Here is a 121,896-nt window from a genome sequence, read left to right on the forward strand (position 1 = left end):
AAAACAAAAAATTCATTGAGCACAACATCACAAAAGTATATAATATCCCATTTATATTGAAACACACGTTCTACTTCGTCCACTTCTCTTTTACTCTTTGTTAAAGACATGGCTTGCAGTTTAATCTCTTAATTAAAATCGCTATTATAATTTTATTTATAACTTTAATTCAATAAGATGAATTTTCGTATGAAAGAAACACTCAAAAGTTATGCGCAGTTCTAAACGATAGGTATTGATATAATATAGATCTAACAACAAGCACAAATAAAGAGATTTTATAAGCCGTACGTTAGTTTGTCTCCATCTATATTGCAATATGAACTGAGCAGCTTTGCATCGGAAACACCAGAATTCTGTAGCGCATCAACAGTCGGCTAGCAAACTAAATTTACTGATTGCAAATTGTAGATATGGACTGAGCTTATGCGAACATAAGCTCAGTCCATATCCCTATGTCTATAAAACTATAAAATTATGTATTTTTTTACAACAAATACATAATTTTGTTGTAAAATGATTTACAACAAATACATAATAGAAATGTATTCGCGGGCGGTGTAAAATTGCTTCGGTAACCGGATGCAGCCATGGGGCGGCCATTTAGAGACCACTGCTTTAAACCACTGGAGTAGACGACCTCCGATTCTGATATGCGTTAGTTTAGTTATAAGGTTTTTTGTTAGTGTGTCAAATACCAAGGTATCGTATTGTTTCAACCTGAGTGATTGTAGTGGTTTTGCTGTTCTGTGTGTTTTTTATGTTGGAAAGTGGATGTTGGATGGTTACATATTTGTTATCAACTGGTCGAATCAATGGATTTCTGAATATCACCAATTTTGTATTTTCTGGGTTTAGGTGTATGGAGTTTTTCGTGAGCCAGTCTATGATCAGATTTATGTCATGTTGCATATTTGTTTGGGCTATGCTTGCGTTATTATGGATGGATATTATTGGTGTATCGTCTGCGTATTGGAATATCTTACCTTTGAGTGGTAATTGATTAATATCGTGCATGTAAATATTGAATAGAGTTGGGGAGAGTACTGCACCCTGTGGCACTCCACAGGATACTGGTAGCTCTCTGCTTCGGTTTGACCCATTACGTGTGATATGCTTTCTATTTTGGAGGTAGTTTGTAAACCACCTGTGAAGAGGCCCGTCTAGTCTAACACCCCTCAGCTTTTCTAACAAGGTTTGCTGTATAAGTGTATCGAATGCTTTAGTTAGATCAATAAAGACTACCAGGGCAATTTTTTTTTACCTAAGGCGGTATTAATTACGTCTGTAAAGTCTTCCAAGAGAGATGTTGTACACTTAATTTTCTGAAAGCCATATTGTGTTTTGGGGATAATATGAAAGGTCTCTGTGTATGCTGTGAGTATCTTCAGTATGATCCGCTCCATAATTTGATTGATAATTGGTATTGTTGCAATGGGTCTGTAATTGCTTATTAAATTTCTTTTTCCTTGTTTGTATATGGGTGTGATTATGGCGGTCTTTAGCATACTTGTTATCTGTCCCGTGTTAAATATTTTATTTATTAATTTTAGTAGGATAAGACTTAAAATAGTTGCATGTTGCTTTATATCTTTAAGTCTGATACCATCTATTCATGGGCCTTTGTTTGGTTTGATTTGATGTATTGCTGAGAGAAGTTCTGCTTCTTTTATGGTTGGGAACCATAATGTCTGTTTTGATTGTGGTCCAAGTGGAGGGTCTCGTTTTATGATTCGGGGAATATTTCTCTGCAGTTCTTGGATAGAGTCTGCAATGTTGGTTAAAGTCATTTGCTAGTTGTTTAATAGGTTTTGCGTCTTTCATGAAGCTGTGTTTTATGGTTTCGGAGGCGGTGGTGTTGGGAATAAAATCTAGCATCTCATTGATCAGATGCCAGGTTTGTTTCATGTTGTTTTGTGCGGAGGTTAGTTTGTCTCTGTAGTAGCTTCTTTTTGCATTTCTGATTTGTGTTGTAAGGCGATTCCTTGTTATCTTATATTCAGTTTTTAAAGCTGTGTTATTTGGATATCGCTTTAATTCTTTCCATAAAGCGTCCTTTCTGTGTATTTCTAGAATTAAGTTTTGTGTTATCCAAGGATTTTGTGTTGTTTTTCAGCGAATTTGGACATCTTTGTAGCTTCCTTATATATTTTCTCCAGGGTGAGTTCAATGTTGTTGTATAAGATATCTGATGAATCTGATGCCAGGTGTTCCCAGTCTGTTTTTCTTATTTCGTGGTTGACTATTTCTTCGTCTATTATTGTTTTCTGTCGTTTTTCTTCTGTGGGACATTCCATGGGTATTGTCTTGGTGTGCAGGTTTAGAGCGGTGAAGTAATGGTCTGCTACTTTGCACTTTATGACTGATGCAATGTAACTATTTGGTGATGCTCGGACGTTTATTTGGTCTAGGCAGGAGGCAATGATAGTATTTCCGAATATTTCGTCTCTAGTACATGATGTTATTGTTGGTATTAGATTGTCCATGGATAGTGTGTCTAGGTATTGTACAGTGTTGTTCTGGTTTTCATTTGCAATATTTATGTTTATGTCGCCAATTATCATTAGGTGTTCGGTTGAGCATATTTCTTGGCTAGAAAGCCAGCAATTGAGTTTGTGCAAGAATTTTATCATTTTTAGGTTTGGTGGCCTGTAAATAGCATTTAGTATTATGGGATGCTGTGTATTCGTGGTATTAATGATTTCGAGGCAGAGGGTTTCTGCATGTTCAAACTGATAGGCCGTTTCTTTTTCTATTAATTTTTGTTTGATAAATATATATTAATATTCCACCCCCTCTTTTTGTTTGGCGGCATGATCTATGTTGTTGGAAGCCTGGAATTTGGAAAGCAGTCGCTTCGTTATTAGTTATGGATACTTCTGTAAGAATCATTATATCAATAATATCAGTGTAGTTCCTCAGATAAGCCTGTAATAATAACCAATGTTTTCGGATGCTTCTGATGTTAATATGCAAGATTGGGAGACCTCTCGCTTGTACTGTGTTTTGTTTCCATGCATCAAGCGATTCGAAAGTACAACTACTGATATATTCTGGTGTAATTACATCTATCTGATGGTTCACATTCATTTTTGTTTTGTTGAGATCTTCTTATTGAACTAAGTTGGAGTCTTTTGTTTCACTCTGGCAACCTGTCTATATCTTCCGAGCTTTTTATTTGTATAGAGTTTGAAGTCTGTGACTTTCTCAAGAATATTTTGCCATCTTTGATCCATAAAAATTGATACTTTTTTCTGTTTTTTCTTTTTTTGCTTGGTACAAAAGATTCTGATTGAAAGGTGTTAAATACTCAGATAGAAAGATTGGCGTATTGTCTTGCGATGCATTTAAATCCTTGACTACTGGTTTTTTTAGTCTGCTGGCTTTTATGAGGTTGTCTCTTGTAACCTTGCTTGTCAGACGAACTATGATTGGTGTGGGTCGTGGCGAACATTGTTTTCTGTTCTTCCTGGGAAACCGATTTATGGTCTGAATATCATTATGCTGTAGGGGGATGTCAATTGCATGTCCTAACTTTAAAATTACGTCTCTGAGATTTTCTGTGGATTCAGTTTCTGGAAGACCGTTTATGACAAGGTCTTCTTTATGTTGTTGTTGGTTTAAAACTTCGTATTGTAGTTTCAGGGAATTAAATTCTTGACGGAGTTCCGATGTGTCTTTTATCAATTTGTGCTGCCTGTCAGTTAATTCGTTAATACTGGTTTTAATGTCTTTTACCGTTTGTAAGATTCTTCGACTTTTGAATTATTAAATTTAACAAACTCTTCATATTCGCTAATATTTTTTGTTATTTCTTTGTTCTGGTTATCAAATAGTTTTTGGACAAGATCTACCAAGCTGCCCTTTGTATTTTCTAAACCTTTTTCTAGTAATAAATGTACGGAACTCAAATTATAACTCACCGGTATTTTGTTGTCTGTTCAGTTCATCGTCTGATTCTGCCTCCGGCGTAATCAGTTGCGTCGTGGGTGGTGGCGTTTCTTTGTTCTCTCTACAATTTAGGCACTTCCATTCTTCTCGTTTGGCATTAGAGTTGCGTTGCCAGGGTGTTTCTGAAAGTCAGGAACATGTAAAGTGAAGATTCCTGTGGCATTTCCTGCAGGTTATATAACATCCGTCGAACGGTAAGTCCTTCTGAAACTTGTTGCATTTCATGACTCACCTTTCTTCCTTTGGACAGCTGCAAAGATGGCGACGTCCTTTGTTCTATACTCGTTAGCAACCGCGGTGTACGCTTCAATTTTTAGCACACTCAGATTTTTGGATTCCACTTGGCCGATTTCGATGAATTATATGTCATGACAAGTAGAGTTACCTTATAATACTTTTAAATTAAAAACAAGAGCTAGAACCACATTAAAACTATGAAAACGGGACCAGCGATACAACCATGAAACCGATCGTATCAATAATAATAATAATAATTTTATTTATTTATTTATTTTTTTTATTGTTTATTATCTCTCAAATAATTACATGAATATACTACTATTTAGGCAGCAATGCATATTTTTCTTGCAAAATGGTTCAGTAAGAATTATAATTACTTTTAATGTCATTGTCATTTGCAGAATTTTTCATTGACACAAGAGTAAAAAGTGTGTATTATTACTATTAATAATAATCATATTAATCATGTTTATTATTAATGACTCACAAGTTGCTATCGGAGAGCTCCTGAGAGATTTGTGTTTTTTGTTGATTATTGGTGTTTTGGATTCAATTTAATGGACTTAAGTGTTTAATTTTGGTATATTATTAGAGCTTTATTAACGTGGTGAGTGTACTAAAGTGTTTTATAACATAATCTATGTCGGAAGTCGCCGCTAGATGAATTCGTAATGAGTAGTGTTCGTGCAAGTTCCAGATAAGATAAGTATCATTTTCAGTTATCGATACAAATTACTTAATATTGTATAGTTTTGTTTTCTTTGCCTTGCGTATTTTAGTGCGTCTATTTTTGGTGTGTTATAACGTTTAATTTGACAAAACACGTTACAGATAAATATGGCACCTGTGCGTAGGAAAATGGCGGCCAGTAATGAAGGTTCGCCATCGTTATCAAAGAACGGTAGCATAAAAGAAATGAGTCAGTGTACTAGCTGTGAAATGTACGCTTTGCGGAGTGCGGTCGGAGTGTGGTTAGATGATGATAAAGGTTTGAATGTGTGCAGAAAATGTAGGGAGAATGCGGAATTGAAGTGTATTTCGGATCGTGAGTGTGATATTTTTGTCAACCTTCAAAATGAAGGAAATAGGGATATGACAAGAAACGGCAAGGTTGTACATGAAAATTGTGAGAGTGTGAATGTAGAAAGTGTGAATGATAGTATAAATGGTTTCTCAGAGAACAAAAAAGATGAGATAGATGCATTGAGTGAGATCGCGTTGTTGAATAGTGCGATAGAAAGAGCAAAACAGCAGCTAGAGTGCATGAACAAAAGTAGACTGAATGAACCAACCAATAATAAAAGGTATGACAGGAAAAATAGACGTATGAATGTGAACATGAACAAAATGAAGGATAGAGTGCTGTATGGAGACTCGTTAGTACGAGGTGTGTTAGTAGAGGATTTGACAAAATCGTACCAACCTGGTGCGACCATAAAGGACGTAACTGCGTCTATTAGAGAGCAAAAGGAAAGGGTGAAAGAAATGATTGTTGTGGCAGGTACGAATGATTTGAAAGGAGATAAAATGGAAATGATAGAAGACCTGAAGGAATTGTTTGAGGTAGCAAAAGAAAAGAGTGAGAGAGTTAGAATGATGAGTCTTTTGCCACGGTATGACAGTGAAATGTTTAAAAGGAGGGCTATAATTGCAAATGACTTTATGCGTGGGTTATGTATGACGAGTGGTGTGGAATTTGTGGATGTGTGGAGTGAGTTTGATGGGCGAAAGGATCTATATAAGATGGATGGCTTGCATTCGAATGGTTACGGTGTAAGAAGACTTGAGAAAGTGTTGCTGAATGTAGTGGATGTGCAAATTCAGGGAAACTAGATTTGTTAGGGGGGGGGTAGAGATACAGTCCTTATGGAGGCAGTTGAATGTAAGAATGAATATAATATGCCAGAGCAAATAAGGACAACAAATCCGAGTGGGATAGTTAATATAAGGCATCAAGGTAGGGTTGGGGCTAATGGGGGTCTTAAATTCATGTACACTAATACTAGGAGTATTAGGAACAAGAAGGAAGAGTTTTTGGCCATGGTTGGCACTTCCAGACCACAGGTTATAGGTATTAGTGAAACATGGCTGACTGTAGATGATATAACTAGTGGGATTGAATGTGATGGGTATAGTGTGTTCAGGAATGATAGAGAGAATAAAATGGGGGGAGGAGTATTGTTGATGATAGCTGATGAGCTCCAGCCAAGGAGAATAGAAGTTGAATTGCAGGATAGAGAAAAGAGCACATTTGAGGCCATTTGGTGTGAGATTGTGGCTAGCAGAACTAAATATACAATTGGGTGCTGCTATAGACCAGGTGATGGAAAAGATGGTGGTGACAGTATGCACAAGCAAATAGAAGAAATGGGTGGAAGGAGGGTGATTATTATGGGAGATTTCAACTATGGTCGCATTGATTGGAGTGAAGAGAGGACACACGGGAGGAAGGAACTGCATTTTATGCGGTTATTAAGGGATAACTATCTGCGACAGCATGTAATGGAAAATACTAGGGGTCAGAGAGTGCTTGACCTAGTAATTACATCTGAGGATTTGGCTGTAACAAATATGACCACATTGCCACCAATCGGTGAGAGTGATCATAGGGTCTTAACTTGGGAGGTGGCTAAAGGTGTAGAATTTTCAATTAAGACAGGGTACATGTAGAATTATCGGGCGGGAAAGTATGACAAGCTTAGGAGTTTGATTGGTTCAGTGCCATGGCATGTACAACTGCAAGGACTAGAAGTTGATAGTGCATGGGAGGTAGTTAAGAAGTGCTTGCATGAAGCAATGGCTGACTGTATACCTAGAGTCCGAATAATAAATCAAGTAGGGGTTAAATGGATGAATAACACCATTAAGCTTGAATTGCAAAAAAAGAAACAACTATGGAGGGAATTTAAGGAGAAGGGTGACCGGCAGGCACATGAACGGTATAAAGCGCAGGCCAGAAGGGTGACGAGTGTGGTAAGAAAAGCAAAAAAGGATTACGAAAGAACATTGGCCATGCAGGCTAAAGAGAATCCTGAACAGTTTTTTAGATATGTAGCAAGTAAAAGGAAAAATGTACATGGCAGATTGATTTTAAAGAATGCCGATGGTAGGGAGGTAACTGAATCAGTTGAGATAGTTGAGTTACTGAGTGAGCACTTTGCAAAAGTATATCATCCAGGTGGTGACATTGCAGAAACGAATAAACCAGTAGATTATACGGGAATTGTGGTAAATGAAGTGGAGGTGAGTAGTCTATTGCATAACCTCAATGTCAATACATCTGTGGGATTGGATGGTATACCAGCTCGTGTTGTACGAGAAGCAGCTAAAGAATTGTCAGTACCCTTGACCATTTTGTTTAATTTGAGTCTCGGGTCTGGGTTAGTCCCGAGCGGGTGGAAAGAGGGGAAAATAGTTCCACTGCATAAAGGTGGTTCCAAGACTGCTGTTGTAAATTACCGACCGATTAGCATATCAGGAATCATTGTCAAGGTCTTAGAGAAAATAGTCAAGAGGAAAATACAAAATTAGATAGAAGAAAATGGGATACTGTATCGGGGACAGCATGGTTTTGTGAAGGGTAGGTCATGCCTCAGTAACTTGCTCACGTATTATAACACAGTGACGGCTGAACTGGATAAGGGTAATGGGTTTACGGTGATTCTACTGGACCTTGCCAAGGCCTTTGACAGGATTCCACATGGAATTCTAATCAGTAAATTGCAGCATATGGGAATGGACATAGAGTTGGTGAGATGGATAGGAGGGTGGTTGACGGAGAGATATCAGAGAGTGGTTTACTCGGGAGTAGAGTCCACAAGACGGCCTGTGACTAGTGGTGTGCCACAAGGATCTGTTCTTGGACCACTGCTGTTTAATTTGTTCATAAATGATATAGGAAATGATCTGAGAGGAACAGTTCATTTGTTTGCGGATGATGCGAAGTTGGGTAGGGCAATAGTGAATGCAGATGACGTCAAAATTTTGCAGCATGATTTGGATAGATTGGAGGTCTGGGCTAAGGAGAATGGATGTCAGTTTAATGTGGCAAAATGTAAGGTTATGCATTTTGGGGTGAAAAGATTGGCGGCAGTTTACTGCATTGGTGGAATCCTGCTCCAGGAAATTGATGAGGCACGAGATTTAGGAGTGTTGGTGGATAAGGAATTGAAATTTAGGGGACACATTGCAAAAGTGACCAAAACAACTCATCAAATCACTTGGTTGCTGAAGAATACGTTGATAAGCAGAGACAAGCAGGTTATTGTTCCTCTCTATCGAGCCTTGATAAGACCCCATCTAGACTACTGTGCTCAGATTTGGTCACCTAGGTTTCTTCTTGATGGGGAGGAGGTGGAGAGGATCCAGAGGCGAGTGGCCAAGATGATAGCAGGTCTGTGGAATGAACCGTATGAGAACAGGTTGAGGATTTGTGGGTTGCAAAAATTGGTTGATAGGCGGAGGAAGAGAGATATGATTGAGACATTCAAATTACTGAAGGGTTTCTATAAAATTAATTCAGAAGATATTTTTGAGAACAGGGCTGGTTGTGGGAGGACTAGGGGACATCCATGAAAACTGGGCAAAAGTGTGGTTAGTAAAGGTGTTAGAGCTGGGTTCTTTACTTTTAGAGTAGTGAATGAGTGGAATGCGCTCCCTGAGTCTGTAGTGGATGCTGTGACAGTGAATGAGTTTAAGGCGAGGTATGATAGATACTGTATGAATGTCAGATAGTTGTGATGAATATGATTTGGGGCCTCCCTCGATGAGTCTAATGACTCCCTAGAGTTGCCCGTAATAATAGTAACAGTAATAGTAATTTACTTCAGGACAGAGTATTTAGTTATCTATGTGTCTAGTTATGTCAAGAATCTTTTCAGTCTCTTTCTTCAAATTTACATTTTCCAAACGTCACGAGCTTTGATCTTTCAAATTTGACTGATTACGCTGCAAGATATGATCCGTCATCTCCTAAGAACTTTATAGCAATAATAATAATAGTAATAATAGTAATAGTAATAAGTTAAACAATATTACTTATGTTGCAGTTTACATAATAATAATTTTTTTTAAATTTAAATTTTAAATTAAATATATAATTTTAAACTTAAATATATGACTGAAGTATTACTATCACATTTTCTGTTTACTACTAGAATTCATTACAGAATGTTAAGTGAATAATGTTAGATAAATACTACTACTGGGATGTAACTCAACTGCACCCTCGAAGCTTTGTAATTAGCTTATCTGAGTGTGATACTGGTTATATATACATATATTTGTTATTGATTTGGTTGCTGTATTGGAAGTAGGCAGATCTTTGGGAGGTCAAATGAATGATCTGAAAGGTCGGATCAAATTGAAATTGCCAATATATCCTGTGTTATTGCATCTGTCTTGATGGTTCACGTTCTTTTTTTTTATTATGGGCTTCTTTTTGAACTATTTAGGAGGTTTTTTCTTCACAGTCGCAGCCTTTCTATGTCTTCTGTGCTTTTAATTTGTATCAGCTTTGAAGTTTGTGACTTCCTTATGAATATCTTGGCATCTCTGGTCCACAAAGATTGGTAATTTTTTTCTATTTTTGCTTTTCTTGTTTGGTACAACAATTTCTGGTTGAATGGTGTTAAATATTCGGATAGGAAGATTGGTGTATTGTCTTGCTGTGCGTTCAAGTACTTGGCTACTGGTTTTTTCTGACTGCTGGCTTTTATGAGATTGTCTCTTGTGGACTTGCTCTTAAGACGAATTATGACTGGTGCAGGTGGTAGGAAGCCTTGGTTTTTGCTCTTCCTAGGAATCCGGTTTACGGTCTGAATGCGTTAAGTTGTAAGGGGATATCAATTACATGGCCTAATTTTAAAACCACGTCTCTGAGGTTTTCTGTATGTGCAGTTTCAGGAAGACCGTTTATGACAAGATCTTTTTTATGTTGTTGCTGATTTAAACGTTCGAATTGTAGTTTTAGAGAATGAAGTTCTTGACGGAGTTCGGATGTCTCTTTCATCAAATTGTGTTGCCTGTCTTTTAGTGTTAATGCTCATTTTAATGTCTTTTACCGTTTGCAACACTTCTATAACTGCTAAATTATTATGTTTTACCAAATCTTCATATTCGCTAGATTTATTTGTTATTTCTTCGTTCTGTTTCTTAAAGAGTTCTTGCACAAGATCTACTAAGCTGGCTTTTATAGTCACTAGACCGTTTTCTATTAGTATACTTAAAGAGTTTAAATTATAGGACTCACCTGCGTTTTTCTGTCTGTTCAGTTCATCATCTGATTTTGCCTCCGGTATAATCGGCTGCATCGTAGGTGGCTGCCTTACGTGCGTTTCTTCGTTCCTCATGCAGATTACACACTTCCATTCCTCACGTGTTACATCGGGTTCATATTTATGTTGCCCGGTTGTTTCTGAAGAGCCAGCACATTTTAAGTGTAAAATCCTACTGCATTTCGTACAAGTTATATTATTTCCGTTGGACGATAACTCCTCCAGGCATTTGATACACTTCATGACTCACCTTTCTTCCCTTAGTCATTGAGGCGTGATTATAAAGATGGCGACGTCCTTTGTTCTTCGCTGGTTGTTGACCACGGTCCTCTCTGTTCCCTTTTCAACACTTCAAAATTTGGTTCTTCTTAGCCGATCTCGTTGAATTTTATATCACTGTCTTCGGCGTGATAAGTAGGGTTACTTGGAAGCACTTTCAACTTAAAACAGGAGTTGGAACCACTTTAAAACTATAAAAAACTGGAGCAGCGATATCACGTGCGACCGTTCGTATGCCTACACAGCGCCCTCTATAATAATAATAATAATAGCATATTGAATATTACAAAAATTCGTAATTGTTCAGTAGCTAAATGGCGTGCTACTTCATTTTTCTCGAAAGTTATTTCAGTTAAATATTACTAAATTTCATACATTAATTAGATTAATTATGCTTATTCATATTACCATAACAAATTATACATGTGTGCGTGTGTGTGTGTGTGTGTGTGTGTGTGTGTGTGTGTGTGTGTGTGTGTGTGTTGTAAACAATTATTATTATTAGAAAGGGGGATGGTAAATCCCGTTCTATTTTATAGCTGGGATCAAAATTCGGATTGAAATCCATAGAGTTTTATGCCGAAAAATCTATCGGAAGGCACAAGTGTAAATGATCACTTGGGTAGTACAACACCAGGGAAACTCCATGCAAAGGTGGAGCAAGATCCGTCACTAACTTTAATATTCTCTCATAATGTTAAACCCAGCTCCGAAGAGATGTATATATATTGTTTTACATTATGAGAAGAGGTCACTACCCAAACCGGTTTCAACCTTTTTTGAGGTCTCATCAGTGAGTAGGTAGACCTGGAATATCAAGGTTTTTAAGAGAACACGAACTTACATACCTCTACTATCGAATTGCCAAAGTGGTGCACCTCGATATTGTTAATTATTGTTAATTACTAAGATAATAAGCAGAAAGGTTATATGATGTATGTGCAATTATGATGTATTTATAAATATTTATATCATGTAATGTATTTATAAATATTATATTTAAATAATAAAGTTAGATTGACTGAAAACAAATTATGTAGCATGCGATTTGGGTTACTTTGGGGATTTTTTTAATATTTTTCCAAATTTGCTTGTTTTTGTTTTTAATTACTAGTAATTAAAAGCAAAATATTTAAAAATAACAGGTGTAATTAACTTTATATTTAAACCAAACCTAGTTCAAAAATAAACCAGACTAAAATTATACAATATATTATCCCTACCAGTCTTAATGTGTGGAAGCGAAATCTGGACAATGAAATAAAAAGACAAACAAGAGTAATAACAACAGAAATGAAGTTGATTAGAAAAACTGCAAAGTATACCCTATTTGATCACAAAAGAAACGAAGAAATTATGAAAGAATTAAACCAAGAACCAGTAACAAAAAAAATTCAAAAATATAAATATAAATGGATTGAACACGCTCAAAGAATGAAAATAGAAAGAATACCGAAAGAAGCCTTGAAGTCTAACAGATAAGCTTAGGTTTTGGTGGTTATTCATGGCTTAATTTTCACGGTATTAGCAACACCACACACACACTTTTATTTATTTTGTCAGCTTCCTATTCACTGTTAGGTATTATACAAAATCTGTTTGTATCATATTCTACTGGCATATCGTATATTGCTCGTATTGCATTCAAATTTTCTGAAGATTGTATTCCTTTTCAGCATTTTGTTTTGCATCCTTCTACATTACTGATTCAGGAACGAACATATTTCATTTATAATAATGCATATTAATAATGTTAAATCATCTGTCAGTCTAATTTCTTTATGGTCGTTGTCTCTAACCTTCAGCGAGTAGTTACTATTTTAACAAGCTTTCACCATTAAATGGTTGCCTAGAACACATGGCGAATCAATTCACAGTGGTTTGCATATTATTACGTGACACTTCCAAGGAATCCAGACTCATAAAGGGAGGAAACCTACTGTACAGCTCTCCTTCTCTCTCTCTCTCTCTCTCTCTCTCTCTCCACCAACTGCAACGAACAGCAACTGCCATCATCTACACCAATGCCATTCTACTGCCCACCAACACCACCAGTATTTCCACAGACAATCACAAACATCCATGCCCACCACAGGATTCGAACCCACAGCCTTTTGGTTGGAGAGCGGATAAGTTAACCATTCGGCCAATCCGGCTGGATGGTTATTTATATATACGCTGGGAAAGTAATGTTTGCACTTATCTGAATAAAGGTTTTTAATTCAGTGTGCATTAGATTTGTAGTAGCAGCAATAGTAGTAGTAGTAGTAGTAACAGCAGCAGTATTTTCATCTGACAGTTCCCAAAAGTTCAAGACTAATCACAGTTGGAAATAACACGCCACACAACATCTACACATAAGGAGGGGAAACTTAATTTTCATAGTGACGACCAATGTGCCTTATGAAAGCAATTATATAAAACAAATGAAATATGTTAGTTTAATAAAAATAACTGCATTTTTACTTAATTTCAATGTGCTAATTGAAATTAAGTAAACATTTATCCCACTATTTTTGTATTGGTGAACATTGAAAAGTAAACGTGAAAGCTCAGCAATGTGTCTGACTTGTTTTTACGCGTTTTTCGTTTACTGGTCAATTTTTTACGTCTTCCCATCCTAGTTTTCTTTTCTTTCTTTTTTTTTTTTGTAGAAATTCACCTTTACATCCCTAACATAAACATGCAGGAAGGACATTTTTAAACTACCCTGTCCGTACTCATAACTAAACTAATGGGTGATCTTCAATATCTATGGTACCCTCATAATTTAATTAAAATTTATCATTTATTTAAAATTAAATTACATGGATTTACTAAATCATTTAAAGACTCTTAAAAATTTCAAACACATGACAAAAATGATTATTTAGTATAAAAGTTTTGGGTTTTCAGCTTTACGGTACACTATTACTGAGATCTAGAGCGATAAATAAATCGGGAAATTCACCCAGCAGATGAAATTATTTATGATACTTCACACCTACAGCATTGATGTGTGAATTTACAAAGATTAACGAAAACCGATCTGAAAATTATATTCCAGAAGATTTATACCATTGATATTCAGTCAGTCATACAAGAGCAACAGATTATTTTCTAATACAGAGAACGAACTACACACACACACACACACACACACACACACACACACACACACACACACACACACACACACACACACACACACACACACACACACACACACACACACACACACACACACACACACACACACACACACACACACACACATATACAATGCGCGAATGCCGTGGAGTAAGTGATGGTTGATGTAGTACGAATGAAGTTTGCAGTGATATAGTGCATAATGTGTAAACAGTGACTTGCGTTGAGTTCTCTGACCCCAAGAAGGTGTCATATAATATTAAAAAATAATTTTTTTATAGATTTCTAAAATATTTACACAATTACACTAATCATCTTTAGTGACATTCCAGCTTGTAATTTTTATAAAATTCAGCACTGAGTGCTGCATATGTGATTCATATTCTACATTGCATTTCAATTAAAATTTTAATAATAATACTTTTTTGCATGTATATTTAGAGCACGTGTTCTTCTAATATTAACAATGAAGATTACACGAGATTTTTGAATAATTGACAATGATAATAATATTAATATGATGTTTCAGATAAATCACATACATATGTTTATTACAGAAATTTATTACAGAATTTTTTGCATGTTTACACATTATGTATAAAACTACAATTTTTCTATTTTCATCGTACAGAGCACTGATATATTTATAGTTAATGCATATTACACTTGATGCTCTGTACATTGTACTGTACGCAGTTTAATGCATATTATTTCTTTTCAGTATTTTTTTCTTTCGACCCAAATTCGCGTGTTTTTTTTTTGATATCTGTATCTTCGTTATTATAATACACCGTACTGACTGTTTAGTAACATAATTTGCAGTCTTTGATTATGAGGATTACGTGTGAAAGAATGAGGCGGATTAACCCCCACCTACTTTGAAGCTTGGGTTAACTTTTTTGAAATAATAATAATAATAATTAAAGTTCTAACATGCACGTCTGTATTTCCCTGATGAGCAATTCGACCTGTATAAAAAGGCATCCTCTTCTCTGTCCAAACCGCAAATTCTTAAGATAAATCCATAAATATTAAAATACTAAATAATATGACTTACCTTCGTAAAGGAATTTTAGCGGCATAAGTTCATAATAGAATAAATTATATAACTTAATGAGGAAAAGCAAGATTTCCATTTTGTTTTTTTTTTAAGTGGGTATTGCTAAAATTCTCTCAATCACAGAGGCGAAAGGTTTCTTCGTCACGAAACCAGGGTTTTTTATCCCATAAAACAAACTAAACGTCCTGCATAACACACGCAATTTATAGACATTATCCCAGAGCTTCATAACATTAGTTATTTCAGTTTTAAATTTAACCAGGAGCTTGTTGGCCAGAGAGAGAGAGAGAGAGAGGATACGCTCTCTGACAACCAGAATGTTGACTAATTTTAATCGTTTCTTAGTTTTCACAAATGAAGAAACTGAAAAAACAAAAAAAAAACTATACAACTAGTTATCATCATTTGAGAACATCATTCATGGATATTCTCTACTCCACTCTCTTTCTCTCGATCTCTATTTTCCCATTTAAGCTGGCACGACGACGACCCAATATTTGTTTATTCCGATGGAAAGAAAATTATTGTGGTGCCATCTAGAATACAAAGCTGGTACTTTTTATAGATAAGTGAGTTTGCTGAAATATCTGCTCCTTCAACCAAGCAGTAGAAAAGAGTAATTATTGTTCATTATCCCTACAAAAGTGGCTACTCCGCCGGGGTGCGTGTGTGTGTGTATGTATATATATATATATATATATCAATTTGGCTCTCGTAGTTTAGGAATCATTTACTATCGTATGTTAAGATGCATAGTCCTTAAGAGGACTTGCTGCGATTTTGAAATCAATTCCTAATTAATTTTAAAAAAGGAAAAAATTCTGCTTTTATATCAAAAGTAAGAAAGGAAAGCATTTACGCAACTTTTTTCCATATTTGTAAGTTGCCAGATTATGATCATCACCTTGTCAACATTTTACTCTTCAACTTACTACGCAGCATAGGATATCAGTCTCTGGATTAGAGATGAATGCTAAATATTTACTCCTCTTAGTACTCTTAAACGTAGTTGCTGGTGACAAGTATGAATACATGGTACTATCCTTTTGCACTAGATGTGGTGAGTACATTACTATAATTTTTTCCCAATATATTTTAATATTTGCTAACGAAGTTTATCATTTTGCTGTCTTTTATGAATGTGTTATATCACCAAAATATTTCGGAGTGATTAAACCGAACGTTCATCAGAATTTTATTGCCCTGTTTTAAACATAAACCAAAATAGTGAAGCTTTTTAAACATGACATATTTCTTAATACTTCATGAAAATGAAGAGCTTTAAGCTAGGTTTTCTAGATCAGGTTTTTTTTTTTTTTTTTTCAAATTCAGACGTCTAAAAGGAAACCTTCAGTGGTTTTCTTTTGTCCGTCCGGAGTCCACTTAGCTATCGAAATATAAATTTACTGAAGAATTGGTATTTGGAATCTTAAGGAAAATTAGCTATAAAATTAGGTAGAAAAAGATAAAATTAATGTAAATTGATATGTTTTAATCGACAAGAAATATATTTAATCTGCTGCAAAAAAGTACCAAAAGTAATGGAAAATATCCAAAAAAAAAAGCAAAATGAATATTTTCTCTTGTTATCATACAGGCATTGTAATAAAATTTGCTGTGTTCCAGTTTGGAAGTACCACTCTTCTTATTGGTGTGGTAGTGAAGTGGCTTTAAAAAGAGCATGATTGGTTGTCTGGAGATTAGGTAATCCGGGTTATCTAATCCATAGCCCACTAATTTCATGGATTCTTCAGGGATAAAAATTAAGGATACGTTTATAAAATGAAATGATATCACATTAGAAATAACATTAGAAACAACACTGATAATAATAGTAATAATAATAACAACATATTGATTATAACAATAATTCGTAATTGTTCAGTAACTAAATGGCGTGCTATTTCATTTTTCTCGAAAGATATTATATTTCAGTTAAATATAACTAAATTTCATACAATAATTAGATTAATTATGCTTATTTATTTTACCAAAAAAATTATTACACATTTATGTGGGTGGGTGTGCGTTGTAAACAATTATTGTTTTTATTGTTGGAAAATATTATGTACGTTAAAGTATCTGTTATGCAAAATTATAATGTATTTATAAATATTTATATCGTGTAATGTATTTAAAAATATTATATTTAAATAATAAAGTTGGATTGACTGGAAAAAAATTATGTAGCGTGCGATTTGGGATACTTTTGGGATTTTGTTAATATTTTTCCAAATTTTTTTGATTTTGTTTTTAAGTAGTAATTAAAATCAAATTATTTAAAAATAACAGGCGTAATTAACTTTATATTTAAATCAAACCTTGTTCAAAAACAAACCAGACTAAAAGTATGCAATACATTATCACTACCAGTCTTAATGTATGGAAGCGAAATCTGGACAATGAAACAAAAAGACGAACAAAGATTAATAACAACAGAAATGAAGTTTATGAGAAAAACTGTAAAGTATACGCTATTTGATCACAAAAGAAACGAAGAAATTATGAAAGAATTAAACCAAGAACCAGTAATAGAAAAAATTCAAAAATATAAATATAAATGGATGGAACACGCTCAAAGAATGAAAATAGAAAGAATACCAAAAGAAGCCTTAAAGTCTAACAGATAAGCTTATGTGTTGATGGTTATTCATGACTTATTTTTCACGGTATTAACAACACCACACACACTTTTATCACAAAGGTGTTTTATTAACGCTTATATTTCGCTAATTTTCAACTCAGCATCATCAGAGCACAATACACTTGTATACACGACAGTGAGTGAGTGAAACTATATAATTGCAAAAGACAAAAGATATAAAGTCCTATTTTTGGCGCCTTCTAAAGGTAAAAAAAGCAGCTATCCAGGAGTTTTTCTTAAGAGAACCGTCTCCCAAATTTTTGGGAAACTAATGCAACCATATTTGTTAAGGTTGGGGAAATTCTTCAAAGCCATTTCTGACTCAAAAAATAATCTTTCAGATCTATAAATACTCATAAATAGCACATTCGTTTTCTTCCATCTAATCCTGTGTGAAGGAGAGTCCAAAGCATGGTCTGCCAGTCCAGACTTGCCATAGTAATAGTAGCGAATGTAATTTCATGTTCTTTCAGGCGGATGTTCACTGATCTTCCTGTTTGCCCATAATAGGCCAAGTCACAGTCACAACGAACTTCATACACTCCTGTGTGTGCTAAAGGGTGAAGTTTATCCTTAGCCGAACGGATCAGAGTTGCCAGCTTGACATGTGGTCTGAAATTGGGGCGAAGGCCACGTTTCAACAAAACTTTGGCTAACTTTTACGATGTACCTCTGATATAAGGAATGGAAATGGTCGTGTTGTATTCTTGTGTATTAGGGGAGGGCAGAATAATGGGCCTATGTAGCATTTTATCTATTTTGTAGGGATTGTGGCCGTTGGCTGAGATATATGGCGCAGGTATTGGAGTTCAGTGGTCAGAGCTGTATCGTTAGAACAAATGGCTCTTAATAAACATCTTTGTGATAAAAGTGTGTGTGGTGTTGTTAATACTGTGAAAAATAAATCATGAAGCCTTAAAGTACCAGTCATTAGGAAACCAGGACGTCCTCTTAAACGATTCAACGATGAATTCTAAGGCCGGAACAGGTCATGCTAGGTCTAAATCCTTGATACTCATAATGATGACGATGATGAGTAACTGAAAGCATATATTTTTAAACCTCGCAGTAACGAAAAGGATTCCGCTGGATTATTGGGTAAAGTTCAAATGGAACAAACCGACTGTAAGCAGAAAGAGTTCTACTTTGGAAATGAAATATCGTATTTCGAAAACTTGGAATATGTTGTCGCGAAAAATAATCAAAGAAACTCTGACACAGTCGACATTATCACACTCAGTACAAAGCACCTCTGCTGAAAAGCAAGTTTTATTGCACACTATTGCACCGCTGTTAAACACGCACAGATTTTAAAGGGCAATTAATTTGGATATATCAGGTGGAAGTTGCAATGAAACAAAAAAAAAAAGATAAAACTTTAAAAAAGTAAATGCATTTCATTATTAGTATATTAAAATACATTTGAATTAACTAATGGCCTCATCAGAAAAATAAACTTCCTGTAGAAATAATCCAAGTAGCTTCCATACATCCCTCTCTCTCTCTCTCTCTCTATCACTGGGTGCCGATTAATTAGTGATATCTTCTTTGTGATATCACTAATTAATAATATATATAATCGGATAATATATATATATATATAGGAAAACAAGGGATGCGATTGGTCTATTAAGAATAATAAGTGAAGGAAATCTGGAAGTGAATAAAGAAGGTAATATCTGTTACATAGATTTTGAAAAATCTTGTGTAAAAATAAGATGGTGGAAGTAATGGAATGATTGGTATAGATTGGAAAGGCTGAAGGATAATTATTTCACTATATAAAGGACAAATTGCCATGGTAAGAGACATATATGATACAACAGAACCAAGTATCATTGGACGAGGAATAAGACAAGACGGTTCTCTGTGTCTAATTTTGTTTAACGTGTATTCTGAAGCAATGATAAAGGAAGCACTGCAGAATTCAGAAGAAGGAATAAAAATTAGAAGAAGACAGATATTTACAATACGCTACGAAGATCACAAAGCATTACTATCAAACACTGAAACAGGACTACAACATCTTTTGAACAGATTACTGGAATCCTGTATCAATTATGGAACGAAAATTAACATAAGAAAAACAAAACAATGAAAACAGCATGGAATGAGGCAAATATGTATATCAGAATCAATGGAAAAAAATTGATTTAAATAAAGACATTTGAATATCTAGGAAGTGTGACTAACAGTGATGGAAGATGCAAAAATGACTTAAAAACAAGAACAGCGATGGGAAGAGATGCCTTTAACAGAAAATGGAATATAATCAGAAGTAAAATGGACAGAAACCTAAATAAAGACTAATAAAATGTTTTGAGTGGATTTTTGTCCTCTATGCAGCTGAAAATTGGACAATGAAGAAAGAAGAAATTAAGATTTTGGAAAGCTTTGTGATGTGGATTTGGAGAAGAATGGAGAAAATCAAATGGACACACAAAATAACAAATGAAGAGGTCTTAAAAAGAGTAGTAGAAGAAGAAAGAAATATATTAAAGAGGATAAAAAGAAGGAAAGGAAATAAGATCGGACATATTCTGAGAGTAAATGGAATCATCAGAGGAAAAATAGAGGAAAAAAAGACCCAGAGGAAGAGTAAGGAAAACATTGTTAGATGACCCGCTGAATGGAAACAAACCTTGAAAGAGAAGGCTCAGTACAGAAGACAGTGGAAGGAAAGATTTTGCTACTAAGAGAAGAACATGATCAATTGTAGGATACTTAAAATGAAGAAGATATCAAAAAAATCAGCAAATGCTTTTTATTCCCATCTCGTGGTCCCTAATATAATATATTAGGATTTTATTAAATATATTGTGTTAGGGTCCCTAACCCTAACACAACATATTTAATGTCTGAAATAGTATGGGTTATACAGCCAATTCTCTTGAGTTTACGAGACTAAAAACCCGAGTTTCCAGGAAAAAACACCCACTTACTCGTGCCAGGGATCGAACAACTCGGGAATTGGTCGAAAAAAAAAGTCTTAGAAAAAATTCCTTTAATCGCTGAGTAGATGACTAGATTTGAAACCAAGTCTTCCTTCGTACAGTCAAGCGCCGTGGTGTACGAGGCTGCGGTTTTGAATCCCGCCAGAGACACGAATGTGCGTGATTTCCCTACTAATTGTTTGTAGAAAGGATCTCTGTGATCTTACCACTTCTACTAATAGCACGAGGCTTCACTGCGAAAACCCAGTGAGGTACGAGGGTGATCACACGGCTTGAAAATGACGTCACAGTTGAATATCTAATTAATTAAATAAGTTGCCTAAATCCTGAAGTCATTTCGCATTCCATAAACTTCATTTTTGTAATGTCAGCCTGTTTTATCCCAAATACTTCGTCTTCTACATTAGTAGATCCCAGGTGTTGTCTGCCTAATTTTACATAAGAAGTCACATTTTTCGGAAGGGTTAGGTAACGAGGGATACTCTTTAGTCTGAAAAGACTTGCATACCTTTTGATGAAAAACTTTTGTAAATATTGACTGATAAAATCTTGTACTGAAACCTGAAACGAACAGACATTTTTCATACAAAGGACGTTATTGCTACTTACTGCGTTGGAAAGATACCTTTAATGAAATCTTCAATAAAAGTTGAAATGACAATAATCATAGATGTGAAATCGATATTTATACTATTTATGAAATAAATAACATCGACGTGTTGCTCGTACAAAATATGAGATGAAATCAGGAGATGTGACTCTCAAATTGACTGTTATTTTGACTGAAATACTAGAAAGGAATAATGTTGAGTAACCGTATACATCAATTTTTGAACTAAATTTCAGAAATTCAATTAAATTTGATATCGTAATAGTGATACAACTTTTTTCGTTTTATATATTTTGTAGGTCTCACTGAAGAAAATAACATTGAATTATTAAAATGCTTGGATAAATTCTATAACAATACGGTATGTTCTTTTTATTAGTTATTTCTTTCTAAATATATTAATCTTATCATATGTTATAAAAAGGGGATAGCAGTCAGTATTTTATCATTCATTGTTGTAAAACGCGATAAAAAATCTGTTAAATTTGTAGTCAGAAATAATTTTACTCTAAAAATTAATTCTTCAATAAATAAAATCAATAAGCAAATTAATCCGCTAAAGCATATTCTCCTGTCGAGAGTAGGCGAGAACGTTTTAACTGTAATATTCGGAGACTGAGGGTACAACTCAGTATCCACTGGTAGCCAATCAGAAATAGCTTCAGCAATAACTTAAATCTTCAAACGGAATTATATATATAATTTAATTTCTTTTATATTATTCATTTTTGCTTGTAGTTAAATCTCACACTTGGGATACTGTTACCGATACTTGGGATGTTGTCAAATTATGCATTTTAAAAAATGTCAAAACTAATGACAAGATAAAGTGATTTAAAAGTGTGAGAAAAAAACGCTCTAAAAAAGAAAGGAAAATGCTCTCTTTCCAAATAAATGGAGTCTGGAAAAAAGTTCTGTAACATCTTCATAGATAGACAACACTAATTGAAAATTACAGATTGTGTGAATGCTTCAATTGAAAGAAAGCAAGTATTGTAAGGATCGCTAGGCAAAGGTTCCGAAATTAATGATATTGACGTTCTCTCTTTAGTCTTCGAAAAAATATAGAAGATAATGAATAAGTAGAAAAGGCTCCAGTTGTCATCTCATAATTTCTTGATTACATGAAAATATGAATACATGTTCAAATATTAAAATGCTTAGTTTAATTTACAATATAGTAGCATTTGAAAGAGAGCCACCTCAGCTCAGTTTTTAACTAAGACGCACGTTTGGATGGAAAGTGTTTTGTTTGAATCCTCTCAAACACGCGAAGACCGCTCTTAGGGCCTTTCAGTTGAAGTCACTTAGTGTATCTTACACAGTGCATTCATACTTTCCCCGGTTTCTTCTTGTCATTCAAGCTTATAGGTCTCTTGAACACGCATGTGCATAGATAGCACACCCACTCCAGCGTAAGTAGCAGACGAATGGCAATCCGGTTGCATTAAAAATGCCGAATCCTCTAACCCTCAAATCCTTTATCATTCATTATGTAGAAGAGATGAAAGAAACAGAGTATTTGAAAGAATAATTAAAATAATTCAATTGACGTTAATGAATAATTGGAACTATACAGGAAAAGAATCAGGTGCGAATATAAAAAGAATGAGGTTCAGGTTTATTATTATTATTATTATTATTATTATTATTATTATTATTATTATTATTAGCTTATGCTGATACTAGAAATCCTGAATGCTCACACACGGATTCAGCACAATCTTACGAAACTCTTCTTCTTGTGCTTTATCCTATCTTTGTGGGTTAGACTATTATGTGATGCCGCCTTACGCGCGTGATCCCAATCGACTTGTCGCAGGGCCCGACGTTGCGGTGAATGTATTTTATGTCTGTAGAAGTGCGTGTTCACGAAGCCAGTTTGCCTGTTCTGAGACACGTAAACCCAAGTGTCCACAAGAAAAACCCTCCACCTGTGCAATAGCCCTCACCTTTAACTAGATAAAGGTTCCTCATGTCATGAACGGAATCAAACCCAGGTCTTTTCCGAGCAAAGGGCTTGTCTATACCGACTGAGGTACGCAGCCTCTACAAAATCTTACGAAACTAGTATGGCACGGTTAGTTGAAATGAATTTTTTATCTGTAAATTTAGTGTGTTCTATTGTCCGGTTTTTTCTAGTTGAGGGACGAAAACCACACCACTTTCCCGAAATGAAAATTCTATATCTCCATATCACTTGAAAATCCCTACTCGAGGCTCTTCGTGTCCTATATGGATTTGAACCCAGGTATTTGAACAACCGAAATGATTCGCCTAAACCAAATGAGTTACGGAGGTCTAGAAACCTTGTGCGAAAAGGCGGCAAAGGAAAAGATCGATTCAAATATGTTAAACGCGTGGCCTAAATAAAACCACATACTGTATAATGTCTGTCAATTATGGGAGTACTGAGGACATTTTGTTTGAATTTGTCCGAAAACCAAATGAAATCCAAATTTTCATGAGTAAAACTCATGCCCCATTAACAGAAATATTAACCCATCTCCATTTCAAAGAGTTTTCCGGGAAACTGGGGTTTCTCATCGCACAAGTCGGCAAACCAGGAGTAAAAATTACGCAATTTTCATATAGTGCCGAATCTGTATGTGTGACTATCCAGGACGTAGCATCAACATAAAATAATATAAATATAACGCACGCCATTATTAAAATCAAAGGGCAGTGCAACAAGACAAAGTTAAGCGTAGACCTTTTAATGACTCTTTTACCAAATTGTCTTCAGTACATTAGGGAGTAGGAAACATGATATTTGTCATCAGTATTATTCTCCAATACTAAAAGTTTCAATGATCATATAGACCAATTATCATAAAATTAGAAATTATAGATTTATAACTAACCTAAACGATTTCTGTTACATTTCCCAAAAAAGTACTAAACACATGCTGCAAAATTATTCACAGAAATACAACATCAGTGCATAATAATATCTGAAAAGCAATATGGTTTCAAGAAAACCACATTCTGCTATCAATGTTTTGACACCCTACTAAACAACTCTAAAACGCAAATGTTGATTATAAAGATCTAACAATCTTGCGCCCTGCAGTAAAGGTAATGTGCATAACAATCACACATAACTAATGCATGGAAGTTTTCACTGCACACGCTACATACATCCTTTTTATATACTTCGACCTTAAATTTCATAAACGTCACATACCAAACTTCATGCGACTACTAAAATTCTTAATGAAAGATATTTAATTCCGAAATGGAGTAGCGGAGCTCTTTACCCCTTACTTCTTGGAGATCTGTGAGTAGCTAATCTCCACCCATCATTGCTGAATGAGAGGTGGAGATTAGTTGCCCGTTGTTGCTAAATGATGCTATCAATAAAATAAAGATTTCAGGGTAGAAATTACAGTAGACGTGAACCTCAATCTCTGAGTACTAAATCATATTATTTATGTCTTAAATACAGCGAGGTCTTTAGGTTCATTTTTTTTTAAGATCACTCAGTAGGAAACTTGCCAAAGAAGGATTGGAAAGTAATATACGTCAGAATTTCTGAAACACCACAGGCAGTCTATGAAAAAAAGAAAAATTTCCATAGAAGAATTGCATAATTGTATTAACGGTTTAAGATGCACTAATCAATAACCGAACCCTTCATGATTATAGACGAAATTCTGTTGATAAAATATCGGAGTCACTGCATTTTGTTAATCAGTAAGTAATTATTTCAATACCTATTATTGTAACAATAGAGAAAACACATTTTGCATGACACAATTAAAACTAATCACAGCATTTTAAATAACCAAGCACTTAGACATATATACCCACAGCTTGTTGTGTGTTTGAGAGAGAGAGAGAGAGAGAGAGAGAGAGAGAGAGAGAGAGAGAGAGAGAGAGAGAGAGAGAGAGAACATTTCCCTCTGTATTGTTCAACAGCCTGATGTACAATGTTTACAGAATATTAAACGAAGAACTATGGGAGCTGTACAAACACAATTAATGGAACCGGAACCACTTTAAAAATACACTTACCAGCCATTAACTGACTCGTATGACTTATGTATTTGAATTAGAAACTTTTAATAGGCATGCAACTGCCAATATCGGTCCTCTTCAATTTCCTGCATATAGTTCGTTGATATGTGGGTGAGTAACAGCCCTCATTAAATGCTTCGGTCAACCGCTACACACAGGAAGTTCAGTTTGTCTGTACAAGTCTCAGCCGACGGCGATCTTGTTCCTTGAGAGACTATCTTAGGACCACAGTTATGCCTGATAGACAAGCGAAATGAGCTATTTTTCCACTGATTAAACACTTGGGATAATTGATCTTTTGAGAAACCAATCCGCTCTTCTGTGTTTCAAAATCGTGGCTACAGCCAGGCAGAAAACATTTTGCGGATGTACATAAACATTACTTAGGCAGCGTATATGTAAAATGCTTGGTCACGTGATTCGTCACGTGTTCTAGGCAAGTGTTTAAAAATGTTGCTGGTCAATAACGTCAGTAGTGTTGATCACAGTAAGAAAAAGTCAAAGAATCTTTCGGAATTCAACTAATGCGTTATTGTGGGTGTCACTTCGGTGTCCGATGTGTGTAGAAAACCGCAATTATGAAGTTCAGATCTATTGATAAAAAAAAAAAAAACGCTAAACAACATCAGAATTAGAATTATCATTTGTAAAATTGCAAACCACCTTTTGTTATATCATTCTCATTATATCCACCTTACTTTATATATATATTCTCTTGTTTTTTTTTGCTTTATTTCACATCATAATTATGATGTTTTCTTATTTTATTTCATTTTTACTTGCTTCGATTTTTACGTTTATTTTGTTTATACGTGAGGAAGTTATAGAAAAAAAAGGGAAAAAAAACTGAAAGTTGATCGCGTGGTTTCACAATAGAATGTGTTGAACCTTTTTCCTCAAAAAAAAAAAAAAAAAAAAAAAACGTGTACCACAGCATACAAGTTACTATGAAGATTCAGTGAACTCATGATTTGCTGTCGCCTTCGTACTTGAAAATGTTCCTTGGTCCAACGCTGTTATTTAAAATATGGAAAAATTCCCTAAGTCAATTAGTTTTTATGTGACTCCGCTGATGAAAGGTGGAGCACATTAAGCAAGAGAGGCGATCTATTAGATGTAATTTGCTTGGAGCTCATGTCACTTGCACGATCTACTCGTACCTCGTATGACTTATGGAATAACACATTTTCATTAATAACAGCAATAATAATATGAAAAAAAATTTAAAGCGTTAGAGTCTTCAGTTATGTAACCATCGATCGTCATGATCGGTGTTGATCTCAACTAATCTTCAATTTTACTTCTTTTTCGAAACAGGCTTAGAACGTTCAATTCACTTTAATAGATAACATGTGGGTAATATAACATTAATATTCAGGTACTTATTATTCAGCAAAGTTAATTGCCCCAAATCTTTCTTCAGAAGTTCAGCGTCTCTTGAGAAAGAAGTAATTAATAAAGACTGAATAAAATTGTTTTTATTACATTAATAATTTATTGTTCATTATTTTAATATTTAGCCATCTTATTTTTTCTAGGCGTTAAAATTATATACAGACTGCATGATTGAAGTTGAAGTGCCAACCTGTAACGGTGTAAAGGATATGGTCGAATTCTTCTGCGGAGCGGATATTTATGAGGATTGTTGCTTTAGTATTCTTAACGAGGTAATGATCATCGCATTTCCACTCACGATATTATATGTAAGTGAATAGGACAGGCATTAGAAGTTAAGAAATACGAAGACGTGTATTTTTTTTTACACAAATAGAAGAATAGACAACAATAAATTCATAAGGCATTCATCCTAGGTTTTATTTGGTTTTTCTGACCTTTTTCTTAATAGTCAGATAATGCAATATTTTTGAGAGATGGGTTTCGCGTATATAAAGGTTGCAATTTTTTTCGCTTTAGTCTAGCAAGCATACATGCAACTTCAAAACATATAGCCTTTTAAAACGTCTATATTCTCATGTTGAAAAAAATTCTTTCTCCAGTGGGAGGTTCTGACATAAGTTAGGGGATAAGTAGAGTGAGTTCCTCTCCTTTGGAGTCAAAAAACTGCTTAGAGCAGGGTATTCTGGGAAAAGAGATGGCGTTCTTTTTTTTTTGGTAAAAATACCTGGTATTGTTTCTACAGTCTTCTGGAATGTGGCTGTGTGGCTTTTTCCTATCGTGGACATTGACTCTCTCTCTTGCTCTCCTGTAAAGGAGAAAAAAATGTCGAAGTGCTGATAAGTGTTTGCTGTGTATATATATATTTGTGTTTCTTTTTCATTGTTATTCCTGTGGCTAATTTGAACTTGTAATAACTCTTTATATAATAGGTCTAGTTTCTTCGTTTTTTTTCAAATTTCCCTCATTTATTTTAATCAGTATATATGTTTTCCTTTTTTTTTGTTTCCTGTATATATTTTCTTTGAATTAGTAAATAACATTTAATCATTTAATCTATTCAATTATTTATCCATTATTATTTATTATTATTCTGATGACACTTTGTTTATTTTAAAATGGTTCATTTTTCTGTGATACGTACTACGTAGTATATATTATGGTGGTGGTTTTGTCTGGTGTAGCTGTTGTTTGGCATTGATCATCATCTAACCTAACAGAGTGGTTACCGTACCCGACCTTCAACTAATAGGCGGTGGGTTTGAATCCTGCCGTTGGCATGGGTGTTTGTGATTGGTGGTCTCGGTGTGAGAACACCTTTCCACTTATTGGTGTCCTGAAGTGACTTGAAAAAAAGTTCCATGATTTGTCTCTAGGTTTCTGGACTTCATAAAAAATAAGTAAAAAATAAATATTAATTTTAAAACAATACAAAAATAAATATATAAATTTGATAAAAATGGGAAAACAAATTCTTAGCCCATCCACGGTACATATACTACAGGTTTACTAATAACTTTTTGTGGGTGTGAACCAAATAAAAAAAAATTAATTATATTCGTAGCGTGCTACTTTTACAGTACATTAATATCTCGCTTACAACTCTTCGCTTTACTACAATCCGGCCATGAGACGTTTTTCAGTTATGACTTTAGCCCATTTACAGGACGTTGTATTTGTGTGTGTGTGTGTGTGTGTGTGTGTGTGTGTGTGTGTGTGTGTGTGTGTGTGTGTGTGTGTGTGTGTGTGTGTGTGTGTGTTTAACTGTGAATTATGAACCTTTTATAACAAGATTTTTATTTCATTGTTTTAAATAATGGCAGATAACATTTATAGTAAGGGTGCTGTTGATCAACGTGAAAAGACGATGCATAAACCTATTACATTATATACTAAGATAAAAATTATTAAAATTTGCCATGATGGCCTATCCGGACACTGAAAAAGGCCACTGGCTGAAATCCCCCCCCCCACCAAGTGAGTATATGAGGAGACAATTCTAAATGAAGACAGAAATAACTTGCTAACGCTTTTGTATGCTAAGAATATATCAATTTTTTTTTCTAATTCAGCACTGAAAACATCCACTTAGTACTTTGATGAAAACTACTAACCGCTGAAAGATATCTGATCAACTCACGCAAATAGTTTTTTCTTCATTCAATCTAATATGATTTTGCGAGTCCTTATATGTAAAGAATATTTCGGAATATCTTATTAACAAATGAACTGATTTTTTTCTCACGTGAATTTGAACGTGTAATTGTGATTAAAATTACTTCTGATTGTATATTCTTCTGTAGATTGCAGATACTTCTGTTTGTGACTATGGTATATTTAGGCTAAAATTATTTGTGAGTACCAATATAATGCGGGGATTCAGAGGGACTACGGTAAAAAATATGAAATGTGAATTTTAAATAGTTGAACTTTTAATATTTTGCAGAAGAGACGTTTTTCAAAGTTAACTGCATCCAGCCTTTCTCCCCACTGATCTAAGCATTTAAAAAAACAAATTGCACCTAGTAAAAAATCCATTCAGCGTACAACTTTCCGATCAGCTGCTTCTTCTAACTGTTATTAATTCCATTTATCTTTATTCTCTGAATTAGCTTCCCTTATCGATTCATTCTCACGAATTTACAATTTTTATCTGATCTGATCGACCATCAATATGTTTCTTTTCTCTTCTTGATCTCTTACCACCCACTATACTAAATGCTACTGGGTGTTAAGGACTTTTCCCTTGTCAGAGAAGTCGTGAATAAGAATCCTTCTGATGCCATTCACTCCTACCCATTTCATCCTTACAGATTATATTCAGACTTCCTTACAGAAGATTATTTTCTATTTCTTAGAAATGTCTTCACGCGAATTTTCTTTATATGCTTTTACACATAATTTTTGCTTGTTACATTTTCCCCTGTATAAATTCCCCGGAAATAAAGGACACTTTAACTTTTTGTGTCTTCCAAGAAGTTCTAAAATTCATATTTTTTTCTATATTCTATAATTTATATTATAAGTCGGATTGAGAATAATGAGCGCTGGTTTATTTTCCATATATATAATACTATTTATTCCAGTAAATAAAAAGCTAATCAGCTATAAAGTAATTTAGTAAATTTATACATTAGAGATTGATATACTGCAAGGAAATATAATCTATAAACGAAGAATATAATAATTTCTTGTTCGTTGATGTGAACGTCAAAGGAAACCCCTGTTCACTTGAAGGTCACTTGTGTTATTATCGTCATTCTGGATAAAAAATGAAAATAATAAATCAGATCTGAAAAGCAAATTTTTTTGCACTCATGATAATTTTAATACACACTAGCATGGTATGTTGGATTTCAAACAAAAGAATAATTTACTAACTATGATCTGTGTCGCTTTAGGAGATGAAAAGGAAAAAAGAAATTGGTCTATTCTGTAATGCTTAGAGAACAGAAGTTAGACGTCAGAGACCTACTTATATAGTTTCCATCATCGTCTTACTTTCGTTAGGAGGAATACGCAAAGAGCTATTCATTTTAGAAATAAAAGTATCCGGACAACACTCTCACTTAATAATTTATTAAATATATTAATTTAGTAAGATAATTAATACTTACGTTCAAGAAAATAATTACGATTCACAAGGAGGTTGGTGAAACGCACATTTTATTGGATCAAAGTTAATTCCGCAAAGCTAAATTTAAAAAAAAAATCCTAGTTCAAATAAATTATTAATTTTAAATTACAAGAAATTATTAATTTTAAATTTAAATAAATTACTAATTTTAAATTAAATAAATTACTACATTCTAAATTTAAAATAAAATAATTTTATTGAATTACTAAACTTTGATGTATGCCATATCAGTAAAGTTACTCACTTTAGCACATATCAGTTCAAATAGGAACTATTTCCTGAAATTGCAATTATCAGGTTACAACTCAAATAAAGTGCAGTAGAAGTCACTAATAACAAAACTTAGTTTCATTCCAGTCAGTTATTCAAAACTAATTCTTGAGGGGGGACATATTGAATAGATGTATGAACAGTTCACAGTATAATCATAAGGATGCGCTATAATTAATATTAAAAGATATAATTTCTCTATATCCAGTTATAAGAAATTTTTCTAATTGTACTGTTGCTAAGTTGTGTGAATTTAAGCAACAATAATACCATTGCTATGGCAGACGAGTTCGGAAGGACCGCTTTGATTTGAATTTGTAAAAATCATTATTATCTGTTACAATGATACCAAATTTCTTTGAATAATAAAATCCAAACCTTAAACTGTAACAACAAAAAAAAAACAAGAATGCAGTTATGTATTGTGGGTGGAAACATGCGGACATTAATTACAAGCAAAATCCTGAAATAGAATCGATTATTTTGCTTTACTTTTTTTTTTCCTTAATTTTTTTCTTGTTTTGAATTTCTAATATTCATATTTTGTTCATTTAGTTTTTGTTATGATGGGAGGAAAAACAATCCAAAGTGTTGTTTGTCTTAACAAGCTGGATGAATATCGCTTGTTATATCAAAAAAAAAGAAAAAAAGGAGAGTTCTCAATATAGTTCCCAACCCTGTAGCTGCTACATTTTTGAAATATTTATTTGAAATATACTATTTTACCATATTGGGATAGTAATAATGAACCTGGAATAATCACGAAAATATTCTTTTTTTTTTTCAATATTCATTTATTAATAATATTTAATTCTGTGTAAAATCGCCCAAGAAATTTGCATTTTATGACAATTGTAAACATTTGCACTATTGTAAAAAAAAAGTCTTGGAGCCCTTCATTAATCGTTTTGTATCAAATGCTTAGCCGAAGCATTATCTGTTTAATAAGTTTAATTTGTAGTAAATTGAAGGAATATCTGTAGTTGTCTACCTCACTAGCGTGACAAATACACCAGGAATCATTACAATTGCATATCGAGTTCTTAAGTAATAGTGTATTATTAATTTCTGGGACATTCCAATAGTTACAGGTAACAATGAAAGTTTTATTCTTTCGTTTTATTGATTTTTTTGATGAGAATCATTGCAATTGTTTCCACGCTAATGATTCTTTAAAACTTTCAGGGCACTGGATCTCTGTCATGCATTCCTCATCTTTCCATTTATTCTTCCTTTTTCAAAAATAACACTTTAATTCCGACAATTTGCATACCAAGTACAAAAATGTATATCTGTGTAAAAATGTGGAACAAGTTGTTTCCTATCGTAATGCTACTTATTCACACGTCTCACTCAAATCAACTTATAAATCAAAGATCAGATTCCCACTTTCAGAGAAATATCTTTTTCTTTTCGAAAGATCTGAAAAATATCTCGATATGAAAGGTATTTTAGACTGTTGGTGTGATCATTGTTTATAATAAAGAGCATTTGGGGGAATTTATTAAAACTTTATTTTTGAATGGATTCACTCTTGATAGACCAAGGCCATCGGCAGATATTAATATATTTTTTTAATTCCGCGCTAATTTTATCTTTCATCCAAATGACCATCTACTTTTTGTGCAGCTTCTTTGACCTTAAGCAGCTGCACATGTTTAATCATTTTGTGACCACCTTAACTTCTTCACGACGACAAAACAAAATATACTAAATCTGAGTTGGAGGAGCCTAGCACTTGTTCCATTTATAACCAGACTTTTCAATGATGTCTGTATTGACAGACATAATTAAATTCACGTGTGTTAAACAGCTGAATTTATGAAATAAACTATGCACAGCGCTATGTTTCCAATATCAAAGTAATGTCAGTCCTACTGCAGCTGCTATTCTAGGAGTAAGAGTGACTATTCCTTGAATATCTTATTACTGCATATCATAATCATCCAGGTTCTTTTGACGATGCATATGGCTTATGCACCGATAGATCATGAAAACAAATGTTCTTCTTTAATTTATTTCAAACTGAGAAGAGTATGTCCCATTGCTTTTATATCTAATCATTGCTATAACTTACGGTTTGAAAGATTAATCTTGCTGGCGAAATCCTAATGTCAATAACAAATAAAAGCGAACGTACTTGATACTAAGCAGAGTTCTTCATCTTTCAAGTGCTGCAATACCTAGCAACTCCGGTGCCGTAGTTTATGTTTTCCTAAGCTCCCTGGTCATTTTCGAAAAAACACATATTTTCAACCACATTCCCCAATGGAAGAATAAGATATACTTACAACTTGTTGTTGAAATGGTAAGAACATTTTCAACATCATAAATAACGATTTAGAACGAAAATAACGTTACAGTAATATGGAATGAAATTTAGGTACGATAATACTTCTGGCTGATTACTGGATCTAGACCAGTAATATATCTCCGATATATTACTGTTCTAGAAGTTAAATAGTGACAAAATGACCCGCTGACACACATGAGGAGAGAAACAAATAGGTTAAGCGCGAGTTAAGTAAGATAAATGCTAAGAGTAACCATAATTTTTCTTTGAACTTTACTGATTAAATAATCCTGATCAATGTGTGCACATCACTTATCGATATATGTCGTTAACACATAAATTAGGTGAATATTTTTGAATTATTCGTCTACTATGTACGGTGATACATATATATCACCATATTTGTTTTTAATAAGCAAATCAATAAATAATAAGTTCTTACCCGGTTTCCCTCTATGGAAATTTCAATTCATTGCTCAGCAGTAAGATTATATAGGGTTCGGCGTTGCTCCATCATGCAGTCTATGTATCTTCTTTTAAACTTTAAAAAGAAACTTATTTACGTAATACAGCAAATCAGAAATGCATAATTATGCTTTAATTTATCATATCCATTCAGAAGAATGACTATTTGTTAAGCAATAATATAACTTAAAATATTCCCAATTCATACAGTGCCGAAATACCATCGCGCTCATGAACTGTTTCTTTTATGAATATATCATATGCACTACCCCAGATTTTTCCCTTGAAAGCTATTGTCTATGGAAGTACTTTCCAGTGTTCAGAAAAAACTCACCATATATATATATATATACTGAGCTATGGAGTATTCCTATTTTTTTTTTTTTTGAGTTTTATAAATCTAAATTTCTATTCACTTAAAGCATTACTTCGAGATTAAATTGCCATATTTTCATGAATGATTACATTTTAATTATTTTAATCCAACTATTTGTGCTGAGTTTTATTATTTGCCTTACCAATAATATTCGTGAAAATAAAATACATGTCTTATTTCTTAACTTCTTCTGAAGCCTGTCCTCTTCAATTACATATAATATCGTGAGTGGAAATGTGAAGATCATTACCTCGTTAAGAGTACCAAAGCGACAATCCTCATAAATATCCTCCCCGCAGAAGAATTCGACCATATCCTTTACATCGTTACAGGTTGGCACTTCAAATTCAGCCATCCATGCAGTCTTTAAACAATTTTAACGCCTAGAAAAAATAAAATGGCTAAATATTAAAATAATGAACAATAAACGATAGTAACAAATATATTAGTTATTAATTTAATAAAAACAATTTTATTCAGTCTTTATTAATTACTTCGTTCTCAAGTGACGCAGATCTTCCGAAGAAAGATTTGGGGCAATTAACTTTGCTGAATAATAAGTACCTAAATATTGCTGTTATATTACCCACATGTTATCTATTAAAGTGAATTTGGACATTCTAAGCCTGTTTCGAAAAAGAAGTAAAATTGAAGATTAGTTGAGATCAACACCGATTATGACGATGGACGGTTACATAACTGAAGACTCAAACGCTTTAATTTTTTTTTTCATATTATTATTGCTGTTATTAATGAAAATGTGTTACTCCATAAGTCATACGACGTGCGAGTGGATCGTGCAAGTGACATGAGCTCCAAGCAAATTACATCTATTAGATCGTCTCTCTTGCTTAATGTGCTCCACCTTTCACCAGTGGAGTCACATAAAAACTAATTGACTTAGAGAATTTTCCATATTTTAAATAACAGCGTTAGGTCAAGGAAAATTTTCAAGTACGACAGCATATCATGAGTTCACTGAATCATCATAGTAACTTGTATGCTGTGGGACACGTTTTTTTTTTTTTTTTTTTTTTTTGAGGAAAAAGGCGACACATTCTAATGTGAAACCACGCGATCAACTTTCAGTTTTTTTTTTTTTTTTTCAAAACTTTCTCACGCATAAACAAAAGAAACGGGAAAATCGGAACAAGTAAAAATGAAATAAAATAAGCAAAACATCATAATTATTATGTGAAATAAAGCAAAAACAAGAGAATATATAAAGTAAGGTGGGTATATTGAGAATAATATAACAAAAGGTGGTTTGAAATTTTACAAATGATAATTCTAATTCTATGATTAGATAAATAATAAATAGGAAGATGGAGAGTTATTCAAAGGTAATCTGCGCTTTTAAAGCAGGAATACGCTTCTTTAAAAGGAGTGGAATTAATAAATTGCATTGATGTTGTTTAGCGTTTTTTTTTATCAATAGATCTGATCTTCCTAATTGCGGTTTTCTACACACTCGGCCACCGAATCGGCATCCACAATAATGCATTAATTGAATTCCGAAAGATTCTTTGATTTTTTCTCACTGTGATCAACACTACTGACGATTATTGACTAGCAGCATTTTTAAACACTTGCCTAGAAAACGTGATGAATCACGTGACCATGCATTTCACATATACGCTGCCTAAGTAATGTTTACGTACATCTGCAAAATGTTTTATGTCTGGTTGTAGCCATGATTTTGAAACACAGCAGAACTGATTGGTTTCTGAAAAGATCAATTATCCTAAGTGTTTAATCAGTGGATAAATATCCCATTTTGCTTGTCCATGAGGCATAACTGTGGTCCTAAGAGAGTCTATCAAGGAACAAGATCGCCGTCGGCTGAGACTTGTACAGACAAACTGAACTTCCTGTGTGTAACGGTTGACCGAAGCATTTAATGAGGGCTGTTACTCACCCATATATCAACGAACTATATGCAAGAAATTGAAGAGGATCGATATTGGCAGTTGCATGCTATTAAAAGTTTCTAATTCAAATACATAAGTCATACGAGTCAGCTAATGGCTGGTAAGTGTGTGTATTTTTAAAGTGGTTCGGATATTATCCGCTTCTGTTCCACTAATTGTGTTAATACAGCTCCCGCATTTCTTCATTTAATATTCTGTAATAGTTGTTTGCATTCTAGGCTGTTCAACAGGTTGTTGAACAACACAGACGGAAAGGCTATTTCTCTCTCTCTCTCTCTCTCTCTCTCTCTCTCTCTCTCATACACACACAAGCTGTGGGTATATATGTATAAGTGCTTGGTTATGTAAAATGTTGCGATTAGTTTTAATTGTGTTATGCGAAATGTGTTTTCTCTGTTGTTACGATAATAGTTATTGACATAATTTCTTACTGATTATCAAAATGCTCTGTCTCCGATATTTTATTCGCAGAATTTCGTACATCATGAAGGGTTCGGTTATTGATTAGTGCATCTTAAACCGTTAATACAATTAACGTTTTTTTATGCAATTCTTCTATGGATTTTTTTCTAATTTTCATAGACTGCCTCTGGTGTTTCACATATTCTGACGTATATTATTTTCTAATCCTTCTTTGGCAAGTTTCCTACTTAGTGAACTAAAAAAAAAAAAAAAAAAACCTGTAGACCTCCGTGTATTAAAGACTTAAATATTGTGATTTAGGACTAAGAGATAGAGGTACACGTCTACTTTAATTTCTCCCGGGAAATCTTTATTTTATTGATCTCATCATTCAGCAACAACGGGCAGCTAATCTCCACCCATCATTTAGCAACGATGGGTCGAAATTAGCTGCCCACAGGTCTCCAAGAAGTTAGGGGTAAAGAGCTCTGCTACACGGAATTAAATATCTTTCATTAAGAATTTTAGTAGTCGCATGAAGTTTGGTATGTGGCGTTTATGAAATTTAAGGTCGAAGTATATAAAAAGGATGTATATAGCGTGTGCAGTGAAAACTTCCATGCATTCGTTATGTATGACTGTTATGCACATTAACTTCACTGCAGAGCGCAAGTTTGTTAGTTCTTTATAATCAACATTTGCGTTTTAGAGTTGTTTATTAGGGTTTCAAAATATTGATAGCAGAATTTGGTTTCTTGAAACCATATTGCTTTTCAGATATTATTATGCACTGATGTTGTATTTCTGTGAAAAATTTTGCAGCATGTGTTTAGAACTTTTTTGGGAATTGTAACAGAAATCTTTTAGGTTAGTTATAAATCTATAATTTCTAATTTTAAGTTAATTGACCTATATGATCATTGAAACTTTTAGTATTGGGGAATAATACTGATGTCAAATATCATGTTTCCTACTCCCTAAAGTACTGAAGACAATTTGGTAAAAAAAGTCCTTAAAAGGTGTACGCTTAACTTTGTCTTGATCGACTGCCCTTTGATTTTAATAATGGCGTGCGTTATATTTATATTACTTTATGTTGATGCTACGTCCTGGATAGTCACACACACAGATTCGGCATTATATGAAAATTGCGTATTTTTTACTGCTGGTTTGCCGGCTTGTGTGATGAAAAACCCCAGTTTTCTGGAAAACTCTTTGAAATTGAGATGGGTTAATATTTCTGTTAATGGGGAAGGAGTTATACTCATACAAATTTGGATTTCATTTGGTTTTCGGGAAAATTCAAACAAAATGGCCTCAATACTCCCATAATTGATAGACATTATACAGTATGTGGTTTTATTTTGGCCACGCGTTTAACATTTTTGAATCGATCTTTTCCTCAGCCGCCTTTTCGCACACGGATTCCAGACCTCCGTAACTCATTTCGTATAGGTGAATCCCTTCGGTTGTTGAAAGACCTGGGTTCAAAGCCTTATAGGTGACGCGATGACCCTCCAGTAATGATTTTCAAGTCATATGGAGATAGAAAATTTTCATTTCGGGAAAGTGTGGTTTTCGTCCCTCAACTAGAAAAACCGGACAATAGAACACACTCAATTTACACATAAAAAAAAATTCATTACAAGGAATTGTGCCATACTAGTTTCGTAAGATTTTGTAGTGGCTGCGTAGCTCAGTCGGTATGGACGAAGCCCTTTGGTCGGAAAAGACCTGGGTTCGATTCCCGTGCATGACGTGAGGAACCTTTATCTAGTTAAAGGTGAGTTAGCAGGTCTATTGCAGAGGTGGAGGGATTTTATTCTGGACACCTGGGTTTTACGTGTCTCAGAACAGGCAAACCGGCTCCATGAACACACACGTTTACAGACATAAAATACATTCACTGCAACGTCGGGCCCTGCGGCAAGTCGATTGGGATCACGCGCGTAAGATCGCATCATGTAAAACACCAACCCACATAGATAGGATAAAGCACAAGAAGAAGAAGAATTTCGTAAGATTGTGCTGAATCCGTGTGTGAGCCTTCAGGACCTATAGCATCAGCATAAGCTAATAATAATAATAATAATAATAATAATAATAATAATAAACCTGAACTCATTCTTTTTATATTCGCACCTGATTCTTTTCCTGTATAGTTGCAATTATTAAATAAAGTCAATTGAATTATTTTAATTATTCTTTCAAATACTCTGTTTCTTTCGTCTCTTCTACACAACGAATGATAGAATATTTGAGGATTAGAGGATTCGGCATTTTTAATCCAACCGGATTGCCATTCGTCTGCTACATACGCTGGAGTGGGTGTGCTATCTATGCGCATACGTGTTTGTTCAAAATACCTATAGCGTGAATGAGAAGAAGAAACCGGGGAAAGCATGAATGCACTGTGTGTAAGTTGGGAAGCACTGACTCTAAGTCAGTGCTTCCCAAACTTCTGGATGTCAGGGCCCCCTTTGCAAAATTAAAATATTTCACGGCCCCCCCTCGAAAAAAAATCGTAATAGAGAGATATATTATTATAATATTTATTGTATTTATATTCAATACAAAACATACACAGCGAATATTGCAAAAATCAAATGCATGTATTAAATTTTTTGCCTCTTACCGTTTGGTTCTGAAGACGATGCAGGCTATTCTGGTAAAATATGAAATACTGTCATTTTTTTGAGTCTGTTTCTGCTTCTTCTTCTGATTGTTCGCGGGATTTTTTTAAATTTTTTTTATCAGCCACTTATCCATATCAGGGTTAAATTTTTGAATGTAGAACACATCAAATAATATCACCACTTACCGATACTAGCACACCACAGACTGATAACATGAAATTAGTGAATATTACCTGAATATGGGAATCCCCAGACCAGGAACATATTTCTCTTTTGTGACTTTTCTCCCTTTACAGTACTTAAGCCTAACGCGAAACAGACGCCAAAAGTGTGATTCATTCATTGACATGTGATTCATTCATTGAATGTGTGTTTTTTTATCCCAGCTGTCTCTAATTGCACTATTTCTTGAGAAATATATTACACAGACTCCTCATACCTTATTCACTGGCATAATAAAAGTACTTGTTTTTATTGCCTTTGCAGTATAGTGGTTATTAGGGAGGGGTGTTGTTTACCACTGCAAGGGAGTTCTATCTCCCCACATGAATTTGTTTAAGCTTTTTTTCATGTGTGAGGTATATGCGAAACTTTTATCGGTGAGACCTACAAAATGTATAAAAGGAAAAAAAAGTTGTATCACAATTACGATATCAAATTTAATTGAATTTCTGAAATTCAGTTCTAAAATTGATGTATACGGTTACTCAACAATATTCCTTTCTAGTATTTCAATCAAAATAACAGGAAATTTGAGAGTCACATCTGATTTCATCTCATATTTTGTACGAGCAACACGTCGATGTTATTTATTTCATAAATAGTATAAATATCGATTTCACATTTATGATTATTGTCATTTCAACTTTTATTGAAGATTTTATTAAAGCTATCTTTCGAACGCATTAAGTAGCAATAACGTCCTTTGTCTGAAAAGTTCTGTTCGTTTCAGATTTCAGTACAAGATTTTATCAGTCAATATTTACAAAAGTTTTCATCAAAAGGTATTCAAGTCTTCTCAGACTGAAGAGCATCCCTCGTTCCCTCCCTCCTTTCCGAAAGATGTGACTTCTTTTGGCAAAATTAGGCAAACAACACCTGGGATCTACTAACGTAGAAGACGAAGTATTTGGGATAAAACAGGCTGTCATTACAAAAATGAAGTTTATGGAATGTAAAGTGACTTCAGGATTTAGGCAACTTATTTATTTAATTAGATATTCAAATATAACGTCATTTTCAAGCCGTGTGATCACCCTCGTACCTAACTTGGTTTGCGGAGTGAAGCCTCCTCCTATTATCAGAAGTGGTAAGGTCACATAGGTCCTTTCTACAAAGAATTAGTTGGGAAATCACGCACATTCGTGTCTCTGGTGGTATTCAAAACCGCAGCCTCGTACACCACAGCGCCTGATTGTACGAAGGAAGACTTGGTTTCAAATATAGTCATCTAGTGAGCGATTAGAGGAATTTTTTCTAAGCCTTTTTTTTCGACCAATTCCCGAGTTGTTCGATCCCTGGCACGAATAAGCGGGTGTTTTTTCCCGGAAACTCGGGATTTTATTCCCGTAAACGCAAGAAAATTGGCTGTATAACCCATAATATTTCAGACATTAAATATATTGTGTTAGGGTTAGGGAACCTAACACAATATATTTAATAAAATCTGAATATATTTTATTAGTGACCACGAGATGGGAATAAAAAGCATTTGCCGATTTTTTTTTTTTTTGATATCTTCTTCTTAAGTATCCTACAATTGATCAGGTTCTTCTCTTAGTAGCAAAATCTTTCCTTCCACTGTCTTCTGTACTGAGCCTTCTCTTTCAAGGTTTGTTTCCATTCAGCGTGTCATCTAACATTGTTTTCCTTACTCTTCCTCTGGGTCTTTTTTCCGTGTATCGAAATCACCGAGTGGAGCCAACGCTGAGATGGACAGTCTTTCACCGACAATTGAGTGGCCTAGGGATCGTCCGAATTTTAAGAGTCGGCTTTACTTATTCATGAGGCTGAACGGGTGTCGGTAGTGACCTCCCACCATAATATAATTACAGCATATCTTTCCTAGGAAATGTGTTTTTACATTATGAAAAATACCAAGATTAGCGATCAGAACTTTACCACTTTTGCTGTGAGTTGCCCTAGATTGTACTACGTACTAGGACTACTTGCATTAGCTCACGCTAGTAATCGCCGATACTTTATAGTTTACTATAGTTTACTATATTCAGCGTGAAACTCTCTGAGTCCAATCTTTGAGTTTCCTATTCGGTTTTAAAACAATGAGGGATTTAATATCCCCTTAATTTAAACAATAGTTAAATATTTTTCATCCATAGAAAACATTTAATGTACTTAACATTTTCAAATTTTCCTCAGTTCAGTCAGCAGAAACGAACAATTCGTTTATTTCAAACTGTAGAACATTATTTAGTGAAAACGCTCTACAACTGCATATACCTTATGAAAACTCATCAATTTTTGTTTTTCAAAATAAGCAGATCCGTGTATCGAAATCAAAATTTCCGTGTCTTCCGTCGTATATTTGAAACCAAGTCTTCCTTCGTACAATCAAGCGCTGTGGTGTACGAGGCTGCGGTTTTGAATACCGCTAGAGACACGAAATCAAAAGAAATTCACTCGAAGTTCATAAAGGTTTACGGGCACGCTCGTCTTTCGTTTTCGATAATTTATAATCTCAACGTTGATTTCCAACAAACGACAAGTAGCACTGTTTGCGCCATTCTTGTCCTATGTTGTTGTAAGATTACATGCAGACACATCTCATATGCTGCACGCTTTTGAAATCTGTATATTGTGTATTTTTCTACATTTTGCCTGTTTGTGGATGCAAAACTCAAAATTTCGGGTGAATAAACTCATCTATTTCTGACTAGCTCACCTTTTAAAAAGTCCTGATCAAGATTATTTATAACCTTGACCTTATTTGAAACCAGATCTTTTAAGCGAAACAGCATAGCTGAATAACGAACACTCTGATGAGTCATTATAGAAATATAAAAGCACAGATTCAATATATATGTTACAATTTGTTACTCAAAAGGCCATTGCATATCTATTTGTAAGCAAATGAATGAGTGAAGTAGACAACTGCAGTGGTTTTATATATCAGCTGCAGTCATCGTAAATTATAAGAAAAGCTCCAGAACTACTTTGAGATTAAACCAGTTTTCTTTCATTTAGTAATAAGAATAAAGAAAATCCTCAGATGTCGCGTGCCCACAGAGATATTTGAAAGTGTATCTTATAGCTGAACTGTTACTAAAATACTTTTGTTGTGACAGTCGTTTTTTTTTTTTTTTTACTTCATCAGGAACAATGACTTCAAACCGATACCCGAACTTTTTCAAGCCAATATGGACAATGGAGTTCATTTCTCAAAGACAATCACATTCATTAATGTTCAATAGAGAGTTTTATATTAGCAGCCTTCGGTTAGAGAGCGGTTGGGCTCTGAAAAAACGCTCTCTTGATTGCAAACACAGACCAGCAACATAATAACTAACACAGCTCACCAAAAATACATAAATAAAATAAAATCAATGACACATACATATTCAGAATGGGAAAATGTTTACTGTTATAATTATGAATAGAATTATTTGTGATGTACACAAAATAAGTTAATGCGATAGTAATCCAGAAAAAGTAAATATCGTAACTTGTAAGGAGTAAGGTGATATACTAACAAAGTTGATTTATCTGTCATTATTTATTTCTGTAGCTTTAACAGAAGACGACAGCCGAATAAATTGCTATTGTGCTAAAGCTAGTAAGGTAAACTTCCCTATGAATTAATAATATATAAATAATTAGAGGGAATTTGAGAGAAAAACTAGCATTATGCTGTGAATTTTCCTACTGAATAGTATTCTGGTATTTTCTTGAAACACTAAGGATAATTACGAAACTTAATTCATTATTTTTAATATGGATTTTTTTTTCTGAAAGCAAGTATACAATGATAATCGTAAACTATCAATTGTACGAGGGTGTGCTGAAAAGTTCTCTGCCTCGACTTTACATGGTAACACTATCGGCAAGAATTTTTTATAAGTTGGCAAACCTGTCCTAAGCATCCATGTGAAATTGCAAGACATTCAATCGAGTAGTTTTTTTCATTCAGCTGTTTTGAGCCAAAGTGTTGTCTGTATCCCTTGAAATGGATAAAATATAGTATTGTGCGGTTATAAAATTCTTTGCAAAAGTAGGTTTAACCCCAAAAGAAATTCACTCGAAGTTCATAAAGGTTTACAGGCACGCTCGTCTTTCGTTTTTGATAATTAAGAAATGGGCTGCAGAGTTTAAAACTGGCCGTACCGGCCTTGAATATGGTCCAAATGAAGGACGTCCAAAAAGTGTAATAACACCAGAAATCATTGATCAATTGCCCAATATGGTATTTTATGACCGGCGAGTCAACATGCGTGAAATTGCTGAGACTACACGCATTTCAAAAGAACTTGTAGGATATATTTTGTATGAAGAATTTTAAATGAAAACGTGTTGCCAAGATTGGTGTCGCGTTCCTCACAGCAGAACAAAAGCGCACTGGTATGAATATCTCTGAACAGTGCTTGGAACATTTTAACAAGAACAAAACTGATTTTATGCGTCGATTTATTACAATGGGTGAGATTTAAATTCATGATTATAAATATAATCATGAATATAATTATATATTCATGACGATATGAATATATAGTTATTGGACAGAAGCCGGTTGCCCACCGCCAAAGAAGACAAAAGTCGGTTCCATCAGTAGGAAAGATCATGGCATCTGTGTTTTGGGATGGAACAGGCATTTGTTTATTTGTTAAGTTGAAAAGGATAAACGAATAACGGGGGAATATTATTCCGATAATTTAAACTGAGTAGATGAAAAAATTCCTGAGAAAAGACCCGGTTTACAGAAGAAAAACAAAATCACCTTTCATCAGGTCAATTCACCTGCCCACAAAGGTGTTTTGGCAATGTAAAATTAAGGGATCTGCACTATGAATTGTTGGAATATCCACCCTATTCCCCAGATTTGGATCCCTCTGACTTCTATCTCTTCCCAAAACTAAACCTTTTCCTCGCTGGCCAAAGTTTTTCTTCGAATTAAGAGGTGATTTCAGCTGTACAGGAGTATTTTGTAGATCTACTCTGAACCACTAGAGAGACGGGATAATGGCGCTGGTGCAACGCTGGAATAACGGAGATTATGATGAAAAATTTAAATAATTTTGAAATTATAAATTCATTTTTTCATTGTTCGACCGAGAACCTGTCAGACCACGCTCGCAATACTGATAGCTGCAGAATGTGGTAGAAATCTCTAGCTGTTACTTAATTGAAGACATAATTGAGCCTGGAAGGTGTAAAATAATAAATGAGTAGAATCGTGATATAAGGTTAGATTAGTGTTTCTCAACGTGCAGCGTAATCCCCACAGGAAGGAAATGTGAATATTTTCGGGGCAATTAGAAAATGATGTTGCATTCGTCACCTCATCACTGATATAATCAAAACACTCACCATTTTCGGCGAGGGGGGGGGATATCAAAATCTTTGAGGCCTTGAGGTGCGGCATGATCCAAAATACCGTATTGAGAAATACTGCACTAGATGAACCACGATATATAGCCAGTCTCCAAGATGAATGTTGCAAATGGAACACCCATCAATGTGAAAATCGGATAGTAATGAACTCTAAAACATAGAAAAAAGGTTGTTGATTGGAGGGCGAAGGAGGAAGTTAGCTTTGAAAGTAATCTAATCTGAATCAGAGTAAGGTGAGTGGATGAGAGAAGCTGCTTATACAATCACTGAGAAGAAGGAAAAATATAAATCTTAGCTTTTGAAAGACAGGAATATCAGAAAGAGCATACGAAGTTATTAACATGAAAGTGAATTAAATCTAAAAAATGTAAGGAAGAATGTGGGAACAGAGATTAAACACGCAGCAGGATATAATTGGACTCAATCAGACATTTACTATGGATCTAGTGTTTGTGGAGAAGAATTCCAAGAGAACATCATTTATATATTGTTATTCGGTACCAAAGCAAAAGTCAATATAGAGAATGTTATATGCTGGTAGCTGTTTGACAGGTGGATAAGGTCTCTGTAACCCCAGAATTAAAAAATAAATTTTAGTCTCACTTTATGACTTTGGAAGACATAAATATCACTTTCAATTGGCATACTGCGAAAAGGGCGATGAGTAGAATGCAATTATTTTGAACATGACCCATTGTTATGTAACAATGGGTCCTTACACAAAAGGCTAGTTGAATCTGCAGCAACTGTGGAATGAATTGCAACACGAATTTCGGGCACTGAATAAATAAATCTTAAGGTTTATTTATGCAGTGCCCAAATAATGTGATATGGTGAACTAATGTAGGGTCTGTAAAGTAAGATATGCTAAATACGGGGTAGAATACAACTTTACCCCGAATTACTCATCGCGACTTTTTATTACATATCAGTAATAATCATATATATATATATATATATATATATATATATATGATTAGTACTATTAACTCGGGGTTGGGATATGTTCATTTTTCTAAATTAACTGACTTAAAACCCGAGAATTATTACACAATGACATTTATTTGAAAAAACGCAGCATGTTTCGTGTTTCGTCAAGAATGACTTCATCAAGCGATAAGAAGATAGAAAGACATTAAAAGACACTGAAATTAACATTGACACACTCTAAAGCTATACTATTATAAAGCCATAATATTCGACTGTAAATTACAGTTATTATTAGCTTGAACTACAGTCCGAGTTAAAGTTCTATTGTTGTACACTTGTGCGTGTGTGGAATCACGCGATCTCCAGTATCTAATAGTAGAGTTGAAAGAGTCAGGCAAATTATAGCTAAGATTGTTATTCATGTGAAAAGGGTCGAAGGTGATTTCCTTTGACTCGACAATGCGGCGCTCTATTTCATCATGGGAGATGTGTAGGTTTGAAGTTGATGTCCAATTTATTTCATGTTGGTGGCTTTCGTTGTTCATGTTTATTACATCGGAAAGCATTTGTGATACCAAACGTTGTCTTTCCGCTTATTTCTCTAGGAAGACCTATCATGAAACTCGTTTATCTCATTCTCTAGACAGTTCATCTTGGAACAATTTGAAAGAAATTAGCACTCTTATATCTTCTAAAATACAGAATTTAAATAAAATCAACCTTATTAGAAAATATGATTATCTTAAATATATACAGGATAGCAAAACTTCTCGTTTTGACTCTACCAATTTAAAAATAGTTATCAATAAGTCCTACCGTGAACTCTCTTTGGCAGAAGAAAGCATACTTACTAAAGGTCTCAACTTTGTCATTGCCGCTACATCCATTCTTACTAAAGAACATCTCTTAACAAAGATAGAAAAGGCAGCTTCTTTATTACTTAACAAAGAAGCTAACTTTATTACCTAACAAAGAAGCTCCGTATGGAAGCCGTTTTCACCATAAATAAAGCTAGACCTCCACTAGACAACATTTCTTACTCCGAAAGATCAGCTATTAAGTTCCTTAATAGCTGCTCTTCCGGCTGACAAAGGGAATGTGACTGTCATCTTAGACAAGCCTGCTTACCATAATAAAATCTTGGAACTTTTAAACAGTGATACTTACTTAGAAATTAATAGTGACCCTAAGATTGAACTACACAATAGAACTAATAATTTATTAAAAACCACCTTGGAGTTACAAAGAAACATTCGTCTTTCTCCTAGGCCACTTCATCCCTTGATCCCTCGACTGTATTTTCTCCTCAAGATTCACAAAACAAGCTGCCCACTGAGACTTATAGTTGAGGGCATACACTCTCCTATCTATAGCCTCTCCATATATTTCCCGAGTTTTCTAAGAAATCTTTCTGGAATTTCCTCTTCACGTATTAAAAATTCTGCAGATTTCGTTTCTAAAATGAAGGATATCAAACTTAAAAAAAAACAGATTTAATGGCAAGTTTCGATATTGATTCTTTCTTTACAAATGTACCTGCTCAAAAAGTCCTCGATCCTCTCAAGAACAAATTATCAAAAAAAAAAAAAAACTCTTTGCTCTATTCTCCCATTGCATAAAGTCTGGATACTTCAAAGTCTGGCCATGGGCAGACCGCTCTCTCCGATTCTCGCAGATACAGGGTGTTCGGGATAAATTTGACAGTTTCGTAAGGAAAAAGAAAATCTTCTTTGTATCTATTAAATTTAATGAATTGACAAAAAAACATTACAGGCAGAGTTAATTACAATACTATCAACAAGATTTACTCAAAATAACCACCATTAGCATCGATCACAGCTTCAATTCTGCTTCGGAACCTCGAACAAGCTGATGCTACAGTCTCCCTGGGAAGGGCCGCAAAAACTGTTTTAATTTTATCCATTAACTGGGCTTTTGTATTACTGGAAGTGCGATTGGTGTCTTTTTCAACTGCGCCCCATACAAAATAATCCATGGGGTTAAGGTCTGGGGAGTTTGGAGGCCAAACATTTGGACTGGTGAAGTCGTAGAAATTTTCAGACAACCATTTTTGACTTTTCCCAGAGGTGTGGCAAGGGGCCGAATCCTGCTGCCATACATACGGCCTACCATTGGCTACCCTTGTTATCCAGGGCTTGACTACAGTTAGCAACTCCACGAACAAAGCCCGAATTCCAATGCCAGGGTTCTTCAACACCTGTTCCTGCAGATTTGCGAGGAATTCTGCTGTACGAACGCAATCAGATCGTCTGCTAGGGATCTTTCTTCTTGCTACATCCTCGTAGTCACCATTGCAAGTCTCTAGTTCATGCCTGATTGTTTTTACTGTATTCAGGGAGCATTGGGCAGCAGTCGTAATATCCTTATTTTGATGGCGGGCACGAATCATCATGATACAAGTTATTCTCTTCCATGATTCAGGTGGGTTCCAGCTATCCATCCTTTCTGACATCTTGTATATGAATGAAGAAGGGTCCAAACTTTTAAATGAAGAGAAGTGTGTGTTAATACATGTAACTTACGGAAAAATATAATTAATTATAAATATGTCAAATTTATCCCGAACACCCTGTATATTTCTCAACGATTTTGTAGAAAAAGCTATTAACTCCTTCCACCTTAAACCAAAATTCTGGTATCGCTATATATTGATGATATTTTCCTCATCTGGGAAGAGGGTGTCAACAACCTCAATTTATTTTTAGACCACCTAAACAAGTGTCGTGAAAGAATCGCTTTTATCTTCTAACTGGAATCCAATGACTGCCTCCCCTTTGTAGACCTGAAACTTGCCAGATATCTTGAGAATATTAAAATCTCAATTTTTATCAAGCCTACTCATACTGATAGATACCTTCATGCTTCATCCCATCACTATCCCCCAGAAAAATTTGGTATGATTTCCACCTTATCTCGTAGAGCCAAATCTTTACTTACCGAAGAAACAGAAATTAAAAATGATATCCTTTTTCTTAAAAAAAAAACATTTATTAATAATGGTTTCTCTCCTAAGGAAATTGACAAATTTCTTTACCCGAGTCACTCAACTACTTCTGAAGATGCCTCTTCCCCCAGACCCTTCATCTATTTGCCTTACATCAGCTCTGTTTCACCAAAACTCTCAAAAAGTCTCAAGAAGTTTAACTTAAGAACTTGCTTCACTACGCTCCCAAAACGTCGTTCACTACTTAGTAAACCTAAAGAGAAGTATCTTGCAATTCAGTTTCCTGGAGTGTACAAGATTTTATACGATTGTGGAAAGCCATCCTTCTACGTTCGGAAGAACACTGTAGAGATATCTCCTAAAACAGGACTAGAGCCAGTGCTCTCTCTAGCCACGTTCTTTTTTCATTTAACTCCGACGAAGGCTGACAACACATTGTGTACTGGACTCAAACTTCTAACATCCATGTGTGCTGTTATGAGCTCGAAAGAAAGATTGTCGAATCTAGAGAAATTTCTCTAGATTCTTCTCATATCAACAACAGCCTAAATTTCAATCTCTCTGACGTGCACGTTGCCTTTGTTGAGTATTGGTGCATTCGCGACAGCGCGTAGTATACGTTTGTTTGCAACTCAACTTCGCATTTTGTTTTCGAACACGCTACTGTATTTTGTACTTGTTCAGTTATTACAATTTTATGTTTCTGTAATTCTTTTATATATTTCGTTGACTGTGATACCTGAAGATGTTGATCTATTCATCGAAACTTGTTAACTAGTAGTATCTTTTTAAATATACCATGTCATCTTTTTATCTCTCGGTAACAGTCATTAAAGTTTTTTGAATAATATTACTACAGAGTAAAAATGAATTCTGAAAAAAAAAAATATATATATATATATATATATAGATAGATAGATGAGGTGCCACATGGAATGGGGGATATTATGGTTTTTCTCATCTTTTTATTTTTTCACTGATTGATTCTTTCTTTTCTTTTTTTTTACATAATAATGGCTGCTTTTGTTATTCTTTGGGTTTGACGCATATGTATTTTTAATTTAAATCTTTTCTCTACTAACTAAAGACTTTTCTCCGCCAATTTTCCGACTGTTTCACTATGAGGATGGGTAATTTTTTTTTGGCTAGGGGAGTAACATTTTCATCCACATCTTTAATTTTATCTTTATCTTTAAAGATTTTCTTAGGGATGACTCGTTTAATTTAAATTCGTGTACTAAGCCAATAATCTTAAAACTGGACATAATTTGTGTTCAAATTGAGAACATCACGCTTCTTTTTATGCGCCGATGTATCCTCACTGTTATGACTTTTCTTTTCTGGTCTTAGTGACATGCTTAATATGACTGCAAATTAAACATATAGTAAATGTATTTGTGGAAGCAACAGCATCGGAAGTTTATCGATACGGGGTTTATACCATTGGTTTTAAAGGTCGTCTTCAAATTAGCAACGAATTTTTAACTCGCCAATATACGAATATGACTCTTCGGGTGATGTGCTGCACACACACACACACACACACACACACACACACACACACACACACACACACACACACACACACACACACACACACGGTATATGCGAGCATATATGTGGCAACGTATGATGGAGGGTGACGTGTCATTCGTGTATATACGGTGCAGGAAAAAAGCCCGGCAAAGGAAAATCGCATAAGTAGGTGTTACCTTTAGTTACTGCGTGTGTATGTGTGTATTTGTGATTGATATATTCCTTTCTATTCCCGGTCAAAGGCTTTCTGTTTTCTGCATGAAGAAATAACGAAAAACGTTTAGTTTTCTTTTGTTAATTCCATTGAGACGAAATTAAAGAAGAAAAAAAATCACTGTTGGATTGCTATTCTTGTTTTGTCAAATTAATCATAGATTTTCTGTTAACATGTTGTATTTGATTATCTTCTTTGAGTCTTATGATTAACAGTGTAGAAATATGATATATTTCCAGTAAAATCAATACATGAAATGGTCATTTTTTCATTACACGATTTTCATTAATGTTATTTATAAATATGTCGCCTTTCAATTAAAATCTGATTAGGAATAGTGAATCCGAAACAAAGAAATAAAAATCAATATATATATATATATATATATATATATATATATATATATATATATTTATTTATTTATTTATTTATTTATAAAAATAAATTTAACTGACTTGAACCCTAGAATGTATTACAAAAAAACAATTAATACCTCACGTCTAGTTTCATCGGTGCTCCGACTTTTTCAGGTGAGAAATAAAAAACATAAGACATGGAAATAACAAGTTAAAAAACATGGCCTTTCAAGCTTAATAAAAAGTAGAATAGTAACAGTTATATTTGAACTCTTGCTACCGTTGGCATGAGTTGATTGTGTGCGACAGCAAAATTTAGAAGCCCAGTACTGGATTACTGCGCCATGGCAATCAGGCAAATTGTAGCTTAGATTGTTGTTCAAATGTGAAGGGTCCAGAACTATTTCTTTTGATTCAATAATTCTTCTTTCGAATTCATACTTGCATATATATAAATTAGTAGTGCGATCCCAGTCAACTTGATGTGGCTGTTCTTCAAGGTTAGAATTGGCTGAGAAGAGGACATGACTGGAAAGGGCGCTCGTAAGAGATGTCACGTCTATGTTCCCGAAGACGGAGTGAAACAGATTTTTCTGTCTGGCCAAAATAAGGTCGACCACATTTGCACAAAACTTATAAACACCAGGAAAATGCAGTTGGTTGTGTTTTGGTTTTGGTCGACTCAGAAAAGAACGAAGTTTTGGCAGAGTAGAATAATCGGCCTTTATTTTGAATATCTTCAAAATCTTAGCTAGTTTTGGAGTAAGAGAGCTGATAAATGGTAACTGTATATGAGTGATAGGGTTGGAGTCATCTTCTTGTCGAGGGTGTTGGCGTGGTCTGAAACGTTTAGCGATGTTACGAGACGAATATCCATTATTTAAGAAGGTGTTTTTCAGGAAGATAAGCTCTGTTTGAAGGTCATCTGTGGAGATGTCAAGTGAGACATCTCGCTCGATGGGCAAGGGTGGAGATTATGCTCAGTTTCTGAGGGAAGTGATGAGAAGAACTATGTAAATATCTATCAGTGTAGGTGGTTTTTCGAAAAATTGAAAATTTAAGACAGTCAGGTAATCTGTTGATTTTCAACCATGAAGCGGAGAATGCCGTTAATCTCTAGTTTTGATGTGAATTTAATGTTTTGATGTTGGTTATTTAAATGGTTAGGGAAGTTTTGCAGTTCCTCTAAACTATGTTACCAGATAAGGAAGACGTCATGAATGTAGCGTAACCACAGTTTAGGTTTTAATGTAGCTGAAGAAGTAGCTTTCTCTTCAAACTCTTCTATAAAAATATTAGCTAAGAATGGGGATATAGGGCTGTCCATTGCTAGCGCGCTAGTTTGTTTGTATATTTTGGCAAGACAGATGGCCCGATCCCGGCGATATTCACACCTGAAGAGCGGAGTTGTTGCATAAGCTGGCACAGTCTGTTGTAGTCTTCTGTTACAATGTCCGACTTGGCACCCTGGAGGACTGGGATCCCAAAGAGGGGAAGCTTGAAACTCAAGAAATACTGCACAGGATAGCCACAGGGATATGTAGTCTGCAGTAACCTGTTTAGATGGAAAGCGGTATTACTTAGCCCCCCCCCAGCTTCTCCGGAAATTGAAGGATCTTAATGTTTAATGTTCACATCCTGGCGTACACTGCTCCAGAAGAACTTCAGGGGATTCCTGTAAAGCCGGATATCCTAATCCTCGCTGTTTTTGGTAATGTTCAAAACGTGCTGAAGCGCAGGGCATATGATGGTTTTGATGACAAAGGCCCTGGAGGAGAGTGACAACTGTCCATTTTTCCAGTCCTTGAGTTTCTCGACGGTGTTGTTGTCAAGATGTTCTATGTTGAGCACAGGCTGTTCTTCAAACGGGACCCCCAGGATGGTGGGAGGGGGTTCAGCAGTAGGCACAAGACCTGCAGGGAAGTTGTTCAGGTCCGAGGCTCCATACGTCTTGATCTTGGTTTTGTCGGGGTTGGATGTTAGCCCCGACACTTAAAACTTTTCTAACATGTTATAAACGTTCCGTATGGAGTCATTATCCTAAGAGTGCCCCCCACATCATCTGCGTAGGCGGAGAACCTTGGAATCATTCGTGGTGAGAGGAAGTGGAATTCCTTTAACCTCAATAGAGTTGTTGACAGCTCGCAGGAACGGTTCAAGGGCTAGAGCAAAGAGCAGCGGACTAAGAGGACACCCATGTTTGATCCCTTTGTGGATGGTAATCGGGTCAGATAGGTGTCCATTGATGAGGAGGCTAGTTGAGCTGTTGTTGTAGCCATCTCTGATGATGTTGAGGATTCCACTGCTGACCCCGACTTTCTCCAGGATGTTAAAGAGAAAGGGATGCCGGAGGCTCGGTTGAGATCTATAGTCAACAATGCCATAAAGTAGTTCTTGATGTTAACCAGATGAAGCACTTCTCTGATCAGGATGAGAATAAACTCCATCGATCGACCAGGAACAACATACACGTGTACTTTTGATGACGTACCTCATCCCGATCTTCAGTCTGTGGTTGAGAAAACGGGCGAGGATCTTGTAATCCGTGTTCGACAGACTGATGGGACGCCAGATCTCGGCCGCTGTAAAGGGTGCGTCCAACCCTGCTTGGATGTGCGCAGGGAAGGGGTCAATGTTCCAACAGGGGTAATCCTGGGGGCACTGATGTCTTGGTAGAGTTGACTGTAATACCCCCAGAAGGCGTTCATGATGTTAGGTGTTGTGGTGTGGTCACACCCACCTTCATTGATGGTAGTAATGGTTCGCTCCAGCCGGAAGTTGACGTAACGCCTATTGTAAAAAGCGGCCGATTGCCTGTGTTCCGAGAGGAGGTGGAGACCGATCTTAATGTTATTTTCTTCCACCTGCTTCTGTCTCTCCAATTCAGTGTCGAGATTAATGTCACAGATGGCGTTGTGACATGGAAAGCATTGCCGTTCGCTGGCCACGAACCAGCTCCTCTCCTTGTAGAGGTCAGGGAGCCGAGCTCTTCTGAGAAAGGTACGTTTCTGGCCCCATTTTTTCATGTTGTCTTTGATGGTAAATTTTAGTCGTACCCAGGAGTCCCAGTCCCAGCCAGCGGGGCACCAGGTGGAGCACAGTTGGTTAAGCTTGGCCGAGAACAGGGACGGGAAGTGTGGTGGTAACTTCCAGGAGCCTGGACCAATATCTACAGCTTCTAATGGATGATAACTGAGCATGACTAATTTGTGGTCCGAGATGGAATAATTAATTGGAACGTGCCTTATTGTCTCGGCTCTGCAGACAAGGGAAGGTGACAAATATAGGCGATCGATTCATGTGCCGACGCCCTGACCTGTCGAAGTAAAATCCCGAGAGTAGTGGTTGTGAGCCCTCCAGATGTCTGTCAGCTGGAGATTCCTAAAGTGATTTTCCAGATGCCTGTAGCCAGCTGTACCTGTGTTGGGATTTCCTCCTACTTTGTCGTAGGCCGAGTCCGCCACACAGTTGAAGTCCCCCATCAGGATGACATGATGGGCACCATATAGGTAATTGTGTAGCGACTGGAAGAATGCAGGCCTAGATGTTCTGTCTGCCGAGGCGTAGATGTTAATGTACCTGGTGGTACAGCCCCAGTACTTCCAGTCGATTCCAAGGACTCCCTCCCTTCTGTATCCCTCTGGATGTTATGGAAGGCTCCGAGGAGGGGAGCTAGCATAAGTACCCCGACCCCGGCGGTGTTACTTGTGCCGAAGATCCAAAATGATTCTACGGGGTTCTTATGGCTCAGTTCCTGCATGTCTTTGAAGTGGAAAAAGTGTGTTTCCTGCAGGAACAAGAGCCGGATATTAAAGGCTAGCATAAGCTTCCACACCTCTTGTTTTGATGGTGAACGGAGCCCTCGGATGTTAAGAGAGGCAAAACAGAAGGCGGTGGTGGCATTATGATGTTTTTATAGCCGGCCTAGATCTTTAATACATAGCTGTTTTACGTATTTGATTAAGTTGTCGATCTGTAGGGGGGGGAGGTAGAATACCAAGCTCCTGGCTTCTAGTTTATTGCACGAGCTCGAGAGGACCTAGAACTCCTGGTGAATGTTCTTGATTTTGAAACTGGTGATTTTGTTTCGGTCCGTCTCATAGTTGTACAGGTTAAACTGGGAGCCGGTTAGTTTCTTTATTTTCTGATTTATACTAGGATGGTGAGAGGAGGTTTCCACCTCCATTTCGGACTATGATGCTATTGAGTCCGTGCTTCTTTTGGAGCGGCTTTGATGTTTTTTTTCTAGTATCGGGGAAGCTGCTTCCTTCTTTTTTTTAGGGGTTCTTTGGGATGTGGAAGATCTTGTGCCCCCCCCCTCTTTTATGGTGTTATCTTCTACAGGGAGAGGGATGCTAGCTACCGCATGGGAGGTCTCTGAAGCGTGGACTGACGAAGCTTACTCTGGTGTTGCTGAGGGGAGTATAGCTGGTATAGTGCTGTCCATAACTTCGTCTGTTACCCTCGGATGGATGTTGTTCTTCCGGAGTAGGTTGTGAAGTGGTGGAAGTGGCCGAGAAGAGGACTGTTTCCTCAGCGGATGTTGTTGCTGGGAGTGAAAGCAGCTCCTTCTACTGGTGTTGCTGCAGATTGACGCTTTTATATTTTACCTAGGATTGTCTGGGTAAATTTCTTCTCCCTGCTGTTGGTAGGAAGATCTGGAAATTCAGAGTCTCGGGCAGGCTGCGGAGAAAGTGCCTCAATCGGCGCCCCTGCCCGCTCTGCAAAGGTACGCAGAGGACAAGATGTGACTTTATGCTGGAGCACTTACGGCAGGGGTGTGGGCACTGGCTGGAGATGTGCCCGACGCCTACACTGTTGAAGCACTTGGCTCTGGGGAAATCACTCCCCAGATGTTCTGTCGAACTACATCGCAAACACTGTCTCTGTACTCCGGGATAATTTACCATCACGCGCGACGCGCCGATGGTGACTAGGTTGGGCACGCGCTGCCGCATGTCCATCATGAAAGTAACTTCTCCCAAGTACCAAGCGGGTTCTTCCTTGGAGACGCTCTTTTTGATATTGCTCACTTTCCTACACTTGCTGAATGTCTGGGTGAGCATGCAGTCTCCGGGTTCTAGGTATTCCATTGGGAAGCGGTCGGTTCTGTGTTGACGAACCTGTGATCCCACCATGGTTGGGATCACCTGATTCCCTTGGACGGGGAAACCTTCTAGAAGTTTTTCTCTCGTGGATGCATTTTTGACGACGAACAAGAATCGTCCTCTTCCATAGTTCGTGAAGGAGAAGATATTATTAACTCATACAAACTCCTTAAGTACTGCTGTAAGGATTCTGGAATCTCCACTCCTAATTTCTGAGTCGCTCTACTCATATTGGTCTCTGAGTCTGAAATAAAAAGAAAAAAAAAATTAAGTCTTGTGACTCTGAAAATTCCCGTAGTGCTTAAACCCCACTACCAGCAAGTTAGTACGAAAATGCAATAAATTTAGTATAACAATATTAACACAAAACGGCAAAAAAATGACTAATGGAACAAGTAAAGGATATCTTAGATCGCCTTCTGGGTAAAAACCTTATGTATAAGGTTTTTTCCCAGAAGGTGAAGCGGGCTCTAAAAATAAGACGATCCCGAAAGATCGCCCAACTCAGCGTTGTTCCACTCGATGACAGGCTCACCCGTTCAGCGAGAAGAACTACTTCTCAGCATTGGCAGGCTCACTCCAGCACCAAGCCCAGCCATAATCTCAGTGGTAGACCCCAATCAGAGACAGGCAAAAACCTACCTCCAAGTGGCCTCTCAAGGCCATATACGTCCCGAACCGGTTTCACACCTCATTGGGATCTCAGCAATGAGTAGGTAGACCTAGTTGTAAACCAAGTTAATACCAAGTTTGTAGCGAACAGATCTTACATCCCTTCTATAAGAATTGCCAAGAGGTGTCCTATTAAATTACTAATTATAATGAAGAGCCAAAGGTTTCAATTCGGTCATATGAACTTATTTAAGTTAAGGGATATTATATCCCATATTGTTTGTTAGCCGAATAAGAAACTCAAAGAGTTTCAGGCCGAATATAGAAACTATATAAAGTTCGGCGATTCAAAGCGTAAGCAAATACCTAGATAGTGCAGCAACTGACCCTTGAAGGTAGTGCAAGCTGAGGCAACTCAGAGAAAGGGTGGGCTCCGATAGTAAGCTCCGATCACTATTCTTGATATTTACCCATAATGTGAACTTAACTCCTAGGAGCTGTATTATTGTTCAACATTATGTGATTATGGTTAAATGCCATTTATTAATTCAAAGAAAATATATACAGGAAACAAAACAAAAAAAAATATATATATATATTCGATTAAAATAAATGAGGGAAATTTGAAAGAAAACGAACAAACTAGACATATTATATAAAGAGTGATTACAAGTACAAATTAGACACAGGAATAACAATGAAAAAGAAACACAAAAATATACATACCAAGCAAACACATAATCAGCACTTCGACATATTTTTATCCTTTACAGGAGAGCAAGAGAGAGAGAGAGAGAGAGAGAGAGAGAGAGAGAGAGAGGCAATGTCCACGATAGGAAAAACTGTCAACTCTTCCATACAAACAAACAATACATCCATAATAAAACATCAAAAAGAAACACAGCCACATTCGCAGAAGATTGGGGAAACAATACCAGGTGTTTTTACCAAAAAAAAAAAAAAACAGCGACATCTCTCTTCACAGAATACCCTGCTGTAAGCAGTTTTCTGACTCCGAAGGATAGGAACTCACTCTAATTATCCCCTAACTTATGTCAGAACATCCCACTGGAGAATTTTTTTTTCATGAAAATATAGACGCTTCAAAAGGGCGATATGTTTTGAATTTGCATGTATGCGTGCTAGTCTAAAGCGAAAAAAATTGCAACGTTTATATACGCGAAACCCATCTCTCAAAAATATTGCAGTATTTGACTATTAAGAAAAAGGTCAGAAGAAACAAATATAACCTAGGATGAATTCCTTATGAATTTATTGTTGTCTGTTCTTGTGTTTCAGTTATTTTATCATTGAAACTAGTTAATGCACTTTCTTGGATGACTGACTGGGAAAGAACAAGATTCTGTATTTAGTTCTCTCAGAGTCAGTCATCTGAAAGATATATAAAAGATGATTAGAGTGTAATATGCATATTACTGCTGTAAAAAAAAAAATTATTTTCTACATTGGGCACTTTATTTCGTAATTTCATGCATCTTCTTTTTAGTGAGTGACATAAATTTGCCTGCATACTTTAGTTTTCAAAATACTTTAAAAGGATAGAGTAAGCAATATTCTACTTCTTAATTTGTAAGAAGGTATTACAAGAATCGTTTTCTGTTTTGTGATTATACATTAATTTTGAAGAAAAAAACATCTCAGATAATATTAAAATTTGCTCTCAAAATGTCTAAAATTTATCGATATCTGTGTTAATTAACAACTAAATTTGCTGCGAATGTGAAAATATTTCAATATGGTATTGTATCCGAAAATCTCAAGTTGGCACTAATAGTTAATCATCTTTCTGATGTAATTTAAGAGCTACAGTTGCATGCATACATCTACAACAGTTTTAATTTGTTAAAGCACATAACTTCTGTAAAGTTACCTTTTGTGAAGCCTTATTCCACAAATCTTTAATTTCAAATAACCATTTCACTACAAATATAAGCAAATTTCTTTAGGAAATATTAACATAAGTATGAATTTTTAATAGGACCTTGTTAAATACTATCGAATAGAATTTTTTCTTCAGTTAAATATAAAGTGTGAATATCAAAAATTTTAATCACATCATGAAAATAACATTTATTGAAAAATAAATACGGTTTTATTTCCAATTCTTTGTTTCTAAGAAAAATAATACTGAAATTTTATAAAAAAAAGTTATTGTATACCGACTTACTTTATTCCATGTTCAGGATTTCAAAAACTGCACTGATGAATGGAATATTGTTCGCCTTGGTGACATTGTTTGGAAAGACGAGGAAGTGAGTGGAAGGGGGGGGGGGACGTACTCTCTTTACCATGCACTTAACAATCGTCCGTTATGTGCAAGAAAAACGGTTTTTTTTATTCATTTCTCGCATGCACATTTTATTTTTCCTTCTAATAAAAATAACGATTTTATACAATACAGAATCCATATATGAACTATATATTCCACCAGTGCTTTCTTGGAAGTGTAAGTTAGAGTTATTATTTCTTCATTCTTTACAAACTCCAAACAGAAACACAGTCAAACTGTTGCTAATTGTTCTCTTAAAGTAAATGTTGATTTTTTTTTTTATCAAAATTAACTTCAGTATTCTTATTCAGAATATTGCAGCAGTAGGACTGAAAGAGGAGCAGAAGCGGATTTGGAAAATTTAAAATTGGATACTGAATGGATTTGTCTTTTCATATGCTCAGATGAAATTGGAGGATGCTGGTTGCATTTCAACGTAGTTGTTAACTTTCTAAACGACGTTTATTTCATAAAATATAAAACTGTTTTACATAAAATATAAAACTGTTTCATATTTAAGGGTTTTCGTAAAATTCATTTTCAATCTCCACATTATACGTATTCACATATACTTTTTTTTTTTACATCTTATAATCCTATGAGAGAGGTTTGCAAAGTATTCATCCGACATGGCAGTCTCTTCTGGTTCCCATCTGCCATACGGCCGGGGGAGGGTAGCTATATGCTACCATTCTAGGGAGAGATGATTATGTGCAAGGTGGTTTCCCGTTGCCTTCCTTGCCGTAAGTATTTATGACTGTAACCTGTGTGTGCACGGGGCCGGTTTGCCTGCTTGCGGGATGAAAAACCACAGATAAACTGGTGGAAAAAACCCTGCTGCCCACGCCCAAGACCGGCTAACTTGGCTATGGCTGAGGAAGATGCTTAAGCTCCTCACGTCGTGGACGGGAATCGAACCTAGGACACTCCTTCCCTAGGCATATGGTTGCGAAGCGCAAAGCCACTAGGCTAACCGCGCGGACTTAGGAGTAAGAGTGGCTTTCTGTAGAAGCGTACTTTGTATAACACACTTAATATAAAATGCTTTTAAAATGACATATGGACCGTTTTTTGTAATATTTTTCATTGACTAAGGTAGTTTTGCTATTATATAGCATATTAGAATTCAAATTTATAGCGCGTAGGCGGTGATTAGAAAGCCAGATAAACTATAAATACTTCAAATGCACTTTTAAATTTATATTCGCTAACAATATAATAGACAAGAAGTAGACTATTTGTAGCAATGATTGTTTGTGTTGGCAAAGTTGGTATTTAGCTTTGAATTACAAAAAAAAAAATGAATATCCATAGCGAACGTTCATGTGAAACGTTCAAATCTAAAAAAGATCTGTTTTATGCATTTGTTCTGGAAAGAAGGCGTGAGATTAAGAAAATATATCAAGGGCTCAAAACATAAACGTGTGGAAACCTGTGCATTTGCACAATGAAGGCCTCATTACTTGTATACATGATCGCATTCAGAAGAAAATCACAAAAAAAGTGTAAAGTAAATACAAATAACTTATATTTATTTATTTTTCTGAAATCACGAAATTACTTATTAAAATTTTTCTTTGGTCACAAACTACAGTTTGCACTAAAAGCCGTTTCATATATATTTTAAGTATTTAACGTTACATTTGAGAAAAACACCGTTCATTTGTTAATAAGTGATTGAAAACTATTTTTCAAATGTCATACTAGATTAAATAAAAAAAAGAAAACAACGTTCTCATAAGATGTTTTAAACGTAATAGTTTAGCTGGCGAGAGTTTTCATCACTTATTATTGGATGTACCACTGACGGTATATTTCAAAGATAAGGTACCAAAAAAAAAGTATGATGACGCATTTAAGCATGCGAAATGTTCTTTAAATCGTTAATATATAAAAGTGCAATTACGCATTACTTAATAATACCTCACATTTAGATATCTCTACCGATACATTTCCGTGCTGCTCTTCTTATATTAATGTAAATTACTTACCAATGTGACTCGAAGTTAAGACATAAGGGAATGTAAAAATAAAGATTAATTTCTTTTAAGTTATCATTAAATAAAAATTATTTCGACATCACTTCCACTCCTCCACCACAAACTCACACCCACACACGTACACTGCTGTTAGACATTACGTGAGAGTCTATCAAAGTGATGAAACACTGAAATACAGTACGGTATAACAGCAGCACGCAGGAAGAAGAGCAAAGTAGAATAGTGCATGGTAATGAGATGCAATAGACGAGGTATCCGCAAACGGAAACGGGCTATCAGATATTAATATATGATAATGAGAGGCAATAGACCATTCGACGTATCTCTGATATGTGTTTCATCATGATTTCTATTAACGGACATCAAACAAAATATGAAAATCAAGGCAGCACAAAAGTAAACCATAAGCACTCTGAAGAATTTCTCATGCTATGCAATCAAATAAATTAGACATACTGCTTTAACAATAAAATAAGTCATAACATCAAACCATTTCAAGCTAAAGCAGGAATTCCACAGGATACGCATAGCGCCATTGCTTTCCCATTGTTCTCGGAATAATAATAAAGTGCATATAAAGCAGAAATAGGAACGGATAGTAAATGAGTCTTTCGTATTAGTACCTTCACAGATGATGTTTTCCCTCATTACAGAAGGAAAAACAACCAAGCTGTGTAAATAAATAGCTGGACTAGAATATAGAAGGAAAAATTTAAAACAAACCAACAAGCCAAGAAAATTACAACAAAATGTAGTCCCTACACCAAGTGTGTGTGTGTGTGTGTTTGTGTGTGTGTGTGTGTGTGTGTGTCGATATTTCGTTCTTCATTATTTTTTTCTGGTATAGTATCATTGGGAACATTCCTTTATTTAAATTATAGCACAAAAATGTGCATGAAAAAATTTTACTCTCATACACATATTAATGAAAATGTTCTTGGACGTGTGTGACTAACATGATTACGCTAAGATGAGTGATTATAATAACAATAATCGTTGGTACTTACAGGATTTAACACTCGATGCATACCAGATACGGTTTCGTAACTATGATTTTAGGATACGATGGCTAGTCTTCTGCTTAAATATATATACATACTCGTATATTTATTCTTATGAGCAAAATGTGGTTTCGTCTCGCCCGTTGGCACCGCTTGGATTTGAAAAGGTTTCGCGAGAAATAGGCTACCACCTCTATGAGAATAGTAACCTATCTTCATTTGTGAGGCCGTGAAAAATATCTTCGTATATCCTAGACGGGGTTAGAATCTAGGTCTAAATCGAATAGCTTCGTCGATACCGACTGAGATACAGAGAAAACGACTAATTGCGCAATCAATTAGATAGTCTCTATATTCTACATGCAGAATATTCTTGTTTCGAATTTACTCCGATGTACCTGTCACCACTAAACTTTAGACAGCTTCTCAGTTTATGGGAAAGTCTCCAAAACTTGCAGGCTTCGTAAAGGTTTGAAATCCCGTTTACAAAAATCTGAAGCCCGCCTTGAAATAAATGTGGCAGTGAAATTAAATGTGGAATAATATCTACATGTCTGTACAGTTCAGGCTGCAGAGTATGTGCGCATGATAGTAATATTTCATCTTAAATTGTTTGTAATTTTAAAAATCTTAACCAAAAATGAAATGAGTTGCCTATAATGTTCCTAAAATTAGCGGTGGATTGTATATATCTCTTACTATAATATTGCAGAATGTAATGTAATATAAAAAAAAATCAGATGTAAATTGATGTTTTACTATATTATTATATGACAACATACAAGTCACTAAACATAAACAAATAATCAAAATTACAAATATTCGATTAAAATTTAAAAAAAAATAACAATATAAAATAATCAAAGCTGATAAAGGTTTAAAAGATATAAAGGGGGATTATATAAATTATCATTACAAATTTAAAAAAAAATTGTAAAAGGCCCCAAAAAAGTTATTTTTATTATTTTCATCTCTCTAAAGTTCTTAAGTCCATCAACAGTAGGTATTAATCCATCATACATTTAAAATTTTTCGTGCCTAGTACTTACATAAAATATTTCCACGAATTATCCAATTTCATATAATTTATATTCTTACACTACATGTAATTAATTCTCCAAAGGTGGTAGGCTGGTTAATGTTGAGGGGGAAAGCTGCAGAAATTAGACAAAAAGCAAATACACAGCCAGCGAGACCGAATGAGATAAATAAGAGCTGAATAATTTATTATATAATGAGACCCGTGCAGAATTCATGCCTAAATATACACACGACGTAACCAATGTAATAAGATTTTTTAATAAGTATATATTAAAAGTCCTAAGTATCATAGGATATCATCCGTACAGTTAATTCAAACAATTCTAGGAACACTGGTGATTCCTAGTATTGCTTGAATTAACTGTACTGACGATATCCTACGATACTTTGGACGAAATATTTACTTATTAAAAATCTTATTACTGTTGTTACGTATGTATTCTTAGTGCTGAATAATTAAATAATAAAAATAACAATTATTAAAGAAATGCCAACAGTACATATATACATTAACCAACATTCAATCCTGCTGTTGATAGTACGGTCATAGCTTATATGCTTCCTCTCTCTTTCTCTCTCTCTCTCTCTCCTTGGTTCACAAACTTTTTTTGTTTTTAGATATTTCTAACATATCTATTATTTATTTATAAACAGATAACAACCATACTGACATATTCAACCTAAATTAAATTAAATAACTTTCTACATATAATGTTAGTAACCTGTTTTCCATCCATAAATAACAGTATATTTTTAAGCCATATAAAATCATTGTTAGCATAAATCGTTATAATATTCCCGTTTTAGACAACGTTATAAATCTTGTGTTAAAAGAAGACCACATCTTATCATAAATGTGTTTCTCTCTCTCTCTCTCTCTCTCTCTCTCTCTCTCTCTTTATTCTTACCCCGTCTTACCACTCCAAAGTACAAAAAAAAAACAAAAAACTTTCGGAATAAAAGATGAGTTGCTTGTGTTTTCAAAATATTATTCTAAAATCAAACGTAGTATTTTTTGTAAAAGGTCAAACAAAGAAAGGCTTTAAGGTGTGGTCCATTGTACACTCCTTATAACATAAAAAAAGAAGAAGTTTCTTTAAAATGTGTGGAATATTAAAATGAATGGAAAAGGTGTTAAAATAGTCTGTCTATATGAAGGAATGAAGATGATGAAGCAATTGGATTATCAAAGTAATAGAGTTTTCTTACAATTTTATTCCCTTTCTAATTCAAATAGGCCTCAAAGTATTCCTGTTGCAACAGCATCAGTTATGTGTAACACTTCCTTTCCAGTCAATTTGATTCATTCATTTAAACATAAAAATTCATTACACGTACAAAATACTGAATCATCGCTTTGCAGGATGGCGAGTAAACATCCTTTCATCATTACTCATATTTATACTTCCTTTTATCCTAGCGAAAATACGCCCATTGTTTACCTAGAACAAACTCAGAGTTTCGTAAGAGAAAATGCATGCATAGAAACATATGCCGTGCATATATTTGTGCAATAATAAAATACCAAAACTTTGTTATGTCGCTTGAAGAGAACTAATAAACGAAATTTTAAATTGGACTTGAATATATATGTGAAAGCAAGGTTACTTGAGTTAAATTTTATTGATAAAAAATATTGATAAAGATATAAAGATATGCTTCAACACTATTATTTTGTACACTTTTTTTTACTATAACTTCATGAACTAGGAAATCAGGAGACTAGACATGCATACAGCATTCCAGGTGTAGCGTATCAGTGCTCAGTAAAGAAGCAAATTTACTTGTTTATGCTTTATATGTTAAGATTCGGCATTGCAACTGTATTATTAATTTTGTTAATTGACACCTGCAGGGAGTCATAGACCCATCGAGGGAGGGCACCTGCTCTACAACTCTCTCTCCACTACCCAATTCACCAACTACAATTAACCGCAATTATACCAATGCCATCTACCTCTGACCACCACCACTAGTTTTTCCATAGACAATTACAAACATCCATGCCATTGGTGGGATTCGAACTCGCAGCCTTTTGGCTGGAGAGCTGATAAGCTAGCCACTTTGTTAGCCAGGCCGAGTAGTTAGCGTATATGGTTAGAGTGAATACTATTAGGTTTTTTTCCCAGGGTTTATATATATGCCGTTTTCAGTTAACCAGTTAATGATTTGATTGATGTTGTATTGCATATTTGTGTAAGCGATATCTGCGTTGTTGTGAATGGATACTATGGCCATGTAGTCTGCGTAATGGAAGATTTCACTTTTTAAGCGAAGACAGCTTATGTCGTGTGTGTGTATATATGTGAAATAGAATAGGAAATAGTACAGCTCCTTGCGGTATTCCACAGGTTACCGGTAACTCTTTGCTGTACGCTAATCCTAAACGTGTGATGTGCTTCTTGTTTTCCAAGTATGCTTTAAATCAATTGTTTCAAACTCAAATTGCATGCGGGCCGAATGCACGATGTGAAAGCAACTGACGGGCCGGAATTTTTTTTTTTTTTTAACAAAATGAGAGTGAATATATATATATTGAACCATACTTACTCCTAACGTATGGTACCACCCCTTTATAACATTTATAATTATGAAACCCTTTTATAACTTTTATAACCTTTATAACATGAGAATGAATAATGACAACCTATTCTCTTTCTTTTATTTATTAAATTTTTATTCGACACATACAGAAAAAAATCATATGTTTATATGTAAATAATTATAAACATCTTTATTTCTTACTGCAACTTGACACTTGATAGCGTTTCGATTCTCATAAAGTATATAGCCTTGGAGAAAAATTACTAGAAACTATCTTCATCACGGAGATGCTTATCGGCCAATTGGGTTCTTTTCTTACACTTATTAATTTTCAAATGTGAAAAAAACTGTTCACATATAAATGTACTCCCAAACACAGCGATTATTCTTATTGAGAAACTTCGTAACTGAGGGTATTTATCTTTTGACAAGTACGAATAAAAGTTAATCAAATCTGTATCTTCAAATCTTTGAATAAGTTTTATATCACACTGCAAATTAATTAGCTGCATTTGAAGATTTTCTGGTGAGTTCTGGTGATTATTCACGTTCGTTTTTAATGTTAATGAAAATAATGTGAAATCGGACTCGAAATCATCAAAATCTTTCTTCAAATTCTTGTCGTAATAATGCTATTTTTCGTGCATATTCTTGAGATTTTTTATTTGAAATAATAGGGCAGGATTTAAGATCCTAGGAAATGTACGAAATGTTTAGATTCCAGTTGCGTTTGCCATAATTGCTATTTAACTTTAAAAGCTTTAATACAAGCATACATGTCAGTGATAAATTTATTCTTTCCTTGCAGCTCTTTATTGAGAATATTTAAATGACCAGTTAAGTCAACAAGAAATGCTAAATCAGTTATCCATGTATCATTACGCAGCTCGTCGATGGTGTTATTTTTTTGTGTCATGAAAAGTTTGATATCATTTATTAAATCAAGAAACCGTTTTAATACAGCTCCTCAACTTAACCACCTCACCTCGTTATAATAAACAGTACTCACTTTCAATTTCAAATTCTCGATGATTCAGAGCTCGTCTACGGATAAAGTTTACTGTTTTAGTTACTGTTTCCATAACATTATCCACCTGCAAACGTTTGACACAAAGTGCTTCTTGATGAATAATGTAATGTATGGTGCAAAATTTATTCTGAAATGTTTCTTCTTTTACTATGCTTCTTAATTTTACCGTCCATTTTTTTACCAATCATAGCAGCTGCACCATCACTTGCAAATCCAACCCTTTTATCCCAACTTAATTCATATTTATCTATTACACTTTTATTTTAGAAAAAATATCCTGTACACCAGTTTTTCCTTTCATAGGATTTATTTCCAATAATTCCTCAATTACTTGAAATTCATCAGTAACACCTCGTACGAAAACGGCAAGTTTTGCTATATCTGTGATGTCAGTACTCTCATCATCTGCTATTGAGAATGCTGCAAAATCTATACTTTTTTCTTTTAACTGACATCGTAAATAACTAGCGATTTTGTTCATTTTGTTAATTTTGTTCGGCTACCGTGTTGGCTGAGAAACTAATATTTTAAATAATTGTTGTTTGTCAGGACAAAGAAGTTCAGCAGACTTAATCAAACAATCTTTAAGGAATTCGTCATCAGTAAACGGTTTTGATCGTTTTGCAATGATGTGCGCGAGAGCAAAACTTGCATGAACTGTTGCTTCACTGGATTTATTTGCTTCAGTAAAAAGATTTTGTTGTCCTTGTAAGCCAGATTTCAGAAACTGTAACTTTTTTCCCCCTCAATTTACCTTCCAACGTTTCAATTTTCTTCATGATTCGATTCATAATGGAGACGTAAATTGTATTTTTTTGGAACTGATATTCCCTTATTACAAAAAAAAAAAGAAAGAAAGAAAGAAACATACAATTTATTGAGCACAACAAAAAAAAACACATAATATCCCATTTATATTGAAAAATACGTCCTTCTTCGTCCACTTCTCTTTTACTCTTTGTTAAAGACATGTCTTGCAGTTTAATCTCTTAATTAAAATTGCTATTATGATTTTATTTACAACTCTAATTCAACAAGATGAATTTTCGTATGAAAGCAACACTCAAAAGTTATGCGCAATTCTAAACGATAGGTATTGATATAATGTAGATCTAACAACAAGCACAAATAAACAGGTTTTATAAGCCGTACGTTAGTTTCTCTCCATCTATATTGCAATATGAACTGCGTCGTTGTGCATCATCGTTGATGGCGATTCAGAATACTGAATTGCCATCAACTGTCGGCCAGGAAACTAAATTTACTGATTGTAAATTGTAGATATGGACTGAGCTTATGCGTACATAAATTCAATCCATATCTTTATGTCTCTAAAACTATAAGCACCGTATTAACAACAAATATATAATTGAAATGTATTTGCGGGGCATGTAAAATTGTTTCGGGAACCAGATGCGGCCCACGGATCGCCAGTTTGAGACTACTGCTTTAAACCACTGGAATAGACGTCCTCCGATTCTGATATGTGTTAGTTTAGTTATAAGGTTTTCTTGTGTTAGCGTGTCAAATGCTTTTGTTAAGTCAATGAATACGAGTAATGTTATTCTTATGCAATGCATCGTTTATTAGATCTGTGAATTCTTTGAAAGACAGATTGTATTTTGGGTAGGATTTGAAATTTTTCCACGTATGTGGAGAGTTTGTAGTGCACGATGCACTCCATGATTTAGTTGATCACAGACAATGTGGCAATGGGTCTGTAATTACTTATAATGTTTCTTTTTCCTTGTGCGTGTATGGGTGTGATTAATGCAGTCTTTAGTGTTTCAGGTATATGTGTCCCGTTTCGAAGATTTTATTTAACACTTTTTGTATAACTGGACATAGTTCGGTTGAGTGTTTCTTGATGTCTTTTGGTCTGATTCCGTCTATTCCCGGTCCTTTGTTGGGGTTAATTTGTTGTATTGCCAGTGATAGTTCTTCTTTTGTTACTGTGGGGAACCACATCGAATGGGCTGCTCATGGACCTAGTGGAGAATTTTCTTTTGTGTGAGGAAAGGTTGTTTCTTGTAGTTTTTGGACAGATTTCACGAATTGCTGATAAAAGTTGTTTGCCAACTGTTTGCGGGATTTGGGGTCTCAAGCAAATCTGTGTTTTATGGTTTCTGAGGAAGTTGTTCAGTGTATATTGCCCAATCTCCTATTATTATCAAGTATTCTGCGGCGCCTTCTTTAATATCTGAGAGCCATCTGTTTAGTTCATCTAGAAAATTTGTGGTGCTAAAGTTAAGTGGTTTGTATATTGCGTTTATTATCAAGGAGTTTTGTTGTTTGATGTTATTAATTTCGATGCATATGTTTTCTGCCTATTCTAGTTTATAATTTATTTCTGTTACTTCTAGTTTATGATTGGTAAATATTATTATACCACCTCCTCGTTTAGTTTGACGGCAGTGTTTGTGTTGTTGGAAGTGTGGCATTTGGTAGATGGTTACCTCTTCGTTTGTCGTAGATACTTCAGTCAATATTAAAATGTCTATGTTGTCTATATATATATACTGTATATATATATTCCTTCAGATAAGCCTGAAGGGTCAGCCAGTATTTTTGAATGCTTCTGATGTTGATGTGGAGAATAGATAGTCCTTTTTTGGGGGATAGTCACTTGTTTCCATTCTGTTAATGATTTCAGAATATGGCAATTATCATGTTCCGGGGTGATTACATCTGCTTGATGGTCGTCATTCATGTAGGTTGGTGTGCTCTTTACTTCTTTACGAGTCGTCAATATTCCAATTAATGTGGCAGCCAGTTGAGGTCTTCTACGGATTTTATTTGGATTGGTTATGCGTCTTGTGTCTTTCTAAGGAATATTTTTCTGTTCTCTTATCCATATAAACTGGTAAATTTTTCTGTTTTTGCTTTGTTTGTTTGGTAGAATTAAAATAATATTTTTTTTTGTTTATTATTCTTTCAAATATTTATATGTACAATGATCATCAATTCAGTATATTATTTTACAAGGTTCAGTACTTTGTGCTACATATAATGAGATTTAAATAGTAATGATGATAACACGTTTTTTTTTTTTGTAACAATCACAGTAATAGTTTAAAATAATATTGTACAGAGTTATATAAGTAGTATAATATTGCAAGTTGTAGTTTACTTTTTTTTTTTCAAGTTTGAAAAGGTATGATTATACAACAGTATACACATATACAATCAAAATATTATATTTCCTAATTCTCACGAACATATAGTGTAAACTCATGATTTATATTTTTTTATTACATTGCATACATTTGTTACAGTTATTACATATATTACATACATTTGATTACATATGATACATTATTTACATTTGTTTATATATGATACTTACATTACGTACATTTGTTTACATATAATACATACGTTACATACAGTGATTTACATGTGATACGCACATTACATGCATTTGGTTACATATGCATGTAATGTGCACATCTTAGATGAGAAGTAATTTCTCTGCTTTCATCCTCGAAGCTTATATGAAAGCTTACCTGAAGATGACGCTGGTTGGTTATTATTTATTGGATTTTTTTGTTGTGTCGGGAAGCTACGAAATCTATGATTGAGAAATTCGCGAACGCACGCACGCACACAATAACTTGGAATGTATTCATGCGTCGCTGAACTGGAAGCCTGAACGAAGTTTCATTAAGTTTGTATGGTATTTTGGGTGCGTGTTTCTTGTTCATAGTATGTCCTTAGAGCTCCTTTCAGGCTATTGTAGTTTGTAAGGGTTCAGTATTCAAAATGTATTTTGTTTATCATTGCATGCCGAAGTTTCGCGTGGCCTTTCCGTAGTGATTATCGTATTTCTATGTGATATAATTAGTTGTCTGAGGTCTTGTTATACGGTATGTAATCCTGTAGTTGGCATCGAAATAATGTTTTAGCAAGGCTGCATAGTGACATAAGTGTTTTGCTTTCAGTGTTTTGTATTCTGATATTGCAGTGTATATAAAGTCGTTATTTTCTCTTTGTTCCCAAAAGTTCAGTTTTATCATTTTGTACTGTATCGATATTAATCTATTTAATTTGTAGTGTGCACAGAAAGCATGCGTTGTTATAATATCTTAGTATATTTTGGCATAGTGCTTTGCATATTAGTGTTTTTAGGCGTGTGGGAACAATGTCTTTTAACCTGTAGAGTTTACCACTTATTGTTCGGTGTTTGTTGTGTAGATGGTTTATCTGGCTATTGCAGTTCATATCTACATCGAAGTAAATTCCAAGGTATCGTATTGTTTCAACCTGAGTGATGTAGTGGTTTTGCTGTTCTGTGTGTTTTTTATGTTGGTAAGTGGATGTTGGATGGTTATATATTTGTTATCAACTGGTCGAGTCAGTGGATTTCTGAATATCATTAATGTTGTCTTTTCTGAATTTAGGTGTATGGAGTTTTTCGTGAGCCAGTCTATGATCAGATTTATGTAATGTTGCATGTTTGTTTGTTTGGGCTATGCTTGCGTCATTATGGATGTATATTATAGCTGTATCGTATCGTATGCGTATTGGAATATCTTACCTTTGAGTAATAATAATAATAATAATAATAATAATAATAATAATAATAATAATAATAATAATAATAATACCTCGATTGTTTTCTGTTAATTAACTGACCATACATATTATTTAATTCTTTCTTTCAGAAACCCGGATGCTTAAAGCCATTTCCCAGTATTTTCAAGCATTACAGCTAAAAACGTTTTCTTGACCATGGGGTGAAAGAGCAACAACAACAACAATAACAACAGCAACAACAATAACAAGATCCAAAATGTGTGCTAAAATATGTCATGAGAGATCTACGTTCCCAATCGACAACCTTTGGTTATTGAACTAAATAATTTTTTGACTTTTATTTATCTCATTCTCATCCACTTCCACTAAAAATGTTTGTGTTGTAAGCCTTATTATCTTGTAATTATTTCATTTCGGTTGAATGCGAATTTATTAAGCAAATAAATACAATCATTATGCCACATAATTTTTATCACATTTACCTGCTCTCAGTGACTTTAGATTTTAACTTGTAATTTGGTACAAACCATATTCCATGCGAACTCGAAATCTGTTGCAGTGCCACAATGACATGTATATGAGTCACTACTACTACTACTACTACTCTCACTCTATCATATAGTGGGTAGTAGTAGTAACTCATATACATGTCATTGTGGCACTGCAACAGATTTCGAATTCACATGTGATATGGTTTGTACCAAATTACAAGTTAAAATCTAAAGTCACTGAGAGCAGGTAAATGTGATAAAAATTATGTGGCATAATGATTGTATTCATTTGCTTAATAAATTCGAATTCAACCGAAATGAAATAATTACAAGAGAGAGAGAGAGAGAGAGAGAGAGACAGAGAGAGAGATATGACATCAGTGAATGAGAAATATTGAGTACGAAGTGTGCATACTGAACGTATTCACATTATAAAGAATCAAATTCTTTTTAGAAAATGAACTCAAATATTTATGTTAAAATCTGCATATCTTCAAACTCATTGAATTTTAAATTAATCATAATTATTATTTTACAAAATATTTGTAAATAGTGATTATTCTTTGTTTTAATAATATATTAATACGTTGAATAAGATTTCGATAATCATGTATAGCCGTTTACAAAATGTAGGGAAATGAAAAGCAGAGGTCGCCTCTCTCTGTAACACAGCTATGCTGTCAAGAGCTAAATTTCAATTGCAATTTTATGATTTGCTAGATTATACGGACATAGTTTTTCGGGAGTGCCCTCTATAGTAACAACTTTGACTATTTATTCTCCTACAATCTAACTGAACTACAATTTCGAAGATCAGTTCCTAGAAGTCTCTTCGTCTACAAGTTAGAGTAAGTTGCTTAAATATTATTATTTTATATTTGGACAACTGCGTTTTTATTTATGTGTTACATATTTAAAGAGACTCTCACTATGTAATATTTAATAATGATGATGTTGTTAATACCAGTAAATGAACACTTCTTATTATTCTTACACGTTCGGGTAAGAAGAATAAGAAGTGATCATTTATTATCATTTTATCGACTCCTCTCCCTCTCTCTCTTTCTCTTTGCTGTTATATTGATCTAATTTAAGTTTGAGGATCAAGCGGGAAAACCACGTGATGAGGACTTACATTTGTTCATTTATCTAGTTGTTGATTTGATGAGCCATTCTATGTGGCTTCCGTTCCTTCTATGTTTCTTGTAGAAATGTACCGAACTGCATAAATGTCCATTTCACCTACATCATAAACTTACTGGAAGGATTCAGTATGTCAGAACTTTAATGCATATTCCACACTAGTCTCTGTACTGTATAGTAAGCTACTGGGATATTCAAAATAGATGGAGTCTCAAAATTTAATTAAATTGTTTTATTTTATTAAAAATAAATTATTTTCTTTTAATAAATAATATCAAAATCCATAAGAAATTTCAACCACATGATGGAAACCATTGTACAATTGAACAGGAGTCCTTCATCTGAAATAGATTCTCCTTTTATAAGAATGAAAATACGATGAATGGAATGTTTAAGTCTTTTTTAAAGGCATATTAGGTCTACTAAAGAGTTCAGATTTTTGTTTCTCAAAACACACACACACACACACACACACACACACACACACACACACACACACACACACACACACACACACACACACACACACACACACACACACACACACACACACACACACACACACACACACACACACACACAATATTTAAGAGAAAAAATACAGTGCAATTGGTAATTGTACAGGGTGTAGTACAAACAGTAGATAGTACATAGAAGAGCTCAGCCTCTCGGTATGAGCAACCCGCTCCGAGGAGACATTACGTAAGTTTACTACTACTACTACTAATAATAATTTTAATCTCTTCAATATCGTATGAAATACATGACATCTAGATTTTTTACGGTTCATTAAATATGTCCGCATCTCTGTCTAAATAGCAAATTTTCTAGGTGAATCACTAAATATTATGAATGACCGGGTCCTCTCGCCTAGACATTCCATTTCTGTTTAGACTTTGTAAAGCAACTGTATTCTTTCTAAATATTCATAATTGTAATCGTGTTATTTCGTTATTAAAACATACGACTTATCCATTAAAATACAAAATTTCGATTTAGATTGTCGAAATTGGTTTAAAAGCCAGATAGCAAAATGGCTGCAGTCAGTTAGACTTTGCTTGTTTTCCTTTATGATATCGGAAAAACCGCTCAAGAACACAATTAAAAGACACAGAATGCTGCTATGATGGCCTTACTTGCCTATGTTGTATTTTATTTCATTTCATGTGATTCCTACTACAAAAGATTGTAAACCTAGGGTATTCCAGTTATGATTTTTAACGATTTTTTAAATTAATTTTTGTATATATTTTTCAACACTAAGGAAATATATATGGAGACTAAACACGCAACAGTTTTTCATTACCACGATTGATTTCATTGTGCCGAAAATAGAAAGCCATTTCAGGTTTATATTAATGATACCAAGTAATTTTATAAACTTGGTTTTTTTTACTCCTTCTCCCAAGTAAGCAAAACCGTTAAGTTTGCGCCTGAACGTAGGTTCAAGTCTAAGTAGTGCAACACCAGGATATCTCGTTTTAAAGGTGGGCAAAGCTCTGATCACTATTCTCAGTGTTTCCATAATGTAAAACACATCTCACTAAGAGATGTATTTTACATTTTGGGTGGGGGGTCACTACGCAGGCCGGTTTCAACCTTTTTTTGAGGTCTACTCAGTGAGTAGCTAGACTCTGAAATACCAAGGCTTTTAGAAATACAGAGCCTTATCAACTTTATCTCATAACTTTACCTACAGAGTTTCTTATTCAAAGTAAAAGCACCTTATAGCAACTTGTATAGGTAAAGATGATAAGGCTCTGTATTACTAAAAACTTGGTATTCCACGGTCTAGCTACTCTCTGAGGAGAACTCAAAAAAAAAGGTTGAAACCGGCTGGGTAGTGACTCCCCCCACACACACACTCATAATGCATAACAGTATACATCTCTTAGTGAGATGTGTTTTACATTATGGGAAATACTAAGAATAGTGATCAGAGCTTTAACCACCTTTACAACGAGATGCCTGGTGTTGCACTACCTTTAGACTTGAACTACGTTCAGGCGCAAACTCAACTGTTTTGCTTACTTGGGAGAAGAAGTAAAAAACCAAGTTTATAAAATTACTGTATATATATATATTATTTAATCACTGAAATCCGAGATAATAAGGAAACAAGTAAATTTAATATAAAATGTTCATTTATATTAAATTTATATTAAATTTACTTGTTTCCCTACTATCTCGGAATTCAGTCAATAAATAATATTTAACATCTCTATAAATCGAGTAAATCTGCTTACCAAATATATATATATTATTATTATTAAGTAACCCCTCCAAGGAGTCCAAATACTTTCATAGAGGGAGGACACCTGCTCTACATTTCACTGTTTCCACCACTCAATCCACCAAATACAACTAACGGCAATTACACCAACGCCATCTACCGCCCGCCACCACCACCACTAGTATTTCCACTAGTGTTTGCAGATAATCAGAAACATCCATTCCCAAGGCGGAATTCGAACCTCAGTCCTTTGGTTGGAGAGCAGGTAGGCTAACAGCTCGGACAAGCAGGCTGACAAAAATCTGATTACTCGTGCCAGAGATCGAACTCTGGAACAGGTCGAAGAAATTCCTTTAGTCGGCGACCAGAATTGAACCAAGGTCTTTCTTTGGGAGGACAAGTGCCATGGAGTGCAAAAGCCTCTTCCACTGAGCTACATAGGGTCCATATATTGTATTATATATGTATTATATATATTAAGGTCTCTTCAGTGGGAGCCAGTCCTGGGAGAGATACCAAGGTTGAAGTAATTCAGAAATCACATTTATCTCATATACAAGTTATATACAAGTTGACTTCTGCATTATCTATCTATCTATATATTTTTTTATACATTATTTTTTTTTTATCTTGGGTGTATTATACGTTTAAGATACCAAGAAATTTTTAAAAACTTGATCCTTAGTCCGGGAAGGCCTGAGTTAAATACATATGAATAACGCGAGGATTGTTTCATAAGCCTTTCAGCTGAAGGCGAGTTTAGAGATAATACTCTTGCGGGTATGTTTTCACCTAAAGTTCGATTTGTACCTCGCTAAACATGTAAACTATCGCATAGAACACGCCAAAACTAGGAGATGGAAAGAATTTGTTCATGTGGTATCCTCTAGTTGACTGCAGATGCACGTGTTCTTTAATATGGAAACAAGAAAACAAATATCTTAATTGAAATTAAAAGGTCTCAGTGCACTATTATAAATAGCATGCCTTTTATAGGCCACTCCGAAAAAAAATACTTGAACTTGTTTCAATTACATGCTAATTAGATTCAATTATCGTCATACAGAACCTACTCAGCACTGCTATGATAGACGTTAGTCTAGAGTGTTAAGAAATGTTACGGGTTGCTACCTGAAATCTGAACTATAGTATTTATAATATTTAATATTTTTGTATTTAAACCATTTTATGCAAAATGAATTCTTCAAAGGCTTTTTGCTTTTTTCTCTCAAAGCAAGTAGGCGATACTCTTTTAGCAATAACCTTTTAAAAATCGGTCCTGCCTGTCTCCACCTTCCTTATTGCGGGAGAATTAGGATTTTGGCAGTTGTGAATAGACGGAAAATGAAGAGAGCGGCAGACATCTCATATTTCTGATTATATTAGTATCTATTTTTTTTTGCACATATTTGCATATCTGAAAATGAAATAATTAAATCTGTAAAATCGGGAACAATGTGGCTCCAATGATATTTTATAGTCAAAGACTTTAAAATGTTCAAATTTACCAAATAGACATCGCGAATATAACCTTTGGCATAAATTTGCCAGCTTATATTAAAAGGCATTGAAGAATGGCCTTAAACTCAGTTTACGAATTAAAAACACCCCAATGACGTTTATAGACATCTAGCAAAATCTGGATATGATTCTGTAACACCTATTGCATAACATGGACAGGAAGTGCAATTTGTCTCACTATTTTATCCACCACGGCCGGTAGAGAGGTTGAACTAAATAAGCCAAAACACACACACACACACACACACACACACACACACACATGGCAAGTCATGGCATTTAAACGTCGCGATCATGTTAGGTTATAGAAAATAAAATACTTGAAAAGGTGACACATTTAATTTATTTAAACCGCATAATAATATATATAAAAGATAAATATATAGATGAGAAAATAAAGAAATTTCAGATAATTTGTGGAACAATTAAAAAGTCATCCCATAAAAAAAACAAGATATGAAACTGAACAAAATTTTTGTAAAGTAACGACCATCCCACTCTGCTATATGGTTCGGAAACATGGACCGTTAAAAAGAAAGATGAAAGTAAAATACAAGCTGCAGAAATGACATATTGAAGAACAATTAAGGGATGAAAAAAAATAGACCATATATAAGAAATAAAAACATCAGAAGAGAACTAGATATTTACAACCTAAAAGAAAAAAAAGATCAAGGAATATAGGAAAAAAGGAAAGAACATCTATTTAGGGGGGTGGAAATATATCTACAAAATATCTTATTCGTCCCCGACAAATAAGATATTTTGAGTTCACAGGAAATGATCAGATTGATATTTTGAGTCGAGATAGAGAATGCAAATACGAGACACAAAACATAGACAAACACCAATTTTAAAGATATTAAAAACTGCGTAATTGGAATAAACAGGAATATGTTTTTGTCCCATGAGGTGTAAATGATAATGTAATTAGTTATCAACGAATATTTTAGTTTTCTTTCCCATTCAACTTTGCTCTAGCATAATTTGTTTACATCTGAAAGCATTCAAACATGCAACAACACAAGTGTCATGGAATAATAGAATTTTTTATTTTGACTTCTTGATTTGTTTCAGTATTGGAATACCATCGGATGATATAATAATAACTATATTCCTCAATTTTATAGGCATATTTATTTATTATTATTCATAATATAAGTTGTGTCAATATTCTCCTCAAATGTCTTTCACAGAGTTTACGATATCATCGGCCGAATCAGATATGAATTCAAAATATTTTCTCCTCGCAGTTCTTTTGAATGTTGTGGTTGGTGACAAGTACGAATTCGCCGTCCTTTCTTATTACGCAAGATGTTGTGAGTATATTAATGAAATTCTTTCAAATGTAGTTTAATATTATTTACTAAAAGCGTATCATTTAAACTTTAGCTGCACTGAGACCGCAAGCGGTAGTGCCGTACCTACTAACCACCACAATAACACTAGTTGTACCAAATTTCATACATCTTCATGCATGTCCACAAGTACCTCCCGAACCAGCCCTTAACGATATGGAGTTTACGGGAACTGTTACCCTGAAATTGCTTCACTGATTTCCAAGGTTTTTCAGAGTTTATGTAAATTCAAAAAAACATGGCGAACTAAAATAAAAATTCGTGTTTTTTTTTTTTTTTTAAATCTTCAGATATTCTTCAGTTGAAGTTGTTTCTAGCGATGCAAAAAATGCAACCAAATTACTGCTGCCCTATTTATACTCAGCGTACGTAGATGTTGGTTGCACCACAATGGAGTTAGTGTTTCCGGATATTTGAGAAAGTAGACAATAAAGCTGATGAGAGAACAATTACATTTCGATCTTTTTAAATTATTAAGTTCTTAGCTCATTGTTGAAGGCATTCGATATTGTAGCTTATGTGATGAAATAGATCAGATGGCCTTGACAGATGTGCTGAAAAAATACTTGGGATAATAATACTATTAATAATAACAAATCATTTTTTTTATTGATTTCTCAAATCTTTACATAAAATTATCATCTTGAGTAGCATTCAGTATATTATTTTACAAGATTCAGCACTAAGTGCTACATATAATGACATTTCAATAATAATGATGATAACATAGATTTCTTGCTATCTTTAATAATTTTTTTTTTGTTCTTTCAAATATTTACATATGTACAATGATCATTCAGTATATTATTTTACAAGGTTCAGCACTTTGTGCTACATATAATGAGATTTCAATAGTAATGATGTTAACAGTTTTTTTTTTATATATAACAATCATAATAATAATTTACATTTATATTGTTCAGAGTTACATGTTGTATAATATTAGATGTTGTGGTTTACTATTTTTTGTTTCAAGTTTGAAAAGGGGTGATTATACAACAGTATTTACACATATGCAATCTAAATATTATGTTTCCTTATTTTCACAAACATATGGTGTAAACTCATGATTTACTTTTCAAAGAATTCTTTTTCTTTTTTTTTACGTTGTACATTTGTTACAGTTATTATATACATTACATATATTTGTTACAATTATTATATACATTATATACATTTGTTTACATGTGATATTTACGTTACGTACATTGGTTTACATATAATACATACATACATTACATACATTGGTTTCATGCGATACGTACATAACATGCATTTGATTACATATGATACATCTTGGATGAGAACTAATTTTTTTTGCTTTCATCATCGAAGCTTATATGTAAGCTTATCTGAGGATGACACCAGTTGGTTATTATGTATTGATTTTTTTTTTTTTTTTTTGCTGTGTTGGGAAGCTACGAAATCTATGATTGCGAAAATCACGTGCGCGCACGCACGCAGGCACGCACGCACGCACGCACGCACGCACACACACACGCACACAAACACACAATAACTTGGAATTTATTGATGCGTCGCTGAACTGGAAGCCTGAGCGAATATATTGTGTTTCATTAAGTTTGTATGGTATTTTGGGTGCGTGTTTCTTGTTCGTAGAATGTCCATAGAGCTCTTTTCAGGCTATTGTAGTTTGTAAGGTTTCTGTATTCAAAAGGTAATTTGTTTATAATGTCTGGGATGTAGAAGTTTCGCGTGGCCTTTCCGTAGTGATTATTGTATTTATATGTGATATAATTAGTAGTCTGAGGTCTTGTTATACGGTATGTATTTCTAACTATCCTGTAGTTGGCATCGAAATAATGTTTCAGCAAGGCTGCATAGTGACATAAATGTTTTGCTGTCAGTCTTTTGTGTTCTGCCATTGCAATGTTTATAAGGTCGTGATTTTCTCTTTGTTCCCAAAAGATCAGTTTTGTCATTTTGTACTGTAGCGACATTAATCTATTTAATTTGTAGGGTGCACAGAAAGCATATGTTGTTATAGCGTCTCTTAGTATATTTTGGCATAGTGCTTTGTATATTAGTGTTTTTAGGCGTATGGGAACTATATCTTTTAATCTGTAGAGTTTGCCACTTATTGTTCGGAGTTTCTTGTGTAGATGGTTTATGTGGCCATTCCAGTTCATATCTGCATCGATGTAAATTCCATGGTATCGTATTGTTTCAACCTCAGTGATTGTAGTGGTTTTGCTGTTCTGTGTGCTTTTATGTTGGAAAGTGAATGTTGGATGGTTATATATTTGTTATCAACTGGTCGAGTCAGTGGATTTCTGAATATCATTAATTTTGTCTTTTCTGAGTTTAGGTGTATGGAGTTTTCCGTGAGCCAGTCTATGATCAGATTTATATCATGTTGCATATTTGTTTGGGTTATGCTTGCGTTATTATGGATGGATATTATTGCTGTATCTTCTGCGTATTGTAATATCGTACCTTTGAGTGGTAACTGGTTAATATCGTGCATGGAAATGTTGAATAGAGTTGGGGAGAGTACAGCTCCCTGTGGCACTCCACAGGTTACTGGTAGCTCTCTGTTTCGGTCTGATCCGATGCGTGTGATATGCTTTCCATTTTGGAGGTAGTTTGTAAATCACCTGTGAAGAGGCCCGTCTATTCCAACATGCCTCAGCTTTTCTAACATGGTTTGATGTGTAAGCGTATCGAATGCTTTAGTTAGATCAATAAAGACTACCATGGCAATTTTGTTTTTGTCTAAGGCGGTATTAATTACGTCTGTAAATTCTTCCAAGGGTGATGTTGTTCCCTTATTTTTCTGAAAACCATATTGTGTTTTGGGGATGATATGATAGATTCCAGTGTATGCTGTGAGTTTCTTCAGTGTGATCTGCTCCATAATTTGATTGATAATTGGTAATGTTGCTATGGGTCTGTAATTACTGATTAAATTTCTTTTTCCTTGTTTGTATATGGGTGTGATTATGGCGGTCTTTAGCATACTTGGTATCTGCCCTATTTTAAATATTTTATTTATTAGTTTTAGTAGGATAGGACTTAAATTAGTTGCATGTTGCTTTATATCTTTAGGTCTGATACCATCTATTCCTGGGCCTTTGTTTGGTTTGATTTGATGTATTGCTGAGAGAAGTTCTGCTTCTTTTATGGTTGGGAAACATAATGTCAGTTTTGCTTGCGGTCCAAGTGGAGAGTCTTGTTTTGTGATTGGGGGAATATTTCTGTGAAGTTCTTGGATGGAGTCTGCAAAGTATTGGTTAAAGTCATTTGCTAGTTGTTGGATAGATTTTGCTTCTTTCATGAAGCTGTGTTTTTTGGTTTCGGGGGCGGTGGTGCTGGGAACGGAATCTAGCAACTCATTAAACAGAAGCCAGGTTTGTTTCGTGTTGTTTTGTGCGGAGGTTATTTTGTCTCTGTAGTAGTTCTTTTTGCATTTCTGATTTGTGTTGTAAGGCGATTCCTTGTTATCTTATATTCAGTTTTTAAAGTTGTATTATTTGGATATCGCTTTAATTCTTTCCATAAAGCGTCCTTTCTGTGTATTTCTAGGATTACGTTTTGTGTTATCCAGGGATTTTGTGTTGTTTTTAATCGAATTCGGACTTTCTTTGTAGCTTTCTTATATATTTTCTCCAGTGTGAGCTTAATGTTGTTGTATAAGATATCTGCTGAATCTGATGCCAGGTGTTCCCACTCTGTTTTTCTTATTTCTTGGTTTCATATTTCATGACTACTGGTTCTTATTTCGTTTTCCTATTTCTTCGTCTATTATTGTTTTCTGTCGTTTTTCTTCTGTGGGACATTGCATGGGTATTGTCTTGGTGTGCAGGTTTAGAGCGGTGAAGTAATGGTCTGCTACTTTGCACTTTATGACTGATGCAGCGTAACTATTTGGTGGTGCACGGACGTTTATATGGTCTAGACAGGAGGCAGGGTTAGTATTTCCGAATATTTCTTCTCTAGAACATGATGTTATTGTTGGTATGAGATTATACATGGATAGTGTGTCTAGGTATTGTACAGTGTTGTTCTGGTTTTCATTTGCAATATTTATGTTTATGTCGCGAATTATGATTAGGTGTTCGGTTGAGCATATTTCGTGGCTTGAAAGCCAGCAATTGAGTTCGTGTAAGAATTTTATCATGTTTAGATTTGGTGGTCTGTAAATAGCATTTAGTATTATGGGGTGCTCTGTATTCGTGGTATTAATGATTTCGAGGCAGAGAGTTTCAGCATGCTGAAACTGATAGTCCGTTTCTTTTGCTATTAATTTTTGTTTGATAAATATTAATAATCCACCCCCTCTTTTTGTTTGGCGGCATGATCTATGTTGTTGGAAGCCTGGAATTTGGAAAGAAGCGCTTCGTCATTAGTTATGGATACTTCTGTAAGAATCAATATATCACTAATATCAGGGTAATTTCTCAGATAAGCCTGTAATAATAAGCAATGTTTTCGGATGCTTCTGATGTTAATATGCAAGATTGAGAGACCTCTTGCTTGAACTGTGTTTTGTTTCCATGCATCAAGAGATTCGAAAGTACAATTACTGATGTACTCTGGTGTAATTACATCTATCTGATGGTTCATATTCATTTTTATTGTGTTGAGATCTTCTTATTGAACTAAGCTGGAGTCTTTTGTTTCACTCTGTCAGCCTGTCTATATCTTGCGAGCTTTTTATTTGTATAGAGGTTGAAGTCTGTGACTTTCTCAGGAATATTTTGCCGTCTTTGATCCATAAAAATTGATACTTTGTTTCTGTTTTTTCTTGTCTTGCTTGGTACAAACGATTCTGATTGAAAGGTGTTAAATACTGAGATAGAAAGAATGGCGTATTGTATTACGATGCATTTCAGTCCTTGACTACTGCTTTTTTTGGCTTTTATGAGATTGTCTCTCGTAGCCTTGCTTGTCAGACGAACTATGACTGGTGCCGGTCGTGGCGAGCCTTGTTTTCTGTTCTTCCTGGGAAACCGATTTATGGTCTGAATATCATTATGCTGTAGGGTGATGTCAATTGCATGGCCTAATTTTAAAACTACATCTCTGAGATTTTCTTTGGATTAGGTTTCTGGAAGACCGTTTATGACAAGGTCTTCTTTATGTTGTTGTTGGTTTAAAAGTTCGTATTGTAGTTTCAGGGAATTAAATTCTTGATGAAGTTCCGATGTGTCTTTTATCAATTTGTGCTGCCTCTCAGTTAATGCGTTAATGCTGGTTTTAATGTCTTTTACTGTTTGTAAGACTTCTTCGACTTTTGAATTGTTAAATTGAACAAACTCTTCATATTCGCTAATTTTTTTGTTATTTCTTTATTCTGTTTATCAAATAGTTCTTGGACAAGATCTACCAAGTTGGCTTTTATATTTTCTAAACCGTTTTCTAGTAATAAATTAACGGAACTCAAATTATAAGACTCACCAGTGTTTTGTTGTCTGTTCAGTTCATTGTTCGTTTCTGTCTCCGGCGTAATCAGTTGCGTCGTGGGTGGTGGCGTTTCTTTGTTCTCTCTACAGTTTAGGCACTTCCATTCTTCTCGTTTGGCATTGGATTTGCGTTGCCAGGTTGTTTCTGAAACTCCGCAACATGTAAAGTGAAGATTCCTATAGCATTTCTTGGAGGTTATATAACATCCGTCGAACGGTAATTCCTTCTGACACTTGTTGCACTTCATGACTCACCTTTCTTCCTTTGGACAGCTGCAAAGATGGCGACGTCCTTTGTTCTATACGTTAGCAACCGCGGTTTACGCTTCAATTTTTAGCACACTCAGATTTTGGATTCCACTTGGCCTATTTCGATGAATTATATGTCGCTGTCTTCAGCGTGACAAGTAGAGTTACTTTATGACACTTTTAAATTAAAACCAGGAGTTAGAACCACAATAAAACTATAAAAACTTATACTACTACTACTACTACTACTACTACTACTAATAATAATAATAATAATAATTATTATTATTATTATAATTATTATTATATAAGAGGGCGCTGTGTAGGCATACGAACGGACGCACGGTGATATCGCTTCTCCAGTTTTATATAGTTTTAAAGTGGTTCCAACTCCTGGTTTAAGTTCAAAGTGGTCTCAAGTAACCCTACTTAGCACGCCTAAGACAGTGATATAAAATTCAACCAGATCCGCTTAGAAGAAACTAAATTTTGAAGTGTTGAAAAGGGAAAAGAGAGGACCGTGGTCAACAACGAGCGAAGAGCAAAGGACGTCGCCATCTTTATAATCACGCCACACTGCCTAAGGGAAAAAAGGCGAGTCATGAAGTGTATCAAATGCCTGGAGGATTTATCCTCCAACGGAAAAAATACAGCTTGTACGAAATGCAGTAGGATTCTACACTTAAAATGTGCCGGCCTTTCAGAAATAACCGGGCAACATAAATATAAATCCGATGTCACACGCGAGGAATGGAAGTGCATATTCTGTTGGAAGAACAAAGAAACGCACCTAAACCAGCCACCGACGACTCAGCCAATTATACCGGAGGCAAAATCAGACGACGAACTGAACAGAAAAAAAATGCAGGTGCGTCCAATAATTTCATCTCTTTAAATATACTAATAGGAAACGGTCTAGAGACCATAAAAGCCAACTTAGTAGACCTTGTGCAAGAACTCTTTAATAAACAGAACGAACAAATAACAAAAAACTACCGAATATGACGATTTGGTAAAACATAATAATTTAGCAGTTATAGAAGTGTTGCAAACGGTAAAAGACATTAAAATGAGCATTAATGCACTAAATGACAGGCAACACAATTTGATGAAAAAGACATCCGAACTCCGTCAAGAACTTCATTCTCTAAAACTACAATACGAACGTTTAAATCAGCAACAACATAAAGAAGATCTTGTCAGAAACGGTCTTCCTGAAACTGCACCTACAGAAAACCTCAGAGACGTGGTTTTAAAATTAGGCCACGTAATTGATATCCCCCTACAGCTTAACGACATTCAGACTGTAAATCGGATTCCTAGGAAGAGCAAAAACCAAGGATTGCCACGACCTGCCCCAGTCATAATTCGTCTTAAGAGCAATTCCACAAGAGACAATCTCATAAAAGCCAGCAGACAGAAAAAAACCAGTTGTCAAGGACTTGAACGCACAGCAAGAAAATACACTAATCTTCCTATCCGAATATTTAACACCATTCAACCAGAATCTGTTGTACCAAGCAAGACAAGCAAAAATGGAAAAAATTACCAATTTTTGTGAATCAGAGATGACAAGATATTCATAAAGAAGTCACAAACTTCAAAGCCGATATGAATTAAAAGCACAGAAGACATCGAAAGGCTTCCATTGTGAAAAAAAGCCTCCTAAATAGTTCGAAAAGAAGCCCACAATAAAAAAGAATGTGAACCATCAAGACTGATGCAATAACACAGGATATATCGGCAATTTCACTTTGATCAGATCATTCAGATCATTCATTTGACCTCCCAAACATCTGCCTACTCCAACACAGCAACCTAATCAATAACAAATATATATATAACCAGTATCACCCTCAGATAACTAATTACAAAGCTTCGAGGCTGCAGTTTGAGTTATATCCCAGTAGTAATATTTATCAAACATTATTTACTTAACATTCTGTAATGAATACTTGTAGTAAACAGAAAATGTGATAGTAATACTTCAGTTATATATTTAAATTTAAAATTATATATTTAATTTACAAATTTAAATTTAAAAATTTATTGTTATGTAAACTGCAACATGAGTAATATTGTTTAACTTGTTTATTAAGTGTAAAGTATTACTATGATTATTATTAATGGTAATAATACACACTTTTTACTCTTGTGACACTGAGAAATTCTGCAAATGATAATGATATTACGAGTAATTATAATTTTTGCTGAACCATTTTGCAAGAAAAAGTTGCATTGTTGCCTACGTTTTAGTATATTCATGTAATTATTTGAGATATAATAAACTATTATTATTAAAAGAAAAAAATTATTATTATTATCCGTACTATATAATTCTAAATTATTGTTATTTTAGAAGATAGCAAAAAAACTATGTTATCATCATTATTATGGAAATTTCATTATATGCAGCACTTCGTGCTGAACCTTGTAAAATAATATACTGAATGTTACTCAAGGTGATAATTGTATATATGTAAATGTTTGAGAGATCAATAAAAAATATTATTATTATTATTATTATTATTATTATTATTATTATTATTATCTGAGACCACCAGGGAGTACGGACTCATCGAGAGAGGCTGTAAATTACCTAACCCAGCTATCATACCTTCCCTTAAATTCATTTACACTAGATGCACTCACTACCCGTAAGGGCAAATTATTCAATTCAATTACTGCTCCCTGGGAGAAAAACTTACCTCTTAACCGTTTCATGACTGTGAACAACTTTAACTTCCGTGAATGTCCCCGCGTTCTCTTCCAGCCTTCCATATAACAAATTATTTCATCATTTGAAATGCTGTAACACCCATTCTAAAGTTTATAGACCTATTCTGTAATAAACATACTCGCAATCTGTCCTCATAACCAAAATACCATAATACGCATATAATCTTTGTAACTCTTCTTTGCCCCTTTCTACAGCTTCTCTATCATCTTGAAACCCGGGAGACCAAATTTGCGCACACTAGTCCAAGTGTGGTCTTATCAAAGCCTTATAAACAGGCAAAATTACTTCCTTATCCTTACATGTCATGTAGCTTCAAAATAGCAATTTTCCTCTGAGTTGTATTTGCAACATTTGCTATGTGACCTTTGAACTTTAAATTCATATCCACCAATCGACAAAGATCCCTTTCCTCTTCAGATTCTTGTAGCATAACCCCGCTAATATAATATGCCGCTGGAACTCTAATCACGCCAAAGTGCATAACTTTCCACTTACTAACATTAAACTGAGAGCCATTTTCGTTTGCCCAGATTTCCAGTCTATTCAAATCATCACTTAATTAATGGCTATCAGTAGCATCCCTGATTGCCCTGCCTATCTTCGCGTCATCAGAAAAATTGCAAATCTGATGATAAACCTTGCACGATGTCATTAATGCAAAGACGGAGCAATACTGGCCCAAGGACTGAACCTGAAGTACTCCACTGGTTACCTTAAATCTAGCAGATTCACACCCACTGTATACCACTTTTTGATATCTAGCTCTCAACCATTCCCTGATCGAAGTCAATAGATTATGTTCCAATCCCATATTCTCCAGTTTACACAACAGCCTACCATGTGGAATCCAATCAAATGCCTTAGAAAAATTCAATATTATCATAGTATATCCATTCCCTTTATCCAACTCAGCCGTAACATTGTTAAAAAATATGAGCAAATTGCTATTGCTTCGTTATTGTTATTATGTCGTTGTTATTTGTTATTACAAATTGTTATTACTTCGGATAGCAACATTATCCGAAGTAATTACACTGAATACCAGTATTATCACTTCTGAAAATGAAGTGATTACATTGAACATCACAATTTTAAATGCAAAGGCTAGAATAATATTAAAAAAAGAGAGAGAAGGAAACGTAAAACAGGCAGCCATTTTTTTTTCTAAAGGAAATAATTTCCAGTTTAGTTTAACACTTTCGGAATATGGATAATTTGATATTTAGTTCAATTTGAATAGTACTATAATTATAATAATATATGGATGAGAAAATAGTCATAATAATTTTTATCTGCAGTAATTTATTATCTGCCACAGGAATTACATGTAAATAAAAATAAAATAAACAAGAACACAAGCCATTCTTTATTGTCTACCACTTCCCTTTTTCTGCAATCAGTAGAATTAGTATTTAATAATTGATTGATTGCTAAAATATATGATTGCTAAAATATTTATACATACAATAAACATCTTGTGTGAAATTGCATCTTATAATTTTACAGAGTTCAGCACTAAGTGCTGCAATTCCTACATTGGATTTCAATTAAAATTTTTAATAATACTTTTTTGCCTTTATATTATGTATTTACAACACATGTTCTAATGTTAACAATGAAGATTATACAGAATTTTTTGTACAATGTTTTATTTTTTTATTTTTATTTTATTTTATTTTATTTTATTTATTTATTTTTTAAGTTTGAGAAAGAATGATTATACCTAAAAATTTCTGCATTTGCTTATAAGGATTACTTGTAGATGAGTGAGACAAGATAATCCCACCTACTTCGAAGCTTGGGTTAGCTTTTATGAAGAGAGTGGGATTTAGCCTTCACTATTTGTGTTGTTGCTACTGTTTATGTATGGGAGTAGGCATTGGATGCTAGTGATTTGTGATGTGTATATTAGTGTTAATGGTTTCTTACCTTTGTTGGTATATTTTCCAGAGTTCGTTTTTTAATGTTCTGTAGTTATCTACGTGTTTTAACGTTCTTGGTAGGTTGTAGAGTTGCGTGGGTATCTGATGTGATCTCACAAAAGAACCGTATGAGTTGTTGAAGGGTGTGCGGATGTAGAGAGTTGTTGAAGGTCGTGTTATACGATATGTCTCTGTGTTGTTTCGATAGATGATGTTGAAGTAATCTGTGTATCGCCATGTGCTTGTCGGATTTTGGTTGTTGCGTGTAAGGTGTCCAGATCACTGTTGACGCGATTATCCTCTGTAGTGTTTCTAATTTTGTTAGGTGGCTGGTTGATGTATTTGTATATATTCGATTTATATATAGATACCGTGATGTAGAAGTTTTTTTATGTTGGGTGGAATAATGTCTTTAACTTGGAAGAGTTTTGCTACGATGATCCGGAGTTTGGTGTGTAGGTATTCTATATGTTTTGTTCATTCATTTAAGGTGGGAATCTATATACAGACCGAGGTATTTTGCGTATGTTACAGGTTTGATTTCGAAACATTGGCAGGTAATAATAATAATAATAATAATAATAATAATAATAATAATAATAATAATGAGATACTGATGACAAAATTGACGTGAACAAGACATGGCAATGGCTTCAACACGGATACATTAAAAAAGAAATAGAACATTTTATTCTAGCAGCTCAGGAACAGGCATTACAAACCAGTGGCGCACCCAGGATTTAATCTTGGGGGGGGGGGGAATTGGACGGATAAAATATTTTTAATACAACGAATTTGCATTAAAAATATTTTTATCCATTCAACTAAAATTCGTTAAATTCATTCATTCTATAAAATTCATTAGGTGATTATAAAAATTTATTTAAAGAATCAAATCCCGTTTTCTTTTCTTTTTGCAAAGCTCTTGAATTATTTCAGTCGTTGTTACATTAATCTCTCTCTGTGTATATATATAGCAAAGACAGTCCGTTCAATCGTGATTGTGTCATGGTAGATCTTAAATAGGTTTTTAAAAGGCATAAGTTAGAAAATGACCTTTCACTGACGCATGTTGTTACCGGAAGCGTTGCAAATATTTTTAATAAGTTATAGGTGATAGGATATATCATTTTATCACACTTTAAAACTGCATCAACGGCTGTTTGCATGGAGCTATTGTAAACTTTTTCAAATATCTTACACCACAACTTGAATACGGCGTTCAAAATTGCTGGATTTGTATAAGGCAAATCACCGGCATAAAATTCACACAATTGACGAAAATCTTCCATTGCACTTGCTGTTGGAGCATCTTTTCCATTTGGTTTAAGAGAAAAAAAATATTTCAAAACGTTGCGGTGCCCAGTGAAACGTTCATAAAGTTGAGTCAATATTTTGTCAATGAATGGAATGAAATAGTTCTCCTGAAATACTCTTCTATAGAATCGGCTGGAACATTAGACCTTAATGTTTGTTTTGATGGAATTCTTGGCTTTTATACATGCTTCATCGTAAATATCTTTAAATAAAGAATCTAGTGTTTCACGAACGGTATTTAATTGAGCTAGAACATCATCAACAAATTTAGGGCAATTATGAGGTCACTGTCAGATTTTTTCAATATTTTAGACAATGGTAGGGTGCACGGAAATATTTTTTGCAAGCTAAATGAAGATATACATCTTAAAAGATATTAATATTATAATATTATAAACAACAAGGACGTCATGTATTTTAAGGGTATTGAAGAAACTGTGTAGCTTTTCAATTATGCCAATGCAATTTCTTATTTTTCATTATGATATTGCATTTCCATGTGCCAAATTGTGTGATGTGATGCACAGTGAACATATAAAGCTTGTCGATATTATTATTACATAACACCTCCAAGTAGTCCAAAGACATATCGAGGAAGGGCACCTACTTTACAACTCTCCGTCTTCACCAACCACAACTACAATCATCATCATCTACACCAACGCTGTCTATTGCCGACCACTACCACTAGTATTTTGACAGACAGTCACAAACATCCATGCCCAAGGCGGGATTCGAACTCGCAGCCTTTTGGCTGGAGAGTCGGCCAACAAGACCGGATATATTGATAAAAAATTAAGTTTTATGGATAAAAATTAAAACTTTGTTTTAATTTTTATCCATAAAATTAAATTATTTATTTGTTTAATAAAAATTAAAACAAAGTTTTAATTTTTATTAAACAAATAAATAAAATGATATAATTATGTTACTATTTACTTTTAATGAGATGCATGAGCTTCTCGACCTTGCAGAGTTGCTGGATATCTGACTGAATATTGGCCAACTTCAGTCGAAGATCGGCGCACACACTAAGAGGAATTCTGTATTTTGTTTTCATTTGAAGCAGTGATGAAAATCGTTTCTCTCAAAGATAGGTTGTAGAAAACTGCATGACGATTTTCGAGTTCTTCAAATAATTCAAGAAATTCACTTCTTACTTAAGGCGAAATCCAAAATTGAGCCAAACCACGATCACGGAATTGCATTTTAAGTCCACTGTCACTTGAAAGCTCAATTAGCTGCTCTTTTTTCGATAACGAAAGGTCGTTCTCGTGACTGCAAGCCTGAAATGGATCGTGAAATCACAGAAATGTCTTATAAAAAGTTATTCGGAAAATGTTTTCAAATTCTGTTTCAGAGTTTTGAGGTGGACACATTTTTGTCAGTTTGATTTTCGCGCGATTTCCGAAAGATATATAAATACTGGAGTTAACTCACAACACATTTTGTCTAAGTATTACTTTGCACTTCTGAAAATATATTGAGCCCTAGTTGGAGGAGGAAAACCTTCGACAATAAAAATCAATAAACAACAAGCAATTGGTTGAAATGTGGTCATGTGGATAACACGTTCACTTCATATCTGACAAAAAACAGCAAGGGAAGGTGGAAGAAATAAAATCATATTGTTTTTCACTTCACCTCTCTTTTATTACTCATCATTCTGCCGCCACAAATTAAAATAGTAGCACAATGTTTATGGAATGAACATTCTGCCGCTATTTTTTTTTTTTTTTACGTATTCATTTTATTTCAATAACGTTTACTTACTTATTGCATTTTAATTTGTTTTGTTTGGATAATTAAAATAGATAGATTTATTTGATTAATTTAAGCCTTCACAGGTTCCGAAACACTGCTATAGGGTACTCTAACCTTATGTGACCCCTAATTCATAAGTAGTATAGAAATAGAACACAGGACACAACTTTAATTAAAAAATGAATTTTAATTAGGAAAAGTATTTGGGAAAATTTTCTAGGGTTTTTTAACTTTTTCTTTTTTTTTTTTGGTGGGGGAGCTTGGTCCCCCTTCATGGATGCACCACTGTTACAAACATATGTAATCAAAGCAAAAATTTTCAACATCAATAATAACAGCAAATGCAGATTATGCGATCAGAAAGATGAGACTGTAGACCATCTAATCAGTGCCTGCAGCAAATTAGCTCAAACTGACTATAAATACCGCCATGATCAATTGGACAAAATAGTTCATTGGCATGTATGCAAAAATATGGCTTTCCTACTTCTGATAACTGGTGGCAGTATTAAATAGAGACAGTATTGGAATACGAAACAGCAAAAATTTCCTTGACTTGAGAATTTCAAACTGATCGACATTTGGAACACAATAGACCTGACATCACAATTACCGAACATCGAGAGGTTTGGCTTATCGATATTGCAGTACCCAGTGATAACAACATTAACAACAAAGAACTGGAAAAAATTACTAAACATCGAGATCTGGCAATCGAAGTTGGCCGACTGTGGCTTAAACACATCAAAGTCATCTCAATTGTTATCGCAGCACTTGGTGCAACTTCAAAGAGGCTGTCCAAATATTTACAGCAATTAAAAATCAATGAAGTGATCCCACAAAACAGCATTACTTGGAACAGTCCATAATTTACGACGCTACCTGACGGACTATTCTTAGATTCTTGGGTAGAATCTGAATTGTTCTGAATCATCAGTCAAATTTTTATTTATATGATATCTTGTTTTGACTGTGTATCAATTTGAATAAAATAATAATATAGGGACAATCTCAAGTATCTTTTAATTGCATTCTTAGATGAATTCAAGATGTTTATTCATGTTATTTTCTAGTATATATACTTTTGCACTCATTAATGGTGATGCAGTATGAATATGTGAATTATAACTGCAAATTATGATAGGTTAAAAGCAATTATTCGATAATAATGGAATGGAATTTGACAGGATACAACCTTATCAGTAAAGTGGAGCAAATGGAAATGGATATGAGGTTAGTGAGATGAACTGGCGACAGTTATCAGGAAGACATCATCAAGCAGTGTACTGCGGAATAAAATCAACGTTAGGAAGGTGGTGTGCAGTGCAGCAAGGTTCCGATTTATTACTTTTGTTTAATCTGTATATTCACACGTTCGCTGCCAACTACGAATATACTCGTATGTCGATTACCGCCGGCAATGAGATTACTCATACTGACCTTGAAGATGTGAAATTGCTTGAAATTGCCAGTTTGTATTTCTGATTTCATCGTTTACTATTGTTTCGTTTAGAATGCTGTGATACTGTTTTGTAGTCTCAGTGATTTTTATGGGTTCTGGTTCAGTGTGTAACTGTAATGCTGTGAAATAATGGACTGCCAGTTTGCATGTTATGACGGCTGCTGTGTGGTTGTTTGGAGGGCCCCTTATATTTATATGATCAATGCAGGATGAGGTTGCTGTGTTTCCGACTCCCTCTTCTCGTGTATACGACTGTATGGATGGGGTTATGTTATATGCCGATAATAGGTCTAAGTATTGTTATGTGTTGTTATTTATGTTCCTAATGTTTATATTAATGTCTCCTATTATTATCAAATATTCTGAGGCGCTTACTATCGTGGCTGAAAGCCATTTTTTTAGTTCTTCTAGGAATTTTGTGGTGCTTAAGTTGGGTGGTCTGTATATTGCGTTTAATGTCAGGGAGATTTCTTGTTTGATGTTTTTAATTTCGAGGCATATGTTTTCTGCATATTCTAATTTATAGTTTATTTCTGTTACTTCTAGTTTATATTTGGTAAATATTATTATACCACCGCCTCGTTTTGTTTGTTTGCAGTGTTTATGTTGTTGGAAGTGTGGCATTTGGTAGGTGGATGCCTCTTCGTTTGTCGTAGATACTTCAGTCAGTATTAAAATGTCTATTTCGTCTATATCTTCCTTCAGATAAGCTTGCAGGGTCAGCCAGTATTTTTGAATGCTTCTGATGTTGATGTTGAGAATAGATAGTACTTTTTTGGGAATTGTCACTTGTTTCCATTCCGTTATTGATTTCAGAATGTGGCAGTTATCATGTTGCGGGTTGATTACGTCTGCTTGATGGTGGCATTCATGTTGGTTGGTGTGCTGTTCCTTCCTTACGAGTTGTCGATATTCCTTTCAATGTGTCAGCCTGTTGAGGTCGTCTACGGATTTTATTTCGATTGGTTTTGTGTCTTGTGTCTTTCTAAGGAATATTTTGCTGTCTCTTATCCATATAAACTGGTAATTGTTTTCTGTTTTTACTTTCCTTGCTTGGTAGAATATTTTCTGATAATATGGCGTTAGGTATTCGGACAAGTATATTGGGGTATATTCTTGGTCTCCTTTCAGATCCTTAACTACTGTTTTTTTAATCCTGCTAGCTTTTATGAGTGTAGTTTTTGTTGGCCTAATAATAATAATAAAATAAGCTAATGCCGTATACGGGAGTAGGCGCGGCAATTTTGCCCTATCTAACTTTTGGAGGCTGAGTGGACAGTTCAATCTCCACTGGTACTCAAACAGAGAGAGAGATGGCCAAAGGCTATCACTAATTAAGCGGTACGCAGTGAAGAGAGACGGCTCAAATGTGCCGCCATCTCGTGGTCCCTAACCCTAACACAATATATTTAATGTCTGAAATAATGTGAATTCTACAGTCGATTTTCTTGAGTTTACAGAACGAAAAACCCGCTTGCACGTCCCGGAGATCGACTATCTCGAGAACCGGTCGAAAAAAGACTTTGAAAAATTTCTTCTAGTCGCCGACTAGACTCGAAAACAACTTTTCCTTCGTGCGGCCAAGCGCCATGGTGTGCAAACGCCACATCCACTGAGCTACACAGGCTCTAATAATACTTTTTTTTTATTGTTCTTTCAAATATTTACATATGTACAATAATCATCTATTCAGTATATTATTTTACAAGGTTCAGCACTTTCTGCTACATATGATGAGATTTAAATAGTAATGATGATAACAGTTTTTTTTTATATATATAACAATCATAATAATAATTTACATTTATATTGTGAAGATTTACAGAAGTTGTTTAGTATTACATGTTGTAGTTGACTATTTTTTTTCATGTTTGAAAAGGTGGTATTATACAACAGTAATTACACATATGCAATCTAAATATTATATTTCCTTATTCTCACAAACATACAGTGTAAACTCATGATTCACTTTTAAAAGAATTTTCTTTTTTTTACATTGCATACATTTGTTACAGTTATCATATACATTACATACATTTGTTTACTTGTGCTATTTACATTACGTAGATTGGTTTACATATCATACATACATTACATACATTGGTTTTCATGTGATACGTACATTACATATATTTGGTTAAATATGATACATTTGGATGAGAACTAATTTCTTTGCTTTCACCCTCGAAGCTTAAATGTAAGCTTATCTGAAAACGACACCAGATGTTTATTATGTATTTCTTTTTTTTGCTGTGTAGGGAAGCTACGAAATCTATAATTGAGAAATTCGCGCACGCGCGCACACACGCACGCACACGCACACACACACGCGCGCGCACACGCACCACTCACACTCTCACACACACTTTCACACACACAATAAAGGAATCTATTAAAGCGTCGCTGAACTGGAAGCATGAACGAATATATTGTGTTTCATTAAGTTTGTATGATATTTTGGGTGCGTGTTTCTTGTTCATAGTATGTCCTTAGAGCTCTTTTCAGGCTATTGTAGTTTGTAAGGTTTCTGTATTCAAAAGGTAATTTGATTATCATGTCTGGGATAGGAAGTTTTGCGTAGCCTTTCCGTAGTGATTATTGTATTTATATGTGATATAATTAGTAGTCTGAGGTCTTGTTATACGGTATGTATTTCTAACTGTCCTGTAGTTGGCATCGAAATAATGTTTTAGCAAGGCTGCATAGTGACATAAATGTTTTGCTGTCAGTATTTTGTGTTCTGACATCGCAATGTTTATAAGGTCGTGATTTTCTCTTTGTTCCCAAAAGATCAGTTTTGTCATTTTGTACTGTAGCGACATTAATCGATATAGTTTGTAGGGTGCACAGAAAGCATACGTTTTCATAGCGTATTTTAGTATATTTTGGCATAGTACTTTGTATATTAGTGTTTTTAGGCGTGTGGGAACTATGTCTTGTGGATTTCTGAATATAATTAATTTTGTCTTTTCTAAGTTTAGGTGTATGGAGTTTTTCGTTAGCCAGTCTGTGATCAGATTTATATCATGTTGCATATTTGTTTGGGCTATGCTTGCGTTATTATGGATGGATATTATTGCTGTATCGTCTATTGGAATATCTTACCTTCGAGTGGTAACTGATTAATATCGTGCGTGTAAATGTTGAATAGAGTTGGGAAGAGTACAGCTCCCTGTGGCACTCCACAGGTTACTGGTTGCTCTCTGCTTCGGTTTGACCCGATACGTGTGATACGCTTTCTATTTTGGAGTTAGTTTGTAAACCACCTGTGAAGAGGTCCGTCTATTAGAACGTGCCTCAGCTTTTCTAAAAAAGTTTAATGTGTAAGTGTATCGAATGCTTTAGTTAGATTTATAAAGACTACCATGGCAATTTTGTTTTTGTCTAAGGCGGTATTAATTACGTCTGCAAAAGTCCTCCAAGAGAGATGTTGTTCCCTTATTTTTCTGAAAACCATGTTGTGTTTTTGGGATAATATGAAAGATCACAGTGTATGCTGTGAGTTTCTTCAGTATGATCCGCTCCATAATTTGATTGATAATTGGTAATGTCGCTGTGGGTCTGTAATTGCTGATTAAATTTCTTTTTCCTTGTTTGTATATGGGTGTGATTATGGCGGTCTTTAGCATACTTGGTATCTGTCCTGTTTTAAGTATTTTATTTATTAATTTTAGTAGGATAGGAATTAAACTAGTTGTATGTTGCTTTATATCTTTAGGTCTGATACCATCAATTCCTGGGCCTTTGTTTGGTTTGATTTGATGTATTGCAGAGAGAAGTTGTACTTCTTTCACGGTTGGAAACCATAATGTCTGTTTTGATTGTGGTTCAAGTGGAGGGTCTCGTTTTGTGTTTGGGGGAATATTTCTGTGAAGTTCTTGGATGGAGTCTGCAAAGTATTGGTTAAAGTCATTTGCTAGTTGTTGGATAGGTTTTGCGTCTTTCATGAAGCTGTGTTTTATGGTTTCGGAGGCGATGGTTTTGGGAACAAAATCTAGCTTCTCATTGATCAGATGTCAGGTTTGTTTCGTGTTGTTTTGTGCGGAGGTTATTTTGTCTCTGTAGTAGTTCTTTTTGCATTTCTCATTTGTGTTGTAAGGCGATTCCTTGTTATCTAATGTTCAGTTTTTAGAGCTGTGTTATTTGGATAACGCTTTAATTCTTTCCATAAAGCGTCCTTTCTGTTTATTTCTAGGATTAAGTTTTGTGTTATCCAGGGATTTTGTGTTGTTTTTGAACGAATTCGGACTCTCTTTGTAGCTTTTTTATATATTTTCTCCAGTGTGAGTTTAATTTTGTTGTATAAGATATCTGCTGAATCTGATGCCAGGTGTTCCCAGGCTGTTTTTCTTATTTCGTGGTTGAATATTTCTTCGTGTATTATTGTTTTCTGTCGCTTTTCTTCTGTGGGACATTGCATGGATATTGTCTTGGTGTACAGGTTTAGAGCGGTGAAGTAATGGTCTGCTACTTTGCACTTTATGACTGATGTAGTGTAACTATTTGGTGGTACTCGGACGTTTGTATGATCTAGACAGGAGGCAGTGATAGTATTTCCGAATATTTCTTCTCTAGTGCATGATGTTATTGTTGGTATTAGATTATACATGGAGAGTGTGTCTAGATATTGTACAGTGTTGTTCTGGTTTTCGTTTGCAATGTTTATGTTTATGTCGCCAATTATCATTAGGTGTTCGTTTGAGCATATTTCTTGGCTTGAAAGCCACCAATTGAGTTCGTGTAAGAATTTTATCATGTTTAGGTTTGGTGGCCTATAAATAGTATTTAGTATTACGGGATGCTGTGTATTCGTGGTATTAGTGATTTTGAGGCAGTGAGTTTCAGCATTCGAGAACTGATAGGCCGTTTCTTTTGCTATTAATTTTTGTTTGATTAAATATTAACATTCCACCTTCTCTTTTTGTTTGGCGGCATGATCTATGTTGTTGGAAGCCTGGAATTTAGAAAGCAGTCGCTTCGTCATTAGTTATGGATACTTCTGTAAGAATCAATATATCAATAATATCATGTAATTCCTCAGATAAGATTGTAATAATAATCAATGTTTTCGGATGCTTCTGATGTTAATATGCAAGATTGAGAGACATCTTGCTTGTACCGTGTTTTGTTTCCATGCATCAAGCGATTCGAAAGTACAATTACTGATGTATTCTGGTGTAAGTACATCTATTTGCTGGATCACCTGCATTTTTGTTCCGTTGAGATCTTCTTATTGAATTAAGTTTAAGTCTTTTGTTTCACTCTGGCAACCTGTCTATATCTTCCGAGCTATTTATTTGTATAGACTTTGAAGTCTGTGACTTTCTCAAGAATATTTTGCCGTCTTTGATCCATAAAAATTGATACTTTTTTCTGTTTTTTCTTTTCTTGCTTGGTACAAAAGATTCTGATTGAAAGGTGTTAAATACTCAGATAGAAAGATTGGCGTATTGTCTTCCGATGCATTTCAGTCCTTGACGACTGGTTTTTTCAGTCTGCTGCTTTTATGAGATTGTCTCTTGTAGCCTTGCTTGTCAGACGAACTATGACTGGTGCCGGTCGTGGCGAGCCTTGTTTTCTGTTCTTCCTGGGAAACTGATTTATGGTCTGAATGTCATCATACTGTAGGGGGATGTCAATTGCCTGGCCTAACTTTAAAACTACATCTCTGTGATTTTCTGTGGATTCGGTTTCTGGAAGACCGTTTACGACAAGGTCTTCTTTATGTTGTTGTTGGTTTAAAACTTCGTATTGTAGTTTCAGCGAATTAAATTCTCTTCATATTCGCTAATTTGTTTGTTATTTCTTTATTCTGTTTATCAAATAGTTCTTGGACAAGATCTACCAAGCTGGCTTTTATATTTTGTAAACCTTTTTCTAGTAATAAATTTACGGAACTCAAATTATTAGACTCACCGGTATTTTGTTGTCTGTTCAGTTCATCGTCTGATTCTACCTCCAGCGTAATCAGTTGCACTGTGGGTGGTGGCGTTTCTTTGTTCTCTCTACAGTTTAGGTACTTCCATTCATCTCGTTTGGCATTGGATTTGCGTTGCCAGGTTGTTTCTGAAACTCCGGAACATGTAAAGTGAAGATTTCTATGGCATTTCGTGCAGGTTACATAACATCCGTCGAAAGGTAATTCCTTCTGACACTTGTTGCACTTGATGACTCCCCATTCTTCCTTTGGACAGCTGCAAAGATGGCGACGTCCTTTGTTCTATACTCGTTAGCAACCGCAGTGTACGCTTCAATTTTTAGCACACTCAGATTTTGGATTCCACTTGGCCGATTTCGATGAATTATATATCACTGTCATCAGCGTGACAAGAAGAGTTACTTTATCACACTTTTAAATTGAAAACAGGAGTTAGAACCATATTAAAAAAATAATAATATGGGAATTAGTATGGAGTCAGAAAACTCATCATTACTCATTCATGCGCTGGAAACATTATTTTGCTTGAAACACTGGGAGCAATGGATATAATATGCTTTCATTTTCTGTTCACTTAAGATATAAATCAATTTTTGAAGTGAAATTTCAGAGATATAACTGCAGGTCGTGCTATATTCGTGATGAAGATTTTTTTTCTGCTTTTTCAGCCCTTACTAAAGAGGCCGTCATCGAAGTATTAAAGTGCTTGGATGAATTCTACGATCACACGGTATGTTTGCTTTCTTCGATATTTCTAAAAGTATTAAGCTCATAATGTGTTATAAAGAGGAGATTAGAGTTCTATACCATATCATTCTATATTTTCAAATAAAGAATGATAAAACGCGATAAAAACTGTTTAATAAACATTTCCATGAATAAGTATTAATATTTACGGCATATGCTTTAAAACACGGTTATCAGAAATAGTTACACCTTGTAAATTGAATTCTTCAAACTGAATCATAAATACATTTTGCATGGCCTTCTGTTTCTGGATAAAACAAAAGATCATTTCTAATAAATACTAGAAGTCTCATTTCATTTTTGTTTGAATTTAAAAGTGATACACACCTCTAAAATCAAACAAAACTACAAAACGTACACATAGAACTATATACTTATGCACTGCTTATACTCGTATATCCGTTTATTCCTTGGACATCATCAGATGCTGTACGGTCACCCAGATGCTCGGTGAAGTGGCAGTCCTAACCAGGCGGTCCTGTTGTATGATTTTCTGAAGGCTTTATCTCTATGAAGAGCAGTCATTCAAGACACGTCATTCATCCATCTTACTGATGGTCTATCCCTTCCTAATTTTCTGTTTGAGAAGTCTTTCTTCCATTCTTACAATGTGTCCAAAGTATTTCAGCTTTCTTCTGTCAATAACCATAAAGGGCGTTAAAGTTCTACCGAACCTTTCTAGCACTCATCAATTTGTCTGCCGTTCAGTATATGATATACTTCACAGCATTCTGTAACACAACATCTAAAAAGCAGCTATCCTTTTCCTGTCAGAATTCTTTAGCTTCAAAGTTTCACAAACATAAGTCGCTTTTGGAAAAACAGCTGAATCCAAAATCCTGAACTTTTTTTTCCCGTGGAGATACATCCATCCTTCCAGATTTTAAACAAGTCTCTGACAGTTGTTTTAGATATTGCTAATGTTTTGACGTCTTCTGATCAGCAATTAATCATGGATCCCAGGTATTCGACGTTGCTGAATTCCTCAATTACTTCTCCGATAAGGCACACTTGTTTCTCAGCAGCTTCCCTTTATGTATTTCCTTTGATAACCATATTATTAACTTGCTAGGATTGAGATGAAGTCCTCTGATCTTATTCCCATTAATATTGTCAAGAATTTTCCTATTTTTTTCTTGTCGTTACAGAGGAGTACGATATAATCAGTGTAGCTCAGATTACTGAGCAGCCTACCACCTATCCTAATCTCTGCCCTAAGCTCATCCAATTCTGCAGAAATGATGTCCTCAGCATAGACACTAAAGAGGCGAGTAAGAAAGAAGACATGTACTTTCTAACTCCCTTTCCAACCTAAAGGCAATCAGTTAATACAACACTTATCCTTACCGTGGATTCTTGCTCAGTGTATAAGTTAGCTATCAACGTGATGGTGTATTGAGGAAACCGATTATTTCATTTCCTCCCAAAGTTTCAATGCTAAACACAGCTAAATGCTTTAGAGTAGTCAATGAAATGCAATTCCACAGGGCATCTAAATTCTTTATAATTTTCTATGATATGTTATAAGGCAAAGTTTCTGACATCTGGTACCCTTAATTTTCGTAAATCCTGTTTGTTCCTCAGTCATTTCTGAATCAACTTTCGCCTCAATCCTATTTAGAATGGCCTTTAATAAAATCTTGCTTACATGAGAGATTAAACTAACAGTTCTCATAGTTCTTGTAATCCTTCATATCTACATTCGTGTATTGTCTTCAATTGGATTAAAGTATCAAGCCCATCTTGAAGTCTTCCATATTATTGTAATCAATGTAGGCAACACTGTCATCCCTCTATTTCTTGCGGCTTTAATTGATTCTGCTGGAACTCCACCTTCTCCTTCGGCCTTATTTTTTGTATACGCTGTTTAACCCCTTTCAACCTCTTGCCTAAATGGAGGCGTTTCCAAATAGAAAAATTCTTCGTGAGAGGTCTCCTTCAAATTTTATTATCTTGTTTGCTATACAGTTCCCAGTGGGTATTCTTTCATCTGTTTTTGATGTCCAGTTCTGTTAGTACTGCGCCATTCTTTTCTTTGATGACATTCCATTTGGATTTAAACTTCTGCTTTAGGTCACAAACTAAGCGAAGCATCCTTTTATACTTGTCCCCTCATCTCTAACTCTATCTCTTCGCATTAATTGGAATACAAGAACCAGAAACAACATCATCCAGAAATTATGTGGCAATTCTTTGGGGTGTAGTAACAACCAAATTAAGAACATCCGCACTTGGACAGGATTTAACGGTGGCAGAGTACTGTGCTCCAGTTTGGCTCAATAGCCGGTATACCAAACTGACCACCAGCTTAATACCATAATGCGACTTATCACTGGAAGGAACTATAAAAACAACTCCTGTTTACTGGTTTCCAATGCTGAGTAACATAATACTACCAAACCTAAGAAGACACGATGCTCTACTACAAGAATATGATATAATATTCAGAAATCCTAAATTGCCTATACACAACGACATACTAGAGCTACAGCTCAAGAGACTGAAATCAAGAAAGCCTCCCCCACCTCTCTCTCTGTGTGTGTGAACCTAAAGCTCCCTCTCTAAGAACGACCAACAACAATACCAAAGAACAATGGAAACGAACGTGGAGCATAAATACCAATGCCCAACTCCAAACTTGGTTTGATAGGCATTGTCTCAACATACCGGGTATACAACTGAGCTGAAAGATAGGGATAACACTGAACAGGATTTGTAAGGGACATTGAAGATGTGCAAGCTCTCTGTACAAGTGGGGTAAAATTCCCTCACGGGAATGTGACTGCGGGCACCCAAATCAATCTTTCCGCCACATTTCTACTGAGTACAGTCTTCGTGCATACACCAGTCAAAGAAACGACTTCCTGGAGGCGACGACGCCTGTTGTAGACTGGATCAGACAACTTGATCTTAACTTTAAGTGTTTTGGTTGCTGAAAGTATAAGTGTCTTTGTTTTATTCTAATTATTTGTCACTTACATTTTACATATATATTTTGCCTTATGTATCTTTGTAACTGCATGTAGATTGTCATACGATTAATAAATAAATATTGGAATTAAATATTTTCCTTTTCCTGTCTGATGGTTCTTCGGACTTCTCTATATAATCTCTTATATTCTTCAGTCTCTGTCTGTTTGTTTCTCTAATCTCCTTCTTTTCATTAGATCCGATGATGAATTTTTATATCCATGGATCTCGTGATCTGCTAATTACGAAATGTCTTGGTAGTATCCTGTATTAATACCTTGCATCCTTCCCAAAGCATTTCAAGCGAGTTCTCCTGACCATTCTCTAAAAGGTCATTCATCCAAATTGATGTTCTTCTCTGAACACACTAGAGATAATGCCAACATCCTGTCTATTGAGACATGCCTGACTTGGAAGGTTTTGGAATCAGTCTTACTTTGGCTCTTACTAGCTGATGTTTTGTACCTCAATCTACTCCAGGGCAGGTATGCAAATCAGAGATGGTTGTCTTCCATCTTTGGAGAGTCAGGAAGCAATCAATCTGGTGCCTTGACCTATCAGTCTTAGATATCCAAGTATAGTTTGGATGTCTTATATGTTCAAGTATAGGTTAGACGTATTTAACCATGGTAATATGTTAGCATGGGCAATTTATAACAGTCTTTCACCAATGGCGTTACGTTCATCCAGAACAAATATGCCACAAGCAGGCCTTACTTTCATGTTCTTTCCCACTTTTGCATTAAAGTCCCCTAAGTTGAATAGTACATCTCTTCTTGGTAGGCAGTCCAAAACAGCCTAGAGGTTTTCCTAGAATTTTTCACTGTCTTCATCAGGCCATCTGTGTAGGGATCATAAACGTCCATGATTGACATATTGGTAGGATGAGCCTTAAATCTATTACAAGGTATCCTGTCACTAACCGGGATTATAAGCAAGAAGGGCTCTTGCTAGAATTGTCTTCAGTATCACAGCTATCCCATGATGCTTTGAGTCATCTGCTGAATAAGCAACTAGCATTCTCTTTTGAAGTGACCGTCTACATTCCATCTAGTCTCTGTAATCCCTCTGAAAAGTTCACCTATAACATTAATCTCATACCTTTTGTATTCCTCATTAACAATATCACTGCTTTTATTACTGCTTATATAAGCTGAAATAAAGCTGCATATACAAATAAAAACATTATTGGTGCTCTAATTGTCATTGCTCAAAAATACATTTGTTAACACACACACACACACACACACACACACACACACACACACACACACACACACACACACACACACACACACACACACACACACACACACACACACACACACACACACACACACACACACACACACACACACGCGCGCACACACACACACACACACACACTAGATACCTGGACCTTTACGTAAACTGCCACATTAAATTTTCTGAAGATACTGATTACATACGTACTAAACTCCGCGCATGGTTCCTGTTTCTGCACACCTTTTCTATGCAAAAGACATTATACCAATAGATAAATAAATAAATCATATAATTCCTTTTATTCCCAAAAGTAGTTGGAGAACTTCTTCAGCTTTAACAAACTTTTAGTGTCTGGTTTCTTCAGTCGTCACTGATTGTGAGCAATCTAGCTGTCTATCAATGAATCTTGGCTTTCATGGGAGAGATTACGGCAGGCGAGTGCTAGTGGAACCTCATACTTACATGAGTGCGGTGTGACAGCATCTGTGTTATTATTCCTGCATTTCGTTGCTGTTTACTGTAGATGCCGTCAAACTGTGTCAAAGTTATTTGTTGTTAGTTCCTCACGAAGCATTATTTTCTTCTTCCAACAAGAGCATCCGCTTTCCGAGCTTATGCGCTGTTTCATGGGCGAGGGGTTCTTTCTGCTGTTTAACGCCGTTCTGTGCTCACTTTACACACTGTGATTTGAGTTAGCAAATTGCGGTATACACGAATCGGAAATATCATATGGGCTTATCTTCAGCTCTTTAAATGTTTGCGCAAATCAATTCCCATCTACACATCAAGTATATTGTGGTTCACACATTGCACACTATGCTTTGTAGAATCCTTGTAGACTATTTGTTCCATCCCTATATGAAGGTGTTTTGAATTCACTCTAATATCAGCGTGTTCGTGGAGAATAGAGTCCATCGACCAATTCTTGTCAATGACTATTGTCTCTAAAAATAATGCGGAGAATGTCTGTATGTATGCAACGTTATTAAGAGGAATCACATGATCAGATCTTCAAATAGGAGTAGAGTTCTACTTATTTGTTGCTTTCAAGCAGCCCAGTTTATTTCAAAACAATAGTTAACAATTTACATACAGTTTATTATTTATATATTTAGAGAGGATAATAAATATCTATCATTTCAAAATCTAATAAATGAAACAAACGTTTTAAAATTTACTAAAGCATTAATGAGACTAAACCAGATTGGAAATGCCTTGGCTTGCTCCACTGGCCAGCTGTGTCCAACATTTTTAGAAAGGTGGAAACGTTTGAAAGTTTTCTGGTTTAGAGAAGCAGGGAGAAACCTAAGAGTGCAAAAACCTCTGTTGAATAGGTAACAGTTCCATGTCAATGACTTATATTCTTCATAAATGCACTCTTGGTAGGTGCATAAGTATAATACAAACATAGAGCCTTAAAGGCTTCAGTTTGGCAAGATTTGTGATGTATTACATAGATTACACATTTCGAGAAGTGAAATCATTATATCTCCCGGAGGTAATTTGGAAACACGAATACGATCATATTCATGTAAATCAGGTAATATAATATTCTTGTAATAATATTCGTATTCGCGTTTTAAGAATTATTGGACTGTTAGTAGTTATTTGCGATATAACAAATTAACATAATATAAAATCATGCTATTTACGAAATAACTTAACATGAGCACCAGTAACAATGTTCTTTAGTGTTATTTTTATATGCATTTGTTTATATAGCGAAATACGAATAGGCTTATATTGACGGTGATTTCTTCACACGTTGAATCCCGATCTTATACGAGCAACAGGGTTTTTTCTCCTGAAAACTCGGGTTTTTCGTCGTGTGTACAGATAAATCGGCCTTCAGAACACACGCAATTTACAAAAAAAATAAAATAAAATCAGAGGTGAGAGTTTGTCTTTAGGAGAAGGTAAGACGTTTTAGATCTGGTTGAATGGTTTGTAGGTAGTAGCTAGTTTGTATTTCTTCATAATTTTCTTCATTCAACCAGATCTATAACTTGTTAACTTCTGCCAAAGACAAACTCTCACCTCTGATGCTATCTGGCGTGTACGAGGTTCCATGCTCCTGTAAATTGTCTTACTATGGACAGACAGGTAGATCTGTTTATAAATGTATTTCGCGACATCAAGACCATATCCATCTTATCAAACCGCAGAAATCTGACCTCGCACAACACAGAGTTGAAAACCCCAACTATAGGATCCATTGGGAAAAGACCAAGCGTCTACATATATCTTTATATAAACATGAACGTTTATGTAAAGAAAGTGCAGAAGCCGTTCTTCACATACCAAATCTAAACCGTAATGACGTCCTTGCTATTCCTAAAGGATGGGAAATTGTCATAGTAAATTGTGTAAAATCAATTTTTATATATGTTATCTTATTTTAATGTAATCTTTTTTCCCCTTCAGATATATTTCAATTTCATTCTATAACACGCTACTACACGCATATTGGGATTCCATTGTAATCATGCCCTAACTGTATGTTATTCCTAGTATTGTTTGAATTAACTGTACTGACGATGTCCTAAGATACTTAGGATGAAATATTTACTTATTAAAACTTATTACTGTGGTTATTACGTGTGTTTGTTTAGTTAATAATGTATGATAACTATCAATAATAATGTTATTGGGGCTTCCAGAGTAGTTACACGTTTTTTAAACACCTTAATAAAACGTTTCACTGCTGAGTACCTTTCTGTTACAGTTTATTTATTTACTAATCGGGATCGGCATAGCTGACGAACCATGCCTATGTCTTAAGTATTCCTGACTGTAATCCGTGTGTTCACGGGCCGGTTTCCCTGCTTGCAGGAGGATAAAACCCAGATAAACTGGGGAGAAAAAAAAATCCTGCTATCTACTCCTAGCTAATTTGGTTATAGCTGAAAAAGATCCTTAAACTGCTCACGTCGGCGAAGAGAAACGAACCCAGAACACTCCTTTCTCGGGAATATGCTCGCGAAGCGAATAACAATTAGGCTAACCGCGCGGACCTCTGTTAGAGTAGATAGAATTGATACATTTTTTTAGATAACAATAGTTCATTTTACTACTTTTGGTTCAGTACAAAGTTTGAATAATATCATTCTAATTTGCATAACGTCCAATTCATGTGTTTCTAATATTAATAATAATTATTGATAATGACAATATATAATTCACAGTTACAAAAGTTAATTAAAATATACGTTGCAGTTCACATTTTTTTTTCTTTACTGTATTTATATTTACAATTAAAATATTATATTCCTACTATTATATATTCCTAATATTATATATATTTACATTTACAATTATAATATAATATTCCTACTATTTCGTACAGTCATCATAGACTAAAAGTAAATTCATTATTTACAAGCATGTTTAGTAATATTAATGTTATTAATGTTTTATAACATTCTATTTTCCTATATAACATCGGAATATTATTATATTATGCATAGTAACTTTGATATTTTATAGATTATTGCATTAAATATAGCAATAGTAATATTTACCTGATAATATTATTACATTACATTTAGTAATTCTAATATTAGTATTAAATTAATTATTTAATACTAATTTAATTTAATTTATTATATTTTATTCAATAAATACATAGTTTTTTGGTTCATTCAAGGTTTATAAAAGACTATGAATATTATTTGAGTAATTAAGTATGTTGGAATATCTGTGTGTGTGTGTGTGTGTGTGTGTGTGTGTGTGTGTGTGTGTGCTTTCTTTAAAGGAAAGGAATGAAAGTAATTTATTTATTATTATTTTTTTTGACAAGGTTTATTATCCACTTTACATATCCGTAACATTTGCAAATATATAAGGAAGTATTTCTTTTACATTTTTGTTCACTGAAAATATTAAATATAAATGTTCAATAATTAAAATTATTTGAAGCAAATATCTTATTTAAATACATAAATAATAATACTGACAATGTATTTTACAATGTTTTTCACATACATATTTACGATGAATATTTAATGTATTAAGAGAGAGATAATTTTCCTATTAACGATATTGGTTGTGGAATAATTTTATATACGTATAGATAATTTTATTCTACTTTTTATTATTGACATATTTATATTTTAATCTGCAGTTCATTTTAATTCACAAATTATATATATATATATAAATATAAAATTATATACTTTTTTTTTTTTAATCATCAGTATAGACTGCTGAATGCATTCATTTCACGTTTTTACAGTGCTATTTCAAATCTAGCTTTCGTGGTTTTGTTTACATGCAACCAGGTGTAGATTTAACTGTTTATATGTATGTGCTTGGTCACACACACACACACACACACACACACACACACACACACACACACACACACACACACACACACACACACACACACACACACACACACACACACACACACACACACACACACACACACACACACACACAATGTGTTTGTGTGTGTGTGTGGATTTGGATATGGCATGTTTTTGTCCTTGTAATCGTGTTTGAGAGGAGATTATATGTGTGTGTATGTGTGTGTGTGTGTGTGTGAGTGAAAGAGAGAGAGAGAGTAATTTCAGTCTAATTTTCAGACTCGCTGTAATATTTATATAGCCCCTGTTTCAGCTCTCTGTGGGTACCTACGTTTCTGTCGTCGAATGGGTTTGTTTATCATGTCAGGTATGTAGAAGTTTCAGGTGGCTTTTCCTTAGTGATTATTATATTAGTATGTTATGTAGTTTGTTGACTGTGGCCTTGCTATCTGATATTCTGTTCGGGTTACTCTGTAGGTCAGACTGAAGTAAAGTTTTAGCATGGCTGTGAGGTGGCATAAGTGTTTCACCTTAAATATTTTGTGGTCTGTCATTGCTCCCCATGTAAGTGTGGGCTGTTCACTTTGTTCCCATAATATCAGTTTTACCATTTTATTTTGCAGCGATTGTAATCTTTTAAGTTTGTAGCCTGCGCAGAATGCGTATAATGTAATTGCACATCTTAAAATGTTTTCACATAATACTTTATAGATCTGTATTTTCGTGTGTTTCGGAGCAATATCTTTTAATCAATATAGTTTGCTTGCTATTGTCCTGAGTTTGTTGTGTTGACACTTTGTATGGCTATTCCAAATTTGATCAGCATCGAAGTGAAGTCAGAGATAACGTGCTTTTTTCACCTGTGTGAGGGGTTCTGGATTCAGGATCAGCGCTTTGTGTTTTTAAGCATTCTAGCTTTTATGAGGTTAACTTTCGTTTTGTAGTGAGACTCACCACGACGGTGGCGGTTAGAGGTTGAGGAAAACCTTCTCTTTTCCTTTTTTGAGGTAATCAATGTTTCGACTTTTGATTCTCTGGGTGCGCCAATTTTCTGGCTTAAATGGATTACCGTGTCTTTTAAATGTTCATATTAAAGTTCATGATAAAGCAGTATAAAAATGATGAGATCTTTTTTATAATGCTGTTAGTTTAGGATTTCGTTGCATCTTTAATTAAGTTATGCTGCTTTCCGTTAGTTCGTTAACGCTGATTTTAATTTCTCTAACGGTCTTCTACCGAGTTATTAAATTTTATAAATTCCTCATATTCGCTGAAGTTTTTGGTAATTTGTGCGGTTTGATTTTCAAATAGTTCTCTAAAAAATTTATTAAACTGATTAAAAACTGTCGTTTAGGTTTTGGAGTATGTTACCTAGTAATACAATCAAAGCAGGCTCACCTGAGTTTCCGTTATTGTTCTTGTTTTTTATTTCCTCTGCTGTTGATTGCCGCTTTAGCTGTATCGCCTGCGGTTGTTTTCTGTGTTGGCTGTTTCCTACCTGCCTTTGAAGGCAACATTACTTTGTTTTCTCTACAATGCAGGCACTTCCACTCGTCACGTTTCGCGTTTGATTTTCGCTACCAAGTGGTCTCGGACAATCCTGAACATAGAAAATGCCTATTTTCCTCAGCAGTCCGTGCATGTTATGAGGTTTTCTTCCCTCGTCAGGTCTTCCTGGTATTTGTCGCCCTTCATATTTCTAGTTTTGGCGATCCTGGTGTGACTGCTAAAATGGCGACTTCCATTGTTCTCCCCCTTGCGTGGTTGACCAGTGTATACTTCGAACTTTGAAAAATAACTTATTGTTTAATTATTACTTAACACGTACTGTTTTTACGTCAAATTGTTTCGATTTGAAGAAAGGAATTCATTATACAATACTAATTTTTATCCACAAGGAAAAAACTCTACTTTATAACTTAAATTATAGGGTCATCGAAATAGCACGCTTGCCACCGCTTGTTGCTAAAGCCACCTTTCTAATAATAATAAAAGTAATAAATTTTATATGAAGTTAAAACTCAAACAGACATCAACTCTCTTCTTCACTTCTGGAAATGCAACGTCAAAATAAAATAAATCATTTATCAATTTCATTGATTCATTATTCATTAAAAAATGGTGTAACACATTTGGTTCACAAATCCGCAGTTGTATCCTAATATTATGAAAATCAGTGGTAAACCCCAAAATATAATCTGCTTTCTAAACAGAGAACAAAGGGAATTAGGAACATTCACATTCATTAAATGTGGAAATAGATAATAGAAGTTTTGTGATTTTATCTATATAAACTGATTCCGTAGAAAATCTTGCAGCTTCCTTATTACGTGCCTCTGTTAGTTTTATGAACAAAGCAATATACAGAAGACTGGATTTAACTTCTTAGAAAACGTATGACTTTCAACGTATGCATAGCATAAAAACAGAAAGCAATAATTCGATTTTTATACTGGAGATATTCGTTGATAAAATGGAGCACAATTAGGTGATTCGTGCTCAAAACCAGCGAAACACACAGCAGCAGATTCATATATGCTCAAAAACTGCGTATTTCTTTTGAAAACATCTTTGAGTTGTTTTGGCGTATATAAAGAAGAACGACCCTTAATCGAATTCGGGCTATAAACTACATGGGCATCTTTTTTTTCGTCAGTTTGATTATCATGAAACGATCTGTGAAAAGTAGTGCGCAGCTAAGATACAAGTAACCATTAATTTCATGCCCTATAGAAGAGATCGGAATTCGAGTTTAATTCGAGTTTAATTCGACTAAAATTCATCGGTGACCTCAGCGTTTGTTGCAAAACGTATTTCGGCAAAACATCAAGCCTTGTAACTTTTATTCTCCTGACAAAAAAATTAATTCTTAAAGACAGTAGCTTTAACGTCCATGTGATTAAAGGAAATTTGACGAAGATACTTTTGGACCACAGAAAATCAATTTCAATAAATGTTTCTCCCATAGGAAGAAACCATGGACAAAAATGTGTTACTACAGAATGAGCTTACACTGAAGAATATCGAAATCTAAATCCAAAAACTTTCTTATTCCTTGTGTAGTTTACAACATCACAGATCGTGTGCCAACTGACCTCTTCTATGCATACAGGAAGCAGAAGATTCCTAAACTTAGGAAGAAAAATAAAGTGAGATCAGCAAGCGCAGTTTATAATGATTTACAATTAATAATGGATTTTTTATTATATTATTATTTTTTTATTTAAAGATGTACTGCATTTTCGATTACGTGAGAATGAACAAATATCAAGATGGGATTTGTACTAAAATTTGTGTTATGTTTGTAGTTGTTTGTAAATTTTCATTTATCGCTTGTTATATTTAAGTATATTTATTTCATGTTTTCAGCTCTTCGATTCATATGAACGGTGCATAGTTGAAGCTGGAGTACCACCCACTGATGATCCAGAGAAGTTTGCCGAATTCTTCTGCAGTGAAGATATATACAAAGATTGCCGCTGTGCTGATACTCTTAGCGAGGTAAAGATTTTTCTTTTCTCACTAATAATAGCAGCGTTTGCTGCAAGTACATGACCGGCTGTACTTACTCGATGGGATAAAAAGTGGTAGTGAAGAAACAAGTTAGGAGAAATATCCGAATATCATTAAGCAGAAAATGTGTTAACTGGTTACAGAAGTGGTGATTTAATGTGGGGTGGCTATAAAGCAGAATTAGGCATTCTAACAGCTTGATGATAGGTTAATTAATAATTTAACATCGTTGTTTCATTTGACAGCGTTGAACATTGTGTGTGTGTGTGTCTGTGTGTATCAAATTGTATTGGAAAAAATAAAAATGCTAAGAAGGAACAAAAACTGGCAAGAGATAAAAGAAAGGCTAAATATGGTCGAACATACGAGTAAAATAAGCCACCTTTTGTGTGTGATGAAATTCTCGGTATGTACGGGTATATCGTGGTCATGGCGGTTAGTATTTCGTATATGATTAATCTTCTGTTCCTCTTTTCTTTCATAAATTTTATTTCAGTATGAAGTTACTCGGTCTCGAGTGGTTGTTGCCGTTGGGTTGGTTATCCTCCGCGTTCGTTCGTTTTCCCCTCACTCCATGAATTCAGCTTAAACGTATGTGCTAGTAAGTATTTACGTTACATTCAGGAATATGAATTTTGGTAATTGGCAGAGTTCAATAACATAACTATCCTAGATGGACTAATGTGCTTTACTACATCAGCGTACCCACATAATCAAATTAGATTGCGTGGAGCGGGTAGAAAAACTAGAGCCTGATATCAACTCAACAGATTGAAAATACGCATCCTCAGGCCAAAATGGATCAGTGTAAAAGAGGTGGGGTTGTCAAAGGGATTACAGAAATATCATGGCGATATGATGCATCTTTCGAAGAGACTTAATTGATGATATACTTCCAAGCAACAAGTATATAATAATTTATTCAATTCAAGGGGTGAGGTCTAGAGCACATGTCATAATATTCAACACTAAACATGAAGATACGTTTCTTGAATGGCAGAGTCAGTTTTAATTAAACAAAATTATGAGGAAAATTTTTAGAATAGAAATTTTTAGAATTTTACAATTATTTAGAATTTGAATAACTTGACTTCTGATGGAAGATAAGGAACAACAGAAAAATATTTCGAGTCATCAAATAGCTGGATCGAGGTAAAGAAACTGGAGAAACTGGTTTCTACATTGAAAGGGATTAAAGGTCATTTTGGTACGCTGACTTTTGTTGTTTTTTGCGGAGTATCTCGAAGAGTAGTGAACATTCAGAGTAATTTTTGCATTAGTAAATTAAAAGCTAAAGGAAATTTTATCTTCCTTTTGTTATTAAATCCAGAACCTTAAAATATTAATGTATTACCATTTATTAATACAAACCTCTTTCTTTATCGAACAATCATTAGTTGTCCACACACTTTCTTAATGAGGCTTAAAATTCTTTTTTCAAATCGCAAAAAACAATTTCTGATATAAAAATCTAAACACAATTCTCTCTAAAATGCAATATCTATATTCATCATAAATGAGCAGTGTTTCGACGTAGAAGTAATGTTTTTAACGAATAACAATTCTTTTAAGTTGTTTATTCTGATTATTCTTCTCTAACTATATAATCATTATTTTTAAAACTGTGTGCAAATTTAAAGAATAACAGATATATTTTCTCTTGCTATATATTATTTTTATACGTTTTTATTTAAAAAGGAAAAAAAAAAATTCTTTGACTGCGTAGTCGAGAGACGCCAAGGACTAAACTGTATCAACGAGGAGGGTGTAATCGAACTTTTCATAAAGGCAAACCGGGTAACATCTTATTTATTTATTTATTTTGATTTGTAAAACAAATAACCATTGCGTTTTGATTTAGAAATATGGCAGGATGCAATATGTATTACTCATGTGTTCATGGCAGAACTACCAATGTTTGGCAAGCGATGTTCAAACATTATTCTTATTAATTTAATCATTGAAATCTAAACGCATAAATTAAACTAAATATGTAGTTTGAGCAGTTGAGGTGGATTGTGATTACTGAGGTTGCCAGCTGGGGTTCTTAGATGATTCTTGGGAGTTATTTTAGGACCTGCAGTAAAATCATGTTCCTTTGATTTGTAATCCATTCTGTGTGAAGAGGAAGATATAATAAAAAATCAGGGCATGCAATCAGGGGATGAGAGACCTCCTGATTGCATGTCCTGATTGCATGCAATATACTGCTTACACAGAGGGTGCCCAGTCTCCTGTACATTTGCAATTAGCCTGGAAAGTTCTCCCTGCACCCGCTATACATTGTCTTCCTCAAGCCACGAACCGGAAAACTAATGATGAATATAACAGACATCAGCTTTTATTCAAATGTATTATTAATATATTTAACCCAATTAACAACTTACCGACCGACAACAACCCCCCCCTCCCACACACACACATCATGTTATTGAAAATATCACAGTAGAAAACCAAAACCATCGTCCACAGAAGCTTATTATAAAATAAAATGGAAACAAACTCAGAAAACTAGGATAACAAACTGTGCAGAAAGAAAATAAAGACACCAGCCACACGACTTACATAATAAAACTCAATTTCTGATTGTGAATAAAAAGCTATTTTAAAATAATGACATCATTCACTTCAGCGAAAAAATGTTATAAAATAAAATAAAAAATAATCGATATCACTGAAAATTTAAGACACAATTTCGAAGTTACTCAACAAATGTCCCGATAAAAGATAATGGAAACCAATGAAACCTTAATTTCAGATTATGCTAAGTTACTGACAAGTACGGCAGTCATCTGTATCATTGGTTTCTTAAGTAAACGGAGATAGTTCGTTACCTAGAGGAATTCGAATTCTGTCATATGAAGAAATGTTGTTGGAAGTCAAGCAGAGGAGCAATAAACAGAAAAATCTTTACAATTCGATAGAAACAAATCACTTTTACTAAACATTTTCTTATGCAAAATTTCTCGGATTACCCAATGAACTGTTTTTGTTTCTTAAAGATCTTTATTATCAAAAATTAACTTGGAACAACTGACTGCACTCAATAAGATTTTGTAATAGTGACTTTAACTGAACTTTCCAGTTTTGTCTACATAGTTGAAATTGGAGGAACTGGTTTCTTCTTAAGCTGATACGCGTTATCATTAGGGACTTTACAGATATACAAATTCAGCTAACTTGCAAAATTTATTTTTCTAATTCCTAGGTTTGTGGACTTAACTTAGAGCCAATAGCATGTTCATATAACAAGCCCCCTCCTCCTGAGTCTTAATTATTTTTTGTGAATGTAAGTATTCATTAAATATCTTTCCGATTTAATTTATTTGCTAAATTGGTAAACTAATATTTACTCTTTCATACGAGTTTAGATTTGAAATCCTAGCGCAAGTTATAAATAATATGAATTTAGTTTTATCAGCGTAATTTGGCTTCCTACATACACAATTTGCAGATATGCATATTCATTAGGTTTCCTTTCTTTTAAGCTTACACAGTTATCCGAATGCATTTCTTAAAAATTATGGAGACGACTACCGTGTTTGAATAAAACTTTAGTTTAATATAACTAAAATCTACATTCGACGTTTCGACATTTATGTCAAGGTCATCATCTGGAGTGTATACAATTACACAGAGAAAACAAGCTACACTACAATCAAACTGTTTTGTTAAAGATGCTGAACAACAGCTACAACAATTGTTGGCCTGACCTCTGGTGGGAAAAAATATACATCAACGCTAGAGTCCTATTATTAGTGTTATCTGTTGGTTGTAGAAATGAATTGGGCATAACAACAAGTATATAAATGTATGTATATAGATAGATGTTGTTACGCCCAATGCATTTCTACAACCAACCCCCCCCCCACCCCCCCCCCCCCCCACCCCCCCCCCCCCCCACCCCCCCCCCCCCCCACCCCCCCCCCCCCCCACCCCCCCCCCCCCCCACCCCCCCCCCCCCCCACCCCCCCCCCCCCCCACCCCCCCCCCCCCCCACCCCCCCCCCCCCCCACCCCCCCCCCCCCCCACCCCCCCCCCCCCCCACCCCCCCCCCCCCCCACCCCCCCCCCCCCCCACCCCCCCCCCCCCCCACCCCCCCCCCCCCCCACCCCCCCCCCCCCCCACCCCCCCCCCCCCCCACCCCCCCCCCCCCCCACCCCCCCCCCCCCCCACCCCCCCCCCCCCCCACCCCCCCCCCCCCCCACCCCCCCCCCCCCCCACCCCCCCCCCCCCCCACCCCCCCCCCCCCCCACCCCCCCCCCCCCCCACCCCCCCCCCCCCCCACCCCCCCCCCCCCCCACCCCCCCCCCCCCCCACCCCCCCCCCCCCCCACCCCCCCCCCCCCCCACCCCCCCCCCACAGAAGTGGAGGGGTGGCTATAAGGCCGAATTAGACATTGTAACATCTTGATGATAGGTTAATTAAAATTTCAATATCATCGTTATTTCATTTGACGGCGTTGAACATTGAGTGTGTGTATCAAATTGTATTGGAAAAAATAAAAATATTAAGAAGGAACAAAAACTGGCAAGAGATAAAAGAAAGGATTAATATGGTCGAACATACGAGTAAAACAAGCTACCTTTTTTGTGTGTGGGAGGGGAGTATGTACGAGTATATCGTGGTCATAGCGGTCGGTATTTCGTATATGATTCATCTTCTGTTCCTATTTTCTTTTATAAATTTTATTTCAGTATGAAGTTAATCGTTCTCGAGTGGTTTCCGTTGGGTTGATTTTTCTCCGCATTCGTTCGATTTCCCCTCACGCCATGAATTCAGCTTAAACGTTTGTGCTAGTAAGTATTTACGTTATTTTCAGGAATAAGAATTTTGGTAATTGGCAGAGTTCAATAACTTAACTATCCTAGAAGGACTAATGTGCCTTACTACATCAGCGTACCCACATAATCAAATTAGATAGCGTGAGCCTGTAGAAAAACGAGAGCCTAGTATCAACTCAACTCAACAGATTGAAAATACGCATCCTCAGCCAAAATGTATCAGTGTAAAAGTGGTGGCGTTGTCAAAGGGATTATAGAAAAATTACGGCGATATTATGCATGTCTTGAAAAGGCTTAATTGATGATATACTTCCAAGCAACAAGTATATAATAATTAATTCAATCCAAGGGGTGAGGTCTTGAGCACATGTTATTATATTCTATACTAAACATGAAGATACGTTTCTTGAATGGCAGAGTCAGTTTTAATTAAACAAAGTTATGAGGAAAATTTTTAGAATAGAAATTTTTAGAATTTTACAATATTTTAGATTTTGAATATCTTGACTTCTGATAGAAGATAAGGAAGTACAGAAAAATATTTCGAGTCATCAAATAGCTGGGGTGAGGTAAAGAAACTGGAGAAACTGCTTTCTACATTGAAAGGGATTAATGGTCATTTTGTTCCTCTGACTTTTGTTGTTCTTTTGCGGAGTATCTCGAAAAGTGGTAAACATTCAGAGTAATTTTTGCACGAGTAAATTAAAAGCTACTGGCAATTTTATCATCCTTTTCTTATTAAATCCAGAATTTTAAAATATTAATGTATTACCCTTTATTAATACAAACCTCTTTCTTTATCGAAAGGTAATTAGTTTTCCACACACTTTCATAATGGGGCTTAAAATTCTTATTTCAAATCACAAAAAATGAATTTCTGATATAAAAATCTAAACACAATTCTCTCTAAAATGCAACAATATCTATGTCCATCATAAATGAGCAGTGTTTTGACGTAGAATTAATGTTTTTAAAATAAAAATACTTTTAAGTTGTTTATTCTGATTATTCTTCTCTAACTAATTAATCATTATTTTTAAAACTGTGCGCAAATTGAAAGCATAACAAATATACTTTCTTTTGCTATATATTATTTGTATACGTTTTTATTTAAAAAGGAAAAAAAAAAATTCGTAGACTGCATGATTGAGAGATACGAAAGTCTATTCTCTATGAACGAGAAGGAATTAGTCGAAAGTTTAATAAAGGCAAACAGGGTAAGATATTATTTATTTATTTATTTATTTTTATTTGTAAAACAAATAACCATTATATTTTGTGCATTAGTTACTGTTTATATGGCGATATTTATTTGATTAGAAATATGGCAGGATGCAATATGTACTACTCATGTTTTCATGGCAGAACTATTAATGTTTGGCAAGCGATGTTCAAGCGTTATTCTTATTCCTTTAATCATTTAAAACAAAACGCTTAAATTAAGCGATAAGTATAGTGAGGGAGAAAATTTATCTAAATATGTAGTTTGAGCAGTTGAGGTGGATTGTGATTACTGATATTGCCAGGTGGGGTTGTGAGATGATTCTTGGGAGTTATTTTAGGACCTGCAGTAAAATCATGCTTCTTTGATTTGTAATCCATTCTGTGTGAAGAGGAAGAGATAATAAAAAATAAGGGCATGCAATCAGGAGATGAGACACCCCAAACCTACTGCTTACACAGAGGGTGGCCAGTCTCCTGTCCCTGTGCACATGGCCTGGAAAGTTCTCCTGCAACCGCTATACTTCGCCTTCCTCAAGCCAGGAACCGGCAAACTAATTGGCAAGAAGATTTGAGCTAAACGATAGTGAAAGTCTCCAGTGCAAAATTAAATGAATTATTCATAATAAATGATGAGTATAACAGAGATCAGCTTTTATTCAAGATGTATTATTAATATCTTTAACACCATTAATAAACTACCAACCGACAGCTACCCCCCCCACACACACACACACCCACCATATCATTGAAAATATCACAGTAGAAAACCAAAACCATCGTCGACAGAAGCTTGTAAAATATAATGGAAACAAACCCGGAAAACTAGGATAACAAACTGTACAGAAAGAAAATAAAGAGACCAGCCACACGATTTACGTAATAAAACTCAAATTCTAATTGTCAATAAAAAGTTATTTTAAAATAATGACATCATTCACTTCAGCGAAAAAATGTTAAAAAATAAAATATAAAATAATCGCAGTCAAACAAATTTTAAGACACAATTTCGAAGATACTCAAAAAACGTCCCGATAAAAGATAATGGAAACCAATGAACACTTTATATCCGATTTTGCTAGCTACGTGACAAGTACGGTAGTCATCTGTGTCATTGGTTTCTCAGTTAACGAAGGTCATTCGTTACCTAGAGGTATTCGAATTCTGTCATATGAAGAAATGTAGTTGGAAGTCAAGCAGACGAGCAATAAACAGAAAATTCTTTATAATTCGATAGAAATAAATCACCTTTTGCTAAATATTTTCTTATGCAAAATTTCCCGGATTACACCATGAACTTTTCTTGTTTCTTAAAGATCTTTATTATCAAAAATTAACTTGGAACAACTGACCGCACTCAATAAGATTTTGTAATAGTGACTTCAACTGAAATTTCCAGTTTTGTCTACATAGTTGAAATTTGAGGAACTGGTTTCTTCTTAAGCTGATATGCGTTATCATTAGTGACTTTACAGATTTACAACTTCAGCTAACTTGCAAAATTTATTTTTCTAATTTCTAGGATTGTGGAATTGAATTAAAGCCAATAGCATGTTCATATGACAATCCTCCTCCTGAGTCTTAATTATTTTTGTGAATGTAAGTATTCATTAAATAACTTTCCAAATTAATTTATTTGCTAAATTGGAAAACTAATATTTACTCTTTCATACTCTCTTGCTCTTTCATTTGAAATCCTAGCGCAAGTTATAAATAATATGAATTTAGTTTTATCAGCGTTATTTGGCTTCCTACATACACACTTTGCAGATAGGAATATTCATCAGGTTTCCTTCCTTTTAAGCTTACACGGTGATCCGAATGCATTTTTTGAAAATTGGGCGTAACAACAAGTATCTATCTCTATACATATATTAATATATACTTGTTGTTACGCCCAATGCATTTCTAAAACCTACAGATAACACTAATGATAGGACTCTAGCGTTGATGTATAATTTTTTTTCCCACCAGAGGTCAGGCCAACAATTGTTGAGGCTGTTGGTCAGTATCTTTAACAAACCAGTTTGATTGTAGTGTAGCTTGTTTTCTGTGTATAGTTGTATGCTCCAGATGATGACCTTGACATAAAGGGCGAAACGTCGAATGTAGATTTTAGTTAAATTAAACTAAAGTTTTTATTCAAGCACGGTAGTTTTCTCCATAATTTTCAAAAAATGCATTCATTAGGTTTCTATGAAGAAATCATATTATAACAATCAGAACTATCGAGAAGAATATTAATACATGAGGACTTTAGCAGTTTATTGTAGTTGTATTTATTTATTTATTTATTTTTAAATTTTTATTTATTATTTTTTATTTATTTATTTATTATTATTATTATTTTTTATCACTAGAGGTCAGGCTTGGGAAAACGATTAACTAACTACTCAGATGATGACCTCGATACAGGGTCCGAAACGTCAAGTCTTATTTTGTTAGTAATTAATAAAATAATCTGTTAAACACGTGTGTTTTTGTGACCCTAAAATTACAAATATGAATGCTGATCACTGTGTAACCTTAAAAGAAAGAGTTCCACTCTTTTTTGCTATACAATACTTGTCCACGGAGATGAAATTTTCAGAACAATTATGCGCTATGCAACTACGAGTAATGCATAAAGGACTGTTTCGAGAAACTCACTGAGTACATTATTCCTATCGATTACTCTGAAAATTCAACGGAATTTAGTCCAACTGATCATATTTTGGTGTTCTGAAGCGCTCTACGAAAAGCTAAGAACTTACTGTTCATTGAAAGACAGAAATGTGGGTCTACTTGTAGATCGACTAAAATCGATTTAATAGGATTCAATTTCAAGATGCTCATTACCTGCTAAAAAGACCAGCTCAACATGATCATGGGTCTTAATTCAAATACTGCATCAAATATTATATCAATTTTATATCAATTAGAACAATGAGAACAAATCTTCTCATTTTTGCAGTTGTCTCAAAGATTGTCCAAAATCTATATTGTTTGTATATATTATAACAATATACTTCACTTTTTTGTATAGTTTACAAGTTACATATGCAGAAAAAAGTAAGGAAATTAGAAAAGGTAGAATTAAAGGTTGGAGTGGATAATAATTCAATAGTTCTATAATAAATGTTAAATTTAATTTAGTTTATCAATGGTTGCTATCACTCTCAGAAACCTTTTCGAGACCCGCAGTTTAATAGTCACTGCTCTAAGGATAACAGAATAGATTTTATTTCATGGAGTCTAGTAACAGGAATCATAGTGGTCTTAGAAATGAAGCATGCACACTACGGTGTATAGTAATTGCTAACATTTCAATGAAAACTTCTTTTCAAATTTTGATTTACTATTATTTTGTTATTTTTCTTATCCAGAATCAAGACAGATGGATTCATGATGAAGAGGGTATTATGAAGTGCGCATCTATATTTTGCATTTCTATACTGTATTTGCTTACAATGTATCCATTTTAAAGCATAAATTCAATAAAATACTTCATAATGATTTTCTTTGTATTAAATGATACTTCTGACAACACCGGGAAGGAAAATAAATTGTTAGATATGCAGACCAAAGTCGTTCTCTATGTCAACTAGGAAAATAGAAATAATTCAAGAAGAATTTGGTACGTAAAGATGATTTAAGAAAACTCTTCTGAAATTAAAACCGAAAGAATAAATTTTTGAAACCCATCGAGGTATTCTAAATTTTTCTACTCCAAAGTAGAAAAATTTCGAATACCTCGAAGGGTTTCAAAAATAATATATGTATAGAATTTATAATAATTTATGTAATCGTTGTACAACGATTGATTCTTTGTAAGATTTCAGAGTAACATTCTCTTCTGTGATAAAGAAGCTCAAATTCATTAACAAATAAATAATAAAATCTTTTAAAGATATCAAAAATTGTATTTATGTCGCTTATAATTCCTCTAGAGATATTTAATGGTAAAAGCAGATCTAAACTTCGAATTCTTTCTGCAGAATCTGAAGTTTGTGTGCGAACATGACAACAATAATACATTCCAGTTTTGGCTACATCCGTTGCAGTCACATGTTATATTTCTACTACCTCATGAAAGAAAACCTTACGACAACCGAACCTCTTTCTGACCAACCAGACTGCATAGTTTTCCTAGAAAATTCAGTGATGGCGGTATCCTGGTACTGGTATTGTTCTCATCGACATTACTGGTTCCATTCATCTTCACGGAATAAATTGTAACCTCTTAATACGGGATTGTTTAGGGACAAGAACTGCCCTACATGTGATAAGCATAGCCCGAAGGATCTGGATTCTTTTAGCAAGACGATATCTTGTTTAAAAAGGCTGGAATTGTGTAAGCATGGTATTCGAAGAGCATATGCAAACATAGTGTGTGAAATTGAAATGAAGAGCATTAATTAGCCAGCTGTCAACTAATGCTCCTCATTTGAATTTCGCTAGATATTCGTGGGATATGCCAGTGGACGTCAGTGCCTCGCTGGGTTGTTGATCATCGGGACGTTATTATATTTACTTGGTTCAGAATAACTTCAGATACCTCTCTAAATGGAGTTAGCCAAGACGAATGCAAGCTGTTATCTCGATCAAAAGAGGTCGTGACAACTACAGTGCATATTAAATTAAAAAAAAAGGACTTCATGAAAGTGAAATGGTAACAAATGAACAAGAATCATTAGTACAAAGTAGTTACTCCACTCCCCCAAGTTATTGCTTTTAACTGATTTCCCAAATGGATGGAATGCGCTTGAATTTTAGGGAGAAAAATATAAATATATGCACTTACACATGTGCATCCAAAGAACATTTTCCAGCGGGGAAGGGGGAATTTTCCACGGAAGGGCAAAGTTTGGAGACAAATAATTATATCAATAAATTTTTATTTAATTATTTATTTTTTTGCATTTTCTTTCTCACAAGTATATCATGGGGCGGGGTGCAAGTGCCCCGTTTTCCCCCTCTGAGGACGCCCATGCACTTACATTTTAAAACAAATTCTGAATTAATGAGCGAAGTTATTTTATTTCCTATTTGTTAAAACTTCTTGGATGGTTTATTCAGAATGATGCTTGTAATAGGAAGAACTCTCGAGAAATGAGTGGGCTGAAAGTTAATGGCATTGTATAACGAGAGATCCGAAACAGTTGTGTAGAATTATTGACCAATTGTGTTAGGAACAGTGGTGAAAGAGTTTGATTTGCTTAATCCTACCAAAGTTGCAATAAATGTCTGCCAATATGGTAACTTTCT

General features: G+C 34.8%; 1 protein-coding gene across 1 annotated transcript; it reads left to right on the plus strand.

Annotated features, from left to right (window-relative positions):
• Positions 1-52,563: 52,563 nt before the first annotated feature.
• On the plus strand, positions 52,564-120,058 carry LOC150110384 (uncharacterized). The gene is made up of 7 exons (XM_090397183.1): positions 52,564-52,779; positions 76,846-77,002; positions 98,528-98,589; positions 110,501-110,632; positions 112,343-112,441; positions 113,853-113,933; positions 120,015-120,058. The coding sequence occupies exons 1-6, from the start codon at positions 52,564-52,566 to the stop codon at positions 113,916-113,918; spliced, it is 732 nt and encodes a 243-aa protein (XP_090253309.1). The 3' UTR covers positions 113,919-113,933; positions 120,015-120,058.
• Positions 120,059-121,896: the final 1,838 nt, after the last annotated feature.

This window comes from Typopeltis vanoorti, chromosome 1 (assembly GCF_054136105.1).
Source record: "Typopeltis vanoorti isolate ZY-2024b chromosome 1, IOZ_Tvanoo_1.0, whole genome shotgun sequence".
NCBI classification, from domain to species: domain Eukaryota; kingdom Metazoa; phylum Arthropoda; class Arachnida; order Uropygi; family Thelyphonidae; genus Typopeltis; species Typopeltis vanoorti.

What these genes read in the sequence shown, in the direction of transcription:
- LOC150110384 (XM_090397183.1), top strand. Translation starts at nt 52,564, where the DNA reads ATGAGAATAAACTCCATCGATCGACCAGGAACAACATACACGTGTACT. An exon ending in GGGTCAATGTTCCAACAGGG is followed by an intron (nt 52,780 to 76,845) that starts GTAATCCTGGGG and finishes TCATAATATAAG; the next exon opens with TTGTGTCAATATTCTCCTCA. An exon ending in ATGAATTCTACGATCACACG is followed by an intron (nt 98,590 to 110,500) that starts GTATGTTTGCTT and finishes TCATGTTTTCAG; the next exon opens with CTCTTCGATTCATATGAACG.